The sequence below is a fragment of the Glycine max genome, chromosome 15 (genome assembly GCF_000004515.6).
Source record: "Glycine max cultivar Williams 82 chromosome 15, Glycine_max_v4.0, whole genome shotgun sequence".
Lineage (NCBI taxonomy): Eukaryota > Viridiplantae > Streptophyta > Magnoliopsida > Fabales > Fabaceae > Glycine > Glycine max.
Genome location: NC_038251.2, coordinates 49,168,379 through 49,312,557, shown reverse-complemented (window position 1 = coordinate 49,312,557; position 144,179 = coordinate 49,168,379). Strand labels below are relative to the sequence as shown.

General features: G+C 33.8%; 6 protein-coding genes, 1 long non-coding RNA gene, 1 other non-coding gene and 1 pseudogene across 33 annotated transcripts in view; 2 read left to right on the top strand and 7 right to left on the bottom strand.

The window, feature by feature from the left end:
- Positions 1–9,320: 9,320 nt before the first annotated feature.
- Positions 9,321–10,124, bottom strand: LOC100527626 (uncharacterized). Its single transcript, NM_001248184.2, has one exon. It carries the CDS (start codon positions 10,005–10,007, stop codon positions 9,501–9,503), a length of 507 nt encoding a protein of 168 aa, NP_001235113.1. The 5' UTR covers positions 10,008–10,124; the 3' UTR covers positions 9,321–9,500.
- A 5,742-nt stretch (positions 10,125–15,866) lies between these two features.
- LOC100809580 (uncharacterized) lies at positions 15,867–16,656 on the bottom strand. The gene has a single exon (XM_014767813.3). The coding sequence runs from the start codon at positions 16,417–16,419 to the stop codon at positions 16,015–16,017; it is 405 nt and encodes a 134-aa protein (XP_014623299.1). The 5' UTR covers positions 16,420–16,656; the 3' UTR covers positions 15,867–16,014.
- Positions 16,657–17,081: 425 nt separating this feature from the next.
- Positions 17,082–17,219, top strand: MIR4381 (microRNA MIR4381). The gene has a single exon (NR_048709.1). It is a non-coding gene; the product is annotated as a microRNA MIR4381 (primary transcript).
- Positions 17,220–27,801: 10,582 nt separating this feature from the next.
- On the bottom strand, positions 27,802–28,533 carry LOC100809033 (uncharacterized). Its single transcript, XM_003545841.5, has one exon. It carries the CDS (start codon positions 28,447–28,449, stop codon positions 28,003–28,005), a length of 447 nt encoding a protein of 148 aa, XP_003545889.1. The 5' UTR covers positions 28,450–28,533; the 3' UTR covers positions 27,802–28,002.
- Positions 28,534–50,325: 21,792 nt separating this feature from the next.
- Positions 50,326–50,991, bottom strand: LOC100807964 (uncharacterized). Its single transcript, XM_003545840.5, has one exon. It carries the CDS (start codon positions 50,884–50,886, stop codon positions 50,440–50,442), a length of 447 nt encoding a protein of 148 aa, XP_003545888.1. The 5' UTR covers positions 50,887–50,991; the 3' UTR covers positions 50,326–50,439.
- A 12,337-nt stretch (positions 50,992–63,328) lies between these two features.
- Positions 63,329–78,340, bottom strand: LOC100807425 (disease resistance protein UNI). Of its 2 annotated transcripts, none has more exons than XM_006598097.4 (8): positions 78,237–78,340; positions 76,825–76,896; positions 71,510–74,228; positions 71,026–71,256; positions 65,714–66,478; positions 64,254–65,000; positions 64,071–64,157; positions 63,329–63,767 (listed from the first exon to the last, which is right to left on the bottom strand). In XM_006598097.4, the coding sequence occupies exons 3-7, from the start codon at positions 74,207–74,209 to the stop codon at positions 64,146–64,148; spliced, it is 4,455 nt and encodes a 1,484-aa protein (XP_006598160.2). In that variant the 5' UTR covers positions 74,210–74,228; positions 76,825–76,896; positions 78,237–78,340; the 3' UTR covers positions 63,329–63,767; positions 64,071–64,145. The 2 variants fall into 2 exon arrangements, with proteins under 2 accessions (XP_006598160.2, XP_040865438.1); XM_041009504.1 differs by having other exon boundaries at positions 64,071–64,139; positions 78,237–78,339.
- Positions 78,341–96,480: 18,140 nt separating this feature from the next.
- LOC102670275 (uncharacterized) lies at positions 96,481–102,733 on the bottom strand. 17 transcript variants are annotated; one of them, XR_005888557.1, is made up of 8 exons: positions 101,143–102,558; positions 100,711–100,784; positions 100,541–100,606; positions 100,341–100,388; positions 100,134–100,256; positions 99,781–99,849; positions 98,890–98,966; positions 96,525–97,018 (listed from the first exon to the last, which is right to left on the bottom strand). It is a non-coding gene; the product is annotated as an uncharacterized lncRNA (long non-coding RNA). The 17 variants fall into 17 exon arrangements; XR_005888555.1 differs by having other exon boundaries at positions 96,536–97,018; positions 100,341–100,606; positions 101,143–101,270; positions 101,355–102,658; XR_005888559.1 differs by having other exon boundaries at positions 96,481–97,018; positions 100,341–100,784; positions 101,143–101,995; positions 102,310–102,729.
- Positions 102,734–129,673: 26,940 nt separating this feature from the next.
- Positions 129,674–130,551, bottom strand: LOC112999624 (probable WRKY transcription factor 21; annotated as a pseudogene).
- Positions 130,552–137,255: 6,704 nt separating this feature from the next.
- Positions 137,256–144,179, top strand: part of LOC100805295 (disease resistance protein UNI) — a 15,603-nt gene continuing 8,679 nt past the window's right edge. For 3 of the 9 annotated variants that reach the window (XM_014767444.2, XM_014767441.3, XM_041009501.1), the window contains exons 1-3: positions 139,260–140,581; positions 142,020–142,091; positions 143,192–144,179. The exon at positions 143,192–144,179 is cut by the window's right edge and continues 1,722 nt beyond it. In XM_014767444.2, coding sequence (XP_014622930.1) covers positions 143,211–144,179 — 969 coding nt within the window. In that variant the 5' untranslated portion in view covers positions 139,260–140,581; positions 142,020–142,091; positions 143,192–143,210. Of the gene's footprint in view, positions 137,376–138,719; positions 138,786–139,259; positions 140,582–140,637; positions 142,092–143,191 lie in introns of those variants that run through there. The other 6 variants (XM_014767439.2, XM_014767443.2, XM_014767440.3 and 3 more) reach the window with 6 other exon arrangements.

Below are 144,179 nucleotides of genomic sequence, written 5' to 3'. Positions count from 1 at the left end.
ATTAATCTAAGTACAAACAAACTCCCTGTGGATTCAACACTAGGACTTTCGGAGTACTTTATTACTTGAGACAAATTGGTGCACTTGCCAATGAGTTAACACTACCCCTAACACATTTCCTTCCAACAAAATAAGCAATGCCATATGTTTAGATCACTAACTAAGAAGTGTAAATCATTACTATTAGAATATGCATTCCATGATAACAAAATTATCCAGTACCATCAACCCAATATGGCCACAAGAAGTGACCATATCAATCCAGTATATATAGAAAAGGTATTGTTATAAAGAAACAACCCCCAGCCAAAATTACATTGAATATATTGTCAATAGTTGACAAAGAACCTATATGCACAAAGCTTGCATTGAATCAATTATCCCAAAATTTCAAATTTGATATTAGTATAGGAGAAGTGCAACACTCATTATATTAAATTTAAGTCATTTAAGTCAATCATCAAGGTAAGCCTTCGAACAAACAAGCTAAAATCTTTCATACTAAATGCGTAAGACATTGATGGCTCAAAATTTACTGCTAACTAGAAAAGGTAGTAAAAATTCGCTACCACAACAAAACAACCTCTGCACAATTATAGAATCAACATGACTAACCTAAACAAATTCCAGTACATATAATATTTTCTAACAAAACTTAAAATAGCCTCCAGACAAAAACTGCATATCTTCCATGAACTAAGAAAATACTTCTGCATCATATAGACCTACATAAACATAAATGCAATATTAATTAGTTGTGATAATGAAAAAAAATACATGATTTGTAACAATTAATAGTGCTAAATAACAAGAGCAGAAAATAATAGAATCTAATATAACAATAGTTATTTACTAATCATATTCAAAAGTAAGAAAACAAGAATATTACCTGAAATATTAATCATTCTATTTTTTTTCTTGCAAGTCCTATTGTTGTGATTAGGGGTGTTCAAAAAAACTAGTTCGGATTGAACCGAATTGTAATCGAACCTACACCGAATTGGTTTTTCCCTCAAACTAGTTCAAGAAAAACCAAAGGGGAAGAGTGGAAAACAAATGTCAGGAAGTGGACCGATTCCGACTCGTACGATCACTAGATGGAGGATGTGCATAAACTACCACAAGATCAATGATGCTACAAGGAAGGACCACTTTCCTTTGTCATATATGGATCATATGCTGGAGTAGTTAGCAGGCCAAGCCTTCTATTATTTCTTGGATGGTTGTTCAGGGTACAATCAAATAGCAGTGGACCCCAAAGATCAAGAGAAGACTGCATTTACATGCCCCTTTGGAATCTTTGCATATAGAAGAATGTTGTTTGACCTATGTAATGCACCAACCACTTTTTAGAGGTGCATGCTGGCTATCTTTGCTGATATGGTGGAAAAGTGCATTGAAGTATTCATGGACGACTTATCCATTTTTGGTCCTTATTTTTTACTGTTGCCTGACTAATTTGGAGCTTGTGTTAAGGCGTTATGTTGAAGCAAATCTGATGCTGAATTGGGAGAAGTGTCACTTCATGATCCAAGAAGGAATAGTGTTGGGCCATAACATCTTAGCTCGAGGGATAGAGGTGGACAAAGCAAAGATTGATGTCATTGAAAAGCTACCTCCTCCAGTAAATCTGAAAGGCATCTAGAGTTTCCTTGGACATGCAAGATTCTATAGAAGATTCATAAAGGATTTCTCCAAGATTACTAGACCCTTGAGCAACCTGCTGAATAAAGATGTTGTGCTTAAGCTAGGTGAAGAGTGCTTGACAGCCTTCCAGACCTTGAAGACTAGTCTAGTGTCTGTTCCCATAATAGTGACACCCGACTAGAGTAAAGAGTTTGAGCTCATGTGCGACGCCAATGACTATGCAATGGGGACAATTCTTGGATAGCGACGAGATAAGGTATTCTATGCCATTTATTATGCCAGCAAGGTTCTGAATGATGCACAAATGAATTATGCCACCACTGAGAAAGAGATGCTCGCCATTGTCTATGCTTTAGAGAAGTTCAGATCCTATTTGGTGGGCTCTAGAGTCATCATCTTTACTGATCATGTAGCTATTAAGTACCTTCTCACGAAGGTTGATTTGAAGCCAAGGCTGATTAGATGAGTCCTTCTGATTTAAGACAAAAAGGGATTAAAGTCGATGAAGAGGTCACTCAAGAGGAGTAGGAAATCCGTGATGAATTTCCCGATGAATCTGTACTACATGTGCATGAGAGGTCGTGGTTCGTCGATATGGCCAATTATAAGGCTAGAGGTGTCATTCCAAGTGACTTTAATTGGAATCAACGGAAGAAGTTCCTCCATGATGCTCGTTTCTATGTTTGGGATGATCCCTACTTATTCAAGATTGGAGCGAATAATCTACTGAGAAGATGTGTCACCATGGAAGAAGCCAGAAGCATACTATGGCATTGCCATAATTCTCCTTGTGGCGGACATTACAGTAGGGATAAGACTACTACTAGGGTCCTACAGGTTGGATTCTTTTGGCCTTCTATCTTCAAGGGTGCCCATGATTATGTGCTTCATTGTGATTAATTCCAGATGACAAGGGGCATTTCCTGGAGAAATGAGATGTCATTGCATAATATCATGGAAGTTGAAGTCTTTAACTGCTGGGGGATTGATTTTATGGGCTATCTACCATCCTCTTATGGGAATCAATACATCTTAGTTGTTGTTGATTATGTGCCTAAGTGGGTAGAAGTTGTGTCTGCTTCGAAGAATGATGCCAAGACTATCATTAAGTTTCTCAAGAAGAATATTTTCTCCTGTCTTGGGGTTCTTAGAGTACTCATCAGTGATGGAGGTTCACATTTCTGCAATGCACAGTTGCAGAAGGTCCTGGGGTATTATCATGTCAGACATAAGGTGGCTTCACCTTATCATCCTCAAACAAATGGCCAAGCAGAGGTTTCTAAGAGAGAGCTGAAGAGGATTTTAGAGAAGACCGTGGCTTCCTCAAGAAAAGATTGGGCCGCTAAGTTGAATGATGCATTATGGGCCTACAAGATTGCTTTCAATACTTCCACTAGATTGTCACCCTTTCAAATGGTCTATGGAAAAGCTTGCCACTTGTCGGTGAAGCTGGAGCACAGGGCCTACTAGGCCCTTAAATTCCTTAATTTTGATGTATCCTTGTCCAGTGAGAAGTGGAAGTTGTAGTTGCTGGAGCTAGAAGAGATGTGACTCAATGCCTATGAGTCTTCCAAAATATATAAGTAGAAGATGAAGGTGTACCATGATCGGAAGCAAATACAGAAGACCTTTCAGCCCAGATAACAAGTGCTGCTATTCAATTCAAGGTTGAGGCTCTTCCCAGGTAAATTCAAGTCTAAATGGTATAGGCCCTTCATAATCAAAGAAGTGAGGCTATCTGAAGCAATGGAGTTGGTGGATCCTGCCTCAAGTGACCCTAAGAGAAGCTGAATTGTCAATGGTCAACGACTGAAGATCTATAATGGTGGCTACATTGAGAGACTGACCACTATCATCCTTCTTCAAGACCCATGATGCCCCTACGTCAAGCTAGTGACATTAGAGAAGCGCTTACTGAGAGACAACCCAAGATTTATTCTATTTTCATCTTGCTTCTCTTTATTTTTGTTTTTGTTTTATTTTTATTTTGTTTTTGTTGATTTTTAATTTTCTATTTCAAAAAAAATATTGTTCTCTGTGATTTTGCGGGTTGTGGGGTGATGATTTTGTTCACGAAAGTTTGATGATTTTCAAGAAGAAGCTTCAGGCGCTAAGCGCGACCATGAGATAGATGAGCTAAGCCCAATCATCTCGCTAAGCGCCAGTACTACTGTTTGAGAGGGAAGACCAAGGGACTTTCATCCTTCAGGCGCTAAGCATGCCAGACTTGCTAAGCGCAAAATGTGTGTGTGTGTGTGCGTGCCAGACTTGCTAAGCGCAAAATGTGTGTGTGTGTGTGTGTGTGTGTGTGTGTGTGTGTGTGCGTGTGCGTGTGTGTGTGTGTGCGGGAAGTGGTTGAACCAGTATAAATCGAGTTTGTAATTCTCTCTTCCCTTATCTTGTGTGTGTGTGTGTGTGTGTGTGTGTGTGTGTGTGTGTGTGTGTGTGTGTGTGTGTGTGTGTGTGTGTGTGTGTGTGTGTGTGTGTGTGTGTGTGTGTGTGTGTGTGTGCGTGTGTGTGTGTGCGGGAAGTGGTTGAACCAGTATAAATCGAGTTTGTAATTCTCTCTTCCCTTATCTTGTTTATTTAATTGCAATTTATTTTGTCTTGCGCATTTAAAAGAACATTATTAAATTGATTGCTTCTTCTTCTTCTTCTTCTGCATTCTGAATCTATCATATATCATTTAAAAAGGGGATTAAAACTTGTTAGTAAAAAATAATTAAGACTTAATTCACCTCTCCTCTTAAGTTATTGAGGCCACTTGTCTAACAAATTGTAACTGCTGGAAGTTGAAAAATTGCCCGATACTATAAACTTCTTCTCATTTTCTTCCTTCCTCTCCACTTTCCGCGCATTCCATTTTTTTATGCACGAGTGTCTGTTTATTTTTACACTTTCTATCCACATTGAGCATTTCTTTTGCCTCTTTCTTTATTTTGCATTGCCATTATATTAGCTAAGTTAAATTTTTTGTTCTTTTTGGTTTGTCACCATATGATTTCGCTTTCTATTGCATTCATACTTGCCTTGTTAGGCTTGCTAAGCTCACGCTCATGGCTTAGCGAGTTTTGACCATATGGGCATAAACCATTTTTCTGGATTTTGACGACCGCGTGAAGCACCCATGGTGGCTTAGTGCGAGTTTGCAATTATGGGATTTTTGGGATGAATGCACTAAGTCGTCACTGTGTGTGAAGCACGTTCTTGACTCACATGCATACGCTTAATTTTTTTGGGTTTTTGTGTTGAATGTTGTCGCGCTAAACCCAACTGTCTTGCATTGATGCTAAGCGCCACACATCATTGTTTTATTTTTTGTTTTTCTTGTTTCTTATTTTTTTTTCTAATATTTCCTATGCTTCTTTCTTATTTCTTTTGCAGATGGCTTCAAGGAAATGCTGCACTAGACCCTGCCAGCCACAGGAAGGGGACTCCACCTGGGATTCCTTTCGGTTTGCTTTAGAGACCGCATGGGTCCGGTACTAGGATTACGTTCACCTCCGGAACATTCTTCTGGAGAGGAACATGGAGCTTTCCTCGGGCATGTACGATGAGTTTTATGGCGAGCTCTAGTGGTGTAAGTGGCACTGACGACTCACCCGCTTGCCAGAGAAGAAGATTGATGTCGCTCTGGTGAAGGAATTTTACTCCAACATCTATGATCCAGAGGACGATTCACCAAAGCTGTGCAGGGTGCAGGGACAGACCATCCAATTCGACACTGAGGCATTGAATGAGTTTCTTAGGACCCCAGTCGCCGTTCCGGAGAGGGAGCATCTAACCACTTACTCCTAGTACCTCCACACTTACCCAGACTGTGAGGCCATTGTAGCCAAGCTATGCACCCCAGGCAGGCGATTCTTACTGAACGCCAAGGGAGCTTCGTGGAAGATTCTCTGGAAGGACCTTACCACCTTGGTCCAGACCTAGAACGTGCTTTCTTACTTCAACCTCGCTCCTACCTCCCACACCTCAGACATTAATGTGGTATGGGCTCGCCTGATATATGGGCTCGTGATGAAGATGTACATGGATGTGGGCAACATGATTTCTCAACAGATTACATAGATTACCTAGTCCAATACGTCCAGACTCGTCTTCCCTGCATTGATTACCGCTTTATGCGACGCTCAAGGAGTCGATTCTGACACTTTGACATACGAGTCCCTCAACTCGGTGATTAATCTGACCCACATCCAGAAGAATTACTGAAATACGTAAAATTCTTCCATTCATTTGAGGCCAATCAAATATTTAAATTGTAAAATTCTTCTAGGAAAATCTGATGTTAAAACATCTTTTATCTAATTTTGGGATTCAGTTTCAGCTACTTTGCATCAGCGGGAACTTCCAAGTTCCAAGGTGTTGATAGGCTCTCAAATTTCTAGCCAATATTGTAGATTTTAATAGGAGTTCAGCCATGCCACTTAAAATGTACATCAAAATTAGTTCTAAGATGCACCCTGAAGGAGCTATATTTCTTATAATTAAATAGTCATGAAGTAATGCTACTTTGTTATATATAATGTGGTAATTAATCTCCTTATAATCAACACTTTAGAAGTCAAAATCTTCAAAACTAACCCCACTTAGCATCCGCTGAAACTCCAACAAAAGCAGCTTGTCATACAGTTTGATCAAAATACCAAGTTAATATTTGAGTGGCTGAGATTGGAAGGTCCATTTTTGAAGCAAATAAACCATAGAAGCTGCCACAAACCCAGCAGCAAATCCTCTGATTGGTGTAGGTAATCACTCTATAACCCCACATTACAAGCCCAGCAACAATTCCAAATCTTCCCCGTGCAAGAACTTCAGTTGTGGAATAACAATCTCAGTTCCTTTTGTTAGCTAGCACCTTGAAGAATTGCTAGTGCACCAGCCAAAGGACCTATGCCATTGGAAACATGATATCCACCATCAGCAAATGACATGAAGCTTGCTGAGAGGTCCTGCATGTATCCATCCAAAGATTCCATAAAACATAAAACTGCATCCCTTTGGACCTGCAATATCAAAGATGAATCCAATATGTTTGTGTTCCATTTCTTTTTTTAGCTCAGACTATGTAGTAGTAGAATTGGGAAGATGACCAAGTTGTTTTGTTTATGATTCAATCAAATACAAACGCACCTGAAATAATGCTAAGAAAGGTCCACAAGATTTCAATGGAGGACTGGGGTTCCCATCATTATAAAACCTTTGCAATTAAAAATTCTTACTTTCATCCATACACACATTTATCAAATAGGTTTTATGATTTTATCCTAGAACATTTCATATCTTAAAAAACATAAAAATTCAAATCATAAATTTCAAGTAGGTACACATATTGTGATTGCACACGTTCTATTTACCAAAAAAAAAAAAAAGCAGAATCTGTGATTGCATATTGACACGATCAACAACTTGGGACAGTGAATCAATCAGTAGCAGATGTTAGTGTAATTCAAGCAGACACAGTGCAGAAGCTTGGCACAGCCACATTGACTGTACCAAGAGAACAACGCAAGACGTGTCATCAGATGAACCTTCTTTGTTCATCACTTTCTACCACTGCCCCATCCACATAACATTAATATAACACTTTCATTTCTCCTAACACATAAAAGAAAAACAATTCATAAAAATATTTGAACTTTTTATTAAAAAATAAAATAAAAAATTGATAAAGAAGATCTTACTTGACTAAGAAAAAGGGTAAATAAATATTTTCATTTCTGAATATGGAAATGACTGACAAATTCATCCAAAAAATTAAAATTAAAATTTTATTATTTGAAGGTGAGAAAAAGTAATAAATTTATTTATTCTTTAATTTTCGATTATCGTGTGACACATTTAGAAACGAATTTGTTGCGCTATATACATCAACGAAAATGACTATCAAATCCAGCAACAAATAACCGTCTTCGGTAGTTAACTGGGAAGTTATTGGACCAGGATTTGCAACACACATGATTCTTCATCCTCATCGTTTTTCAATATTAAAAACCAAAAAACCTTTTATTTAGGGGTAAATTCCTAAGCTATAAAAGAAAACCCAATTAGGAGTGAGAGCAACTAACAGCGAAGCAAAATATAAACATTTTTTACTATGCTTGGATTTGTGATTCCTTAACGTTGCAATCTGCACCTTGAATTGGCAGAGGAATTTGGCGGCGACCAGTACTTTATTTGGTAGAGCTTACGCAGATTTCTTAAGGCCCATAACCCGATTATAGAAGTCGTGGGCTGGGCCCATAACCCGAATAGAAAAGTCCATCACTGATTCGATCTTGCTTAGTTTATAGAATAACAGATAGGTGGCAACTGCTTTTGGAATAATCCGGAAGCAACATGGGAAGCGCCGGAAGCAATTCCGGAAGTATAAAAAAATACATCCCAGATATGCACATGTTATTCTCTATCTCCCTCTTTGCTTCCCACTCTAATTTTCTTTTAACAAAATATAGGTAGAAATTATTTTTTTATGAAATATTTAATAAAAGGGAGATAGATTTCTATTATGTTATATTTTTATACAAAACAGAAACTAGTTTTTGCTGAATTGATGAGAAACAAAACAAAAATTACAAGGAGGGAGGGAAAAGCAGAGAAGAGACAGAGAAAGGGGAGAGTGTCTTGTGAGAGGAACAAGAAAGCAGGAGAAGGAGGAGATAAATAAGGATTAAAACTTAAAACTTAAAACTTAAAAGAGAGGGACATGAGTGTGAAAAAGGGGGAATAATTAATAGGAGTTTTTTTTTTTTTTTTTAAATAAAAAACTTGAGACCGATAAGAGAAAAAGAAAGGAATGTGAATAATATGGGCTCAACAAGTATATGAATAGACAATTGTTATTTAGATCCCCTAGTTTTATTAATATTTTATATTTTTCTGGAAATTATTTTTCGAAAGCTAATAGAAAAATGGACAACAATCGTCTTAAATGTTGTTATGTGTTGATATATTTACTTTCTCAATTTCTTTAAAAGAAGCCTTACCAAAATTAAATTAAATTGAGATACCAGAAGAGTTGACATGGATATTTAATAATAACTTCTTAAACCAATGGTTGGTCAGTTGGATCAATGAAATTCAACGTCTATATAAAATTTTAATAAGCAAAACAATTTAAATAAAATTTTAAGAATAAGTTCATCCATTCCTTTTTGTTTTCTATACTTCATAATAGTTTCTGATCCGATTCTTTTAAAAGGAGAAATATGCTTTAAATAGATAAACTGCAGAATATACTTTTTAATTAAAAGTATTTATTAAAATTGTGATAAAATACATATACCACAAGATATAAATTTGGCAATCTTTTTGTTACTAGTTAATTTTGTTTTGCAGCATATTACTAATTAATTTTTAATTTTCAGTTATAAATTCATAATTTTGCGTGCTTAATTAAAATTTATAGTAAGTATACGTATCAAAAATTAATTAATTATTATTTGTTGAATAAATAAATATTTTTATCTTTTAAATATATAGAGTGCTGATAAATTTATTTTAAAAAGATAAAAATTTAAATTTGAGAGACCGGATATAATCAAATCCACCGTTACTCTTTTACAACACATTCACAGAATGAGTAAAGTAATTTTGGAGCTTTCAAGTGTTCTGTGTGTCATGGTGTTTTGTTCTGTTAAAAAAAAGGACAAAAAATAGAGAGAGAAATATTGAAAAAAGAGATGAAAGAGATTATTTTTTTTCTCTCTTTCCTTTGCTTGTTTATTATCTCGTGAAGATCGTTTGACATGTCAAAGAACTTTCTTTTGCACATAATCTCATCCCAATTTTTTTTTCTTATAAAATCATTTTGAGCTAGGATTACAACATGATCAATTAGCAAGGCATGATCAATTGCATGCCATGTCTTGCCACAAGGAATTGTAATATCCATGTTCTCCCAAGGCAAATCCATCATACCCTTTGAAGTTGTTTGCCATGGCATACTCATCCCCACAAGGGTCAAGATTCCAGCTCCTATCTTCAAATGGGGATGATGGCACAAAATCCATGTCTACCCATTCCACCCCAAATTCACTTGAAGATGAATGGGCCCAACACTCCATTCCATCAATCTCTCCCATGTTATTATTCCATGATTGAGTTGCACACTCTTCCATAATATTGTTGCTCATCAATATTTCTGACCCTATGGATGATGAATCATGATGATCCCCCATCTTGCTTCCACTAATTTCAGCCTCAAAGGACCTAATCAAGCTATCCAATCGATCATCATCACTCTCATCACTTGGTGATGGCTCTTCCATCAATGATGACATTAGAAGAGCACCGTTGATTTTCAACCCATCATCACCGTTGATGAAAGTCAAAGTCTCACAAACTTGAGAAGCCATTTTGGTACAAATAGACTAATTAAATTGAGTTCTTTGCAAAAGAGAGAAAAAGGGTGAAAAATAATAGAGAGAGAATATAGAATGTGTGATAAGAGAGAGATCAAGCTTAAGATGAATGAGTGTATGATCAAAATGGGGGCTTTATATAGGCACTCATGTGGGTGCCACGTCACCTCAAGAAGGGGACATTACATGCATCAGGAGCCAGACAGTCATGACTCATGTGCACATGAGAAAACTAGAAAACTATGTTGTATTGATTGATCATGTTGCATATCAATGTAGCATAGAGAAAAAGTTATTAATAGCAATAATTAAAGAAAAATGTGTCTATGTCGATATTGCTCGTGTGCTCTGGCAATAAGGACGGCTTGAAGTAAGCAAGATCTCGTGGAAATCATAGAATCTGACCCCAAAACCTCAATTTTTGTGAGTGGGACAAGGAAACATGAAAAGACAAAGCTTTCAGTGGATGAAACGTCGAGTTGCAATAAAGTAGGGAATAGTTTTGTGCATAATAGTGACTGAATTGTACAATAAAGTGGGGAATAGTTTATTTGTAGAATGACTTGTTGGCGGTCTATATGCGTTCAAAGCAGAAAGAATCACTTAAGAATATATAGAATAATGCTATTTTTTAACAATTCCTTCTCACAACATCTTTCTTAATAAAGAAATAGATGGAGAAAATTGTAGAACAAATGATGGAAAAAAATATAAAAGAATGAATTATAAAAAAAGTATTATGAAAAGTGTTAAAGATAAGAATATTGCCATTGAATAATACAAATGGGAAGCTTCAGTACCATTGATAGTGTATCAAGGTTCCAAAATGATAAGAATGATGGAAGAAAAGTGAGAAAAGGGATAACATAAATTATTTTTTGGAGAAGGTGGAGGAGACGTATACATTATGGTTAAAATTACGGTGAATTATCAGATAAATAAAAATTATTTCTTTTTTTTTGTCTGTATATTAAAATAATTAATTCAGATAAAATAAATCTGTCAATTAATCTATTGGCTTAGTGGTTAAGCTGAATAAGAATTATTTTTATGATAGAGCATAAAATTTTATTACATGACCAATTAACTAGTGAAACTGCAACACTAGATCATTTACTTTTCATATATAGTATTAAAGGTATTCTTCAATCTAGCTGAATAGTTGGTCTTCTAGCTAGTAGATGCCCATTGTCAGAGCTTATTGATCCATATATGGTTAAGGAAATATAGGGATGGGATAATACTCAACGTCCACCCAAAATGGGTGGGTTTAAGTAGTAAAGAGATATGAAAAAAATATATTACATAGCATATAAAAAGAAGAAATTAAATGATAAAAAAAATCTAGTAAAATTATTAGATAGAAAAGAGAATATGTATTTTTATAATAAAGGATGCCTTGATCACTTCGATTTCCAAATGAGCATATCATAATAATAATAACTATTATTAAAAAATTAAATAAATAAATTTAATATTTAAAAATATAAGAAGTCCAATGTTTTTTATTTTAATATTAAGAACATTTTTAGTAAGAAATTGTAAGAATAGTTAAAAAAATTAAGTCATTAGGAACTAGAGGGGGTGCACAAATTGGACTGCTGTGTATTGACTTCTCTTATATGATTGACATGGAGGTGAATCTTCTGCTACATGTATTGAATATTCAATGCTGCTGCCACCTATTTGAACGTTATGCATTTCTGTAGTTTTGATGAATATTGAATTGTATTGTGAAGTGACTCGGTGTGGGTGGCACCTTCATGTCTTCACTAATAAGGGTGGAAGTTTGTACCAGGTGGTGGTGCCCGGGGAAGTTCTAGCTAGGTAAGTCTTTTGTAAACATGGAGTTTAAAAATGAAATAGATATATAAATAAATATGCTATATAACACTTAACACCTAGAGCCCCACAGAGAGAGGAGATAAAGAAATATAGATATAAATAAATGGTATATGTGATCAATGTAGAAAAAAAAAAGGATTGAAAAAATAATTAGGAGGGCTAACAAAGTGTTTAATATTCAAGAGCGTCTAACTGCTATGACTCTTATTAAAATAGAGTATAATTATAGAAAGGTAAGGAGACTTTGAGTTATTATTACTATATATCTATCTTTTCCCCTTTCATCTTATTGTTGCACCATTTTTTTCCACTTTATTTCTCATCTCATCAGTTGTTACATATATTAATATTAATGTTAATGGATTCTCTCTCTCTCTCTCTCTCTTTTTTTCATCTATCTTGCTTTTACCCATACACTCTAGTTTTGGGATTTACAGACATCTCTTCAAAATTCCTAAAAATTAAGTAATAATAATTTACAAATACACCCCTACTATAAACTATAACGTGGAGTTCCTGTATGACAAAAAATACTATAGGATATGGAGATTATCTTTTCCCTACTTTAAATTCTTTAATTTTAGATAAGGTTCTGATGCAGAAAAAATTGGTACCACACTTATATTGATAATGTCAAATCTCTAGAAAAAGGGTGGAAAAAAAATCTCCATATCATCCTATTTTAAAATTGACCGTACTGAAAATCTGGATTGTGGGGTTCCATAAGATTTTGGCTACCTTTTACATTTGTGCATGTAGGATTTTGAAAAGATATGCCTCCAATGAATAGTTAAGGCATGGAAGCAAGTGGACCCAATTAAACTAACAAGAGCTTGATGATATATACCATTGTTTGTGACCACCCAACTCACATTTTGATGTACAATATTGCCACTACTACTTCATTTTTGTGTTAAGATTAAGATTAGATGCCTCCAATATATCACTTTTAATGGATGGTGAAGGAACCCACTGCCATGTGATATGCATCCTTTCTGGGGCCAACTCCAACCCTTATTGGTAAGACTACATCATTGAGGAGTTAAGCATATATTTTATGTAATTGAATTGAATTTTGACAACCGATGCTAATCTTTGAACTCCATGGTCTGAAGCCAGAGAGTATCTTGCACCATTCTTTAATTATTGCAAAGGGTGACTCTACATGCCACCAGAATATATATTAGTCAAAAGTCATTGTAACAAGAAACATGATCATGGATATTGCGTTGCAATTATGCCACTCATTTGCTCAAAAGATGGTCTTCTAGCAACAGGATCGATGCTTTGCACATTTATTTTTCCTTAGTGCTCTGGCCTCACTATGCATTTATGTAATTAGAATAATAATAAATATTTTTTATCAAAAAATATTAATTTATTAGTTTTGTTAGAAATTTAGGGGAATTCGAATATGCGACCATCCACTTCCTCCTTCCTTATTTCTTTTTTCCTTTTCAACTACTAGATTAACCTTATATCTTCCAGAATAATCATCAATATTAGCTTGCAATCTGGTTAATGCATGCTTAGTATATTTTTGAAAGAGTATTGTTATATTGTAAGATACGACATAAAAAAAAATATTGTAAGGGATAACTTTTTAAGGCTTGATTTTACTTTTAGTATATATTTTAGATACCATAATTATGTAATTTACAATTTTATCAGTCACGTTCTTTAATTTTTCACTAATTTACAATCAAATCCTTCCATCTTAATATCATCCAACGTTTAATAGAATTGACTAAGCTGACACAAATTGGCTGACACAAATTGGATTTAGGGGTGTATGATTGGATTAGGAATTTGAAGGATTTTAAAAGATATATATATATATATATATATATATATATATATATATATATATATATATATATATATAAAGTTTTAAGGTATTTAATTAAGATTTTTAAATGAAACAAATAAATTGTGTTATTCAATTAGAATTATTAAGATTTTTTAAAGAGTGTAACGAAACCTAATGAGTAATGATGTTTAATTAAGATTTTTTGTAACTTAAAAATAATCCTTTGATATTAAAAAATATAAAGATTTGGATGGATTTTTTTAGTATGTATTTCAAAATAAATTTTATGTGATTTTTTAATATGTAATATACATCAAAAAATTCCAAAAAAAATATTGAGACTTTTTTGGAATTTTTTTCTGGTTACTCATATTTTTTTCTATTTCTTAAATACAACATAGACATTAATGTATAATACTGTGTAACCTTCCTGATAATCTTCGATAATCACATGTTAAATTAATTACTATCCTTTAAAGGTTGCTTCTTCTTTTTCTTATTTCTTCGTAGCAGCTTAAAATGAAAAAGGCTTTTTACTGTTTTGAATAATTGTTCTTCTAGTTTCACGTAATAGTTATTGTTTTGGATATTAATTTGTTCTTCCAATTCCACGTAATCATTATTGAATCTGATTGATTCAAGTACTTAATTATTTTGTTTTTCATGAAGCCAATTAATAATTTTAAGCCAATTGAATTTTTTGGCTGGTTTTAATTTTTACTCACGCATTTTAATTAGTTGAGTCACGTTGGTCCATTAAGGCTAATTTCAATTGAATCATGTGACAGGAGAGTTGTAGTGAACCAATTTTGTCTTTGGTGCCCCGATTCTACCCGGTTGAAGAATTCTTGTTTCTTGGGTATTGAGACACTCAGACACACGTTGACAATCGTTTGTAAAACTTGCAGTAACGAATTAAAACGTTTAACTGGCTTCAATAGTCAATAGAATTTTTTTATTGATTTTTTAATAGGCTTTAAAACTTGCAGTAATAAAAACTTAATTTATTAGCTTTAATGGTTAATTGAATATGATTTATTGTGTTTAAAGTTGAATAAAATAATCATAAAAGTCTTCTGAAAAAATCTTAAAAATTGTTACATTCTCATAAATCTTTTAAAATCCACATAATTTTTATATGCTAAAAAAATCTTTTAAAATCCTAATTTAAAACACCCCATTTAATATGATAGTGAGTAAATATAATTTATCAATTAAAAAACAGAATATTTGAGGATATTTTGACATTATTGGCATAATTATCATGTGTTAGAATATCTACAATAGAAGTTGCTTAACAAAATATTTTTTTTTAAGTGTCAAATGTAATTTTTGAGTATGTATTCGATGATAAATTGGATTTTGAGCACCTTTTTATATGTAGTTCTAGGCCAATTACATGTATTCATGATATGAATTGGTGGCAAAACTCACAGCTTGGAGGTAGTTATGTTAAACATATGATCAATGAGCATTTGGAGAAAAAGGGCTCAAAACAAGGCAAAAACCTAATGAAGTTGGACTCTGATTAGTCATCGAGGTTGTGATAAGTTATTAAAGCCATGATGAAATGATCGATCATGGTTTAGCATCGAATAAGGTTCTCTGTCAAATTAATTGAAGTCATCGGTAAATAATAAATAATTTTGTTTGATGTATATGGGATCGCCAAACAACTTTTGAAGCCCTAAATAATTTAAAACGTGCATATCGATCGATCCAGTCCCCTTAAGTACAAGTCATGAATGAACATGCACGTTTTTCTTCAAAATTCTTGCATATTTTTGTTTAGAATAAAGTATGTTATGATGAAATGAGATAAAATTTACATATCTACTTCAATATGTTGTGATGAAGTGAGATAAAAGGAAAAAATATAGAAAAAATATAGTGAAATAGAAAAGTATGAATTATAAAAATAAAAGTAAAAATTTTATTTATTTAAATGCTCTCTACGGATCAGTTGTAAAATTAATTAATTAGTTTGAGTTAATTCTATTTTTTCATTGAGAAAAACAAAATTATAATTTTAAGAAAACTAAAAATAAAGCAATAATAAGTCACTAAGAATAAATCAGTACTATTTCTTATTATATGCAAGTACGATCGAGGAACTATGGAAATTAATCCATTCTAATTAATTTTCAGCTAGGTAATTACATGAAAATAAGGGGAGAAAAAGTAAACAAAAGATAAAATTAAAAGGTTTGGTAATAACATGTACTTAAAGTTAACGACACTTCACAAAATTAATTACAAAGTAATCCGTGTTCTCTTCTTTTAAAACAACAGTTAATTAATCTCAGAATACTGCATCACTTGGCCCTTATGCCAAATACTTAGTCTCTATATATATTGTTGCTCAAGGAAAACTCCATAACACAATTGAAAATCATTGATGTCATTTCCAGCTTCATATTCCATCGCTGAATGCTCCATCATCTCATCTCCACAAGGGATCCATGCATGCATCTCATCAAAGGGCAAGGAAGAGATCAATTCCATGTCAATCCAATGATCAGGGCCACTGACTGATGTGGAGCAATCTCGATCGTCCACGTGTCCCATCTCATACATTTGACCCATTTGAGTGTCACTGATCTCTGCCTCCAATGACTGAATCATGCTCACAAGTCTATCATCGCCATAGTACTCTTCTTCTTGTGTTTCTTCCATTAGTGACATGAGAAGAACATTGTTGGCTTCTGAGAACTCAATTCCTAACTCAAACACACCCTCTGAGGAAGACATGTTATGATACAATGAAAAGAAAGAAGAGTGAGTGACCCTTTTTTCTTTGTTTTATGAAAATAGTTAAAGTGAGAGAACTAAAAGCAATTAAGAAATTGGAAGATGCGGGATGGCTTTGAAAGGTGAACAAGAGACCTTTATATAGGCAAATGCATGATATTCTAATACGAGGTGGGGTTGCTTTTGCTTGTTGCTACTGCATGTAGGTCAAATCAATAATGAATTATGAAATTAAAGATAAGATTCATATAATTGTGCTAAGATATAATAATACTCATTTGTGATGGAAAAATTATTAATGTTTGTCCATAGATGTCTAATTATCGAGCAACAGATCAAGGCATTCCAGGTGAGCAATATCCGGTATTAGGGTAGCCATAATGCACCCACTAATTAATGGTTGCAACAGTAGTGGGGCATCAGAAACCAGACAGTGTATAGATTCCCACTTATTGACCAATAATTAAATAATACAAGAAATAAAAAATAAAATAACAAAAGCATTTGAACGGAAACAGTAACGTAACTAAAATATCTTTTAACACCTATTTCTTTTAAAATTTGATTTTGACCTTCTTATAATTTAATTCACGAATTTAATTTTTTTTATTTACAATTCCGTTAATTCAGTTTCTAATTTTGAAATTGGACGTTGACTATCACTTGTCAACGTTGACAGTCACATGTCGCACTTTTATTGAACATTATATGTCACGATTTTATTAGAGGTTGACATTAATTAAGTGTACAAAATCAACGTCCAATAAATGCACGATATGTGACGGTAAACGGTGACAAGTAGCGGTGATCAGCGTCTAATTTCAACGTTGAAGACTGAAATAAAAGAATTACAAAAAAATTGGGAGGCTAAATTTGTGAATTAAATTATAGGAATACCAAAATTATAAATTTGAGACAAATAAGGAGAACAAATTTAAAATTTGGCTTTTAACAAAAATATAAATGATTGAAAAGTAAAGGGAAAAAATATTAAAGAAATGAATGAGAAATATCCTAAATTGAGTTTGATTTGTCTATGGATTGTATAGCCAGTGATTATAAGTAATCTTATATTTCATATTTATAAACTTTTAAACTCATTAAATTTGTCTACCATGTACTAAATCTATTAGTAAAGAAGGCATTTTAATTGGTTCTACCTTGTTTGTGAGGCAAATCAAGGGGTTGACTCATTGATTAAGCATATATAGTCTCCAACATCAGAGTAGGCATGGCAACTAGACGGTTGGCGGCGGTTTTGGCCCTTCCCGTGCTCCATCAAAGGCCAACTGAGTTCAGGTTTATAAGATATGAGGGTAAGAAAATTAAACTGAATTCCATTACTGTCGGATTTTATCATGTTTGAAGATGACGAGAAATCGATCGCAAACTTTTTAAAATTTAATTTATGCATATGTTTTAAAGAAATAATAGATTAAATCATTAATTATTTTTTAATTCAAATAATATATAAAAATAATAAATAATAAAAAATTAAAAATATTTAAGAATTAATTTATACTTTTAGTTAAATGTATATATTTAACTTTGTTAATAATAATTATTATTATATATTAAATTAATAATCATATTTTTATAATTATAAAAAATAGAGTATAAACATAATCACATAATTATGTAATTAATAATTATATATAATATATAACAATAGAATTATACTAATTAAACTCTCGAGTTAACTCGTTAACTCTTACTAGCTTACGAGTTTACAAACTCTCTATGAGTTGACCCTTGTACAAACTCTCTTTTTAGTGGTTGGTGCAAACTTGATAAGCTCTCATGTTTACTATTGAGTTAACGAGTTAAAAAAATTAAATCAAAATAAAAGTCATTTTAAGTTATTTTTTGTGTGTTTAAGGTTCAATATACTTCTATTTAGTGTGTTGTTCCTGAATTAAAGAACTATCACCTCTGACAACACCAAATCATTGTTTTACAACAACATCAAATCCTCGATAGGAATGATCCTATCCGTACTATCACCTTCGCAAGTTATTATCTAGTAGTGATGCATTACTAGACTTAGTTATTTAAGTATTGTGAAATTTATGATTTACTAATTTATTTTATTATATTGTTGAAATGTTTAATTGGTATGTTATATATAAGTATTTTGTTATTAGTTTTATATGAAGTAGATTCTTACGAGTCTATAAAACTCACGAATTTACGTAAACTCTCGAATTTGATAACCTTAAATATAATTATATATAAAATGCACAATAATGTAATTAATAATTTTAATGTATGTAGTAGGATGGGTATAAGGGTGGAGACGGGTTGGATAGTTTCATACGTGAACCTGAGCCCAACCTGATTTCCCAAGTCAAGGAAAGCACGAAACTACTCCCATTTAAGGTAGATTTCCTCTATCAATGTTAGGGCGGTGGTTGGACAAATTCCTTTATTGCTATGCCTACATCATGAGTAAAATTTATGTTTTTGATGTTTCATCTCGGCTTATTAGGATACATTAATGAGGATAGACTCTACTTTTTTCCTAGAGATTTTTAGTCTTTTTGGTTGTACTATCATTAAAAAGAAACTATTAGAGTCACATTTAAAATAATGTAGAATCACAATGGATAACAACATTGTGCATAATTGCCACATCATGAATATGATCAAATTTTCATTCCACAATTGAAATTTTAGTTCAGTCCTTAGTTGATCATACAATCATATTGCTGTTAGTATGAAAATATCGCTTCATCTTTATCTTTGGTTTCTCTTCATGCATGTGTAAATCTCTCTAGATCTATAATCTTAACTATTAATAGTAGATATTGCCAATTTAAACTCTTATCATCTTATACCTAAAATCTAGATTAATTATAAATTAATTTTTATCCTTTTAAGTAGTAAAATCAATTCCTATATTTTTTTTACAACAACCAAAAAATGTAACCTTGAGACAAGTACTACTTGGACTCGACAAGTCTTTATACTTGGTGGTTGACCGAGTAGTCTACTCGTATTCTAAAGAATCTAGTAGATCTAATTAAGATAATAGATAAACTTTATCTTCTACTAGAAAGATAAAGATATCTCTAAATATAGGAAGTTATCTATTATCAGAGAATCATATCTTTCTCTGTTTATATTATCGTACGAGGGAAATTGAGATCTTATCATGAGATTTCATCTTTATAAAAGGGGATCATCAAGATTATGGTAACTAACTTCATTCCAACCTATATTATGATACTTGCATATCTTTGTGCTCCTAACTTGAGTGTTAGAGTGTCTTCACAAGTACACCCACCATCATCGGTGGAGGAGCTCATGGAGGAGCAACACCGTGAGGAGGTTCTACCAAGTTCGGTAAAAACATTTGGCACCCATCATGGGGTTGAATGAAAACTTTCCCTTTGACCAGTACATTATCGATGACAAAGAATGACGAAAACACCAATGCCGCTAACCAAGGAAGGTGACCATGTGAGTAGGAGTCCACCATTCATGGGATGCCTACCATGAGTGCCCCTAAAAAGGGGAACCCAACAAACGTGGTGAGTCCCTTGCGTTAGGAGCTTGATGATCACTCATTGATCATCGCCCTACAAAGAGAGATAAATACCTTGAAGCAAAGAAATGCCAAGAGATGGATAATCTTTGAAAGGAGAATGCCACTCTCAGGGAGTAGTACCTAAAGCTTCAAGACGACCAAAATGCAAATTTGGTCTCGACAATGAAAACCTATTAGATCCATTTGGCTAGGACCAATGAGGCTGATACTACGTGGAGTGAAGGGACTCCCTTCATAACACAATTGGTTCAAAGAGCAATAAATGCTGACACTTGGCTGCATCCCTTTGTTGATGGGATTATGGAGGCACAACTCCCACCTGAATGGAAGATGCTGACCATCGATCGTTAAGATGGACTCTTAGACTCAGATGAACATGTGGATGCATTCATTACGCAGATGAGTTTGTTTACGAATGACAACACAATCATGTGTCGAGTATTCCCATCAACGCTAAAAGGGGTGATGCTTCATTGGTATACTCGCTTGTCAAGAAACTCCATTGACTAATTCATGACTATTAAGACATGTTTTGGAGTGTAGTACGTGACGAGTAGACCACTTCACCCAACAGTAGTGGCACTCGCTAACATTCGACAAGATAAGGATGAATCTTTAAGAGAATTTATGGAGAGGTTCTCATCATTTTTAGTCTAAATCCATGACCTGAGTCCAGAAGTAGCACTTATCTCAATGATCATGGTGTTAAAGTCTAGCCCTTTCTCGGATAGTCAGTGCAAGAAACAACTGGCAACATTGGAGGAGTTGAGAGCAAGGGATGTCAGATTCATCCAAAGGGAAGACATGACTAGTTTCTGTGAGAAATTACATGGAGAGTCATTAAGGAAACCAATAGAACGAGAGGTTAAGACTAGGAGTAGTTGTAGTAGAGGAAAGTCTAGAGCAGATAGACTGGCTCGGTCAAGGTTGTGAAAACAAGCCTGGTCATCGATCATATTGAGGTAGTGAGTTAGTGGTCCAATTAGTAGGTCGGTAACTAATTTGTTTGCCAAGTATATATTAAAAAAATAATGTAACTAATATCCAAAGTAACAATTAAACTATTAAAACATATTATGATCAAGATAAAACACATAAGTATTAAATAATATCAAGATCAAAATATTAAAAATAGTTATTAATACTATTATCTGTTGGATCGAGTGGCCTCAGAATAATTAAGAAGGGGGGGTTGAATTAATTATTCCTAAACCTTTAGCAATTAAAAATTACTCTTTTAAGGCTTTTACTAAATTGTTAAGAGAATGAGGAGTAGAAGAGAAAACTTAACAGAAAGTAAAAGCGGAAATTAAATGCACAGCGAAAAGTAAAAGAGTAGGGAAGAAGGAAACAAACACACAAGAGTTTTTATACTGGTTCGGCAACAACCCGTGCCTACATCCAGTCCCCAAGCGACCTGCGGTTCTTGAGATTTCTTTCAACCTTGTAAAAATCCTTTTACAAGCAAAGATCCACAAGGGATGTACCCTCCCTTGTTCTCTTTGAACCTAGTGGATGTACCCTCTACTAGAACTGATCCACAAGAGATGTACCCTCTCTTGTTCTCAGTCAAACCCAAGTAGATGTACCCTCTACTTGTACCACAAAGGATGTACCCTCCAATGTGTTGAGACAAAGATCTCAGGCTGTTAAACCTTTGATACTTTGTGAATGGGGATACAAAAGAATTCTCAGGCGGTTAGTCCTTTGAACACTTTTGTATTAGGGAATGAGAAGAATCAAAAGAATTCTCAGACTGTGTCGTTTTGAATTCTTTGACAAGGGAGAAGGAAGACACAAAAGAATTCAGGCGGTTAGTCCTTCGTTCTTTTGGAAAAGGGAGAAGAAAGACACAAAAAGAATTCAGGCAGTTAGTCCTTGGCGAATTCTTTTTGGCAAAGGGAGAAGAGAATGAAAAGATGAATAGCACAAGTTTTCAAGGTTTAGAAAACCAGAAAACTTCAAAAAGATTTTGGTACAAAGAAGAAGAAGAAGTTCAAAGAGAGTCAAGGCTTGTAAAGGATTGATTGGAAAAGTAAAGTGTGAAAGAATGAATTGATTCAAAATGCAAAACAAAGTCTTGCTTTTATAGACTCTTCATGTCTGGTCAAGAAGACAATTTAGAAGAGTTATAACTTTTAGAAAAAACTTAAAACCAATTTGAAAAAGTCAAAACCTTTTTTGAAGAGTTACATCTTTTTGATTTTTTTAGAAACAAACACTGGTAATCGATTACCAAATTAGTGTAATCGATTACACAAAACTTTTGTGTGAAAGGATGTGACTCTTCACATTTGAATTTGAATTTCAACGTTCAAAGACACTGGTAATCGATTACCAAAACATTGTAATCGATTACAACTTTTTGAAATTAATTGGAACGTTGTAAATTCAATTTGAAAACTTTTTCAAAATAATTTTGCTACTGGTAATCGATTACAACAATCTGGTAATCGATTATCAGAGAGTAAAAACTCTTTGGTGAAACATGTTTTGAGAAAAATCCATGTGCTACTCAGTTTTTTTTAAAAAAACTTTTCATATTTATCTTGATTAAGTCTTCTCTTGATTCTTGAATCTTGAGTCTTGAATCTTGTTCTTGATTATTCTTGATTCTTGATTCTTGAAAACTTGAAACTTGAAACTTCTCTTGAATCTTTCTCTTGATTCTTGAATTCTTTGGCATCATCAAAATAACCTTTGAAGGCATTGCTTCCACATTATCAAGATTAAAATAAGTTTCTAAAAACAAAGATCAAAGTAATATTAGTTGTTAACATAATATGGTGACTTTAATTAGAACTTAGGAAATAAAAACATGTTCAACATTAAAACATATTTCTACATTAATTTTAGTTATTATGAAAATGATATAACTTATTTATTCTGATTACTTATTTGTTTAGGTTATTTATTTTGATTGCTGATAGAATAATTCTAGTTATTTTAAAAATAAATCTCATTATTTATTCTCAAAATAACTAAAGAAAATTATGCTTAAAAATTTTGTCTCCATATTTTTATATTTTTAAAAATATTTTATTTAAAATTATTTATTAACTATTTTTTTCTCAAATCCTCAATTTTAACAACTAAAGCACTTTGATTAAAAAAAGCACTAAAACCACCACCACCACAAAATTTCAATGTTTATCTTGCCATATTGTTACTTACTTGGCTACTTGCAATGTGACATATTTCACACTATTAGAGTATTAGTTTTAGGCCGCAAGTGTAAAAATCAAAAGGTCCAAAAAATCCTAAGAGTGTGTTTTGATAGAGAATTTTAAATAATGAAAGTAATTAATAAGAGAATTTAAATTTCTTTAATCTAAAATTCATTATTTGGATGTTTTTTTATGAAGAATTTAAATTTTTAGAATTTTAAAACAGAATTTAAAAAACTTGAAAATGTGAAATTTTAATTTCCTTCTAAAAGGTGAGAGATTGCAATTCTCTTCTTGATAGAAGAACATTCCAAAACGTTCACGTATTTCATTTATAAACTTCATCCTCTCTTCCACCCAAAAGTTCCCGAAATCATGTTCTTGAACTCGTGGCTCTTCCCTCATGCCGATGATCCTCTTCTTCAAGAAACATCGTATGAGCTCACGAATCATTGATCGGGTGCAAACGTAGGGGGACATGTAGAACTGTACTTACCAGTCAAGGGAGCAGTCGCCGCTGCCTATCACGCGGTGGAGGTTCTCGTCGGTGCAGAGGGCCTGGGCCATACCTTGCGTCGTTGATTGAATGTTGTGGTCGGGTACAGTGGTATATGTTGTCGTGTCCCAGTTTTCCTACGATTCCCCATGCTGCATCAATACTCTTCTCTTTGTAGAAGTAAAGCTTCATGATGAATCAAGATTGATTCAAAGATGTTTTGATGATAACAAAGATGATGACAAAGGTGATGACAAAAAGCTCAAAGGTCAATCAAAGAATGAGTTCAAGATAGAATCAATAACACTTCAAGATTCAAGAGGAAAGTTGAAGAACACTTCAAGATTCAAGAGGAAAGTTGATTTCAAGAATCAAGAATCAAGAATCAAGAATCAAGATTCAAGGATCAAGCTTTCAAGAATCAAGATCAAGATTCAAGACTCAAGATTCAAAAATCAAAAGAAGGCTTAATCAAGATAAGTATGAAAAGGTTTTTTCAAAAACTGAGTAGCACATGGATTTTTCTCAAAACATGTTTACCAAAGAGTTTTTACTCTCTGGTAATCGATTACCAGATTGTTGTAATCGATTACCAGTAGCAAAATGAATTTGAAAAATTTTTCAAATAAATTTACAACGTTCGAATTGATTTCAAAAAAGCTGTAATCGATTACAATGTTTTGGTAATCGATTACGAGTGCCTTTGAACGTTGAAATTCAAATTCAAATGTGAAGAGTCACATTCTTTCACATAAAAGCTTTGTGTAATCGATTACACTGATTTGGTAATCAATTGCCAGTGATTGTTTCTGAATAAATCAAAAGATATAACTCTTCAAATGGTTTTTGACTTTTTCAAATTAGTTTTAAGTTTTTTTAAAAGTTATAACTCTTCTAAATGGTCCTCTTGACCAGACATGAAGAGTCTATAAAAACAAGGCTTTGTTTTATATTTTCAATAAATCTTTCTAACAATCCAATACAATCCTTTACAAGCCTTGAATCTCTTTGAACTTCTTCTTCTTCTTTGTGCCAAAAGCTTTTCAAAGTTTTCTGATTTTCTAAACCTTGAAAACTTGTGCTATTCATTCTTTTCATCTCTTCTCCCTTTGGCAAAAAGAATTCGCCAAGGACTAACCACCTGAATTCTTTTTGTATTTCTCTTTTCCCTTTTCCAAAAGAACAAAGGACTAACCGCCTGAATTCTTTTGTGTCTCCATTCTCCCTTGTCAAAGAATTCAAAATGATACAGTCTGAGAATTCTTTTGATTGTTCCCTTTCCCATATACAAAAGATTTCATGGGACTAATCGCCTGAGAATTCTTTTGTATCCCTATTCACAAAGTTTCAAAGGTTTAACCACTTGAGAACTTTGTCTTAACACATTGGAGGGTACATCCTTTGTGGTACAAGTAGAGGGTACATCTACTTGGGTTTGACTGAGAACAAGAGAGGGTACATCTCTTGTGGATCAGTTCTAGTGGATGGTACATCCACTAGGTTGTTCAAAGAGAACAAGGGAGGGTACATCCCTTGTGGATCTTTGCTTGTAAAAAGATTTTTATAAGGTTGAAAGAAATCTCAAGGACCGCAAGTCGCTTGGGAACTGGATGTAGGCACGGGTAATTGCCGAACCAATATAAAAACTCTTGTGTGTTTGTCTCCTTCTTTCCTACTCTTTTACTTTCCGCTGTGCATTTTAATTTCCACTTTTACTTTTGGTTAAGTTTCTCTTCTACTCCTTATTCTCTTAACAACGTAAGTAAAAATCTTAGAAGAGGAAATTTTTAATTAGTAAAAATTCAATTTCTTCGTCCAAACACACTCTAAAGTTATTCACAAATATGACAAACCCCAAATGGTGCTAACTTCGATGCCGACATGCGGTGCACTACAGTGACACAAATGTCCGAACTTCCTCCTTGGGTGCCTTTGTGCAGTGTTGATAATAGGTCTGATCCTCGTGTGGCACAACAATGCCAACAAGTTGTGAGAACCAGAGGAAAACAACAACTAGAGAGGGAAAGTGAACGCTTCACTGTTTAATAATTTTTTGAAAAAAAATACTATGTGCTTAAACTAGTTCGGGTCACAAGACTCAACTAAGTCACCAGTTTCTATGAAAATTGGTTTAGTCGAAGTAGGTAGAATCGGACCACTGTATGATTGATCCAACAACCAGCTCGGACTGACCAAGGTATCGGTTCGACTGGATGTTAACATTCCACCATTACACTCTACTGATAGAAAGTCGAAGCCGAGTACTAGAAGAAGTATGTAGTGCCGAGGTTATTCGGGTTCCGACAAAAAATCGACCTTCACCAAGAGTTGACAAGTTCAAGTATTGTTGCTATCATCGGGTGGCTGGTCACAACACTGAAGAGTGCACTACCCTCAAGGACAAGATAAAAAAATTGATCCAAAATGGACAGTTGCAGAGATTCATTAAAGATAAGGACTTTTCACAGGATCAAGATTGTGAAATGGATTGAGATAGAAGCCGAGAACGCAACTGGACTCATGAGACAATAGAGGCATAACACCAGGAGGAGGCTTCCCTACCAGAAACTCAGCTCCGAGGTGTGAACAACACAATATAAGGAGGATTTGCAGGTGGGGGAAGCTCAAACTCAACATGCAAACACTATGTTCGCAACCTTAAGTCTGTCAACTCGGTCACAACTAAAACGAAGATTACCAAATAAGTTTTGAAGTCGTAAAACAATAATTTAAAATGTGCATATCTAAGTTAATTTAAGTTTTGGATTGTTCAAGGTAGGTCAACCAAACATGACAAGTACGTACATCTTTTTAGGCTTAGTGTTCAAAGTGTTATGGGTCGTTCCTAGTAGACTAACCAAACATAACAAACACTTATGCCTTTTAGGCCTAGCACTTAAAGGGTTGTGTGGATTATTTAGGATAAGTTGGTCGAACTAACAAGTGCTTATGCCTTCCAAGCTTAGCATTTGAAGGGTTGTGGATCGTCCAAGTAGGTCAAAAGCATAATAAATACTTACACCTTTCAAACTTAACACTTAAGAGGTTATGGACAGTTTAGATAGGCTGATTGAACATAAAATTAATGAAGTCTCAACCCTGGAATGATCACCTAAGCTTATATTGACTAACCTCTAAAGCACATATTTTCCGACCTCTAAACTAAATTGTAATCGATTGATCAAGGTGACCCGTCTTAAACCAATCATGATCACTACATTTCATCAAATTATATAGGATTTCAAAACCATAAATCCAGACCAAAGGAAACCTAGAGTCTTCTTACATGTGGTTAAGGCACGATAGGTACCACCTGCATGTCTTTGCCACGTGAGAAAGGCACCATGCCCGCCACTCCAAAAAAGGCACGAATAATACAATTCAGTTAAATGGTATAATCCATATATAGGCATGATTCCTCCGTGATCACACTAGGTCATGCGTAGTATGGCATGATAGGGTTTCTTTTGTCATAATAAAGTATAAGAGATATTACATCTTTACAAATATATATAAATTTTATTATCATTTACATATATAAATATATTACTATAAACCATTAGATCATTCATATATTTTACTATAAATCATTAGATAATTTGAATGATGAAGATTAAAACAAAAATGCACATAATTTTTTTATGCAATCATATGATCACTAACAAACTCTTAATTTTGATTATCCACATATGATTGTATATATGCTTTAGATTTATAATTCTCATGTTTTAACATAAGAAAAGCTTTACTTGATACTTCACTTTTATATGTGGGCGTGTTTGTTTGTGAAGTGGAAAAACAAAAGAGAAAATAAATATATCACAAGATAAATGATATGACAGAGAGAGATAAAAAAGTTAATTATAAAACCAAAAAATATAATTTATAAAAGTCAAAGAATATTATTTCGTTTTTTAAAAAGCTCTCCTAGGATCAGTTGTAAACTTCGTTTTCCTTTCTGATAAATATAACATGTATCCTCTATTTGGAGGCAATCTTACTTAGGCTCGATGATAGTTGTAAGATTAGTTTGGGTTAATTAATTCAATTACTTTGTCATAAACAAAACGAAAATAATAATTTCAAGAAAACTACAAATAAAAAAGTAACAAGTCACTAAGAATAAATCAGTACTATTTCTTATTATATGCAAGTATGATAGAGGAACCAAGGAAAATCCATTCTGATTAATTTTCAGCTAGGCAATTACATGAAAGTAAAGGGAGATTAAGTAAAGACAAGATAAAACTAAAAGGTGTGGCAATAACATAGTTAAGGAAACCTTCACAAAATTAATTACAAAGTAATCCATGTTCTCTTCTGTTTCCTTATATATATATATATATATATATAACTACAGTTAATTAATTTCAGAATACTGCATCACATGGCCCTTGTGCCAGATAATTAGTCTCTCTATATTGTTGCTCCAAGAAAACTCCATAACACAATTGAAAATCATTGATGTCATTTCCAGCCTCATATTCCATTGCTGCATGCTCCATCATCTCATCTCCACAAGGAATCCATGCATTCATCCCATCAAAGGTCAAAGAAGAGATCAATTCCATGTCAACCCAATGATCAGGGCCACTGACTGACGTAGAGCAATCTTGATCATCCACGTGACTCATCTCATACATTTGACTCATTTCAGTGTCACTGATCTCTGCCTCCAATGACTGAATCATGCTCACAAGTCTATCATCGCCGTCGTACTCTTCTTCTTGTGTTTCTTCCATTAGAGACATGAGAAGAAAATTGTTGGCTTCTGAGAACTCAATTCCCAATTCAACGACACCCTCTGAGGAAGACATGTTACAATGAAAAAATGGGAGTGACTCTTTTTCTTAGGTTTATGAAAATAGTTGAAGTGAGAGAAGTAGGATGGCTTTTAAAGGGGAAGAAGGGACCTTTATATAGGCAAATGCATGGTATCTTAAATAATACGAGGTGGGGCAGGTTTTGCTTGTTGCTACTGCATGTTGGCCAAATCAATAACAAATTATGTAATGAAAGATAAGATTCATATAATTGTGCTAAGATATAATATTCATATAATTGTGCTGGAAAAATTTAATGCTTTGACCCATTGGTGTCCAGCTGTCGAGCAACATATCAAGGCATTCCAGGAGAGCAATATATGGTATTAGACTAGCTATAATGCACCCACTATAATGGTTCCATCAGTGGGGCATCAGAAATCAGACAATATATGCCCACTTAATGCCAATAATTAAGTATACAATTTCACATAACTAAAAAGACTTACACTTATAATTAATTACAAATAAATTAAATAATTTATAATGGTTAATATCTCTAAAAATGAATTAAATAATTTCTGATGGTTAAAAATGTTCAAAAATTAAAATTTTTGCTACCTTTTATCTGTTTTTTTTACATTTTTTGATAAAATTAGGGAAAGACAAAACAACAATGAGTTCTGGTACCTTTGGAGTGTGTTTGGGAAGATAGAGAGAAAAAACAATTAAGTCTGTTAATCACATCAAAGAATCATCTAATAGAGTTATTGTTAAGAACCAATAAAAATATATTTTATTTTTATGAGAACCAAAATAATATGAAAATTTTTATAAGAATGAAATTAATGCTATTCAAATTTAACAGGGATCTCAAATATATTTTTATCCTAAATCGAATAATGTAACTAAAATATGTTTTAACAAATTTAATTGGATTGAGCTTCTCCTCCTTAGACTGATCCAAAATTTAATTGGATTGAGCTTCTCCTCACATAGAGTGACTCACGAGCAAGTAACACTTTTCTCACTCACTTGCCTTTGCTACACAATTAAATTTTCTCTCATGTGTATCACTCTTTCCCTCACATGTATCACTCTTTTTTTTCCTATTCCTCTTTGGTGTTTCACTCTTTTCTTTCTCTTGTTCTATCTTTTCTCTCATTCCGATTTGGTCATCACACACTTTTCTAGGGGATAGAGGTTTAAGAATAATTTTTTGGTCATGGTGCTAGAAAGAAATCTTGTTGGTGAAGCCATCATGCACTACTTTGGTGTCATATTGCCATGGTCTTCCTAACATTATATGAGTCGCCTCCATTGAAATCACGTCACACAACACCCTATCATTGTATCTTCCAATGATGAGACACACCTTAACCTGCTGAGTCACTTTTACCTCTTCATATTCACTAAGCCACTGAAGTTTGTATGGCCTAGGATAGGGCTTAGTATCCCAATTCAGTTTGGACACTAACCTGGAACTTGCAACATTGGCACAACTTCCTCCATCAACAATTAAAGAGCAAAGCTTACCATTAATTATACATCTGGTGTGGAAAATATTTTCTCTTTGGGTGTCGTCCAGTGGTTGCATCTGACTTCCCAATAGCCTTCTCACCATTAGCATATCACGCTGCATAGCTTCCTCCTTAAGCTCTTCTTCCACCTCTTCTTCTTCACTGATTTTAAATTCACTAGTGATTTCTCCATCTGCCTTCATGATTATAGTTCTCCTGGTTGGATAGTCAGAAGCAATATGTCATCTGCTTAAGCATCTAAAGCATTTTATGTTTCTGGTACCGGTGTTGGATGATGAAGTAGAATTATGCTTGGTTCCAGCACTGGACACTGCTGACTTTCCATGTGGGCTGGATGAGTTGCCTCCCTTCTTCTTGGATCTGTTGGTGCAGTTTTGGTTGAAATTGTTGGATGAGTTCCTTTTTGTTGTACTTTTGCTCTTGAGCTGTTGTTCAACCCGTACTGCTTTCTGTAGTAAGTCATCCAATTCCACATACTTTTGTAATTCCACAACATCTCTAATGTCAGGATTTAGACCATTTAGAAAATGAGCCATTGTGTCCTCAATTTCTTCTTCAATGTTGGCTCTCACTAGTGCCATCTCCATCTCTTTGTAGTACGCCTCCACAGTCAAACTTCCCTGGAACAGCCTCTGAAGTTTTTATCATATTGTTCTGTTGTAGCTAGTTGGAGCATACCTCTTTCGCTTAACCCTTCTCATCTCAGTCCATGTATCTAGCTCCCACCCTTCCTCTCTCATCATCTCTCTTTGATTTTTATTCCACCAAACAAGGGCATAGTCTAAGAATTCAGCTGCTGCTAATGTCACTTTCTGCTCTTCAGTATAATTATTGCAGGAGAATACATGCTCAATCTTCATCTCCCAGTCAAGGTAGGCGTCTGGGTCACTCTTTCCTTTGAAATGAGGTACATTAACTTTTACTCTCTCAATTTTGTTTTGTCCCTCCATTCTGTTTTGCCTCAGTCCATCATTGCCCCTTCTGTTCCCACCATAAGGTCTTCTACAATTCTGATTCATTTGGTGCTCTAGTCCTTCTATTCATCCGTAGAGCTCTTCATTGTTACAGTTCAGCAAACGTTGCATTTGTGTAGTCACCACGTCCAGTAAAAAGTGCTGAGATTCGTCTAGTTGATGATATTTACCACCAGTGTCACCAGCTCCTGCCATAATTAAGGAACATAAAATTCTATAGTAATTTAAACAAATGTTACAAGACCTCACCACACTTTACTCACGTGTTTCTCTCTTTGATGGAAGCACACTCGTGTTTGATGCTCTCAATATAGGCTTTTGTGTGATGTTTGTCACTCTTGCCTTTTACAACTGACTCCCTCTTAAGTTCCTGGATAAATCAAATTGGATGCACAAGGTAATGTAACAGGAAAGACAACTTAATTAACATAGACTCAATAATAGATTTGATTGACAGATTTCAGTAATAGATTTCAAGAACAAATTTCAAGAACAGATTTGGACAACAATTTTAAATAACAGATTTGGATAACATATCTGAATAACAGATTAGGATAACAGATTTGGGTAACAGATTTGGATAACATATTTGAATAATAGATTTGGATAACAGATTTGGATAACATATTTTTGTCAAATTTCAGTAATAGATTTCAAGAACAAAATTCAAGAACAGATTTGGATAACAATTTTAAATAACAGATTTGGATAACAAATTTGGATAACAGATTTGAATAACAGATTTGGATAACAGATTTGGGTAACAGATTTGGATAACAAATTTGAATAATAGATTTGGATAACAGATTTGGATAACCGATTTTTGAAAAAAAAAATGCCTCTAATTGCCTCAAATTTGCATTCAAAGATCAAACACCCACTCTTTTTTTTAAAAAAACTTTCTGCAACTCTTTTTTTTGTTTATATATAATGCTTTTTTTTTTTCAAACTTTGTCTAGGATAATAGACTATTCTTCAATCAATCAATCCCACTGGTCCAAATTCAAGAGGCAATAAGGCAATTCGTTCAATAGGCAAATAGATTCAAGAGCCTACTAAACCCCTAAATTCTCTAGTAACCCAAATTGTCCCCAATAGAATTTGAAATAGAATTTTTGACATAGAATTTGAAAGAAACAAGAACAAGAATGAAAACAAGAACATAAACAAGAACGCAACAAGACACAAACAAGAATGTGAACAAGAACGCAAATAACAAAACAAAACACGAACCTGAGACAAATTAGAAAGAGAAAAAAAATAAAAATTGGATAGGATAAAACTTGTAACAAGAGTTGAAGCTCTGATACCAGATGATGTGATCCTTACTAGGAGTGGATCGCTTGATACAAGTCACAAGTTTGGATGATGCCACGTCCAAAGAGGGAAGATAAGTCTAGGTAGACGCCACAAGGATTATCTTGATAAGTTTGAGATTGGTTCAACAAGGAACCCAGAGAGAAGCTCTCACAAAATATTCAAAAAATGCCAAAAGTTCCCTTTATTGAAAATGAGTTCAATACATATAGTGTATTTGAGGTTCAACTAAAACAACACCAATTTTATTTAATTTAAAATTAAAAACAAAAATTAGAAAAGAAATGGCATGGGCCTTCAAATTTGTTTGGGTCAAAATGACAACAAAAAAATAGAAATAAAAAACCATATTTGGCATGGGCCTTCAAATTAGTTTGGGCATTCAACAACAATTAAAGTTCTTGGTAGTGTCTCGGCCTCTAGGCCTTCATCATTCTCCACTTGGGCCTTGTTAAGTATACCTGATACCATTTGTTGGAGGGTATTCACTGGCTATTTCGTCCTACTCCTGGTCATAGGTTTTAGGATTCTCATCATTCTGCACTTAATGCATGTGAAATTACAAAACTACCCCTAATACAAAAACTAGTCTAGATGTCTTAAAATACAAGGGCTGAAAAATCCTACATTATTAAGGTACCCTCCCTACATTATGGAGCCCTAAATACAAGGCCCAAAAATAATGAAACTCTAATCTACTTTGTACAAAATAAGTGGGTTCATACTTAGCCCATTGACCCAAAATCTACCTTAAGGCTCATGAGAACCCTAGGGCCTTCTCCTGTATCTCTGGTCCAATCTTCTTGGAGTCTTCTATCCAATGCACCTGGGGGTAGGATTGCATCAGAGAACATCGATTACTTTGTAATTAAGTTGTGAAGGAGTCCTTACTCCTTAAGTATATGTTATTGCCAAACCTTTCCATTTTATCGTTTAATTTTTCTCCCTTTATTTCTTCATAGTGAAAATTAATCATGATGGATTTTTCTCAGTTCCTCAATCGTACTTGCATATAAGAAATAGTACTGATATTTATTTCTTGAGTATTTTTTATTGCTTTTTTAAATAAAATGTGTTAATCATGATTATGACCTTTTGTAATAAACTCCACATCATTTGTTAATTCTGAGTGACTTATTTATTTTTTTAAAATAATAATTTTGCTTTTCTCTAAGAAAAAATAGAATTAACTCAAACTAATTTTACTACGAATCCTATGAGAGTAAGGCATCCCATGGTAAAAAATTACGAAACGTATCCCTAAAGCATTGAGATCTAGATCTCAAATAATTTTTACCTCTTTAATGAAGTGTTTTCATACGTACAACTAGAGATCAAACACTATTAGCTTTCTTAAAGGATCAACACCAAAAAAATGTATCCTTAACTAGAGAGCTTTTTTAAAAAGAAAATAATATACTTTTAGTTTTATAATTTATATATATCTTTTTCACAATTTTTTATATCTCTCTATCAAATGATTTATCTCATCATATATTCTTCTTTTTTCATTTTCCATTGTTTATATGCACACACAGAGGATGACATATCAAGTGAAAATTTGTGTTGTGAAAAATGAGAATTAATAAAATATAAAATATACAATCATGAATGGATGATCAAATTTTAAGTTGTTTTAATATTATATATTCGCTTAAAAAAATTCATATGTTTTTTTATTTAGACCATTCAAATATAATATAATGATTTATACTACTCTAGACCTAAATATAAGCAATAAAAAAAATAGTTTTGGACCTAAATATAAGCAAATACTAACTAACTTTTATCTCATTTAATGTAGTATTCCTGTTATGTCTTTTATTTAATAAACTATTATTTCCCATGAATCATTAATTCATATTCTACAAGCACTACTATGAAGGGTATTTTAGGAAGATTTTTTTGAATTAAATGTTATTAACTGAATTGCTTAATCCATGTGCTTGGTAGTTGAATTTGCTTATATTTAGGTCCGGAGGGAGTATATAAGAAGAATGTTCATATATGTTTATAATAAGAAAATGTATATATGTGTTGTCACGAGAATAACTAATAACTAACTGAATTGAATTTGGCTATAACTATTTCAACACAATTCTAAAATTCAAATGAAAAATCAAATGATTTGATTGTGAAGAGGAAAAATCTATCTTTTGACCTTTTGTGGGCTCTGAAGTGACTGAATAAAACATTTGATTTGGGATGATCAAATCTAACAAGAATATGAACTAACAAACTAAAATAAGAGCTTAAATCTAAAGAAAAAGTACTTTTGGAAAAGATAACTGGAAAGTAGTTGCATTGACTTGTTTTGGTTGAAGGTCCTTACAAACGTTTTTGAAACAAATATTTGTACTGTAAAATCTAAATTAATTTAATAAAAAATGTCGTGTTGGATCCACATTCGCACACCACTTCTTCATTTTTCAATTGCTTCATCTAATTTATTCATATTTCGGCTAAGTAGCAAGACGACACACCTCCCATGTTCCAATTTTTTAGGAACTACTCCTAGATCATGGGGTTCTTCATGTACATAACTATTTTTGACCAATACCTTGCGATCTTAGCTTCAATTTCAATTATGCTTAGATTTATCTTCGAAGCTTTTGATTTTATCCTCTGAATTTTCAAAAATTGGTCAAACTATCTCTTCCAATTGTGATATCTTATCACTTATCCAAAATAACAACTAACCTTCTTTCGTTTAAGTTTCTATCTTGATTCATTTAGCGAACAAAAAATATCTTAATGGGTAACAATTTGTAAATATTTTTTTTAACAAAATATGGTTCTACTTTTCTATCTGGTTGACTTGTATTGTTCTCGCCTTTTTTAGAGAGTGGAGTATAATGCCTTTCTAACGTGCAAAGGAAAGATAGTGTTTATCATTCCTGAACCACATTTTGGAAGATCTTATGATTCGTTTCATTTGAACTTATGGGTTTAGAGGCCCATGGATTTTTAATGTAGTCTGGTGATTATGATTGGTCTAAGATGGGTCATCTTGTTTAATCGGTTACATTGTTCAATTTAAAGGTTGATTAGTTTGACATTTGTAGGTCAGCCAACATGCTTAGGTGATCACTCTTTTATCAAGCCTAAATGTTATGTTCGATTGACTTGTCCAGATAGTTCATAACCACTCAAGTGCCAAGCCTCAAAGGCATAAGTGCTTGTTATGCTCAATGGACCTATTTGGACAATCCCAAACTACTTAAGTGTTAAGCCTGAAATGCATAATGGACTCAAATGAGTGGGTCAGAGAGTATGTTGTTAGCATTTATCTATTTTGGAATGATTGAGATCAATTGACTCTGCTTGTATCTTAACATCATCAAATAACATTTGAAGCCCTAAAGCAATAATTAAAAATGCGTATATCTATGTTAGCTTAAGTTTTGGATGTTCGAGGTAGGCTGACAAACATAACAAGTATTTATGTCTTATGCTCAATTTTCAAAGAGTTGTGGACTGTTCGAGGTAGACTAACCAAACATAACATAAACTTACACCTTTTTGGCTTACCACTTTAAGGGATGTAGATTACTTGGGGTAGGTTGATCGAACATATACAACAAGTGCTTATGCCTTATGGGCTTAACACTTAAGAGATCGTGGATCATTCAAGCATAACAAATGCTTACACCTTTCAAGCTCAACACTTGTTGATGGGTTATGGACTGTTTAAATAGGCCAATTGAACATAACATTAATTGAGTCTCAACCTCAAAGTGATCACCTAAGCATATTAACTAACCATTAAACCATATATTGGCCAATCTCTAAATTGAATTGTAATCAATTGATTAGGATGACTTGTCTTAAAGTAATCATGATCACTATTGTGTGTGCGTGCGTGCGTGCGTTAGGGGTGAGTAGGTTTTCAAGAACCGACCCAAACTGGAAAACCCAAACAAAAAAATGTGTTTTTGGGTGGGTTTGGGCGGGTCATTAGGTTGTTCGGGTTGGGAAAATAGATTTTAGTGGGTTCAATTGGTTGGGTGCAGGTTTAAAATCCTAAAACTATTGGTACCTGACTCGATTGTGGTAGTATGTTGATAGTGTTAGTATTGTGTAATTGTTGTGTTGTAGTTGTAGAGAATAGAGGCTTGCAAGCCTAAACCAAGCCCAATCACTTCCACTTTATTGCTTCATTCAGTTCTTAAAGTTGTGTTGCTCTCTTTGAAGTCTGAAACCCTAAGAAGCTACGCCGCTTTAACATTGAAATTGTAATTGAAGATGGTGCACTATTGTTGGCGCCTCACCTGAGTCGCCTCTCTTTGTAAGAGACCTAGTCTCATTCTGTTTGCACTGCACTATCAACGTGTGTCTCTCCTTTTTTTTGTTTGTTTTCTGGGTTTCATTCTTAGTTTCCTTTTTAGGTTTCATTCTAAGTTTTTATTTCATTTCATACTCAAGAAAATAAACTTTTAGTTTAAAGTTGTTGTTGGATTAGGAAAATTCAAAAGTACAAGAAAATATGTCTCAGTGTCATTATACTTATACATTATTTGGCTACATTACTCCCTAGTAATTTGTTTCAAGTAATGTGATCTTTTATTTTTTGATCATAATATGATAACTTAAAAAAAGTCTTTAAGCTCTTAATTGCAAATGACAAGAGCTAATAAGTTTAAACTAGCCATATTCAATCTTTGCTTAGGTGTATAGAAGATTGAAATTTTATATTAACACTTGATTGTACAATAATTTACTCCTAATTTGCATTAACTACCATAGATTCAATGATATCGATTTTTAGCCGTGCAAAAAATAAAAAAAATACTAGGAGCTAAGAATATGGAGTCATGACTTACTTTTGTTTGCCTATAAGTCTTTGGTTTTTTTAGTCTTATATCTATTTTTTTTATCACATTATGTGTTAAGAGAAATGACAAAATAAATTTTGATTGTAGATTCCAAACAAATTTACAGGAATTCAAGGGCTCTTGCATTTCATACTTAGACAATGCAACTTACTGACAAGTAATTAAGAATTGTCCTTTTATCTCACTAGCACCTCACCTATAAACACTAGAAATCTTCTTGGTCAAATATTTTATTTTCTTCACCTTGTCTTGTTATTAGTGTTAGCATTTAATCACCATGTTGTTGTATTGCTTGTGATGTGGCTGTAATAAGTAATAACTAGTAAGGTCTTATGTAAATGCAACTCTAGGGTTAATGTTTAGTCACCATGGTTCTTCTTTTTATCCATACATGTTGTTTTGTATTGTGGATGTTGTTGAACTTTAAAGGAGGAACAAAGCTAAAAGATGGCTAGAAAAGGAAAAAGGTGTTGCTCTAGTACAAGTAAGTGTGAATTAATTTTTATTTCCGAAAATTCTTATTCTAAGAGTTTGTCAATTACTCAATTATATGTTCTGCTTATAAAAATTGTTGATGTTGGCTTACTTAATTATCATATTGATCTTTCTATAAATTCTTGTTCTAAATTGAAACTATCTTTTTGGTGTGCCTTTTAGTTTTGCATTTATAAGTAGTTATTTAATGTTTTAAGTTGTTGTAATTATTTTGAATATAAGTAATATAGTTCATCAATACTAAACCAAGTTGTGTGACACCATCTACCCCGACATACATATAAATAAGAAAAACATATAAAAATATAAAATTTAATTAAATCAATTTTATTCAAATCACACAAACAAATCCATGTGGATAAAAGGGTCACATTCGCTTCACTATTACCAAATAAAACTTATTAAAAACATCTCCGACTCAAAACAAGGTCCTCCAAGTTTACAAAAGGAAACAAGTTAAGCACTGAAATAAAATAAAGTAGAATAACATGTTTAGAACATCATGCGATTCAAATAGAAACCTATGCCCAATGTCACATCCTATCAGAGCATTGTGTCCCAACGTCCTCTAGCATGAGACTCTTTAAAGTCATCCACCTAGTCATCTGCTTCTACGAACACAAGGTTCAAGATCATCACAGGATCCAAATACAAAGAATATATGGGGAATGAATTATCACATTTCTAAATAAAATACAGATAAACAAATACATAAGCAAAATACATTATAGAAATATTGATCATATAGCTTAATTTAGTACAATCCACATCACTTCACCACTTTATCCTTAAAAATTCATTTTTCAATCACCAATCATATTACACATGAATCACACACTCGACTCAAGACGTAACAACACTGACCAATCTCATAATAGTCAATTCACAGGCGTTATACAACAATTATACGAAAACTCAAGTCTATATGCAATGTGGTACCATGTTAGTGAAAAACAACATTACGGGTGCTTAGGAGTACATAACAAGACACGCCACACAATGAGTATATCAAGTCATTCTCACTAAGTAAAATCATAAGGTGAACAATTAGGGTCACTTTGTTTTGTGAGAATGCTCCAACCATATGAGATCAACATAGGCTTTTAAAGGAGTTCTCAAACTGAGTGTATTTATCCCCAAGGCTTAGACTCAGAAGAATATACTAGGACCTCACCTTCCTAATTTAGGTCCAACCCCTAAAACAACTTTTGCACGCAAATACTGCTCATGAATTATACAATACCCATGACCTCACACTTGTTTTCAAACATGTTTAACACATTCCACTACAATTTAACACTTAAGGTTCCTAACTTGGAACCCTACACTTTCACTTTCCTTTTAATACCTCACACAAACACTTTTCTCAAGGTAAACACTAGTCGAGTTATTGTATAATTCATAATTCACAACATAAGTAATATCACATCAAGTATTAACCACACACTTATTCACAAACGTATCCAATGTCCATAATTTAACATCCCACAATGTCACAATCCATCATCACATGTTCACGTGTATCCCGTAGATTAACACATGCTCAACTTACCACTTATACTCAATCTATATCATAATTCGAAAACAATATGTCATTATGCCTCATGTACATTTATACATCTTCATAACATTCATAACAATATTCATAAGTTACAACATACACATGTACATCTAATGTAACCACAATATTCTCAAACTCCAACACTTGAATAATTTTCAAAATCATACTATTGTAACACTACAATAATATTCACATCAAATATCAATGTGTGTGTGTGTGTGTATATATATATGTAAAACTAGCACACATCATACATGATCATAAATTTCAAAGTAAGCTTTCGATTCATCAATTCCAAATAATCATATGATAACATGAAACAAGGCATAAGAGTAAACAATTCAAATATATAAAAAGTAGAAAGAAAATCTACTGGACTCAATATTTCTATAATGTATTTTGCTTATGTAATAGGAAAAAATACTGAAGAAATATTGAAGGAATGGGGACTAAAAAATGTGTCAACAATCACAGTTGACAATGCATCATCCAATGATGTGGTTGTTGCATTTTTTGAAGAAGAAATTGAAGATTATGGGAGGATTAGTGATCGATGGTCAATATTTCCATGTTAGGTGTTGTGCTCATATATTTAATTTGGTTTTCAATGATCGTTTAAGAGATGCGCACAATTCCATAACAACCATTAGGAATGTTGTTGGATTTGTAAGGTCTTCACCATATAGGTTGGCTAGGTTTAAAGAGTGCATAAAGTTTTCAAAAATTGAGTGTAAACAACTAGTGTGCCTTAATGTTTGGACAAGGTGGAACTTCACATACCTCATGTTGGGTGTTGTTGAAAAGTTTCAAGTTTCATTTGAAAAGCTTGACGATTCAAAATCAAGCTATATTGATTTTTTTAGGGATGTTGATCCCCCAGTTGCTAAGGATTGGATGAATGTCCGAGCATTTATTCATTTTTTGAAATTTTTTTATGAGTCCACTAGGGTCTTCTCTACATCGTTGAATGTGAGCTTATGCGTTGTATTTCATCAATTGACTACTATTTGTACGTTTTGCACTTGACAAGGCAGCTTTGAATCTGATATATTATTTTGGCCCCTATGGGGTGTGCCATGAGGCAAAATTATCATAAGTATTAGGGTAATGTAGATAACATTAGTTACTTGATTTATTTTTGTGTTATTCTTGACCCTCGTTATAAGTTAGAGCTTACCACTTGGAATTTTGAAGCAATGTATAAATGCAATCCTGTCAAAGTTGTTCGATTAGTTGATGCTATGAACAAAAAACTGTAAAAAATGTTGCATTGGTACAAGGCTACTCATGAAGAGCAACATATATCTGAGCAACCCCATTTTGGGGCAACAAAGTGTGCTTCTCAATCTAAAACATCTTCCATTGCTGAATTTCCTGAATATTAGGCAAGGGTTTATGCTTTTAAGAAGCATTTGAGGGACAAAGGCTCTATAGAAAGAAAAAAATGAACTAGAAAGGTATTTGGCGGAATCTAATATGGATGTTGATGAAAAATTTGACATTCTTGTGTGGTGGAAACAAAATTCATCATAGTTTCCCATATTATCAACAATGGTAAGAGATGCATGTGTTGGCCGCCCTTTTTCAATAGTAGCTTTTGAGAGTGCATTTGGTACCGAGGTAGAGTTTTTTATGCTTTTAGAAGCTCACCAAAACCATATATGCTTGATGCATTGATTTGTGCTTAGAACTGGTTGAGGAAAACTATAGTCTAGTTCAATAGTATCAATATCAGTGAAGAGTTTGAACTTTCTAACAAAATTGTAACAAGTGATGTAATTTTTATTTTTCTTTAATTCTTCTGTAATTATGTTCCTGAATTTATTAATGATATTTGTTTGTAATGTGTCAAAGTTTCAAGGATGCTCAGTAGGAGGACATGAAGGAGTTGGATCTGTTTCTGCAACTGGCCCAACATCTCAGTCACAACCAATATTGTGACTGGTCATATTTGATTTATTTGTGACCGCCTCTCACTATTATAATTATAATTTTTATTTCGTGAATTATGTTTTTGATAAGTTAGAACATGATTCTCTTATTTTAATGTAAGCTTCGTAAGGATTTTTTTTCGGCAACTAGGTTACGGATCAACTTGATCCACACGAAGCATACGGATCAACTTGATCCGCAACAAGGTTACGAATGAAGTTGATTCGTAAGCTTCATGCGGATCAACTTGATCCGTACGAAGCTTATGGATCTAGTTGATCCGCTTGAAGCTTGCAGATCAAGTTGATGCGTAACTTTGTTGTGGATCAACTTGATCCGTAAGACCCTATTTTAATTAAATAAAAAGAAAACCAGGTTAATTGAAGATGAAATATGAATTTGATTAGGGTTTAGGGTTATTTTGAGGGTTTTAGGCTGAAGTAGAATGCGAATGAGTAATGAACTAAGTTTCATATTATGATTTAATTTTGTGATGTTGATTTGCTTTGAATTTTGATTTTGGTACTTTTGCCTATTGATAGTGTTTGGTTTGTATTTTACTGTTTGGATTGTTTGATGATGAACAAGTTCATATTGGTTTGAAATTTGTTTAGTTTGGTTTAGTTTTGACATAAGTGGACTAAGATACTAATACTAGATAAGATTAAAAATAATGATAAGTTAAAATTTTAGCAGTTTGGCTCTAGCTTTGAACCTGGTGCCCATTTGTTTCAACAGTATTCTACAGCCACAACCACTTCTATATATCTAGACAAGGCTATATTTGGCTTTGGCATGTTGGTGAATCCTTTCAACTTAGAGAATTAGAAGCTACAAAACACAACATATCTAAACTGTTTTTACCATCCCATAGACAAAAAACTGAAAGAAAAGCCCAACAATCCTCATAGGAATTATACACAAAGTTACTCCTCCTAAAAAAAATAAGATACACATTAATGTTTTAAGAGTTTAATTTGTATGTATTGTCAACCAATTAAAAATCATGGTATGTATGACAATCAATTAGAAATCATTATCCTATCTGTCTTTCAATTTAGATACATCTTGACTGGGCGCCGCAATTTGTGTACTGCCAATGCACATGATGTAGCTCACTACAAGATTTGAATGCCATAACAAATGTAATATACAGTGACCTTACAATAAGACGTAAAAGTCAAGATTGATGGTTGCCTGCGTGAGAGAAAATTTGTTCAGTTATGAGTGAGCTAATGGAGCAGATAATTTTTACCAAACCTAGACCAATAGAAAGCACCTAACAATTAAACTTGAATATGCCAAGTCAGCTAATATTGTAATAGACCATGAGAGATATACACATAGCAACTTTTGGCAAAACCAAATAAGTAAAAGATTGTTGAAAATAGTAGACACAAATAAGCCAATATTTGTCTTCTTCACCCTCAAACCAATCACACTTAAACATCAGTAAGTTGAAGTGACCATAATAGTCTAACTCAATTATATCATTGATTGCTCCATAATAAGTGTTACACCGAAATTGTGAGTCAATGAAATCCCAAGAGTAAATGAAATCCTTAGAACTTGCATGATTTTGAGTCAATGAAATCGATGAAATCCTTAAACATCACTTAAACATCCTTAGAACTTGCATGACTTTGAGTCAATGAAATCAGTGATGGAATTTGTGGTACACATTTGCAGATCATGGTTAGGGCTAGAGGCTTAGGTCGTGCCTTAGGTAGGGTTATTGGCAGAGGTCTGGGGAGAGAGAATCGTGATGATTCAGATGATGCTTCCCAACGGCGAAGGCCTACACCATCAGCCCGTAGGCAACGAAAATCTGTCCTTGTTGCCGCGGATGAGCCTGTGGTACCTGCGGAAGAGCCTGTCGTAGGTACAAATGAGCCTGTGGTAGATGCGAACGTACATGCAAAGGCTGCTGTAGATGAGCCTAAGGGATTTCCAGGTGGACCGAGTGACCCATCGGTGCTTATTGAGTATACTGAGCATGTTACAACCAGCGTATGGAGCGGGGAGGTATTTATAATTTTCATTTTAAGTTGTTTGTTAAGTATGTGTTATTATTGAAATTTGTATTCCTTTAAAATATTATGTTAATAAATTGTCTGTTCCTTTATACTTCAATTCAAGAGCGGCCTGAATTGAAGTTGTCCTCCCATGGGAGGAAGGGGCAGAAATTAGGTAGGTTTGTTCCTGCAATTGAGGGGTTAGTTGCTGGCACAGGACTAAGTCCTTTGATCGCATGTTCAATAGACACTGGCGATCAGGGACTTATATCCTCGTTTGTGGAGAGGTGGCACAGAGAGAATAGTAGTTTCCATCTTCCTATGGGGGAGGTTACCATCACCCTAGACGACATGGCGTCTCTTCTTCATCTTCCCATTGTCGGCGCCTTCCATATCTTCCAGCCTCTACAAGTCGACGAGACGGTGTTGATGTTGGTTGACTTACTACTGGTCTCAGGAGAGGCAGCCAGGGCTGAGACAACACATTGTCATGAACCATACGTACGCCTATCTTGGCTATGAGATATATATCAGCATAGATGTCAGGCCGAACATTGGACAGCTGCAGCTCGTGCCTATCTTCTTCATCTTCTAAGTTGCATTCTTTTTGCTAACAAGAGTGCAACCCATGTTCATGTTGTCTTCTTAGGCGCTTTGCGTGACCTCAGTTAGATTGGGAGGTATGCATGGGGAGCTGCTGTTCTGGTGCATATGTACGATCATTTGAATAATGCTTGTATCAGCACCAGCCAACAGCTTGTTGGTTACATCACCCTCTTACAAGTAATTAATATGTTTTTGATAAGTTAATTACAACAATGTTTCAAATAGGGTAGTTTAGTTTGAAATTTGTATGATTTTCGTGTAATCTTTGTAGTGTTGGATACATGAGCACTTTTTGTCAGTTGCGGAGTGCATCGCTGATCCGGACTATGACGAGGTGTCACCATGTGCATGTCGGTGGATTGCTACGAAGAAGACCGTGAAGATCATATCCATAGAGACGTACAGGTAGCGTCTGGATCGACTCAAGATTCCTGATGTCTGTTGGATGCCTTATGGGGAGCATCGATCAGTCCAAGAGTTTCATTTGATTTCATGCTTTTCCGGTCAGCTCCGCTGGGTGCCCGCTGCTGTCAGACACTGAACAGAGAGGGTCATGCACCAGTAGGGGTGGGTAAGTGGGCCAGCCTGCCCCGCGTAAGGCCTGCCCGCATTGGCAGTGGACCGGGTCAGTTCACCCCGCTTCTTACATGGACTAAATAAATTGGTCAGCACCTACCCGGCGGACCCCGTGGGTCAAACAGGCCGATCGGCGGGCCTAGTATTAAAAGAATTTAAATTTTAATAAAAATACAATACAATCAAATTAAGTTCAAGACAAATGTAAATAAAATCTCAATAATTAGTCAATTACATCAATAAAATAAATAATGTCTTAACAAAAGAAAATCCAAGCAATAAATCTAAAATATGAAATTTAAACATCTCCACAAACAAATGATTCCATATTTGAAGTAGCTTGAGCCTTCTCCATCTCCACATTTAAGAGTACAACAACAATGAATCAGCCCTAACAAAAATAGGATAAAAATAAATTCTAGAGAGAGAAGAGATGTACTTTGCGTGGTGGCGCGGTGGTGGGCCGAAGCTGTGCCACTGTGGTATGTCGCGTGACTGCGTGAGTGTGAGTCGCATTTTGTTTTCCTTGAAAGGGAAAGAGTCGTATAACTTGCGCGCATGTGTGACTGCGTGGTGGAGAAAAACCATGAGGAGAAAAAATGTTCTTAGCTTGCTACAATGATAACTGCTAAATATGATGTGAGCTATTTTTTATAATAAAAATATATTGAAATATCTTTAAAAATATGTATTTAACTATTATTTTTAGCTTAAATGATGAGAATTGATATTTTTATTATTTATGGCTTGCAGATATGAAAATGATAGCGTAAAAGAAAAAAAGATCGAGAAAATATCAAAAATGAAGATTTTTAGCATGTTATCACTTATCTTTTTTTTTTTTATCTTAATCTTTTATTTTTCTCATCTTATCCTTTTTTGTCTTGATCATCTTTTAATTTAAATCTTTTATTTTTATCTTTAAATTTTTATCTTATCTAATATATTTCTTTATCTATTATTTTAAAAGAAAAGTTGAAAGTAAAAAAGAGAAAATCAAACCTAATATAATTAGGTCAGGGTCACACAAATCAAACTTAATGCGGGCTGCGGGCAACCCGCGGACCCCACGGGCCAAACCTGCATAGTTCGCGGGTTAAGAGGAGCGGATCCAAAAATATGACATAACCATGGACCGTTTAAAAAAATTGATCCGTAACCCGCACGGACCATGGGCCCCGCGGGCCAGTCCATGGACCTGGGCCTATTTACCCACCCCTATGCACCAGTTCGGATATGTCCAGAGTATTCCTCCACATCCTGTCGATTCATGGGAGTCATTTGATGAAATAGATGTCAGGTGGATGCACTACTCAAACCATCTTGCGCTAGCAGGTGAGATGTGTGTTGTGCCAGGTCAATGTGTGGCCGACTACATGGACTGGTTCTTCGTCATTTCTCATCCATTCATGACCGCGGCACAACCATCAAATCCGCCGCGAGATCCACTTGCGACGCATGATGCCTCATTTGTGGAGCCACATATCCCTCAAATCCTGAAACCAGCAGCAGCATCAACACATGCCCGTTCTGAGGTGGATGAGCCTAGACATGCAGTGGTAAGTGTTATTACTATTTGCTTAGTTGTATCAAATGCCATTTATTTCATAAGTTATTACTAATTTGTCTAATTTGTTTGTTTTCTATTAAACAAGAGGCTTGCCATGCGATCGCTGAAAGGTTGGAGCGTAATCTCAACCTAAGGATAGTCACGCCAAGCACAAAGACACATGAGGTCATGGAACAACGCCTCAAGATTGCCAGGGGTGTCATAGAAGACCACATTGTGTATGTGAGGTCTCGACGTAGGTGGTGCACGGATCAACCATAGTTTCTTTACACTTTTGATATTATCATATTTGGATGATATATATATTTTTCTTGTATTTGAAAACGTTTTTGTTTTTGACTGATCAACATTTTGTATATTTTAGGTTATTTTGGTTTATAATATTAGTGTTAACGTCTAAATCTTATTTTTAAATTACTTGATTCCAAATTCATTTGAAATTCGTCGAAATAGTATGAGTGTCATTTCAAATTGAAGCAAACAACTAAAAACTAATTTGAAATAATATAATATGGATGTCACATTTAAAAATTATTTTCTATTTAAAAATATTAATTACAAAATTTTATGATAATATTTGTAATTAAATTTGAAATAATATAATATGGATTAGCACTTTTAATTTTCTATTTAAAAAAACATTATATAAAATTTGGAAAATAGGACTCTCAACCTTCTCACTTTCTTAATTATATATTTTCAATGTTTTCTTTTTTACTTTCCTTGGACCACCATCACAACTAGTTAAAAAATATCTCAAACTATCATCTTATAAAAATATTAAATAAAATAATAAATTAGAACTAATTTGAAGTTGTTAAAAATTAATTTTAAAATAAAAAATTTAAGATGACTTTGAAGTCCTATAACATTTCATGACTTCAAATAAATAATTAAAAAATTAAACGACTTTTAAATTATTAATTATTTTATGATTTCTTATACAAATTAAAAAAGAAAAACAGAAACAGTACATTTTTAATGACTTCCATACAAAAGAAAACTAAAATTGTCTATCTTTTTATGAGTTATTATCAGTTAGTAAAAAATCTTACAACTTATTCGTATTTAAGTATTGATTCAAAATTTACTTGCATTTAGTAAATTATAAAACGAATTACTCCCTTTGATAACTTTCCCCAAAGAAATATATGGGGCGAACCAATTAGAAACCTCTTGCACCAAAACAAATATATTTTTATAAACCTGCACAACGGTCCCCAAGATCACCCCTCTCTCTCTCGTACACTTGCACAACTGTTCACACTGCACAGGAAAGACACGTCAAATACATGCATAATAGCAACAGAAGATTTTACTCACTCTAAGCCACTAAATCATCCTATATTTAACCGTTGGATCAACATCCCTTACTTAGAGTAACCATTTTACTAGGGATCTTGTTAACTATAGAGATAAGAACATTAATTAAAGAATTAAAAAAATATATTTAATTTATTACAAAAAATGTAAAAATTTATAAATAATATAATTTTCACAGAATTTTTATTTATTTAATTATTATTACTCATAGAAGTAGTATGATCACAGCTTTTTTTATTTATTATTTACTCTTTGTTTTTAATTTTTAATTTATGTTATTTGTTTTTTATTTAGTTGATAGATGGAGAGTTATTTTTTTATTTTATATTTACTCTTTTTGTTTTTTATCTTTGTATACTTTTTTATTTACCAAAAAATTTATTTTTTGGGCCCACTATTATCATTTTAATTTAAACAATTTCTTGATTTAGGTAAATCATGAACATAAAATAATCATCATACGGTTTCATTCTGTAATAGATACAAATTCAAATATTACGTTAACTTTAACATAGTGAAAAAAATAAAATTTGCATGAAATACTATAATTAAGTAATGTTAATTTTGCGACATCAGCACGTTGTCTTTCATTTCCATTACATGTTTACTAAAAATAGCTAAAATTTTTATTGGCCCAATTTTTTTCCAATAGTTAGATTGCACTAACACCTTTAGCACGTCATCGTTGGTTTTTAGTTCAATAATTTTGAATTTGATAATTTTATCTGAATACTTATGGTGGCTTGGTTATCGAAAAAACAACCGTCTTACTGTTTGTGTTTCATGGATACCATAAGGGGGAATCCCATGAGACGCAACTTGCTTGATCAAATCCTTCAGTTCATCCATGACGTGCAACTTGCTTGGTCAAATCCTTCACATTCTTGTTTATGTGAAAGTTGCATAACAAATTTGTGCACTTAGGAAATACAGTTTTCACTGCATTCATCAATGCTAGGCCTCTGTTAGTCACAATAACTCCAGGGAGGGCATCACGTCTTAATAATATACCTCAGAATCGTTCTAAAGCCCAAACCACATTATTCAGACGTTCACCTTCTAGATATGCAAAACCAGCAGAAAATATCATCCTAGTTGGTGTCACCCCAATAAAATCGAGCAGCGGGAGTCTGTATCTGTTTGTTTTGTAGGTACTGCTTATCAAAAGCACCAAATTACATGCATTGACTAACTTCACTACATTAGGGTGACTCCAAAAGATATCATGAACCACGTTTTCATCCTTTAATTTGTGTCAATGAATATACTGATCCCGTTCAAGAAGCTTCATTAGATGTTGCATTTCAGTATCACTTCCTCTTATGAAAGAATGGTATGCACTTCTTGCATTATATATTTGTTTGATGGTCGTACAACTATTGGCGTGCTCCTTCAAAGTTAGCAAAATGTTTCTTGGTTTCACCATTGACTTCATCATATCAGCAATAAGTGTCTTTTCAGCTTTTGTCAATCGCCCAACATATGGATGTTCAACTAATGACTTGGCCAATTCATGATTATGAATCTCACACATCAACTTCACCATCCAGCCTTGTCCTCCAACCACTGGCTTGCCACGAAGCTTGAAGGGACACCCACATTTCCTAGTCTCAATATCTCTTCTAACAAATTCTTTCTTCCTACACCTATACTCGCCACTCCTTTCATAGCCAATTAACACAAACGAAGTTTTTCCTCTACTACCAGTGTTTGTGTTAGACCTTATAATGACCGCCACAAATCCATTTTCATGAGCAAGGGATCGAGTCCACTGCAAAACATCGTCTCGGTTGTCAAACACCTACAATGCAATCCAGACAATTTTAGTTTTTTACAACACATTCAATTTATTAAATCACTCACAATAATGAATATTATTACCTGAGAAGTATTGAACGCATCCGAACAATCAACTTGTGGTTCATTCACACCACATTCTTGTTCATTTTGATCATCCATATCAACTTCTTTAGACATTATAGTGTCATACATCTATTGATCTTTGTCCATCTTAACAATAAAACATAAATTTTAACACAGAATGTAAACAATTAAAATGCAAAATGATAATACAAACAAAGTAATAATTAAAAAAAAACTTAAATAAAGGGTACAATTTCAAAATCCCTATAAGTTACAGATCAAATTGATCTGTATGCTTAATATCAACATACGGATCAACATAATCCATATTAACCTTGCGGATCAACTTGATCCGTATGATTTATGGACTACCATCTCACGTACACCCAACACAAATGCGTACCTCGTATGCCGCCGTCAACGAACCAACCACCGCAACAATGAACACCGACACCTTAACCTTCACTAAAGCTAACCGATCGCAAGAAAACGAAGAAAAAACGGCAAAGCACTGCGCTAACATTTTTGCACAAAAAAAAACACAGCTTTTAAAAGAAGAAGATAGTGGAAGGCAGTTTTGATATTTTTAAAAAATGCTGGGTGCACCTAGCATCTCCCATGCACCCATCTAGCTCAGATTGTAACATGTAAGACCCAAACCCACATAACTCGAACATGAAAACAGTCAGGTATGGACCGTGAAATGCTCAAGTCGGTTACATCCGAACTAATGGGTCTGGTTCCGAACCTGCCCGAATCCAATTAGGCTCAGCCCTAGAGCATGTGTGCCTCTGTGTGAAGTGAAAAAACAAAAGAAAAAAAATATATCATGAGATAAATTATGTGACAAAGAAACATAAAAAATTAATTGTAAAAAAGAGAAATATAAATTATAAAACTCAAAGTATATTATTTCCTTTTTTAGAAAGCTCTCCAAGGATTAGTTGTCAAATTAGTTTTCCTTTTTGATAAATATAACACGTATCCTCCATATGGAGAAAATTATGCTTGAACTAAGACTATTTGAGCAGTAAAAGTTTTCTATAATTACTTGAGTACTTGAACTCCTAATCATTGGTTTTACGCACTCGATGAAGGTTGTAAAATTAGATTGGATTAATTCTATGATTACTTTCTCATAGACACATGCAAAAAGAAAGTTATCATTTTAAGAAAACTAAAAATAAAAGAAGTAATAAGTCACTAAGAATAAATCAGTACTATTTCTTATTATATGCAAGAATGATCGAGGGACTAAGGAAGATCCATTCTAATTAATTTTAAGCTAGGTAATTACATGAAAGTAAAGAGTAAACAAAAGATAAAATAAAAAGGTTTGGCATTAATATGTACTTAAGGAGCCCTTCACAAATTAATTACAAAGTAATCAATGTTCTCTTCTGTTTCCTTATACAATACTACGTATATAAATTAATTCAGAACACTGCATCACTTGGTCCTTGTGCCAAATAATGATTTTCTCTATATTGTTGATCCAAGAATGCTCCATAACACAATTGAAGATCATCAACACCATTTCCAGCTTCATATTCCATTTCTACATGTTCCATCATCCCATATCCATAAGGGATCCATGCATTCATCTCATCAAAGGGCAAGGAAGAGATCAATTCCAAGTCAACCCAATGATCAGGGACACCGACTGACGCGGAGCGATCTTGATCATCCACGTGTCCCATCTCATACATTTGACCCATTTCAGTGTCAGTGATCTCTGCCTCCAATGATTGAATCATGCTCACAAGTCTATCATCGCCATAGTACTCTTCTTCTTGTTCTTCTTCCATTAGAGACATGAGAAGAACATTGTTGGCTTCTGAGAACTCAATTCCCTGTTCAAAGACACCCTCTGAGGAAGACATGTTACAATGAAAAAAAATTATTATTTTTCTATGGTTTGTGAAAATAGTTAAAGTGAGAGAACTAGAGGCAATTAAGATAGTGGAAGATGCAAGATGGTTTTGAAAGGTGAAGAATGGTCCTTTATATAGGGCAATGCATAGTACACTAATTAAGACTCGGTGGGGTTGCTTTATTTGCTTGTTGGTACTATAAGCCAGTCAATAATAAATTAATGTAATATGTGGAAGATAAGATTCATATATTGTGCTAAGATAATAATATTCATATGTATAAGTTTGATGGAATAAATTATTAAATCTTTGACCCATTGATGTCTACTTGTCGAGCGATCAAGGCATTCCAGGTGAGCAATATATGGTATTAGGATAGCCATAATGCACCCACTAATGGTTGCAACAGTGGGGCATCAGAACCAGAAAATATGCCCACCTAATGACCAATAATTAATTAATGAAATTTTGAAAGGAATTTGTAGGAGCCACCCATAATTAATTATTTGTAGGAGTGTCGGCTATGTTTGGAAACCGCAATGTGACCATGTTAGAAAAGAATGTGAAATGATTTGATTCTGGATTATAAGAAATTTCAATGTCAAATAGTTCCATGAAGAATGAAATTATCTTTTCTTTTGAGTGGACATCCTGTACCTAAGATCGACCTCTATTTTATAATACGATTGAAGGAATGAGGAATTAAAAAATGATAAAGGAGTATCAAATACCCCACTCAACCATTAGGTACCCTCGACCATAAACACCAAGATGGGATACCCATGCGATTTAGACTTGATGAGGTGCGGTTGAATCAGTGTTATTAGAATTAGACTGGACCAGCACTAGAAATCAAAGTTGACTGGTCCAATTAAGTATTTAAATTGTTTATGTACTTGGATTGAATAAATATCGGTTCAATTTAATTTTAAACCAATAAGAATTAGCGATTCAATTGACTCAACAGACACAAACACAAGATTATTTTAATTTAATTAATTTCGAGTATGCATATATTTACCTATTAAAGAGTTTTCTTTTCCATGATACAAAAGAAAAAGAGTCACCTTCATTAACTTAAATTAGTTCTGAAGTCTATACTCTAACAAATTTTGAAAGTTTTTCACTTTCTACATTTTAAATTAAATATCTCGTAAATTTTATTTTATTTTGTAATATGTGTGGTGTGGCATTAAAGCTGATTATATCTCTATCCATTATATCTTGTCAAGTTTATATCATGATAAATACCACGAACAGTCACAATATATACATATAGATAACTATTTGTGACCGTCATTTTGATATATGAATCTTAAGTGTATTATGAGGGGATCTCGCATCGTAGTATCATATGTTAAGTGGTTTACAATCATGGTGGCAAAATAATTGGTGAGGTGTCAAAATCTCATTCGAAAGCTTCATCGAAGATGCGTCCTATACATATTGTACTGAACCACCGGCAATGACACAAGGCACGTATGTGCAAGTAGTTCATGAGTGGGATATGCGCACGAGGCACCCACGTGGATGGGTTCTGCCTTGGAGATTTCATGTTCGTTTGGTGTGAAACCAAAGCTTGCACGAGTAGTCCCATCTGTGTATGCAACTATATGCATAGATAATCAGTTACCTAATTTGTGTCATTTTGTTTTAACTTTTAAGGAGAAAGTCTTCAATTAATTTGTAAGATTCTACCGGACAGTGGCGGTGCCTCCACCATCTAAACCTTATACACCTTCGGGTTACGAACAATAGTGGCTAAAGTGGGGGATGGGAATCTGGTTGTCAGGAAGCGGAAGTTGGCGGGAAATGTCACACCACTAAATGTCCTCTATTCCGATATACACATATATAAGAAAAATAAATATAAAATTTAATTAAATCAATTTTATTCAAATTACTTAAATAAATTCACGTGGATAAAAGTGTCACATCCACTTTACTGATACCAAATAAAATTTATTAAAAACATCTCCAATTCAAAACAAGATTGTCCAAGTTTATAAAAGAACTCACGTTTAATCACTGAAATAAAATAAAGTAAAATAACATGTTCGAAACATCATGCAATTGAAACAGAAATCCTGTTGATAGATTGACAAGTGCATCAATTCGTCTCAAGTACTAAAGTTAAAACGAAAGTCTGAGTGTCAAATCAATAAGGACTTTGTTTGTACTTAGGTAGATAAATATTTTATTAATAAAAAAGTTAAAGAAAGTTGACTTAAAAATGTTATGAGAAAAATAATAATTTAAATTGATGGAAAATAAAATCAAACAAGAGAAGAAATTAAACAATAATTTAAATTGATTAATTAAAGACAGAAAAATTAACCCAATAATATTGTAAAAGTAAATTAATTCAAAAGATGAGAATGTTGGGAACTTAACCTACCATAGCTACTCTTTGATGTAATGTTAATAATTTTTCTCTATTTATAATTATTTCAATATACACATGCATCTACTAGTATACTTTAACTTTAGTCCCCCATATGAAAGAACCCAATTTATCTATTTTCTCTTTCAAATCCCTTTGCAGAACTAAAATAATAAATTGCATTGAATAGATATGTATAATAGGATAAACAAATATCAACCTATCCCTAGTGATGACTTTATTTAGATACCCTTTCCCTGTTCTATTAGAAAATAATGTCTCTCAACGCTACTCCTAAAACTTACCATGTAAATGGGTGATCAAGCCACAGACAATACTATTAAGCACAAGAAAAGATAATGCAAATATAATATTCATAAGTAGATAGGAAGAAAAATTACATTAAGAGTAGTTGATTGTCAAGTTCCAAACAAAGGGAGTTTAGTCTTTCATAGTCATAGGAGACTCTACAATTGTAAGAGGAGAATATTTAGTGAAGGGAAATAAGATAAGAAAAGGGATGGAAGGAAGGAATGACTCCTAATAATTACTTATTCTTTTTTTGACCTTTGTCTTCTATAAGAAATTGCATTCTCTTGGAATTTTAGTGTGTTTTTTCCTTTTTCTCTCTTCTTCTTTTATAGGTGTAGATTAGCTTACCTAAGTGGGCTTCTCGAGCTAAACCCACCTTTACTTTCCAGAGTTAGTCTACTTTCCTTAATTAGTCTATTTTCTTTGGGCTTTATTTTACTCATTAAACATCATAAATTCATCACTTTTAATATTTTCTGCACAAAAACTTAAATGATGTTAATTTAACAATTATTTGCTCGAAAAGGAAGAATTATGAGAGAAAAATTACAAATTCTTATATAATTTAACCCCAAAATATACTTATAATTAGCGGTTATCAAACTTCCCCAAATTTAAATCTTTGTTTGTCATCAAGCAAAAGGAAAAAGTTCAAACTTTACCAATCACAATTCATGAGATAACTGCATACTTTCCAAAAAGCTTCATTGGTCAATTTTCAAGTTCACAGATGTCATAAGTTGATGAAAGGAGTAGAATAAGATGCACTTCAAATGAAATGGTTAGCAAGAACAACAAATCACAAGGAATAATCACCAACTTCAGTCTGTACAAGGCTAGTACTTCTCTCAATCCCACAAGTGTCTCGGTAGAAGTGTTTCAATTATAACAACTGAATAGTAAAATTTCCAACTTTGCACATCATCTCAGTCAATGCTATCATACATGCACAATGTGGATCACCAAGGACTTTATTAGGCTTGTAACCTGGCTAGACTAACAAAGAAATCATGGTTTTTTGTTTTTGTAGGATTCAAAACATAGGATCTAAGAGAGCATTCATTCCCCTTTTTGCTTTGCCACTCTTTTCAGCATATTCATTTCATTTGATGATGGTTTACTCTGACTTTTATTCTTTAAAATAACATAATAATAATTTTTTTGCAATAATATTCTTATTGGACTAGAGTAAAACCAAAATTTGTGACTCAATTTAACTTGTGTTGTTTATTTATTTTCCTGTAATAGAAAATCACCGAAAAATATTCCCCCAAATTTGGGACAAATTTGTCTGGATCCATGAGTACTATCCTACAACCTAAGAAATGGTAGTTAGTAAATATCACATTTTGGGCTTGGGTTCCAATGACAAAAATGTTACGTTAGGCTTAGAAAGGGTGCAAGGGATGTATTCGTATGACTTTTTGATTAAGTAGTTGAATAAAGTAACAAAAGGACTTGATCATTTTCACATCATGCATGCATTTCAAGCAATCCAAGAATCATGCAAAATCAGAAAATTAAAACCAGTCGTTCTCTCACAGTCTAAAGTTTGCACAACTTATCGATTTTCATTGAAGTATTGGCGTTCTCATTCCATGCTTTTCTGTCAGAAATACTAACTTTTTCACTCTTGTACTTTTAGTTCACACTCCATCACTTACATTGACACCTACTTGCATGAAAATCAGCAATTCACAAAAATACTCATTAGTACGCAGTTGTATCACTCATGCAATCGATTCACTCAAAATGTAATGCAACCAATTAATAACTTCCTACTTCTCAATCAAAATTAAAATTAAATGACTAAATTTAAACTACTAAAATTAAAATTTCCTAAATGCAAGCAATTAAAATGAATGAAAATGAAAACAAAAAATAGACAAATAAGGAAAATTAAAGAAAAATTCTGATCAAAATGGGCCTCAATCATGTGTGGGCCTTGGATCCCAAGCTTCCTGTACAACAATGATGTCCACAATGTAATCTTCATAAGTTCCAGTCTTTGTGGCGTCATCACTACCTATACCAGAGGTATCACCCCCCTTATAGAATGAAGCTAGACTCCTGGCTAAGTAACCTGAGATAGAAATGCCTTTAGTGTCATCGCTGGTTGCTGGAGAGATAACTGGTGAAGGCTCTGCATCAAAAGGTACTGTCCATGGTGAAGGCTCTGCAACATAAAGAGAAGCTACTTCAACCTGAGATAGAAATGCCTCTAGTGTCATCGCTGGTTGCTAGAAAGATAACTAATGAAGACTCTGTATCAAAAGGTATTGTCCATGGTGGAGGCTTTGCAACATGGAAAGGAGCTACTTTGGCTGAGAAGAAGAAGGAGAAGACTTTTCAACTGTAGTTGGAGGAGGGATCACTGGAGGTGGAGTGTTTAGAGTGGCTCGGGCCCTGACTCGCCTTGGCCCTGAGAAGACAATGGAAGGTTTTGTTGGATTCACAACTGGCTTGAACTCATCTTCTTCTAAAAACACAAACTTTAGGTGCTGCCCAGCAAGGTTAGTTTCTTGCTCAATTGCCTCCACCTTAAAGGAAGTCTTGTTATCACTAAGGATGCTTTATCCCCTCAAACAAGTTGAAAGTGGCTTTCTGGTCCTCCACACTCATTTCTATGTTGACATATTCCTAATGTTCACAACACATTTTACAGTAAGCATGAATACTCTGCTCAATATCAAAGGAATATTTATCTCAAAGTCCACAGGAAAAGTGAATTGGCGAACTTTAATCAAGACATCTTCAACTACACTGTATAGTCTGATAATGGAGTGGTCTGCTAGTTGAAAAGTCATTTAGTAGGAGAAACCCTCAGACTTTCGATTCTCTCACACCTAGATAGGGGCATCAGCTTGATGCTTGCCCCTAAATCAATGAGAGCTTTACCCAATGACACCTCCCCAATAGAACATGGGATGGCACACTCCCTAGGCCTTAACACTTCTGTGGTAGAATCCTCTAGATCACAACACTGTAATTACCTTCCACCATGATGCTCTCATTGTTGATGTATTTTCCCTTCTTTGTGAGCAGGTCCTTTAGAAATTTTGTATACATGAGCATTTGTTGCAAGGCCTCTCCGAGGGGTATGGTGATTTCAAGCTTCTTGAATATGTTAAGGAAGCAGGTAAAGTAGTGCCCACTCTCCTTCTTTGATAGCACTAAAGGATAAAGGATGTCCTTTACTGGGGCAACGAGTATCTCCCTCCTAGCCTCCCTTAGTATTAGTGGGTAAGACCTTTTCACCCTTCTCCTTGCTCTTTTTTTTCTCTTCATCACCATTTTCTCTTTTTTTATTCTCTCTTTCCTCGGTGCTCACATCCTTCTATACTCCCTCATCTCTTTTTTCTCTTTCTGCATTGTCCCTTCTTTGACTCCTAGTGAAAATTACCTTGCACTCCTCCTTGGGATTCTTCTCCATGTTGGGAACGAAACTGCCTATGGATGTTTCAGTCAATTTCTTAGCTAATTGGCCCACTTGTACCTCTAGATTCCTGATGGCGGACTTAGTGCTCTTGTGATTTGACACAGAAACCTGCATAGACTGAGTCAAAGTATCCTCTAGCTTGGTGGTCCTCTCATATAGATTAAGCCCTTGATTGGGAGGACAAATAGATGGACCACCTTGATCTTTATTGAAGTTATTCCCAGAATGGGATCTCCAACCTTGACCTTGATGGTATCTTGAAGGCCCTCCTTCATGGAAACCTTGACGGTGTGGATTGGTCATATAATTGACCTCTTTAGATGCATCATCTTAAGCCATGCACATGCTTGATTCATGGGCCCCATCACAAATGTTGCATCCCCCAATTTGCATGACTAAAGAATGGGTAGGTTGCACTTTATGCAACTGTTGAGGAAGCTTGCTCAACGTCTTTGTGATGGTCTCTATTTGGTTGGCTAGGAGCTTGTTTTGGGCTAGTAGTGCGTCTTGTGATGTGAGCTTAAGAAGACTCTTCTTTGTAGGTGTGTAAGCTCGATCACGAAGGATGACATGGTCACTAGCTGCTATGTTTTCAATCAACTCCATAGCTGCTATGTTTTCAACCAAACTCCATAGCTTCAACCACCTTTGAATGAGTCCAAGAGGTGGTGGAATAAAGAGATCTCCACCTTTCCCTTAGTGATCTTGGACTTTGGAAAATTTTTCTTAAAAAATTTGTCCACCACCTCATCCCATGTCTACAAGTTTTTTTTCCCTTGAATGAGTGCAACCACCTTTTTACTTCACCAACCAAACAACAACAACAACAACAACGCCTTATCCCACTAGGTGGGGTCGGCTACATGGATCAACTTCCGCCATAATGTTCTATCAAGTACCATACTTCTATCCAAATCATTAAGTTACATCCGGGCGGCGATGCAGCGGCCCTTGCTCTTTTGACACTATACTCGAGCCATACAGCGCGTTGCTTCCGGGCAACGACCTAGCATTCACATTATTACGTAATTGATCCATGTCATAGAGATTCGACAAAGTTTAACGTTGGCTGTCGAAAGCCTAATACAACCCTCTCCTTTTATCCGGGCTTGGGACCGACTAAGAATAGCAAAGCTACCCTAGGCAGGATTTACTTCACCAACCAAAGAGAAAGAAAATAGGTTGAGGCGGATCTTCAGGAACTTCAACTATTTTCATTGTGTTGTAAATCTCTATGTATGTAGCAAGGTGGGCATATGGATCTTCATTGGGTTGCTCGTGAAAGAGATTGCCTTGAATCAACTGGATGAAGGAATGTGGATAAGTGATGTTGGTAGTTTGAACTTCAGGTCGAGCTATGCTTGTGTCGAATCTACAAGGACTTTGTTTGTATTTAGGTAGATGAATATTTTATTAATAAAAAAAGTTAAAGAAAATCGACTTAAAAATGCTATGACAAAAACGTTAATTTAAATTGGCAGAAAATTAAATCATACAAGAGAAACAATAATTTAAATTGATTAATTGAAGAGAAAAATTAGAGAACCCAATAATATAGTAGAAGTAAATTCAGAAGATGAGAATGTTATTGATTGTTCTCTATTTATAATTATTTCAATTTATACATGTATCTACTAGTATACTCTAACTTTGGTCCCCTTCATGAAAGAACCTAATTTATCTATTTTCTCTCTCAAATCTCTTTATAGAGCTAAAATAGTAAATTGCATTAAGAATATAGATGTATAACAGGCTAAAAAAATATCAACCTATCCATAGTGATAACTTTATTTAGATACACTTTCCCAATTCTATTAGAAAATAACGTCTCTCAACACTACCCCTAAAACTTATCATGCAAATGGGTGATCAAGCCACAAACAATAATATTAAGCACAAGAAAAGATAATGCAAATGTAATATTCATAAATAGATAGGAAGAAAAATTACATCAAGAATAGTTGATTGTCAAGTTTCCAACAAAAGGAGTTTAGTCTCTCATAGTCATAAGAGGTTTTACAATTGCAAGAGGGAAATATTTAGTGAAGGGAAATAAGATAAGAAAAGGGGATGGAAAGAAAGAATGACTCCTAATGATTACCTGTCCTTCTTCTAGCCTTTGCCTTCTATAAAGAATTGTATTCTCTTGAAATTTTAGTGTGATTTTTCCTTCTTCTATCTTCTTTTATTATAGGCACATATTAGCTTAGCTAAGCGGGCTTCTCGCGCTAAACTTGTTTTCCTTAATTAGCCTTCTTTCCATGTTTTCCTTAATTAGCCTTCTTTCCTTTATTAGCCTTGATTTCTTTAATTAACATATTTTTCTTAATTACCCATGCTTTCCTTAATTAGTATACTTTCTTTGGGCTTTATTTTATTCACTAAGCATCATAAATTCATTACTTTTAATATTTTCTGTACAAAAACTTAAATGATGTTTATTTAACAATTATTTGCTCAAAAATGAAGAATTAAGAGAGAAAAATTAAAAATTCTTTTATAATTTAATCCCAAAATATACTCATAATTAGCAGCTACCAAACTCATGCTCAAATGTCACATTCTACTAGAGTATTGTATCCTAACGTCCTTTAGCGAGAGATTATTTAAAGTCATCCACCTAGGCATCTGCTCCCACGAACACAAGGTTCATGATCATTACATGATCCAAACACAAACAACATATGGGAGGGAGTTATTACATTTCTAAATAGATAAACGAAAACACACACACACACACAATAAAGTATAACAAACTCAACTTAGTATAATCCATGTCACTTCACCGCTTTATCATTTAAAATTCATTTTTCAATCATCAATTACATTACACATGAATCCCACACTCGACTCAAGACATAACAACACTCACCAATTTCACAATAAACAATTCATAGGTGTTGTGCAACAATTATACAAAGACTCAAGCCTATATGCAATGTGACACCATGTTAGTGAAAAACAACATAAATGGGCCTAGGAGTACATAACAAGACACATCACACAATGGGTATGTTAGGTCACTCTCATTAAGTGAAATCATAAGGTGACTAGTTAAGGTCACTCTGTTTTGCAAGAATGCTCTAACCATATGAGATCAACATATACCTAAAGGAACACTTAAACCGGTGTATTTATCCCCAAGGCCTAGACTCTAAAGAATGTGTTAGGGCATCACCTTCTTAATTCAGGTCCAACCTCTAAAACAACTCTTGCATGCAAACACTGCATATGAATTATGCAATAATCATGACCTCACTTTTATTTTCAAAATATATTTAACAGAATGCGGTACAATTTAGCACCTTGGGTTCTTAATTTGGAACCTTACACTTTCCTTTTAACATCTCATGCATTGCACTACAATTTAACACCTCACGCATTGTGCTACAATTTAACACCTCAGGTTTCTAACTTGGAACCTTATTCTTTTCTTTTAACACCCGTCCATTGCAATACAACTTAACATCTCAGGTTCCTAACTCGAAACCCTATACTTTTCCTTTTAACATATCACGCACAAACATTTTTCTCAAGGTAAACACCAATCGAGTTGTTGTATAATTCACAACTCAAAACACAAGTAATATCAAATAAAGTACTGACCATACACTTATTCACAACCATATCCCATGTCCACAATTTAACACCTCCCAACATCATAATTCACCATCACATGTTCACGTGTATCTCACAAATATAAACACATGTTAAACTTGTCACTTATACTCAATCCCAATTCATAATATAAAAATAATATTACATATATAATAACACATAGTATATAAATAACTATATACACAAATATTCTAATAATGAATTTACATAGTGAAATATAATCAAACTGAAATACACCAAGGATTTGCTAAAACTTTCAAAGAACATTATGGTTAAATACACTTTGACCAATTTTGAAGAATAACAGTATGAAGCAATATATAAACTCATACTAAATATTAAAACTAATTGAGAATGTCATTTTGTTAGCCTATTCTAATTCCAAACTATATAAAAAACCCCAAAAAACACGAAAAGGGAAAATACAAAATCAATATCTTAGTTCCTTTTACGGTAAATATCTTCTCAGACAAAAACTCAAATTTTAGGGTTCATACTAAAGTTATAGTTGTAAAGATAGAATCAAAATTTTAGAAACACCTCAAAACTCATCTCAATTGATCATCTAAGGACCCCTACACATGTTCTCACTACTCACAATTATGAATAACTCATCTCTTACCTTTAAGAGGGCTCACGTGTGTAGTCCGACATTGATAGTGGCGTCTCTAGTGATTCCCTAAGATTCCTCAAGCTTTTCATCTGGTTGCTCTATTAGAGTTTTGAATAATTAGAGAGAAGAATAGGAGATTGGAGCCTCAATTTCACTATCTTTGTGAGAGGGGATTTTCTCTATTTACAAACATTATCTTGCAAATCTTGACATTGGAGATGTGTAAAAATCAGTTCCGAACTTGATGTCCAAATTTCAAAATGATCCAACAATTAATGAGTTCGGGATTATAGTTTTACTGAGATAGATTTGAGTGTATGCGAGAAAAAGAAATGATTTTAGGAGAGGAAAAAGAGAGAACAAATTTGGGAGGAAGAAAGAGTGTGGAAACATACATTCATGTAGGAACTGACATAATATATCTCTATTTATAAGTAGGGTATTGAATCTATTATTTACTCTATTTTTCTTTATTTTATTATTTTATAAAAAAATGAACTCTATTTTTTCCATATCAAATAAATAAATATAACATCCTTTTTATTTTCTAAAAACACATATTTATTTTATTTACCTTAAAAACATTATTTTGATTAATAAAACTGTTTCTCCTTATTTATTTAAATATAAAAACCTCATTATTTTGTTAATACTTTATTTATTTTTAAATAAAACACTTTTTAATTTGTTTTACAAAAAAAAAGGTGTTACGCTCTCATTCTAGCAATGGAAAAAAATTAAAACAGAGAAAAACATACTTTTTGACTTGTTACTGTTTTTTTTTTTTCAAAACTGGCATGTTCATGCATAACATGAAGCAGAGCAAAAGTATATTAAAAACAAAAGAAAATACAAAAGCATGGGGATATATCCTAAACCCATGAAGAGAAAATAAAGGGGAAAAACAGAGAAAAAGAAAGACTACCAGAGTTCAAAGCTATGGAAAACAAACTTTTGTGAAAAAAAAAATCCTCATATGACTACTTAACTGTATGCAAAGGCTAATAGTAGCCACAGAGAATTGCACTCCCAAACACAACAGGAAGAAAGGGTCATATTGAGTTTGTCATTTAAGATATTTCTCTTGTAATAAATTTTGTGAAGAATTGAATGTACAATCACATAGGAAAAGATGAATGGATCAATGATTGTGTGGTTAATTATATAAATAGATATTTTTTTATAGTATTGATAATGAAACAATCATAGAACATTTTTAATAAAAATGCATAAAGGATAATTATAATTTGTAGAAGCTTAAATATTTTGGATTGTTCTTTTGTCATGACATTATGTATTTTGTAAAAAGAATTAGAAATTTTTTTTTTGTAGAATATTATAAGCTATTTATTGCCCGCACTAAGAAATTTTTTTGGATCGATCATTGGTGGTGATGGTGGAGGCAACAATGGCGGGAGTGTGGTGATTGTGACATTGACACTTGCAGGGGTAGTGATGATGATGGGGGCGATTGTAGTGGTTAGAATGTGTTTTTAAAACTAAAATCCAAATTTTAATAACCTTTTTTCTTGGTTTTGATGATGAATGTAAAACTGTTTTGAAATTGAGTTGAATACTAATTCAACTCGATTTTTGTCGAACACGCTTTGTTTTGAAAATTATATATATTTAAAAATCGTAAGTCATAAACTCACAATCACCCCCAAACAGGACCTAAGAAAGTGACAAAGTGAAATATTGAACCACTCAGCCACACAAGAATGAAATGCTCATATGGGATGAAAGGAATAACTTAATTATAAAAGTCATATGTCAGGCCTCAGGATTTATATACTATAAATAAAAATAGATATCTGCATCTCCTTACACAATCAATATTGTGGGTTTTATCACTTCAATATTCCTGTGATTGATCCCCTCACTGCAAGAAACATATGAACCTTATCTTTCTGATCTACCAATCCAACATAAACCTGGAGTTTTTTTTTTTTTTTTTTTTTTAATTTCCTTTAGATTCTGTCTTTCTAAGTTACCCACAATCTTCTTCACAGCCGCAGACGAGTTGGATAATAGCACATAAGGAGTTGCATTTGCAAGCTCTATCTCTCCAAAGTTAAACACAATGGACACAATCACATTCATGAAAATTAATGTGGTGATGGAATTCACCAAGATTTCATATTTGACAATGATTGAAGAATTGCTAAGTGGCTACACAATCAAATGTGACTTGGGCTTCGTGACTTCACATGCTTAACCCAACTAAGTAGCAACCTCATATTTTGAAGTTATGATTCTATAAACAATATAATTTGTTCATATAACAAGTGATTTCTTTATGGATGTTACATATTCAGAGTAACAACAGGATAAGAAAAATAAATTTCACATCACATATTGTTACATAAAGTTCAATATTTAAATACAAAAAGGAAAGTGTCGGATGACAAGTGTTGTTATTGATGACAAGCATGGAAGAGACCAAAGCATGTTAATTTATTGGCAAGGACTCGCTGGCCAAAAGGCAAGTGTCGGATGTGTCAAATTCAAATCAAAACCAGTACCTACAGAAAAGATAGCAAGGAAAATTAATTATATATCATCCATTGGAGTAAATTGCAGTGCGAAAGTAAAGAAAAGCCGAAAAACCTATAGGCAGCTGAGTGGCTACTATTCTTTACACAAGTTCCAGCTAATCCCATCCCACCCTTCCCATTCCCACTCATATAACACTAAAAATGCAAAAGAAATAAAGAGTAACGCAACCCACTAAAATCATGGAGCAGAAATCTAAAAGCCCAATGTGCCGAATGATTAAAAGTATTATGAAAGATATAAAAATCAAAAACACAAAATAATGGCCATACCTAAATACCTAAAGCTCAGTGTCTTAATGATAGACACATTCAGCTGTCGTCTGATTCTGATGATGAATTCAAATCTTATTTTGTATTCTGGATACTCAACAACATAAAACAGAACATTAATTCTTAACCGCAAAAGTAGGAGTAAGAAATGGAACTAGGAACCTGAAGTTTGTTGATATGTACCTCTTTAGTGAAAATTGTTCTAATAGTAGTATTAAGGTCACCATCCCAATGATCTTCTGATTCTTCATTACTCCATCCATATAGGCATCGCACCTCAATGTGGCTTGTTGTGGTTAAGTTTCCATGACAGAAAGTCTCCATCATGGGACAGTCTTTCAAATGTACCTTTTGTAATGATGGAAACTTGAAGTTGTAACTTCCCTGGCAAAAGCTTTTGAGCCACGGTAAGTATTTCAATGTCAATTCCTCCAATTTCATAAAAGCAATCTCGCCCAGTGGTTCATCACTCTCATTATTGCTTCCATAAACTTCCTCTAGCTCATCACATTCACTTATCATTAAAATGCGGAGATTTGGTAAGTTTGCGATTGTTGATGGCATTATAATATTTACTAGTCCATGACACCTGGACACATGCAATTCATCTAAAGAATGAAACTGAACAGAGGATGGGACTATGGTCATCATATCATGACACTTCCGTACTTCAAGATAAACAACCATCATTTCACAAGTACTATCACTTTCTTCCACAATATTCTCTATGGTACACAAGCCTATTTCAAGAACTTGGAGCTGCCGAAGCACTTTAGCCACGTAGATGGGAAAGACATACTGGCTTTCACAGCGATAAATGACAATTTTCGTCAGGTTTGGAAAGAAATTTGGAGTCACTTGATTAGGCCATATGGACTTCAAATTATTGTTGTTTCTGATATCTAGCGTCTCCCAGTCATCATATAGATACTGCAATATATATTCCAATTAAATACACAAGTGCCATATGAAATTCGAAAGTTGATTTTTTTTTTTTTTTTTTTTTTACCGCACAGGAGAAATTTTGTTTCAAAGTAATGAAATAGTATAGAATTTAAGTCGTATACACTTCTGAATTCTCTAAAATGAAATCCTAAATATGAGCAATGATTTTTTATTTTAAATATAAAATAAGCAACAAAATAATAAAAAATGAAATTGTTATCAGTATAATAATGTTTTTTTTATGTTTTTTATATTTTAATGATCAAATACAAAATATTTACTTACATATATAATATAATTTTTTTAATAAAAAAAGAAGTTATAAGCTGTTACTCCTACTGATATCACATATAAGAAAATTTCAAATAATTTTATCTCATTAATATTATCATCTTTACAATATCATTTAATTAATTGAGGTTTTTATTCAAATAACTCGTTTTTATTTCTAATACTAAGTTTCAATAAAAGGTAAATTGAAAAAAAAAATTAACTTTTAGGTAAGATTTGTGTAATGAAATATGGTTCATTAACTTTCTTAAATCAAGTAGTATGTACCACTTTTAACTAAAGCTATAAAGTCATATAGGACTTTTAATTTCATTAATTAAGCATGTAACGCAGAGCATAAAATTCTTAACCTCAAAGGGTTGGAATATGAATTGGAGTTAAGAACCTGAAATTTGGTTGATGTGTACCTTTTTAGTGAAAGCTGTTCTAACAGTAGTATTAAGGTCGCCATACCAATGATCTTCAATCCTATACCAATTATCTCTACTCAATCTATATTCCACCTTTGTGAGGCTTGGTGTGGTTATGTTTCCCTGACAAAAAGTGTCCATCACTGGACATTCTTCAATAATTACAATTTGTAGTGATGGAAACCTGAAATCGTAACTTCCCTGGCAAAAGCTTGTGAGCCTCGGTAAGTATTTCAATGTCAATTCCTCCAATTTCCTAAAAGCAATCTCGCCCAATGGTGCATCATCACTCTCATTATTGCTTCCATAAATTTCCTCTAGCTCATCACATTCACTTATCCTTAAAATGCGGAGGTTTGGTAAACTTGTGGTTGTTGATGGCCTTATAATATTGACCAGTGTATGACAACTGGACACAATCAATTTATCTAAACACTGAAATAGCACAAAGGATGGAATTATGGTCTTCATGCCTGGACACTTCTCTACAGTTATTTTTTCAAGGTAAACATGGGTCATATCACAAGTAATATCACTTTTTTCAAAAATATTCTTTATGCCACATGATCTTATTTCAAGAAATTGGTGCTGCCGAAGCTCTTTAGCCGCGGATACGGGAAAGACAAAATCCATGCTTTCACAGTCATAAATGTTAATCTTCAGATTGTGATGGAAGGAATTTGGAGGCTCTTGATTAGGCCGTATTGATTTCCAATCATTCATGATGCTGATTTCCACTGTCTCCGAGTTTGGAAATTGATCCTACAGAGTATATTTCAAATTAATACACAAGTGTCACATGAAACTCGGAAGTCGACTGTTTTTTATAAATTTGTTTCAAAAGTATTGAAATGTTGTAGAATTTGAAATAATTCTTACTTAGTAGGGTAAGCCGTTAACTTTTTCAAATTCTCCAAAATGAAATTGTAAATATGAACAATGTTTTTTTAAAATATAAAACATGAAACATATTAACTTTCATATATGAATAAAAAAATTATAAGTCATAACTGTTATGTACGACTTTTATCAACCTTGTAAATTCATAATATGAATTTTAATTTCATTAATTTATTATATTAAAAAATTTTATTTGAATATAATATAAAAGTCGTGAATCAAGTAAGGCTAACGGTTTCTATTTTCTCTATAAAAAAATAAAGTCTCTATCGTGATAAATAATATAATTTTGATCATATTATATTATTTATTAATTATATGAGTCCTCATTCATTTAATTTATTTTACATAATGTAATAATTTTACCTAGTTGTATTAAATTAATTAATTTTATGAGTTTCCATTTATTTAATTCTTTTTTTTTTGAAAATATAATAATTTATCTAATTTTATTAAATTAATTATTGTTACTAGTCTCCATTAATTTAATTTATTTTACACAATTTTTTAAAGGAAATTTAACACAACGTTATAAATTTATTAAATTACATTCGGTTATTATGTTCATATAATAATTTATTTTCGTTCTGATTAAGTCACATAATTTGTATTAGTCATACATATTGAGCATTTAATATTATATTTTGGATTTTGTATTTTTTTTTTCTGGATAGTAATAAAATAAACAAAACCAAGAAACTGAGGAAAGATATGGAATTGCGGATTTCGATAGACAATGAGAAGGTAACAAAAAGGTCAAGTATAGAGGCATGAATGATAGAAAATTTGGTAGTTTTACAAGACCTAGAAGGAAGAGATAATCCAAGAGATATAGCCCTGACCAAGTGCTCGTTTTGGGTCCGTATCTATGACATGCCTCTAGGGTATTGATTTGAAGAGATGGCCAAAAGAATTGGTAATTGGATTAGAAGGTTTTTGATGTGGGATGAAGGTGACGGGTGGTCAGGGCCAAAAGAATTGGTAATTGGATTAGAAGGTCTTACAGTTAAATCACATTACTTTAAAGGTTACGGGTGGAGGATCTTAGGAGAAACTCAAAACTATTATTGTTTACGGATTTCCTAAATCTGAGAAGAAACATAAAAGTTGGCCATTGACTGAGAGTAAAAAAAAAACTCTGGGGGATGAAGCTTGGCTATGTATAGGTGACTTGAATAAGGTGTTATGCCCTGAAGATAAGAAAGGGGGAGCAATGGGAATTTTCACAACATGAGATTATTCCAGAATCTCATTCAAAATTGTGGTTTCCATGACTCGGGTTATGAGGGCTATAGATTCACATGGTCCAACAAGAAAAATGATCCTTATACAGCGGAGGAATGGTTGGACAGATCTCTTGTTAACTCAGTTTGGAGAATAATATGGAAGGATGCAACTGTTTGTACATTAATTGGCAAGAAAGAATCTGATCACAATCTGATCCGCTTTGATTTCTGCAGGCAAATTGGCAGTAAGGAGCGGAGTAACAAAATGGAAAAAACTATACAAATTAATTTGAGAAGGTTTGGCTAAATGAAAGTGAGGGATGTGTAGCCATAACAAGGGATTCTTGGATCCCAGGAGATGCAAATCTTACTAATCTAACAAGAACTATCATGAATCTAGTGGAATGGGGAGAAAAAGACTGAAAAACACTTTGAACACATCCTGACAGGATTAAAAAAAAACATGGAAGAAAGCTACAATAGTTAATTATAACAGAAGACAATCAGAAGAGGTCATGTAGATGATTTCAAGAACCAAAAAGGAGTTGGATGATATTCTAAAGCTTGAGGAGGAAATTTGGGAGCAAAAAAGGAGACAAAAAACAATGAGTTTTTCCATAAAAAAAGGCTTTCCATAGGAGTTCAACAAACAAGATGAAGAATATGAACAATGATATGGAGTCATGTGTTATGATGAGGAAAGTATTCAAAAGGTGTTATCCATTATTTTTAAGGTCTTTACCAATCCTCCATTCCTTTAAATCTGGACACAAAAACCTGTAGAAGATGAGGTGGGAATAGAAGAAATGGATAGTTAGATAGTAAAAGAGATCAGTCACCTCTCTTAATCCCTTTCAACATTGAAAAACTCTCATTCCTCTCTATCTTATTTTCCCCTTCAATTGCTCTTGTGCTTTGAGTCCCTCCTTCTCACTAGTTGATAATGGTGAGAATCACGCAATAGAAGCTTCATTTTTTGAAATCTAGATATCTCATTGCGTAACTGAGCTCTTGAATGGATATTTTGTTAGAACCTAGTTTAAGTTTGTGCTAAGGTTGATCTAGGTTATATTAGCCACTCTTGAATCATAAGCTAAAAAAGATCCCAAAGATTCACCAAGTTCATCCTTGCAATTTTCTTCTTCAAAAGCTTGGAAACCCTAAGGAATTGTTTGGGTAAAAGAAGTTTTAATTATGTAGTTTGTTGTTTGTGTTGAGTTCTTGGTGTTGATTTTGTGACTTTGAGTTGTTAAATGTTGAATGTTTAAGTTGAGTTGGTAGAATTGGGTGTGATATGGAATTGGGGGTTGGGTTGCTTTATTTTAAGCCCATTTGATATCACCATTCGCCAACATCCTAAAGTCCTCATCAATTTCTAGCAAAACAAAAGATGGTCCCATTGGGGTAGCTCTTGTTGTTGAGTTAAGTATGTGTCTCCTATATTGGTCACTAGACCCATATAGGTCTATTTAATTTGTTCACTATATCCATATCTTCAGTTTATAAGACAAATTAAAATTAGTGAAATGTTTACCTTGATCCCCTCTATTATCCAACACTTTTTTTGGTATTTATTATCCAACATTGTGTGTGGTATAATACGTTTTCTAGTCGTACTAGCAAAAGACATATTTGGACGCACCTTACTCCCATATTTGTTGGTCATCCCCTTTTCATCCAAACCGTCACTTTGTTCTTTGCATGTGTCAAATATTTCTCTTTCCAAATTCTTTTCATAAACTTCAGGATATCAACCATGATTTTTCTATTGCCAATAGATATCTTGAACATCTTGAAAGTGGACAGATTCAAACCTTTCATCCTTCTTATCCTTCTTATCCTTCTTCCCTGGGATGTATGATAATTGTTGTTCACACTTACAGTTTCATTCTAAATTCATAGCAATTATTTCACTTTCTTCTTATTTATTGCTATGTGTTGGCTCCATTTAGTTTGGATTTACTTATTATTAGGAGTAATTTTTATTTAGTTAATTCCAGTAAATTTTATTAGGTTTTTTATGTGTTTTTGAAGTGTAAGAAAAGCTGAAGTTTCAAATTTGAAGACAACTCGCTCAGTGAGCATCTGCTGGATTAGAGAGTAGACCCGGTTGGTTATCTGTTAGCTAAGCAAGCATCAACTCTTTCAACAAGTAGATCTACTAGCTAAGTGACCATCAAACCTCATTGCCAAAGGAATAATTGAATTTAATTGTAATTTTCTTAGCTAGTAGTTCTTGCTAAAGGAATAATTGAATAATTGAATTTAATTGTAATTTGCATCAATCTAAGTATAAACAAAGTCTTTGTGGATTCAACATTCGAACTTCCGAGTACTTTACTATTTGTGACAAATTTGATACACTTGCGAAACGGTTAACATAAAGATGGAAGGGGATTGTAGGATGGAGACTAGGATGAAAGATGGGATGGAAGGGTAAACGGATGGTGATGATGGATGGGGAGGGTTGGGTGGAGGGAAGACGAGTTAAGGGAGGATTCGTCATTGTCACTTCTCATGAAAAGAAACCAAAGAATGACTAGTCTCAAAATTTTAACATTGAACATTTGAGTAGAATAAAAAATATATCCTTTCATTTGAGTCCACTAACCAAAAATTTGATACACAAAATATTATGTGTGTGCATGTGAGTATGCTTGTCTATTTCATAGGTCTTCTTTCTTATTTGAATAATCTTCTCTCATGTAGTCAACTTTACTCTCCTAACATGCATGTGATATATCTTATGATGTTTTTAACAATGATGGAACCTTTTAATGAACTATAACTAAATATCAAAAATCAATTACAAATATATATTTTTATCTTCAAAACTCAAATATGCTCCTAACATGTGTATGATATAACATTGTATGTGTTTAACATAATTTCTTATCTCTTTTAATTTATCGTTTTTAATATCTTTAATTCTAATTTAAATTTGAATGTTTTTTAAAAATAAACTATCAACTATCAAAATAATAATATATCATAATGTAAATTATTTATCATAAATATAGTATATAATTTATATGTTAAATAATATTTATTATAATATAAATTTGATTTGTGTAAAAATAAATATTTATTTCAAAATTACTAATTTAGTAATTTTGAATTAAAATAACAATTGGTAAAAAAGTCTCAAAAGTCACACTGCAACTATATAATTATAATGTTTACCTCTTGGACGAATATGGCTTTCAACATTTGACACCAGTAAATATTAAGATATTGTAGTTTGACCAATCCTCTTCCCATCCAGGATGCGAATAAACTTGTTAAACTATTACATCTGACAACTATCAAATGTGTCAAGTTTTGAAAGCAAGAATGAAGTGGAAGTTTATCATCCCATATCTTGCAAATATCCATGTCATACAACTTCAATGTTTCAAGTTTAGGGGTCACCACCTATGAAAATATACAATATTATAAATCAAAAATGACAATGACAGAGGTATTTTGTTAGGGCATCTCCACAATATATAGGGAAAATAGAAAATTATATCTACAAACACATTGAAATTTAAGATTATAGATTACGATTAAAGTATATATACAATATTTTGTTAAATGAAAATACTGAGAAAATACTTACAAAGTTAAATATTTAAGTAGCAAAAATGAATTCAAATATTGAAGCCGTTGTAAGTTATGACCTTACCTGTTGATTAAACAGTGCTAGAGGAATTCCTTGAATGGATGGATCACCCATATCGACTGTAAGAGGCAAACAGAAACTCTGAAGCCTAGTTAATTCAACTAATGCGAGAGAACGCAATTCAGGTAGAACAATCTCAAGAAGCTCTTTCTCATCCTCATGTTCTTCCATAGCAATGATCTCTTTCATACATCTGCAATTATTAATTTCCATCTCATGAAGTTGAGAAAGGTTTCTTGCGAGGGAATACAAAAGTAAATTATCCAATCCATGACAATTTCTAACTTTAATAACTTCAAGCTTTGCAAAAGACAGTGTTGGAATTGGACCATGACATATTTCTTCCATTGTATATAGATTGTAAAGAAGCAAAGACTTCAAATTGGGGAATGCGGATGAATGGGGATTCCTTAACCTTCTTGAGTTAATGATGTGCAACAATTCATCACTACCATGAATATGCAGATGCTTTAATTGAGGAAAACCTTCCACATCCAAATCATACAGCAAATCCTTAACCCCTTTTAATTCAGCAAGCCTCAAGTCCTCAACTGTGGTCAACGACGATATGCTCGTCCACGAAGAGCCCGTGAGCTTAAGCGTTCTTGAGGGTCCTAGAGCTTCACCATACCAATTTTGAGACCGACCCCATTCTGAAATATTACCAATCAATATGTTGTATGTTTCGAGCTTTGCAGGGAACTGGAAGCCCCTTGACAAAACCGAAGTATCTTTGATTGATATCTCCAAAGTTGTCAAATTATGCAAATTCTGTAACTCACTTAAACTAGCGTTCTTGCTTTCACTTCTGCTTCCTTCAACTTCCCATTCAATACTATTGCAACCCCCCATGTACAATTCTTCTAAGCACGTCAAATTTGATGTAAGATTTGTAGGAATGACTCTTAGTTCATAGCAGTCTGTTAAATTTAGCAAACGAAGATGAGTCAGATGTGTTATTTCTTCTGGGAGCTCTTCAATACTAGACTCCTCCAAGGAAAGAATTTCTAAATTTGAGAGTTTTGCCACCATCCTTATGTCTCCCAATTTACATCTTAGATTCAATGAGCGAAGCTTAATCAAGAGATTGAGAGAAGGGGGTAGGAAAGGGGTGAAGGACATTTCATATAAACTCAAAGTCATCACTTCTTTCATCATCCCAGAGAATAAGTTATCAGCTTGGACTTCAGTCAAAGAAGACTGAAATCTAATATAATGACACTTGCCAAACTGATCTGCATAGGTGGGATAGGTCGGATCGATCGGAGGAGACTTAGATGCAATTGATTTAGCCTCGTCACGTACAACATCATGCATTCCAACCCAATCAAGTTCACCTTCAAGCAATAATGAAGAGGCCCTAAGCTCATTTATTAATGTGTAATGTGTGTCTCTTGCCTCCATCAATTTGTCCACGCCACCATAAAAGCCCAACCCCCAACAACATCTAAACAAATCTTCAGTGAGGATATGATTTAGTCCAAATGAACCAATGAATAAGAATAGTGACTTCAATTCCTCTGTATCTAAAAAATCATAACTTAACTTCAAAGCAGGGTAGACATTATTCTCCAACTCTTTATGCTTAAATTCCTTTAGTTGTTTTAGGGCAACCCTCCAAGCATGGACTTCCTTTTTTCTCAAACCCTTTGCCACGGCTGTGATCAAAAGAGGCAAACCAGCACAACATTTTGCCACTTCTTCTGCAATTGGTTTTATACTAACTTCATTAACAACATTACCTGCTATTTTCTGGAACAAATTCCAACTATCTTCCTCCAGTAAAGCTGTAAGATTAAAATCTTTTTGAGTGTCCATCTTTATCAGCACTTCACGTTCTCTGGAAGTTATTACCAATTTGCAACCATTGTGTTCATCACCAAAAGGAATTCCCACTTCTGTCAAATCAAGTTCACTCCAAATGTCATCAAGAATAATGAGAACATTGTTCTGTGCTTTTATCCTTCGACGCAATTCTCCCATTCTTCCTACTTTTGTCGTGTGTTCAAGATTTTTACCACATATAGCTACAACAATTTGGTCTTGGACATTTTCCACATTTGGAGAACTGGTTATGGTCGCAATAGCCACAGCACCAAACGAGCCATCATTCTTCACTTGCCAAGCTAACTCATTCACAAGAGTTGTTTTACCCACGCCACCCATCCCATGCACCCCAATCATGTACATTTTAGGATCCTTAAGAATTTCCTTAATCTCACTCAGCATTGATGTTCTGGACTCCAGTGCTTCATAACCTCTAGAAAATGGTGTAATTGTGAGATCAGGGGCATCACGGTAAGAAATTGTATCAAATTTTCCTTTCTCTATGACATCTGAAATCTCTTTTGTAATTTTTTCAAAACTCTTGCTCAGCTGACATCTTGTCCACAGATAGGGACAATAATGTCCCAGACACCATCTAGTTCCTTCAACATCAATAACTTTATTTGCCGCAGCAACCATTTCATTTGCTTTCTTCAGCCAGTTCTGTACAATATTTTCAATCTTGTCTCCATTCCTTTCAGCCTCAACAACCCGGTGTTGCACACCGTCTTGAGTATCCTTCAGAGTTTGAGCCTCGGTTATAAGCTTTTCAAGGTTTTCATCGTAGGAGGATATGTACCCAATTTGACCCTTAATAAATGTAATCACATAATTAGCAATTTCAGAAACACCCGGTACATTAGCTATCGCATCCATCGCCAGCCCCTTGTACTATCTGTGAATTATAACGGAAGACAACGAACATAAGCAATAAATAGTTAATTATATTAAAATGCTATTGTACTGCTCTCAAATTCATAAATTCATTCAATACACTAATTTTTCTTGAATAATAGTCTATTAGAGATATAGACAGAGTTTAAAAGTTGGTCATTTAAATATTTAATTAAGCTAAATAGAAGATCATCCTTTGACCTTTATGTTAATTCAAACTTTATATTATTCAAATAAAACAATGACATTTATAAAATTTGTAACTTATTGAAGTTAAGGTGAAGGAATTAACATTTACATTTATTAAAGTTGTTCATAACACTGATCACCATAATATCATTCATTATGAAAATAGTGGTATATTAAATATTTAAAGAATTTAATAGTCATGACAAATTAAAATAATTTTATACTATTAACTAATAAAATATTGTTATTATTATGATTTTCAAAGTAGTTATTATAAATATCAACAAACTTATTATATATGTTAATTTATAATTGAATACTAATGTAAAATAATTTTACATTATAATACATAACTTATTTTCTCTTGTTTGAAACTTTCTTCCTCATTTATTTACTGTTTATGAAAGTACCTTTGAAGCTTGTCTGTCAAAGGAGTATTGGTAAGACTTTATCTAATACTCTTTTTAATACTTTATCTATTATTAATTAAGTTTTATTAAAAATCACAAATTTTAATATATCTAACTAACTTTTAAACCAAAAGAGTCTCATTAAATGAAAAATAAAATTATCAAAATTTGTGGTTTTCAATAAAATTTAGCTATTACTTATTAGTGAGAAAAAGATAATATTAAAGAAAGTATTGCTAGCCTTCTTTGTAGAATAAAATAAGGAGTTAATTTGCATTTGCAATTAAAAGTTAAACGAAATTAAAACAACAAGAGATCAAATACTAAAGAAAGGATGTCACAGGGTTAAATGGAATGTTTTTAATTAAAATGGAATGGTCATTTGAATCGATAAAGATATTGGTTCAAAACTTAACTATTTAAGCCTAATTGAACCGTTATCAACTGGTTATAATTATATTATATTTTTATTCTAGTCACCGTGGGCCACCACCTTGGGGCCTTTGATTTCCAGTCACCCTGGCTACGACCTACAATGTTGGGACCAAACTTAGACTGCTAGCTCCTAGCATCCACTATAGAACCCCTCAAGCGTTTAGGATGTTCATCATCACACTATGGGGTTCCATTATGGAATCGTGGGTTGCTGTCATGTGGGGGCAAGAGTTGATCTACTAGTTGTTCCACCATAAATTACATATTCACAATGAGTATGCACTGATTCATTATAAGATTTTGTTGATGTTACCTAACTTCACCCTTTAATTCAATTTTAGGACTCTACCCCATTTTCACAATGTTTGGGTAAGAGCTGGTCTGCTAGGGTTTTCTATTTTCATAAATTCACTTTTCATTTCAGAAATTGCTTGCAATACACTCTGCTCGGGGTTATGTCGGGGAAGAACTGCATAACTACTTGGTTTTAGCTATAGACAAGCTTTTCATTTTTATTAGACTCTCTTGCCTTGCCACTTATGCTTAGACACTATACCTGTGTCTCTTTTTCCACCTTTTTCCACCAAAAATTGTATCAATTATGTGAAGAGCGAGATGTGAAGTCCGAGACCTTTGCCAACCTTATCTCTCCTTTTCTCTACAAGAAAAGGTATGTCTTCGAATTTGATGTTTCTCACTCATTCTTAGGACTGATAGTTATGCACTTTTATGCTACTTGTTAGCTTCATTTGAATTTTTGTATGCATGATAAATTAAGATATCTTTACTATGAATCTTGAACCATATCATTTCACAATTGTAACTAGCTACTAAGAGAGAGATGAGAATGATGATGACAACATCTTTCATTGGATATATATATATATATATATCATTTTTTTAAGAAATGTTGTATATTGAAATAACTTTGGAAATTACTTTTTTTTTTTAAAAAAAAAACAAAACTGTATATTCAAATTGATTTCGGTAGCACTTTTCTATTAAACTTGTTGTATATGGTCACTGATAGACAATGTTTTTTTTTTTTTAACTAAAAAAATGCGCTGAAAGTGCAGTCCTGTGCCATATATATACAACATTTATTCGGATAAAAGTATTGTCTATTGGAAAAATACACACTGTAAATAAATAAATTTGGTGTAGCCATTACATACGTGAGATTTATGAAAAATATTTGATAGACACTCAATCTCAATGTGAGAGAATAAAAAAAGAAAAAAATATGTACCATAGGATTTATGATATAATATGTAAAGAGAGATAGAGTATAATAAGAGATGTTGATAAAATATTTAAAATATAAAAAGTCATTTATGTAATAATATTTGAAATTTATCTATTTTCACACAAAAGAAGGCTTAAATAGAGCATGAATGCATACTTATTTCATGCAATTAACAGATAAGCAAATGAGATCCTTGAAAGACAATGAATACTGATTTTTAACGAATAGAAATGACCATTGATAATAAAAAAATATTAAATATCAGACAAATTTATTTAACAACACACAAAAGATAGTTGTGCAAATGATGTGATTACCTGATAATATAACTTTGATTGGTGGTAGCTAATGTGAAATAGGCAACAACATACACCTTCCTTTCTCGCTCCCTATCCGACAAAAACATTATCGATGCAATTCAGTTGATTTTAAACAAGCATATATACAAGGGAAAATTAATTATTAAATTAGTGTGTCCTCTACTCTACCTAACAATGAAAAATACTTAAAAAAATAAAGCATAGAAGTCTACGGTTTTTTTTATCATTTTATTACTTATCTTAATTAAAACAACAAATTTAAATATAAAAAAAAACAAAACCACCAACACGGTGGCTTATATCTTAAGGGCCTTATTAATCAATGTCCTTAAGGTATTGATTAAGGAGTTAACATGAAAAAATATTTATTATAAATATCATAAGAGAGTATAAAAAAAAGTCATAAACAAAGTAATTTTACATATCTTAATAAAAAAAAATTCTCCTTTTAATTCCTTAACCAATACCCTAATGACACACTAGTTAGCATCGTTAGCATTTGCCATATCTCAATAGGCCAAATAGACTTGTATCACACCTAGGGATCTGAATAAGTCAAACTAGACTAAATAGGTTTGACTTATTTTATAAAACTAAGGTCTAAGTTTGACTTATTATTTATCATAAATTTTTTGTATGTCTGACTAGTCTTTTTAAAAGTTTAACCTGACTTATATTAGCCTATTTAAAAGTCTATCATTTACTAACTTAATTTTAAATTGACTAATGACCTTTTGAAAAATAATATATGGTAAAATCATCATCCCTTCCATTGTTATCTAAATTTAATTTTTAAAAGAATAAAAACCTAAAATATTAATGAAAGAGACAATAAAAAATATGCTTAAAAAAGTATGATAACTCGCGTGATAAGACTTACATAAAAAAAATAATATAAAATACACTTGAAAAACTAACGTAAAAGCTATATATATGATACGACACAATTATGTGATTATAAGGATAAATCAAATTTATATATATATATATATATATATATATATATATATAATTATGGGTACTATAAATTAATTAATCATAATTATTGATGTAATATGAATTTTTTTTATTATATAAATAAATAAGCCTTTAAAAAACTCAAGTCTAATATTTTTACTAAACATATCATATCAGACTTGAAATAGATCAAATCATAAGTCTTTATTTAATATATGACGTATTGTCATCCCTAATCTCATCATGTAAAATTCACATAATAACCCAGCCAAGCAAGAGAACACACAAAACTCGTAGAGAAACAGAAACAACAAAATTAACCAACAACATCTTTCACCCAAAAAAGAAACTTTCACGTAAACAACAACCACAAGAAGAAGCTAGCTAATCTTATTTGCCTATTGAAGATTTGGAGGGACAGATTCAGAAAGCACGTACGAAAGAAAAACTACCTCTAGACTCAAGTATGCTTATGCTGCTTCACTTTGTATTGGTCTCTGGATCAGAGATGCTGCTCAAGTGTTTCTCTCTATATATACTAGCTCCCTTGTAATATAACTCCTTCCTAGTGTTTCAGGTCAAACTTAGTAAAATACTAGTATATAATACTAGTTGTCTTCCTTCCCCACTCATATCTACCGCCCTTTTGTCTTCTACTTTTATTTTATTGGCAGCCTTGCTAGCATGAGTAAGCTGAAATATACGGCAACTCTTTCATTGGTGCATATAGTCTTTTTTTTTTCCTTCTTCTGTTCAACCGTAGTGATGTGTTTTGAAACTAATCAATAAACCCTTGCAACTAGTGCCCCTAAAAAATGTTATTTTACGATATAAATAATCTAATTCTTCAACTCCAACATATCGTTTGAGTTTATTTACATTGTGAAGAAACGTTTTTCTTTATGCTAACTAGGGGCGAGTGCCTCTCTAAATTTTTTAATAAAATAGAAGCAGGGAGGAAGAAAAATGTTCAGAGGTTAAAAGAATAGTGAACATTACAATAGTTTGAAAGAGAATATTGGAAGTTTAAGCAGTGGTTTAGGGACAAAATTATCCAATGAATTATGTACACCACACATGAATATTTCCTTTATTATCAGTATAGATATTTGATTTGCATGTTATTCAATGGGTATGGTGTTAGAACTAGATGATCCATTCATCCCCTTTGGTTTTGATGAATAACAATGATATAAATTTATAATTACTAATGATTTACATGTAAGAGTACAAGACACATTTAGAAATTCAAGATCAATCCACTATTAGAATCTTGAGGAGCGGCCTTATTTGGAAAGATTCACACCTCTAGCTCTCAATGCGCCATGAAGATTGACAATGATAAAATATTGAATGTGTTGGTCCTAAATAAGATCTTCTCTTCCAACAATTATAGAAGACAACTCATTTCAACACGTTAAAAAAAAGAAGATAAAAATGAAGCGAAAAACAAACTAGAAGTGAAAAAGTGGCCAAGTCCAGAATTCAAAGAGAAACCAAAGGATATTTTTTGAGAGAAACATTGGGCTTAGAGAGTTTATTCTTTTCCTAGCAAAGTTTTGTTCTGAGATAAGCATTTTCTTTGTAAACAAAGTGTGTGAATGTTAGAATCTCTTATTCTATTTCAAATGGTTGTTTGAGAAAGTCAAAATTGACTTAGTGATAAAATAATACTTGGATGTTCTTAGATGTAGGGGAGTTTAAAGCTTGTCTCATTAGTGGCCTACAAAATACTTGTAAGTTAGAAGTGATATGATAAAATACTTATTGTAATTAAGTTTGATTAGTAGAATCTTTTACTAACTAGTAAATGCAAACTTGATGTGCTCAAGTTGAGTGAATCTATGTAAAACTGAGTGTCTCTACTACTCTTTTTTAGCTTGTCATAGTATTTTTATGGCATATTATTGACACATCTTTGCATACAAGTTTTTTTAAACTACTATCTAATATTCATTGGACGACAATCCTTTACTACTTGACTACTTGCAAAAATCTTACTTGTCATTAGACGATAGTCCTTGTGAACTATTTTGTTTATAAATCACTTTCATTGTGAAAAAATCCAAAAAAGTTATCTAACGTACTATTCAATCCTCCTTCTAGTGTGATTTATTGTATTTCATATGGTGTGTTGGTGCTATTGATTTGAGAGAAACCATGGATAGAGCTCAAGATCCTCTTCTTCGAAGACCTAGCTTGAGGGAAAGTCGTAAGGTAAGGGAATCTTGCCTCTATGATTTGTACTATGTTGTATGTAATTAAGTGGAACCTTTTATAGTGTTATTTTTTGTGTTGATTGTGTAAAATGCATTGTCATTGGGAATGCAATAAGTGCACATAAATATTTCTATTACCCTTGAGAATATGGTGGGTGCATAGAAATATTCTTGTGTCATTAGGGATACAATGGATGTATAAAAACATTCATTTGCCATTGGTATACGACGAGTGCATAGCTTATGTACAAACATATGAGTAGGAAAAAAAGTTGAGGGTCTATGGTGTCCTTTAACCTAATGATGGAGGTCTTCATGGTGACTAACATGAATAGGCCTATAGAATAAACGAATGGGCAAATCCCTTTGAAATGTAAGGTCTTGTAAACCTATAGAAGTAAGACATTGCGCACATTAACCTGTATTCAATAAAACAACACTTCCTTTGTAAGGCCAAGCCAAGACTCCCTGAATGGTTAGAGAGAATGACTATGTTATGGGATAGGGCTCATGGGGAATCACTCATATTATGCCACATGTTTTTTTGTCTATCATAAGACTTTCCTTTAACATATGAAATAGCCCTTTCTGCTTTTGCATGGCTCTCTTCCTTTGTCGACATTATTTCTGGCTTCTAGTTGGAAGCCTATACTCCATCAACTAACTTTTTTTTTTTGTTATTCAAGAACCATTACTCATTTTGCACTGTTGATCTGGATCTTCATGTCCTAGCATTCTTCACATCCCCTTTATTCATTATTGTTATCTTTAAGATGGTAACACCTTCTCTAACATTGACCTTGGCTACATGCCTTTCATTAGGCAACCTCCCTTGCTCATCTCTATAGCTTCTTCTAAGGAAGATGTCACATTCAAACTAATTCTTGTTGCTTTGGTGATGGTAGCCTAAGCATCAAAACACAGATTTCCTAGATGACCGAGGTTCCTCCTTCATTTTTCCCCTGCAGCTATGCAGTGATATTTCTAACTATGATGGTTGAATGCTCTAACTTCGAAAGCAGTACATTACATTTACTCTTTATTCACTTGAGTCATTCTAAGAAATCAGCGACTAACTCGCTAGTCGATTGTTTAGTATTCATCATATAAGCTACTGACATGTCGGTGAAGGTTTATAAAATCTATCATGGAAACATAGTTTCATGTTGGCCTAGCTATTAATTTGGTAGCAAGCTTGAATACCAAGTGAATGTTGTGCTAGTGAACGACAAAGGAAATAGTTATAGCTGATATGATTTACCATCATTTTGACTAGCTTCCCTACATTGAGTTGTGGAATAACTAATATGCTCCATGGTGGATTTCTCATCTTCGCCTAAGAAGGTTGCAAATTTTTTAGATTTTCTATCCTCTTGGAAAATGGACTACCTTGTCAATCCATTAAGGGTAAGCTTTTAGGTACACCAGGCTGTCAACTGGCTTCAACCGCACCTCAAAATTCTTACAAATTGCATTTGCTATCATATTAGCATCTATGGTTTGAGGGACAGTCGTTCTCACCTAAATCTAAGTAGGTATGGGGTTCTCTGTCATAGTGGAGTGTTGTTTACCATCTACTTGTGGCATTGTCATGTTTTGGGGCGACATATTGAATGACATCTGTGTGGTTTGCCCTTAGTCATTGGCTGGTGATGTCCCGTATATTGATTGTTTGGATCCCCCCATATATAATCTCTGCCCATATACCCTAATGACGATTGAAACATTGGTAAAGGAGTTGTTGAGGGTAATGGTGGTAGTCTAATAGCACCTAAGACATTAGGTAGATGCCTAGCCATTTACATGTACCAAATTGTATTGGAGGAGGTTCAAATGCTTCAATACCTATCACAAGTGTAGTGACTAGAGGCTGACAAAGTTGATTTCTGGGTGTAGAATTAGTCGTTGCCTCTAATTGACCATGATGGTGTTCCTCTTCTCGAGCTTTCTGGAATTTGTTCAAAACCATAGGTTTCACAATATCACCTAACTTCCCAGAGAGTTGTTGCATGATATCATGGATCCCATGTCTATTTTCTGGCAGACAATAGAAAGGACAAGTGTTGCCATCTCTAGCACTGGCTCTATAGTGTTTGGAAACTCTCCCTAACTGTCTACATAGTCTTCCAGGATAAATCTGGATGATTGGTATTGGTTGTCGTGCATACCATAGGGGTATTAAAGATTGCAAATGTGGAAGCTACCAATGTAGCCCCAACTCTTGATTGAACAACGACACTATGGCTTGAAGATTGTTTAGTGGGTGGTTCCATTTTCTGTTTCTCTGATCGTAATTGCATACTCCAAGGATGGTCTACTAGAAGAGTTGGATACCTCAACGGTGTAACTAGGGTCCCACCGAGTGTGCCAATTTTATGTTGGGGTGAAATTCACTTAGCCATGGTGACGACTAAGTACCAAGCGATGATTCCTTTTAATTGATTGACCCAAGAAAGGGACTATGTTACTTGGTTGGATTCCTGGTCCATTCCAACGACCATTCTTGTACCTGATAAACTATTTTTTTGCTACTCTTACGTAAAGGAGAGTGATAAACGACTAAAAGCAATAAAGAACTTTAATGAATAAGTGAAATAAGAAAAATAAAGCAAGTAATTGGTAGAAAACTGACTCAGTTTTTGTATATTGATGTTTATGTGTTTTTTATAATGTGATAAGCCCTATTTACAATGATCGAGTAACAATTACATTAGTTGAAGCACTATAAAAAAAATCCCTACAATCTATAAGATTATGGCCATCATTCCTTCAACCACTTCCTTGTTCGTTAAGCTGACTTCCACATTCTCTAAAACAGTTTGCACATTATTCAAAGCATTTTGCCCTAGTCATTTTATAACTTTACCCCACTTTATCCACGTCAACTACCTCCATCAACTTATCTGTGTTAGTCATTTTCAGTTAGCAACTATCGTTTCAATGACTAACTTTTTAGGTATCAACAAAATTTAATAAATAGTTTATCCATTTTCACCAAAAATAAAAATTATTTTGTTCCTGTCCATGAATTTTGTTGTGTGGCCATGAATGTCCTTAGAACATTGGTTAAGAAACTAAAAAAAATAAAGTATTTGTGTTAAAATTATAAGACAAAAAGCATAAAAAAATCATGAACAACATGATTTTAAGCACCCTAATAAAAAATTTCTCCTTTTACTTCATTAAATAATGTATTAAGGACACTAGTTAGCATTTGCATATGCTATTAAAGGACTGCAACAACACTTGAAATTGATTGCGGCTTTCTGGTCTAGAATTTGTAGGCAATTGAGTGTTATACTTTTTAAGGAAAATTATGTTTTAGATATGCAAGTGGTATCATATTATTGGATGGTCTTTTAATAAGTGGTTTTTGGGATCTAAATACATGGGACGAGGGATTTTGCTTTTTGTCATTTATCTTGCTCTTATTCGACAAGTGGCTTCAATAACTTAAGAGGGGGGTGAATTAAGTCTTACAAAAGTTCCTACTAACAAATTTTTACCCACTTTTAAATGATATATGATAGGCTCAGAATGCAGAAGAAGAAACAATAATTTAACAATGCTCTTTTAAATGGCCAAGACAAAGTAAATTGTAGTAAAATAACTGAGATTAGGGAAGAGAGAATTAATTGCAAACTCAATTTATACTGGTTCGGCCACTTCCCGTGCCTGCGTCCAGTTCTCAAGCAACCCACTTGAGATTTTCCACTATCTTTGTAAATCCTTTACAGACTTTGAACATACATTGGGATCCCTCACGGTTGTGTTCAAGATTCTCACAATCCAAGAGACAAGCAGTCTCTTGATTACAACTGAGTTTATGATATCAATAGAAAAATTTCTCACCTTTAGAGTAGATGATACAAATTGAAGTTCCTAGACGAATTCTCAATACATTTGCAAGTGTTTGACCAAGAGTTGTTTAGAGAAAACTTGACAACTAAGTTCTTTTAGAAAAATCTCTCTTCTCTTGCTTTTCGAAGTCAGACACACACATATATAGGCCTATTGTGCCTTTTCAAAATGATTTGAAGATATGTGTATTTTTAAAAAGCTTTTATGAAATTTTCAAATTTTCAATTTTCAATTTTCAAACTTTTTGAAAAAACTTTTTTAAATAATTTTACCTCTCCTAATCGATTACAATGCTTGGTAATTGATTACCAGTGAAAAAATGTCTTTTTCATTAAATGTTAAAAATATTCTAAAATATTTTTATAATCAATTTAAAAACTATGTTATGAGGTCAAACTTTTGCAATCACTAAGAGACTCTTTTAACAAAGATAGACTAAGACTTGGTCTTGATTTAATTGTGAGGCAATCTTTGTTTGCATAACCTTGAATGTTTCTTGAAGAAATCTTGTTTGATTATACTTTGGCATCATCAAACATCTGTATTTATATATTCACATTCTCCTCAAGTAAATTCTTTTTGGCATCATCAAAACCTGTATGATTCACATTCTCCCTCATTTTTATGATGACAACCATTATTAAGTAAATTCTTTCTAACATCATTAAAACCTACAAGATTCACATTCTCCCCCTTTTTTATGAAGACAACCATCTGTAGGTTAGGAGAAAAAAGAATATTTATTTGGGTCGTTCACTCCCCCTTGATTTTGCAATGATTGCTTATATGAAACAGTTGAAGATTTCATATAAAAAAATCTGTCTAATAAAAAATAGATAATCCCCTAACTATCTTATCTTTTATCTATCTCTTCCCCTTTGTCAACATAAAAAACAAATCATGAGCAAGGAGAAGAAAAATATTTAGCAATTTATAATGTATTAATAGAGCAGAGCATGTCATACCGTTCAAAGTACCATCATTTCTTGGCTTAAAAAGAGTTAGTCACATCAAAAGCAATTATGAGAATCAAATGATACCAAAAAGCCTTTATCACATAATTGATGAATACTTAGTAAACTATGCTTAAGACCATCAACAAGTAAAACATTTTCTATGGAGGTAGAAAGATTCGTACCTATTTTTCAACTGCAAGAATTTTACCTTTGTTGTTGTCTCCATAGGTCACATTGTCCACTATTTTTGGGAGAAATATGAATAAACTTTGATGCATCTCCTGTCATGTGTTTGGATCAATCACTATCAATGTACTAACTTTGCTTTAAGGATTCCTTCATTCATATAATCATATTTTGATTGTGGTACCCAAATTTTCTTGGGTCCTTCAATGTTGGTTTTGACTAAAGATCCTTTTGGAACCTACACCATTTTTCCAATGCTACTACCATTCTTTTTAATATAACATGTTGATACACTATGACCTTTCTTACCATAGTAAAAACATGTTAAGAAAGGGGAACTATCCTTTTGAGTGGAGGCAAAGAAGTTTTTATACATCTTTTTTTTTATTTTAAGGATTATATCCTAATCTAGCTTTATCAAAAACACATCTTTGTTTGCCTAATATAATATCTAAATTATTTTTACCAAGAGTAAATTTGGCAAGAGAAATTTTTAAATCTACAATTTCTTTTTTAAAGTTATCAAAACATTCACATGAATAAGATGCTTTAGTGTTTTCTTGTATTAATCATTTTGTAGAAGATTGGTTTTTATCTACTAATTTTGATGTTTTAACTTTAGATTTAAGATTTTCTAACTCTACATTTAATTTCAAAATTTCCTTTTCTAAACTTGAAATGGTTTTCTTAGAAAATGAAACTAATTTGGCAAGTTTGACAAATTCTTTATGCAAATCATCGAATGCATCTTGGAGTTCATTAAAAGAAATAGATAAGTCATAGTTAGAAGACATTACCTCTTCTCCGCTTTCATAGTCTATGACCATGAGGCCTAGATTTATGATTTCGTTTTCTGAATCACTTGATGAATCCATGTCATTATCTTTCCAAGTGATGCATGCTTTATTTTCTTTCTTATCTTTGAAATTTTTCTTGTTGGATTTTTCCATTCTTCTTTTAAAAACAAGACAATCAAATCTCAAGTGCCCAGGTTGATCGCATTCATAGCATTTTGGGGCTAAGGAGGAATCTTCTCCTTTCTTCTTTGGATTGAAGTTTGATCTCCTTTGATTTCCTTTGTTTGTCAGAAATTTATTGAATCTCTTCACAAAAAGTCTGAAATCATCATCTTCTTCTATTTCATTCAAGTCCTCTTTGTCACTTTCTTCTTGAATAGAAGATAAGGCTTTAAATGCAATTCCTTTTTTTCTTCTTGTAATTTTCTTCATGTTGGTATAGTCTCATAAGTTCCCTTTTGTGTTCTTGAAGCTTTCCAAAAAGAGTTGCGAGAGTCATGTTAGCGTGATCTCTCGATTATGCAATTGCAGTTACCTTTGGTTGTCATTGCCTGCTTAAACATCTCAACACTTTGTTAATGAGATCTACATTAGGAAATACTTTTACTAATGATGCAAGATGATTAACTATATATGTAAATCTCTTTTGTATATCTTGTATGATTTCATTTTGATTCATTCTAAATAGTTCATATTCATGTGTGAGAGTGTTTATTCTATATCTCTTGACATCAGTTGTTCCTTCATGGGTTACTTGTAGTGTATCCCACATTTCTTTTGCATTTTTACAATTTGAAACTCTAAAATATTCATTTATGCCGAATGCAGAAGTAATTATATTTTTGGCCTTAAAATTATATTGAACCCTTCTTCTTTCATCTTCATCTCATTGTTCTCTAGGTTTTTCTATAGTTGTATTTCCCACTACCATTGTAGGAATGAAGGGACCAATTTCAATGACTTCCATATATTTAAATATATGGCTTCTATAAAGATTTGCATTCGGGTATTCCTATAGCGATAACCCTTATCATTAAACATAAGAGGCCTATTAATAGAATTTCCCTTAGGAAATGGAAATTTAGATGAGGCCATAATTATTCTTGAAGTTTTTAAACTTTAGACAAGAGTTCTACTCTGATACCACTTGTTAGACAAGTGACCCTAATAATTTAAGGGGGGGGGGGGGTGTGAATTAAGTCTTACAAAATTTCCCACTAACAAATTTCAACCCCTTTTTAAATGATATATGATAGACTCAGAATGCAGAAGGAGCAATCAATTTAACAATGTTCTTTTAAATGCACAAGACAAAGTAAGCTGCAGTAAAATAACTGAGATAATGGAAAAGAGAAATGCAAACTCAATTTATACTGGTTCGACCACTTCTTGTGCCCGCGTCCAATCCTCAAGCAACTCACTTGATATTTTCCACTATCTCTGTAAATCCTTTACAAACTTTGAACACACCTTGGGATCCCTCACCCTTGTGTTCAAGATTCTCACAATCAATCTAAGAGACAAATAGTCTCTTGATTACAACTGAGTTTATGAGATCAATAGAAAGATTTCTCTCCTTTAGAGTAGATGATACAAATTGAAGTTCCTAGAAGAATTCTCAATAGATTTGCAAGTGTTTGGTCAGGATTTGTTTAGAGAGCATTTGACAATTAAGTTCTCTTAGAAAAATTTGTCTTCTCTTGCTTTTCGAAGTAAGACACACACATATATATAAGCCCATTGTGCCTTTTCAAAATGTTTGAAGAGATGTGTCTTTTCAGAAAGGTTTTCTAAAATTTTCAAATTTCAATTATCAATTCTTAATTTTTCAAATTTCAATTATCAATTCTTAATTTTTCAAATTTCAATTTTCAACTTTCAAATTTCAAATTTCAAACTTTCTAAAAAAGATTTTTAAAATAATTTTACTTCTAGTAATCGATTGCAATGCCTGGTAATTGATTACTAGTGAAAAAATGTATTTTTCATAAAATGTTAAAAATATTCTAAAACCTTTTTATAATAAATTTAAAAACTATGTTGTGAGACCAAACCTTTGCAATCACTAAGAAATTCTTTTAACAAAGATAGACTAAGACTTAGCTTTCTTCTTAATCTTTGTTTTCTTGGTCTTGATTTAATTGTGAGGCAATCTCTGTTTGCTTAACCTCAAATGTTTCTTGAAGCAATATTGTTTCATTATACTTTGGCATCATCAAAAACTCATATTCATATATCCACAAAATATTTATCTACCTAAGTCAAACAAAGTACCTACAGATATGATATTCGGACTTCTATTTTAGCTTTACTACTTGGAATGAATTTGTTAAACAAGTGGCCTCAATAACTTAAGAAGGGGTGAATTAATTTAAAAATTTCCCCTAAAAAATTTTAATTATTTCTTTAAAAGAAATATGCAGACTTAATATGTAGAAAAAGAAGCAATGTACAATTTATTTGATGTTTCTTTAAATGTGCAAAATACAATTAAACTGCAATAATGTAAAATGAGTTTAGGAAAGAAAGAATTGCAAACTCAGTTTATACTGGTTCGACCACTTCTTGTGCCTATGTCTAGTCCTCAAGAAATCCACTTGAGATTTCCATTATCCTTGTAAATTCCTTTACAACTTCGGAACCACCTAGGGATACCTTTCCCTCGTGTTTAGAAAAACTTACAAATCAAGAGACTCACTACCTCTTGATTAACAACAGTTTGCTTTTGAAGTGTTGAAGATGTTTTTTTCTCTTTAAGAGAAGAATAATACAACTTGAAGAACTTATAAGAATCCTTAATTGTTTTGCAAGTGTTTGGCCAAAGGTTTTCTTTTGAGAGAATAAGACAATGAAGTACTAAAAAACTCTAAAGATATTCGAACACAAGTCACATATTTATAGGCCTTTGGTGGTTTTCGAAAAACTCATGAAGGGATGTGACTTTTCAGAGTCATTTTTGAAAATTTCTCACTGGTAATCAATTACAGATATGTGGTAATCAATTACATAGTTAATAATTGAGGGGTCATGTCTTTTCAGTTTGAATTTCAAAAATTCCGTTACTGGTAATCGATTACACAACAACCTTTAAAATTCAAATTTAAACTTTTTGAAAGTTTTGCAAAATCATTTTTGTTTCTGGTAATCGTTACAACCTCTAGTAATCGATTACTAGAGAGAAATATATATTTTTTAAATATGTAAAACCACTTAAAAACTTTATAAGAGATTTTGAAAATTTAAGTCTTTTAAGGTCAAACCTTTGCAATCTTTTAAGAGATTCTTTTAACAAATAATATACTATTGTGAATTGTTTTTCTTGATCTCTTGATCTTGACTTGAATCTTGTAGTAAAATTTGAAGCAACTTCTTGATGCCTTTGCTGGTGGAAAGATCAAATTGAAAACACCTAATGAAGCTATGGAGTTGATTGAAAACATGACGACCAGTGACCATGCCATCCTTCATGATTGAGTGTACACATCCATAAAGAAGAGTCTTCTTGAGATCACATCTCAAGAAGAATTACTAGATCAAAACAAGCTCCTAACTAAGCAAATTGAGACCCTCATAGAGACCTTGAACAAGCTTCCTCAACAGTTGCATGCAATGCAACCTGCTCATTCTTCAGTCATGCAAATTGGGGGATGCAACATCTGTGGTGGGGTCCATGAGTCAAGCATGTGCATGGCTCAAGACGATGCATCCAAAGAAGTCAACTACATGGCTAATCCTAACCATTAAGGGTTCTATCAAGGAAGACCTCTAGGGTACAATCAGGGGGCAAATTTCTCTCAAGGCCAAGGCTAGAGATCCCATCCTAGGAATAACTTCAACAAAGTTCAAGGCGGTCTATCCATCAGGTCTCCCAATCAAGGTCCTAATCTTCATGAGAAGACCACTAAGCTAGAAGATACTCTAACTCAATTTATGTAGGTTTCTTTGTCAAATCGCAATAGCTAAGCAATCAAGAATCTAGAGGTACAAGTGGGCCTAAGCAATTGGCTGAAAGATCCATAGGGAGTTTTGTGGCCAACACTGAGAAGAATCCCAAGGAAGAATGCAAGGCAGTTCTTACTAGAAGCCAAAGGAGTGAGAATAATGAGAGAGAAATGAGAGATGAGGGAGTATTAGAGGATGTGAGTAATGGGGAAGGAGAGAATTAAAAGAGAGAAGATGGTGAAAAAGAGAGAAAAAAACAAAGAGAATAAGGAGAGTGGTGATGAGGTCTTACCTCATAAGACCAAAAGTCAATAAGGACTTTGTGATCATGGACATAGAAGAAGACTTTGATATTCCCCTGATACTAGACTGACCATTCATGCTTACTACAAAATGTGTCATCGACATGGGGAATGGAAACCTAGAGATGAGTGTGAAGGACCAAAAAGTCACATTCAACTGGTTCGAGGCAATAAAGTATCCCAGTCTAATAAAACAAGCTTCAAGGTGGAGGCAATAGAGCAAGAAGTCGATCTTGCTATGCAGCACATGATCATTCACTCCCCATTGGAGAAGGTCCTAATAAATGTAGTTGATTGCTTGACTAATGAAGAAGATAAAGATCTCAGAGACTGACTGGAAGACTTAGACCAATTGAAGGAGATTCCCTTAGGGGAGCATGCCTTTGAAGATTTGAAGAAAGACAGCCTAACAGAGAAGCCAAAGGTGGAGTTTAAAGCTTTACCAACTCATTTGAAGTATGTGTTTCTAGAAGAAAATGAAGCCAAGCCAGTCTTGATATGTAATGACCTATCATCAGATGAAGAAGCATGATTGATAGAGATTCTTAGAAATCACAAAGAAGCTATTGGGTGGCATATCTCTGATCTCAAGGGAATCAATCCTTTCTACTGCATGCACAAGATTTTGATGGAAGAAGAGTACAAACAAGTGAGACAACCGTAGAGGAGGCTCAATCCATCCATGAAAGAGGAGGTGTGAAAAGAAGTTCTCAAGTTACTTGAGGTTGGACTTATCTACCCTATTTCTGACAGTGCTTGGGTGAGTTTGGTCCAAGTGGTGCCCAAGAAAGGAGGAATGATCGTAATCTGCAACGAAAAGAATGATATCATTCTAACTCAGACTGCCACTGGATAGAGGATGTGCATAGATTACCGTAAGCTCAATGATGTCACAAGAAATTGTAGACCCTAAGGACCAAGATAAGAAAGTGTTTACATGCCTTTTTGGAGTCTTTGCTTACAAAAGAATGTCATTCAGTTTATGTAATGTACCAGCTAATTTTCAGAGGTGCATGCTAGCTATATTTGCTAACATCAGATGAGTGTGTTGAAGCAAACCATAAGCTCCTGATACGACGTTGTGTTAAAGCAAATCTAGTGCTAAACTGGAGAAATGTCATGTCATGGTCCAGGAAGGAATATTGTTGGGTCATAAGATCTTAGCACGAGGGATTGAGGTGGACAAAGCAAAAATTGATGTCATTAAAAAGCTACCTCCACCAGTCAATGTGAACGGCATCATGAGTTTCCTCGAACATGCAAGATTATATCGACGATTCGTAAAGGATTTCTCCAAAATTGCCAGGCCCTTGTGCAATTTGCTGAACAAAGATGCAGTGTTTCAGCTTGATGAAGAATTCTTGACATCCTTTCGGGCCTTAAAGAACAGTCTAGTATCTGCTTCGATAATGGTGGCACCTGACTGGAGTAAAGAAATTGACCTCATGTGTGACACCAATGACTATGCAGTAGGGGTAATTCTTAGACAGTGGAGAGAGAAGGTATTCCATGCCATTATTATGCTAGCAAGGTCCTAAATGATGCACAGCTAAGTTATGCGACTACTGAGAAGGAAATGTTGGCCATAGTCTACGCATTAGAGAAATTTGGATCATATTTGGTGGGCTCCAAAGTAGTTATCTTTATTGATTATGCAATAATCAAATATCTTCTCACAAAGGCAGATTTAAAACCAAGGCTAATTAGATGGTTCCTTCTTATTGAAGAGTTTGATATAGTGATTAAGGACAAGAAAGGCTCTAAGAATGTAGTGGTTGACCACCTCTCTAGGTTAGTAAATAAAGAAGTAACTCAAGAGGAGTAAGAAATCTGGGATGAATTTCTTGGTGAATCACTTCTACATGTGAACAACAGACCTTGATTTGCAAATATGGCCAACTACAAAGCTGCAAGTATCATTCCAAACGACTTCAATTGGAATCAACGGAAAAAGTTCCTCCATGATGCTCGTTTCTACGTCTGGGATGATCCCTATTTATTCAAGATTGGAGTAGATAATATATTGAGAAGATGTGTTACCATGGAAGAAGCTAGAAGTATATTATGGCACTATCATAATTCTCCTTATGGCGGACATTACAGTGGGGATAGGACAGATGCTAAGGAGTTACAAGCAGAAGTTTTTGGCCTTCTATCTTCAAGGATGCCCATAATCATGTGCTTCATTGTGATCAAAGCCAGAGAACTGGGGGCATTTCTCAGAGAAATGAAATGCCATTGCAAAACATCATGGAAGTAGAAGTCTTTGACTGTTGGGGCACTGATATTATGGGCCCTCTACCATCCTCTGATGGGAATCAATACATCTTGGTTGTTGTTGATTATGTGTCTAAATGGGTAGAAGCTATAGCTCTACTCCAAAGAATGATGCCAAGACTGCTATCAAGTTCTTGAAGAAAAATACATTCTCCCATTTTGGGGTTCCCAGTGTGCTGATCAGTGATGAAGGTTCATACTTCTGCAATGCACAGTTGCTAAGAGTTCTAGGGAATTATCATGTCAGACCTAAGGTAGCTTCACCTTATCATCCTAAAAAAATGGCAATCCAAAGGTTTCTAATAGAGATATGAAGAGGATTTTAGAAAACATTTTTGCCTCCTCAAGAAATGATTGGGCTACAAAGCTTAATGATGCATTATGGGCCTATAGGACTGCTTTCGATACTTCCATTTGACTATCACCATTTCAGATGGTCTATGGGAAAGTCTGTCACTTGCTAGTGAAGCTGTAGCATAGGGCTTACTAGGCCCTCAAATTGCTAAATTTTGATGAATCTTTATCAGGTGAGAAATGGAAGTTGCAACTACTAGAGCTAGAGGAGATGAGGCTCAATGCATATGAATCCTCCATGATTTACAAGCAAAAGATAAAGGTGTATCATGAACGAAAATTGATGAAGAAAACCTTTCAGTCCGGACAACAAGTACTGTTATTCAATTCAAGACTAAGGCTCTTCCTAGGAAAATTCGACTGCAAATGGTCTGGTCCCACCATAATCAAAGAAGTGAAGCCTTATGGAGCAGTAGAACTGGTAGATCCTGCCCCAAGTCAACCCAATCAAAGTTGGATTGTCAATGGTCAGTGACTAAAAGGTTAGTAAATGCAATTATAACTGTTATATTGTGTGCTAAGTAAGTCACGCTCGCTATGCACTAGAATCATAATTACAAGCAGTTCAAAAATTGCTTCAAATCATTCCCTTTCAGCATATCTCTTCTCTCGCACAAAACTATCCCATCTCACTTCCTCACTTCTTGAATTTTCTCTCGAATTTTCTCTCTTGCATTCCTTCTCTACTAAATCTTTTCTCTTTAGTTTTACTTTATTCTTGTCATTGGATTAGGTATGATTTTTTGCTTCTAATGATACATCTTGCAATTCATTCATGATTATCATTTTGTATGCATTGATGCATTTTGATTCTTTTGATTCATCCTATCATTGCATTTTTCTTTTAATGTGCTTATAATGTTATGCTTTTGGACTGTTTGTTAAGCTCACTATGCCCACATCTATGGCTTAGTGAGTTCATACGATTTGAGGACACCCTACATTTCTAGGTTTTTGATGAACGCACTAAGCCATTGTCACGCGCTTAGCAAGTTCATGCATTTATGAGTTTTTAAGGATGAAGGCGCTAAGTTGCACTTAGCGAGTTCATGAGTCATATGCATATGTCCAGGCATTTTTGGTTTTTTGATAAATGTTCATCCATGGGCATAGCGCGTGGTCTCGCGCTAAGCCCTAGTATCATTTTGTCTTTTCTAAGCCTTTTCGTTTTTCATGCATGGGCTTAGCATGAACCTAGTGTCTATCTGTTTCCATGCATGGACTTAGCACGCAGTCTTGCGCTAAGCCCTAACTGGTTTAGCATTAGTGCTAAGCGCCCCATGGTGGCTTAGCGCCACACTCAGAATTTAAATTTTTGTTTCTTTGTTTTTCTTATTTTGTTCTAAAATTTTGTTGCTACTATTCCTTCCGCTTTGCTTTATAGATAACCTAGATGCCTTACCAGGATAGCATTCATCTCCAAAACATTCTTCTGGAGAAGAATGTGGAGTTCATGCCTGACATGTACAACGAATTTTATAACGAGCTCCAGAGATGCCAATGGCATAGAAGACTCACTCACCTGGCTGAGAAGTAAATCGATGTCACATTGGTGAAGGAGTTTTACACCAACATCTATGATCCGGAGGATGGTTCTCCAAAGCAGTGCAAGTTACGGGGGCGAACCATCTTATTTGATGTACAGACATTGAATGACTTTCTAGGGACCCCTATCATCATCCTAGAGAAGGAGTAGCTAACCTCACACTCCCAATACCTCCATACATATCCTGACACTAGGCCATTGCTACCAAGTTGTGCATGCCAGGAGGGCAATTTATTTTGAATGCCAAGGGAGCTCTGTGGAAGATTCTACGGACCTAGAGCGTGCTTTCATACTTCAACCTCACTCCTACCTCCTACCTCCCTCACCTCTGACCCCAACATGGACCAGGCCCGCTTGATTTATGGACTCGTGATTAAGATGGATATGGACATAGGTAGTATGATTTCTTTGCAGATTACACAGATAGCCCACTCCAGTACGTCCAGGGGGTTGATTTGGACACTTTGACATACGAGTCCCTCAGCCTGGTGATTAATTAGGCTTATATAAAGAAGAACTGCTGGAATCCAATAGATCCTTCTGTAATATTTTTAGGTTAAGGCAGGTCTAAACCAAAGCCACTTAGGATGCACCACCATCACCACAACCACCAGTCATTTCTCCTCCAACTGCCTCATCTTCCGCTGACCAGCCTTCTTCCTCTTAGTCGGAGTAGCTCATCCAGATGATGCGAAGCCTCTACCATGTCCAACACCACATCATTCAGAACCTACACCAGCTTTCCATCCAGCCACCACTGATGACACCAGAGGACTTCCTACAACAAAAACAAGAGGCGGTGACACCTTTGGCATTGGTAATGATGATGTCCCAAAAACAAGAGCTGATGAAGATTATGTTGCGGACATCACTGCTACTCAGGGATCCTGGGACCCTTGGCCAGCTCAAGATTAAGGCCCATTTTTTTATTGATCAGGAATTTTCTTCATTTTTATTTTCTATATTTTCTTAAATTTTTATCTTTATTTTATTTTATTCTCTATTTTATTTTCTTGAAACTATGGTAATTTAAAATTTAGTCATTTAATTTTAATTATGATAGAGAAGTAGACACTTATTGATTAGTTGCAACATATTTTGAGTGAATCAATTGCATGAGTTAGATAAACTACTTACTAATGAGTATTTTTGAAATTTTAGATTCTCATGTAAGTAGGAATCAGTGTAAGTGTTGGAGTGTGAATTAAACGTACAAGAGTGAAAAGGTTAGTATTTCTGACAAAATCATGGAACGAGAAACTGAATGCTTCATAAAAACCAATGAGTTATGTGAACTTTAAACTCTGAGAGAACAATTGGTTTTAATTTCCTGGTTTTGCATGATTCTTGGATTGTTTGAATGCATGTATGATGTCAAGATGATCAAGGCCTTGTTTGTTATTTTATTACAGCTACTTAGCCAAAAAGTCATCCTATGAAGGAATGTATCCCTTGTAACCTTTTGAGCCTAATGTAAATTATTTGTCATTGGAACCAAAGCCAAAAAAAAAATTGATATTGAATAACTACCATTCCTTAGGTTGTAGGAGAGTACCTATGAATCCAAACAAATTTGTCCCAAATTTGGGGGAGTGTTTTTGGCTGAATCTTTGTTGTAGGAATATGAATAAACAACACAAGATAATGTGAGTCACAGTATATGGTATTACTCCAGCCCAATATTAATGTTTATTACTTTTTCATTATAAAAAAAATCTTGTTGTTTTGAAGAATAAAAGTTGGGGTAAACCTGATGTAACTCCATGTGGAACTTGTAGGCCGTGGATCTTCTTCATCAATAGAGTCCTTTGCTTCTTGAAGATTAATGGCAGTAGAATGAAGAAGAAAGAAAGATGATTGAAGACACCACTTCAAGGAGAAGATGAGTCAGGAAGAAGCTCACCACCATAGGAAGCCATGGATAAGAGCTTGAAGGTAGAAGAAGATGAGTGAAGGGAGGAGAGAAGGAGCACGAAATTTTGTGCCTCAAATGAGGTTTAAACTTTGATGTGTAATTCTCAAATAATCAAAGTTGAAATGCACACACATGACCTCTATTTATAGGCTATGTATCACACAAAATTGGAGGGAAATTAAAATTTCTATTCAAATTTCACTTGAATTTGAAATTGAATTTGTGGAGCCAAATTTTGGAGCCAAAATTTCACTAATTATGATTGGTGAATTTTATCTATGGTTCAGTCCACTAATCCAAGATCATGTCCAAGATTCTCCACTAAGTGTGCTTAGATGTCATGAAGCATGTAAAGCATGAAGGACATGCACAAAGTGTCACTATATGATGTGGCAATGGGGTGTAGCAAGCAAATGCTCACCTCCCCCTCTAAAATTTAATTGGATCGTGCTTGTACAAATTCAATTAAATTTATTTCTTAACACACACATCAAATATTCACTTAATGCATGTGAAATTACAAAACTACCCCTAGTACAAAAACTAGTCTAGGTGCCTTAAAATACAAGGGCTGAAAAATTCTACATTTCTAGGGTACTCTACCTACATTATGGAGCCCTAAATACATGGCCAAAAAATAATGAAACCTTAACCTAATATGTACAAAGATAAGTGGGCTCATACTTAGTCCATGGACCCAAAATCTACCCTAAGGCTCATGAGAACCCTAGGGCCTTCTCTTACATCTCTTGCCTAATCTTCTTGAAGTCTTTTATCCAATGCTCTTGGGGGGTAGGATTGCATTATTCCCTCCCCTTTGAAAAGGATTTGACCTCAAACACAGAGGTTCTTGGAACTCTGGACCTCTTTCCTCAACACCTGTAAAAAAGAATAAAAACATATATATTAGTGGTGTTTGGTATGTTGGAGTAAGATAAGGTCTGAAAACCCATTTTTTGGGTATCTTCCAATGAAGAAACATGGTTATTCATCAACTCAATGAGTGGTGCTACAAGTATAGGAAAATATGGTACAAATCTTTTGTAAAAGTTTGTTAAGTCATGGAAGTCCCAAATTTTCCTTATACTTGGTGGAGTAGGCCACTCATGAATGACCTTTATTCTCTTAGTGTTCGTGGGAACCCCTCAATCACTATTTAAAAAATTAAAGAAAGAAATGCAATAAAACATATCTTTTTCTGTATTTTCATGTTGATTATTCCTACCAAAAAGTACGTCAAACCTAAGGTGTGCCATATGAGCACCTATTGAAACTAAAAATAAGAACAAACATACCTAATGAGTACCCATCTACATGAATCTTAAAGATGTTGGGCGCATGAGTGATTTTACAAAAGAGGGTTGAATCACTCAACACATTCATCATATCACCTATTTTAGGGATTTGATGCTTAATAATACCTATTTTGGACACCAACAAAGCACAAGGATTTAAGCTATTATGAACCAAACCCTCATCCAACAACTCCTTTATTTGAGGAATAATATCAAGCCCAAGAGGTGTGACAGTGCTAACAAGTGTGTTTTTACAAAAGAGAAGATGTGGAGGTTGTCTAAGAGGGAAATTTTCTTTAATATTTGTCTTTATTTCAAAATGAATTTCCTTCTTAGCTAATCTCTTGGAGGAGACACTTACCTCCTTACACTCTTTTGTAACCATTAAAGGTTGCCCTTCTTCTTGGGGGTAGATTTCTTCACTAGATTCTTTCCCTTTTGCTTCTTCACTTTCACTAGAGGAAGGTGAAGTAGTAGTCTCATCTTGGCTACTATAAATGTCTTGGACCCTCATAATAATGGTTTTCTTGGAGGGGCATTGAGAAGTAATGTGTCCTCTTCCAAGACATTTAAAAAACTTTATAGAGCTGGTCTTCTCTTGCATACTAGCCTTAAGGGGTTATTTTTCTATTGTCTTCCCCTTATCATTTTTGGGCTTAGAAGGTGTCACCCCTAAGATGCCATGACCTTGGTCTTTCTTTGGATAAGAGTGAGAGCCATAAGATTTTGAAGTAGATTTCCTTTTAAGTTGTTGCTCTACCCTTATTTTCCAATCTAAGTAAGCCTCTACATTGTCCTTCTCATGGAAGTATGGGAGGTTAATGTTAGTCTCTTGAGGCTTTCTTTCCTTTTCTCTCCTATGGGAGTGAGGTTTAAGATGTGACCTATGCCTTTTTTTATACACTATAAAAAAATGACCTATACCTACAAACAAAAATTGTCACTATAAATAAAAAATTCGTAGGTAAATGTATGATAGACTTTGTCCTACAGACGTTTCTTCCGTCAACTTTGAGGGGACGTGTAATGACAACTAATTGTATGTCACTATAGATTTTACCTATTATGTATAGTGTGTAGGTAAAAGTCATTAACTTCTACTTACATCTCCTAACTGGAGGTAAAAGTCTTTAATTTGTACATATCATCTTCAACTGTAGGTAAAAACCGTATAATAATAATAATAATAATAATAATAATAATAATAATAATAATAAAATTTTCACTGCTACTTACCTGTTCATATTTTTTTTTAATTATCATGTGGAAAATGACATTTAAATTGGAAGAATATGTAAGTTATAAAAATAAAATAAAAACAAGGAAAAAGAAAAAAGAAAAACCAATAGTATCAAGATAAAAAAATTGACAAATAAAAAACACTGATTTTAATTATCTCAATGATAATCACATTATAAAAATAATAAAAATTGAAATTCTTGCAATTACCCCTACCAAGTTTGATGCTAGACTTTTATAATCATGCCTAATGGGCCAAAGACTGGATTCTTCTTTCTAGGAGACTTTTGTTCCTGCACGAGAAAGCAGGGTGATGAAAAGCATGAAACTAGCAACAGCTAAAACACATGATTTCTTATTTAAAACCGCAAACATTGTTGCAATAACTAATAAATTAAACACCCCTTCAAAGATCGGCAATTGAAGGATTACAAATTATGGATTCTGAAGATTTAGATGAGCAAAAACAATCCAAGTAACAAAATAAACAATGTTTAATTGTACTTTTAGTCCTACTATAGCTGTGTAGTTTTAGTCCCCTTACAGGTTTTTGAGCAAATATAACCCATCAAATTTCCAATAAATTTCTAACTAGTATGACTATTTCAAATTATCCATTATAAGAAAGTTGAGGAGAATTAAATTAATTTAATGTTAAAAATAGAGGGGCTTGATTTGCTCACACAAATTAAAACTTAAGAGACCAACATTGTGCAAAGTCTAAATTAGAGAACCACAAGTGAAATTAAACAAATGAATAACTACACTGTTAATATAAAAAAAATAGCCTCCAGTCATGAGACTTGAAAACCACCAAAAACAATAGCTCATATAAACTTTAAATTTCACAAAACAGAACTGAAGAAAGGACAATAACTATAGACACGTGTTGGTATGAGTCAAATTGATGACAGAGGCCATCCCCTTCTAATAATCTAGCATTTAAAGATCTGATTCAACATAAATATACCTCAATATTGGCCTATTATGTAAAACTGTATTGTAGGAATCAGGAAACCAGTTGCAACATTATTGTGTGGAAATGAAAACATTATTAAACCCAACCCTTGAAAAAATGGTAGCAACACATAAAAGTCACCAACCAACCTGGACAATAGGTAATGGGATTTTTTCCTTAACTTCATGCACGATGTTGGCCTATGCTTCCACCGCTGCCTAAAATCAACATACACGAGCAATACACTTCAGCCATGGCAAGTCCAACATACTCCAAGAGAAAAATCAAATAACAAGTAGAAGGAACTTGCATTTTTTATTTAAAATAAGGCAATTTTCTCACACAGTAACAAGTACAAGGAACTTGCATTTTTTATTTAAAATAATGCAATTTTCTCATACTGTAACAAGTACAAGGAACTCGCATTTTTCAGCCATGGCTATTAACTCACATTTGCATTAATATTTGAGAAGAAAATATTCAATTAAGAGAAGTTGATCACCTGGAAGCCAACTAGAACACAATCACCAACGACCAAAAAGACGTTGAGTGCACGTTGCTCATGTATATCCTCCCACACAACATGCTCATCGGAAATGTGTAGGCCCACAATGAAAGTGAGAATCTGCAGAATCAAATCCAATATTTGTAAGAAAAATCAACATAACGGAATAATAGCCAATGATATAGATATAAAAGTGTAGCTTACTTGGATCCTCTGAAAAGATTGACCCGGATAGCCTGAAAAAGCATGAGACTAACAAGCAACTTGAATATTAAAATGATTGATTGAGTCAGGAAAAAGTTGTGCAAACTATATTAGCCTGGCCCATTTTTTTAGACAATGAAAACTTTGAAAAAACAATGGTTATGCATATTTAAAATACAAGTGTAGAATTAATTCAGTACCCAGTCAATCATGGGCATCAGTCCAATGCCCCTAGCTCGCAAGAAACATCCAGGAAGAACTGGCTCCTATCAAAACAATGCAGAAAAAATTCTTAATTAAATAGCCATTATGGAACTAAGTTGTGGTTATAGAAAGCTTGAGTCAGATATTATAATGTAAGCTTCAATACTAAATATCGTAAACTTCCAACAATCCGCGATGCCTTTGTCCCAGATTAGACTGTTGCAGCTAATCCCCCATAAACTGAAAATTTTGTGATCAATTCAGATTACAGACATTGATGGTGATGAAGAAAAATTAAGAGTCAAAATTTTAGTGATAAACTAAATGAAATTGAAAATCTAGTCGGTCATTAGAATACAAAAAGTTATATAAGTAAACATAATTTAAGAGGTTTAAACATCAGAAAAGCCATTTGAAAACATCTATAATTTCTTTACATTGAGAAAAATAATCGTTTCTTGGAGAAGTAACTACCATTAGTAGATTCACAAACTAAAGAAACATGAAATTCAGACAATGTTTAAATGATATAATGAAGTAGAACAATACTTCTTGGAGCTAGCATTATTTAAGTGAAGAAGTTATTAGAATTACGTACCCACTAGCCCTTGAGCCACCTATGGCACTTTGCTATGTTCACTTCAACCATTACTAATATATATTCTGTCCGTTTGTTTAAGAACATCAGGTAAGCATTTCTGCACGATTGCCAAAGTGGTATTGTACCTATTAAGCGCCAAAAGCCTGTGAAGAATCCTAACCCCAAGCTCATGTATAATGCATCATAGAAAATTGAATTGTCATCATCACCATGAATTGCTGGTCCTTGAGGCTTTGTTGCTGTGTCATTTCCAGGGAAGCTTTTGTTAAGTGGTTCACCACAAAGATCGGTATTTCCTTCAAAAGTAGAGGCACTAAAGGTCTGAAGCTGTCTTCCCCAGGGGATTCTTCCAACAAGATAGTTGTTAGATAAGTCTAACACGACAAAACGATCAATTTTGGAAAAAGTAGAAGGAACTTCACCAGAGAAATGATTTCTTGATAAATCAAGAAACTCTAGTGAAGTTAAATTCCCAATCTCAGGAAGAATTTCTCCACTTAATCTATTTCTTGATAAATTCAAAGAAACTAATTCAAGTAAATATCTTACCTCCTTTGGTATTTCACCTGTTAAATCATTACTTGAGAGATCAATGCTCTTCAAAAGAAACTCAGGATTCAAATACAAATATTCCTGACCCTTCCACATCAATAACACATTAGAGTCATAAACATTTGAGGACATAACTCCATATGTCAACCTTTGTCTCGTAACAATTTTTCTTCAAATTACTCTCCTTTCCCTCATTGCAATAAAATTGCTCAGACATGTTGGAATTCCTTCTGGCAAGTTATTCCTTGAAAGATCCAAGAGACGAATTTGCCTCAAATAGCAGAGATGTACAGGAACACTTCCAAAGAAGCGATTTACTCACAACAGTCAGCTACATTAATTGATTAGTGCTTCAAATTATTCATGAACACATGCATTTCATATTAAAGATGCATCAACTACCACCTTATTGGGATTCATCCGTTTTAGTAGTAATTCATTTCATGCACATTTCAACCAACAATAAGCCTCGATTAAATGGTGAAACAAACACTGAGAATGAAATAAAAGGAAGAAAAAAAATCAGAAAACAACAAATGCAGCATGTGATCATCACAAAGAGCAATGAAAGAGAAATCCGTGAGGTAAGAAGAAGAATGTTGATTTCCTCACCAGAAAATGAGTGACAGAAGCACGCAGCAAGCACAAGCACAAACCCAAACCCTAAGAAGGCACAGAAGATGCAGAGAGAAGAAAATGATTTGAAGCAGAGAGAAGGTGCAGAATAACACGGTCATTACCTTTGCACCCGTGGACCCCATTTCCCTGAGCATTTAAAGAGTAACTTTTACACCTTCTTCCTTTTTTTTAATAAATAGTTAATAATATATGTGAGAGTCAAACTATTTTTTATTTTTTTAATAAAGAGTAACTTTTACCACTTCTTTCTTTCTTTTTTCTTTTTTTTTTAAAATAAAGAGTTGATAATACCTGAGAGTCAAACTATTTTTTCCTTTCATTGTTATTTTTGAGATATTTTTGGAAATAATTATGTTGTTGAGTCTCTGTTGAACTTTTTAAAAATAATTATTTTAATATATATTTATTTATTAGAATTTTACCTACACTATGTATCTTTAGGTAGAAATTTTTAAACTTTATCTACACTAATGGACTGTAGGTACAAGTCTTATAAGATTTTACCTACACCAAGTAATCATAGGTATACATTTTTTGAAATTTTACCTACATTAAGCATTTGTAAGTAGAAGTTATTTTGATTTTTATCTACACCAAATAATAGTAGGTACAAATTTTTGAATTTTACCTATGATAAGCAATGGTAGGTATAAGTATTTTTTTTTTACTTTTACCTACAGTAATTTAAGTCTGTAGCCAAAAGTCTCTGTAGGCATATGTCATTTTTCTTGTAGTGATAATAGTTGTAAAGTTCTTCACTTAGGCTCTTGCAAGAGTTATGACTACTAGAAGAAGCATGTTTTTCTTTTCTTAATTGTTATAGTATTTTCCTTCTTTCTTCTTCCCTTATTTGTTCCCTCTCATCTTGATTTATTTTTACCATCTCTTTTCCTTTTTCTTTTTTTTCTAGTTTTTCTTTCCATAACCTGAGGTAACTCAACTTATCTAAGATTTTAGATAGAGGGTCCTTATGACTAGTACCCTCACCATTAACACTAGATGAATGATAACTCATGTTGGTTCCTAAGTTGTGGTTCTTTCTTGTTGGGGTTTGCAAAAGGTATAAAGAACTCAAGATAAGCAAATAAGCAAGAAGAAAGTATTATGCAATAACAAGATAAACTAGCGGTGACTAGTAAAGAAGATAAGCTATGAAAGTAAGCAAGAAATTAAAATGCAAGAAATGCAAACTAGGCGGTTCCCAAGAGTGTTTGGATGACCACATTTAAGGTTCCCAACAAAATACTTACTGTCCTAAGGGAAAATTGTCTAAAATAATTACACACAAGTGGAAGTAGGGTAACCTATTGGAGGCTTCCAACTTACTTCCAATGAAAGGCCTTTTTTGTTACAAAATTTGAAAGCAAAGCAAATCGCTAATTACAAAAAAAAAGTCCTCAATTTTGGTGGCTATTCTCTCTGTGGTGTTTCACTCAATTTGGAGTGCTTCTTAGTCCAATATCTTCTTAAGGTGGTTGGCCCCCTTGCTTCTTGACTCAAATTCTTCAAGGGATGACACCAATCCTCATTTCCAATTCCCAATATGGCAACTCACAAACAAGGAAACAAAGAGACAAGTACTAACCAAAGACCAAAAAATGAAATGAAAGCTTAACCAATAGAGTTTTAATAAGACAAATTTTCAAGGATTATTCAACAATTTAAGCAATGAAAAGCATATAAAAGCAAGCTAGGACTCAAAGAGAAACTTAGAATGGTTCTAGAGTAAAGTAAAAAAAACTAAAAAAAAAAGACTCAAGAAACCTCTAGTTTTGACACTTGTTTTCACACTAATTTTCAATTGAAATTTTAGAACTAAGATTGGTATAAAATAAGCACCAATTATAGAACAAATTTCAAGCAAAAAAAAAAAAGTACATTTCCCTTTCACTTTTTTTTCCTAGACACAGATTTTTCTGCCAACTTGTGTGATTTTTCGTATTTTTTTCGTTTATCCAAATCGTTTGGTTCTTTTTTTATATATATAATTTTGGTCCAGATGTATAGAAAATTCAGTAAAAATTTTAGCTCAAAATTCGTAGTGATCAATTCCCAGTAATTTATACAAGTTGGATTGGGCTTGTCCCAATTCAATTAAATTTATTTCTTAACACACATCAAATATTCACTTAATGCATGTGAAATTACAAAACTATCCCTAATACAAAAACTAGTCTAGGTGCCCTAAAATACAAGGGCTGACGAATCCTACATTTCTAGGATACCCTACCTACATTATGGAGTCCTAAATGAAAGGCAAAAAAATAATGAAATCTTAACCTAATATGTACAAAGATAAGTAGGCTCATACTTAGCCTCTGGGCTCAAAATCTATCCTAAGGCTCATGAGAACCCTAGGTCCTTCTCTTGCATCTCTGGCCCAATCTTCTTGGAGTCTTTTATCCAATGTCATTGCGGGTAGGATTGCACCAAAACCATGAATAAAAAAAACTCGTTGTGCTAAAAAGAGTAGCAAAATAATAAGGTTGGTGTTGTGACACCCTCTACCCCTCACATATATACTAATAAAGGAATAAAAATTCAAATATTAATTAAAAGTATTTTTAAAACATTTTTAAATACAAGCCTTTCAAACGGGTAAAAGGCTCACATTCACTTTCTTCTACATCATATTCAAACTTGTCCAAATAAACAATAAAGTCATCTCAGCTCAAACAAGGCCATCTAAGTTTCATACAATTAATATAGAACCTATATCCTAATGCCACATCCTATCAGAGCGTTGTGTTCCCGTGTCCTCTAGCATGAGGTTCTTCATAGTCATCCACCTATTCATCTGCTCCCTTGAACACAAAGTTCAAGATCATCACAGGATCCAAACATAAACAACACATAGGGAGTGAGTTATCACATTCCTAACTAATGGAGAGAAACAAGATAACATGTAGGTATAAATATCATATAAACAAAATACAACTTACTTAAGCATCACTCACGTTATTTCACCACTTTGTCGCACAACATTACATCGCAACACTACACATTTCATTCATTTTCACAACATTCACGTACTCAAGGATCAAAACACAATATCATCAAGTCAATCAATATCGATCAATACACAAGCGTTATGCAACATATACACTAAGACTCAATCCTATATGCAATGTGGTACCATGTCAGTGAAAAACCACGTCGGGCGCCTAGGAGTACATGACAAGACAAACCACACACTAGTAAGTCAGGTCACTCTCACTAGGTAAGATCATAGGGAGACCAGTCAGGGTCACAGTGTTTTGCGAGAATGCTCCAACCATATGGGATCAACATAGGCTTAAAGGAGCACTCAAACCGGGTGACCCCCAAGGCCTACACTCCGAAGAGTCTGTCAGGGCCTCTCCCTTCTGATTCAGGTCCAACTCAGAGAACATTTTAGCATACAGACTCTATCTATGAACTGTACAAAATACACGACTCCTCAATTGTTCTCAAATATTTTTAACTCGTTGCCCTTTAAGGGTCTTAGCATTAACTCATCGCCCTTAAAGGGACTTAGGATTAACTCGTTGCCTTAAAGGGTTTTATAGTCGTGTGATTGTACAATCCACAGTTTACAACTCAATGCATACAACATCTTAACCACGTGCATACTCAGTTTATCACATACACTTGATTTCAATTACAATGGTATAATCTCAAAATAACATGTTATCACATCTCATGAATCATATTCACTTTACCTATGAACTATGCAATACACACAACTACTCAATTATTTTCAAAATCATTTTAACTCGTCGTGCTTGTGATTAAACTCGTCGGGTTCCCACAATGGATCCCATCACAATACTCGTCGCGCAAAACTCGTCGCCCTTAAAGGGTCTTACAGTTGTGTGATTACACAATTCATAGCTCACAACACAATACACATCTCAATATACATGTATTCCATCATTCATCACATGTTCAATTCACCACATACTCATAATTTGAATCATCATTTCATATCCTCAATATAACAGTTTATACAAAAGACTATCACAACCTGGGGACTAAAACCCCTCATATAATATTACACAGTTATATCAAAATCATAGGTCAAAATATACAAATATCAAGAGCACAATTTATCAAGCAATTCTCATCAGAACATCAATATTTTATTTATAATCATAAAGGGAAAATTGCAATTTAATTAACATCCCAAAATAAAACCCCAATTTAATCCTCTAAGGATCCCTACATATGTTCTCACTAATCCCCAATTGTGAATAACTCATACCTTACCTCTAAGCGGACTCACGTGTCTTCTGAAAGTGATAGCGACATCTCTAGCGGTTCCCTGAAATTCCTCCAATTTTTCCTCCGATAGAGTTCCCAAACGTCACGTGTCTTCATACGATTCCTTTTTCTCCCTCCACTATTATTTTTCACAAATCCCAACGGTGAAGGTGTGCACAATTAAATTTCGAACAACATATCAAAATTTAGTGAAAATCCAACGGTTAAAGAATCCGAGATAATAGTTTTATTGAGACAGCTATGGGTTTCTGCGAAAAAAGAAAAAGTCACGATGCGAACAATATTTCTCTCATCTCCGATTTCTTTTCGTAATTCCCAATGGTGAGAATTCCCAGAATTGAGTTGCGAACCTGTTGCTTAAATTTCACGACGATCCAACGGTGAATGCATTCGAGATTGTCATTTTCCTGAGACAGATTTGGTGGTCTGCGGGAAAAAGAGAGGGCTTTGAGAGGAGAAGGGGAAAAACGAAAATGAGAGAAAGAAGAGACACCGTCAGTGTGAAAACTGACCTAACACTATTTATAGCTAGGTTTACTCTATTTATTTATTTATTATTTTATAAAAACAAACTCTATTTTATTCTTTATCAAACAAATAAATAAAATACCCTTTTTATTTTCTCTCAAACCATTATTTTAATTAATAATTATATCTCCTTACTTATTTATTTATAAAATCTCATCATTTTTCTAAAACTCTATTTATTTATAAATAATAATTCTTTTTAAATTAGCTTACGAAAAATGAGATGTTACAGGTGTAGTAAAAAAATTCTGAGTTATGGTTTGCCATGAATTGTGTGAATGAATGCTCTCCTAGATCTTAAACTCTGAATCCAAGAAAAACCATGATTTCTTTGTTAGCCTAGCCACATTACAAGCCTGATAAAGTCCTTAGTTATCCACATGTTGAACAAGTAGCCTCAATAACTTAAGAGGAGGAGGAGTGAATTAAGTCTTAAAAATTTTCTGACTAACAAGTTTTAATCCCCTTTTAAATGATATGTGATAGATTTAAAATGTAGAACAAGAAGCAACAATCAATTTAACAATGTTCTTTAAATGTGCAAGACAAAGTAAATTGCAATTAAAACAAACGAGATAAAGGAAGAGAGAATTACAAACTCGATTTATATTGGTTCGGTCACTTCTCGTGTCTACGCCCAGTCCTCAAGTAACTCACTTGAGATTTTCCACTATCCTTGTAAATCCTTTACAATCTCTAAACACACCTTGGGATCCTTCACCCTTGTGTCCAAGTTTCTTACACACTAAGAGCCAAACAATCTCTTGGTTACAAATGAGTTTTATAAGATGAACATAATGATTTCTCATTTTTAGAACAAATGATACAACTTGAAGTTCCTAGAATAATTCTCAATAATTTGCAAGAGTTTGGCCAAAGATATTTAGAGAGGTTTTCAAAGTTAAGTTCTCTGAGAATTCTCTTATTTTCGAAGTAAGAACACACATATATATATAGGCCCATTGTGTCTGTTCAAAATAGTTTGAAGAAATGTGTCTTTCCAAAAGATTTTCTAAAACTTTTTCACTGAAAAGAGTTGAAGGGTTGTGACTTTTCAATAATTTTTCTAAAGTCTTTTTGCTGGTTATTGATTACATGACTCTTGTAATCGATTACGCAGATCAAAATTCAAATAATTATGTTGTTGGTTCATCAGCTCAAATAAAAAACAACTCTAAACTCTCTCTCATGAGCATGTCATCAACTCATCTCTCTCTAGGTGCAAAGTTCAGTACTTCATCTGGAAATTCATTCAAATAAAAAACAACTCTAAACTCTCTCTCATATGGTTGGACAACTTTCTGATGCAGGTTTTCACAATGTCGAATTTCATGGCTTCCTCAATGTCATTACATACATTCAACAAATGCACATCTTCATTAGAGACATTCTTTTGGTCAAAATTGTGTATGAACTTGCTAGTAAATTCTCAATCTTCATTTCCATCTGATAACTCAATTTTCTTTGTGTTGACCTCATCATGATAGCTTGACACGACCTCACCTGTGTCTGTCTTTTCTTCCTTATCCAATGAGTCTTCAACAATGAGAAGTGATAAATCTTGTAAGTCATTCTCGATGCCCAAATCAAAGGAGTGTTCGTTCAGTGAATGATGTGTTGTTGCCATCTTCTGGATATAAAGGAAAGAAGAAGAAAGGGAAGTATACAGTAGAGGAAAAAAAAGGCCCTTTTGCATTATCACCCATGTTTGTGTTGCATCGAGTGGCCTCGGAATAATTAAGACGGGGGGGTTGAATTAATTATGAACGTGTCTTGACTAATTAAAAATTTATCCTTCTTAATGTTACTAGATTCAATTAGGCTTTACTACTAAGTTATGAGAAAGTAAAGAACAAAAACAATAACTTAGGAAAAAGTAAAGCGGAAATAAAAAAGTATACAGCGGAAATTAAAGAGTGTAGGGAAGAAGAAGACAAACACAAGATTTATATTGGTTCGGCCACAAACCGTGCCTACATCCAGTCCCCAAGCAACCTGCGGTTCTTGAGATTTCTTTCAACCTTGTAAAATCCTTTACAAGCCAAAGATCCACAAGGGATGTACCCTCCCTTGTTCTCTTTGAACAACCAAGTGGATGTACCCTCCACTTGAACTAATCCACAAGAGATGTACCCTCTCTTGTTCTCAGAATAACAATCCCCAAGTAGATGTACCCTCTACTTGTACCACAAAGGATGTACCCTCCAATGTGTTCGGACAAAGAATTCTCATGCGGTTAGTCCTTTGAATCTTTGTAAGGGGAAACAAAAGATATCTCAGGCGGTTAGTCCTTTGAAATCTTTTTCTTAAGGGGAAGGGAAGAATCAAAATAATTCTCAGGCGGTTAGTCCTTTGAATCTTTTGTAAGGGAGAAGAGAGACACAAAAGAATTATGGCGGTTAGTCCTTCTGTTCTTTTGTTCTACCATTCACTCATCCCTTTCTCCCCCTTTCTTTTTGAATTTATGCTTAATTTTAAAGTTTTGAAAATATAATATCTTGATTTCTTAAAATACCCATTTTTCTCTCCCCTTTTGGCAACATCAAAAAGGCCAAAGTGCGTAAAACATACATAATTTAAAACATACTCAAAGCATACTTTGTAAAACAAACATAAAAAAAAATTCTAAACCATTCATGAAGCAAGACATGAATAAACCAAATTAAAATGCAAACCACATAGTCATATATCACAATCCATAAATATTCAGTCATACTAAGCAAATATTAAAAATACTAATTGTTCAAATGTCATAAGCATATAGCCAAATACAAGGCTTTAGAAACAAAATATAATAATAATAATAAAGTCTAAACTGATGGTGGTGGTGGAGGTAAATCAAGGCAGTCGCGAATGATGGTGACATATTCTTCAACGTTTGTGATCCTTGAGTCCATTGCATCAAATCGCATGTCCACTTGTTGTTCCAAAGCATCAAACCTTTCACCAACATAGGTTTGGAGTCCATCGAACCTGTCCAAAATACTCTGAAGGAGAGAAGAGTCCCCTTCAACCGATAATTGTCCTTCATCATCATTTGGTTGAGCAACCTTTTTTACCCAAGAGTCATCACGCTCTTTGCGGTAACCAAAGGACGCAACCGCAGCAGCACCGATCAAGAAAGATCTCTTGATTGGAATATATGGTTCAGAATCAAGAGGGATGCTGAAATATTGGAGGAAAAGAGTGACTAAATATGGATATGGTAAAGGAGAATTTAATCGCAATGCCTTATGCATGCGATACCGGACTAAATGTGCCCAATCAATTTGTCGGCCGGTATGAAAGGCCCACATGACTATTAGATCTTCTTCAGAAACCTGTGCAAGGTTTGAAGATCTAGGGAGTAACATACGAACAACAAAATAGTGAAGGATGCGGCTTTCAAGAGCCAATGAATCGACAAGCAGCCTTCCGATCATATCCGCTTGGCTGGTGCAAACCAACCGGCGGGCATCATGCACAGAAAAATCAAATTTCCAATCATCATCCAGTGTACCTTCAAATGGTAAACCTTCGCTAGACAATTGGTCAAATCATAGAAGAGGGATTGGTCAATGACCATCTTTATCCCATAAACTTCTGAAATCAAGGTACTTTCTTGAATTTCAAGATTAGAATAAAAAGCTTTTACTAATTCAGAATACACAGGCAATTTTAGAGACATAAAGGGAATGAGATTTGAGTTTTGAAATGCTTGAATGCATTTGAAACTCTCATTAGAAAAGAAATCCATATCTATGAACTTAGGGTCAATGATAGAACGAGAGAAGAAGAGGTTTGTCTACTGTATACGTTGTTCTTCTAATGAGAACAATGAGGAGGAGGAAATGGAGGAAGGAATTGGAATATCCTGAGCCTCGAAGTGCCGTTGGCTTCTACTCGAAGAACCTTTGCGCTTCTTTGATGGTTCTGCCATTTGAGAGACTTATTCGAAATTTCAATTGGTTGAAATGAAAAAGAATGAAAAAAGATTAATTTTGGGCTTTGTGGGAAGTGATTTGGATAAGAAATGAGTGAGTTATGGTAGAAATATGAATTGGGAACAAGGGTTTCGCAAGAGAAATGGAGGTTTCTGATTTCTGATTTTGAAATCTGAATTTATAGGAGCAGGGATGTGTTGTAATCGATTACAACATTTGGTAATCGATTACACTCTTCTTGACTTGCTGTAATCGATTGTAGTATTGTAGTAATCGATTACCAGAGAGCTTTTTAGGAAAACTAAGTGCTGAATGAAGTTTTAGAGTGAAAGGATTTGAAAAGGGGTCAAAATATTTTGTATCTAAAAACTCTTGTATGAAAATAAATATATATAAAATAATAGATTATAAAAAACTTTATGAATGACTTTTAAGCAAGTAATTCACATATCATACAAAAAATCATGCAAGAATCATATGTACTATCAACTATTTGTTTTAATAATAAACTTCATGCTTCAAGAAAGAAAATAACTCAATCAAACATATAAGCACATAACAATCAATCAAAACAAAAAAAAATTGTTAGTCATCATATAAACAAGTTAATTGAAAGAAAAATTTCAATCATCTAAATTTAAAAGAAAATGGTTTTGATGTTACCTTTTTCATGATTCAAGTGCCTAGATCTTTGAAGATGGTAGTCAACCTTTTGTTTTTCTTACTTAAACTTCTTGAGAAATGTTTTCATCACTTTCATAGTCTTTTGATAGAAGGTTGATCTCCTTCTCTGAACCATCGGATGAGTCATTGTCATCCCAAGCAATATACGCCTTCTTGGATCTTCTTTCTGTATAGCTTTTCTTCTCATTCTTCTCGGGCCATGACTCATTTGTGGGGCAGTTTGCTTTTATGTGACCGGGTTGATTGCACTTGTAGCATTTAAGTATAGGAGAAACTTCTTGGGATCTCTTCCCATTGTTGAAGTTATGGCTTCTCTCCATTCTTCTATTTTTGACGAATTTATGAAACTTTTTCACAAAGAGTGAGAAGTCCTCTTCATCATCAGATTGTTCTTCTTCTTCCTCTTCTTCTTGTATTGAGGAGGAGGCTTTGAGTGCTATGCTTCTTTTCCTTTTGTCGGTTTCTTCATTTTGGTTGAGACGTTGAAGTTCCAATTCATGTTCCTGCAATTTGCCAAACAAAGTGGCAAGAGACATAGAGGAAAGATCTTTACTTTTAGAAATGGCAGTTACCTTGGGCTGCCATTCCCTACTTAGACACACTAATAGAAAATACACTTTCAACATCGGTTTTGGAAGCACCGATGTTAACATCGGTTTTATAAATAACCGATGTTATATACAAAGAACTACAGTAAAATAAGGGTATGCATGATGAACGTTGACATCGGTTTTCTTAAAAAACCGATGTTAATATATTACATTAACATCGGTTTTCTATAGAAAATCGATGTTAACCAATACATTAACATCGGTTTTTAATGTATAACCGATGTAAACGTTCATCATGCATACACTTATTTTGATATAGTTCTCTGTATATAACGTCGGTTATTTATAAATAACCGATGTTATTAAAAATAATCAACATCGGGTTTTTGGAAAACCGATGTTAAGGTTTATGTTGACATCGGTTTTTCTAAATAACCGATGTTGTTTACTATATTAACATCGGTTTTTGTTAATAACTGATGTTGTTTTCAAGTTTTTTTATATAAACTTTCTGTTTTTACAATAAACCTAAAATTGTACTTGTAAAATGCAATTTCAGACCCAATTCACAGCAAATAAACATTTTATTATGCTTTCAAGTAGTTTTAATCACAAGAAACATTGAATAATTGATTTATTATGAACAACTATCAACAAATGATTTCAATGTTCAAATTACATAAGAAATGTCAAGAATGTTAAACCAAAGTAAACTAAGCTAAACTTAATGTCCCTAAATCCTAGCTCTGAGCTCTAACTTGGAGATAATACTATGCCTACTGGATCCGCAACGCCTTTAATCTCTCTGGCTCCAATGGTCTAGGATCGTTAAAATACTGCACCATGAAATAAATGATAATAAGATAATAATGTAATACAAATTATAAAAAAAAATTGGATTTGTTTGAAAAACGTACCGCTTCCCAGTTATTCTTGAAACCTCCTAAAATGATGGTGGACATCCAGTGCATGACATAATAGCCGCACTCAGTACTTCCTTTTTGTCTATTACACTAAATACATAATGAAATTTGGATATTAATTAAACAATTAGTGTACAGACACATAAGAAGTATATATAAGTGGAAGTTTTATGTAAATGACGTACCTTGACGACAATCCACCTAGCAAGAACCTTTGATTTAGGCTGTGGAGCATCATCAAGACCTTTTAAAGCACTGTTCCAGGCGAGTAACAATTAGAAAGTGGTGTTGTTGAGGTATTTGAATGCAAATGCATTAAAAAGAACACTAACCTGTTAATTATCCCCTTAAGGTAGTTGTCTGGCCTGTTATGCAATGAACAAAACCAGACAACTAGGTGTTCCTTGGGCACGATGACCACCATCTGCCAGTGTCCGCTGCAGTGGGGATGAATATGGGTTAGTATATTAGTAAACATTAATTAAATTCAATTTTATTGTGTGACTTACCCATTCAGGTAGGCTCCAAGGTAGACATCATGTTTTGAACTCTGCATCCAATTCTTTATGTAACTTTCAGTCTCAAACTGCGATTGCCCAGACCTCTGAATAGATTGTGGGTCGAGGAATCCATAGATATCAGAATTCCCCGCTCGCATACTTGTATCAGTCAAATGCCTGTTTATGTTAAGTCAAAGTTAAATATTTATGAATTGAAAGCAATAACTTAGGTCATTAAAAGTAATGTCAAATGACTTACAGAATCCACAACTGTAACACTGATATGCTGAGACATTGACCACCATGTGCGATTTTGGAGAGGTCTTCGTGCTTTATGTAGAGCGGGAAGTCTGGATTAAAGACCCCAAACACGGTGGCATCCCATGTGACCTGGTAAGGCCTCAAGAAAAGCTCGGGGATGATCAATGTCATCAGATAAAGCAGATCATTAACCTTCGGATCCAGCTTTTGAGGTGGTTTTGCCAGAGACACAGCTGTCTGTTCATGAAACAAAGTTAAATGGCCTAATTTTAGGCACGTTGAATGAATTAATTCAAAAAGAAGAAACATATAGTAAGAGTAAAGTACCTGCTGTGATAAAGACTTGACCAAATGTGTCGGCCAAGTAAGGAAGGTGTGAATTGCCTGCCCCACTAAGGAAACCTCATTAGTGGGTACATGAACTGGAGCATTTGGAGCTTTAACCTCCTCCACACCCACCTTTACTTGGCCAGGCAACAAAGGAGTGTTATGAACAGCAGTGGATCCCTCATAAACTCTCCCCAGGGTAACCATGCGGGCAGGATTTGCTTCGATGTACAAGCCGCACCTATTTGAGTCACCCGTCTTAGGATCGTTTCCTGAGAGATCAACACAACTCTCCTTTGTGCTTACTTGAGGATCTGAGGGACCAAGCGAAGGCTCCGGAGGCAGTGCAATTCCCTGAGATTGCATCTGGGACTAAAACTGGGACTGCATCTGGCTAAACAATGCCATGAGCTGCTGAGTCACTTTTCCTATGATGGACTCCTCTAGCTGGTCCGTGATTTGTTGGGTCAGTTGCTGCAATTCTTCGGGAGGTAGTGAGGAGGAGGTATGGGACGTCCGTGGAGCCAATCTGAAGTAGTGCTTGATGGTGACACCGGCTCCAGCAGCACGGACATGTCCAGGGTGCTCTGGACGTCCAATAGCAGCGGTGAGAACATCCTGATGTCCATGGGGGACGAAGGATCCTTGTGTCGCCTGCTCCTCAAGGGAATCCTACACAGAAAAGAAACAGTTGTACATGGCATTCACAAAATATTGAAATATAATTCTAATGGTTAGTTGAAAATGACTTACGATCTTCTCAGCGATTTCCTTTGTGGCCTCAATCGTCATCTCCCCTGACACGTGGCCGTCTGATGGGGGATGGAGGGTCGATGACACCATCAATGCTTCTTGACTGTGCATCTTCCTCCAGCTTCTTCTTCCTCTTCTCAGCCAGGAGCTTCTGCTCCAAATATTCATAACCCCCACGAGACAAAACGTGAGGGGTAGTGTTCTGTTTCTGGATGGCCTGTGCCTTTTTTCCGCACATCCTGCAAAAAAAAAAAAACAATTATCTTTCAAATTGCTAGAATGAAGTATAACAAGTTAATGTTTTTTGAAAAACAACTTAAATGGCAAGGTACATACCTCCCAAGAAGGGTCTCAGGGAGTCTGGCAAAATTGGGCCCATTATTCCTTGCTTATGTCGTATTTCTCACAGACAGTGTCGTCCACACCATCTTGATCGGCTGCAAGGGCCCATTTCCTCATGAGTTCTGATTTAAACTGCCTCCATCTCTCATCGACAGTCTGAAGTAACTTCCTTTTCGTCCTACTGTCAGAAGCCTCTAGGATTTCAAATTCCGCCTGACAACATCAAATAAGGTTTATTTGTTACAATAATGTATTATTTGGCTATTAATTACACAACATCAAATAAGAAAAAGAAAAATACCCGAATATCCTCCCAAATCAAGTCCTTCTGAGCAATAGGGACCTCCTTCCAGTTCTCATAGGTGACGTCCACCTTATCACGCGCCACAATCCCCAAATATGTTCTTAATTTCTTCCTATGGGGACCATCGGCCTTGCCGATACTAGGATCAATGTGGACCACCGGTCTCTCAGCACTAGGTGGTCTAGTAGACAACGATTGTAGACGTGAGGCTTTGCGTGTCTGCTTCACGGTAGACGGCAAAGGCGATGCGTCGGAAGGAGGAGGAGGAGAAGGAGGAGGAGGAGGAGGTGAGGCAGGTGGAGAAGCCATGATCCTTTATACAAGAACATAGAAAATGTAAATTTCAATTACAGACACATATCGACATCAACAATTGTTTATGTAACTAATTTGGAATTGTGGGGTTCAGGGGTGCTTATGCTTTATTATTGTAGGTGTGTGTGTGTGTGTGTGTGTGTGTGTGTGTGTGTGTTTGGCATGGACTTAAGCTGTGGACTGTGGTTCCTTTCATCAGTATTTAATAAACAAACTTGGCTTAGTTCCTTTCATCACTATTTAATAAACAAACTTGGCTTAGTTCCTTTCATCACTATTTAATAAACTTAAACAAACTTGGCTTAGAATTTTTAATCTCATAACATACAAGTCAGTTTGGTTCATGCAGTTTGGTTTTGGAGTAGTTCATAGATAGGTTGATCCTAATCCCTAAACTTAAGGGATAGATTCTTGCTCACTGTATATAAATATTGCACTCATTATCATCAAAAAATATCCTAATCCCTAACTCAAATTCAGTTCCATATTGAGGTGGTGCATTCTGGCAATGATTGTGACTTTTGCCCAAAACTCTGCATCTCCACTTGTGACATTCTTAAGGCACTTCACTGCCACCACTCTATGGTGATAAGAATGCAGCAAGCCATACGAATGCAGCAAGCACATGTAGACTTCATCACATACATAGCATAAGATCTAATTTTGCAGTAAAAAAAACATAACAGGTTGCGATCACCTAACCTTTTCAATTTCTTCTAAAAGATGTGTGTTCTCCTTTGTCCCTTCCTTGTCCCAACCTGTTTCATTAAACCATGCGAACAACATCAATTTTGGTTAACAGTAGTTAATGCACTTCCAACATCAGTTTCTACAATACACACACATCCATAATTAATATGTCAAGGTAATTCTTGTTCCTTGACCTTCAATGCCATTCAAAGATCTATTTTAATTCTCTGAAGTATTCCTAATGACACCATTGGCAATTAAGAGAGGTTGGTTTATGTTGGGTGGTGGTAGATGATCTGTGGAGGTTGCAAGCAATTAAGGTAAGTATATTCTTCCTTGCCCTTTATTCATATTAGAATTAAGGTAAGTATTTTTACATGAGGCAAAATTTGAAGCTGCTCTAGATGCATATAAAGCTAGTAGCATTATAGCACAGGTACAATACAAATACCTGTTACTTGTAAACCTTATTTTTCTACTTTTCTAGGAAGTTCATATTGTCACTTGTAAATCTGTTTCACATCACAAACATTTTAAATTTGAGAAACTCTTCTACTACTCATTTTAGAAAGTGGGATCAATGCTTTCTTTGGTTATGCATGACTTGACAGCAGCAAGTGAAGGTTCTTCTGAACCTGAAGCAGGATGGTTTAATTTGTTTAGTAGTCGATATAGGAAAGGTATTCCAAACTTTAATGTAGTGTACTAAAACAGAATTTCTGTTGTGAAGAACAACTATTAATTATACCTTCATCAGTTAATATTGTATGTTTATTACTATTGGTGCTGACCTGCAGCTTTTGAAGGTTTGGTCATAATTATGTTATTTATTTTCTTATTTGAGAGTGCTTACGTACAGTAGTGCCCCAATCATTGTCAATATTCTTGGAACTTCTTGCATGTCAATTTTGTTGTTTCAACCTTAAAGCCTGGGTCTTTCTTTTACTTTTTGAATTTGTTAATGCATTGTTTTTTGTTTCCCTTTTCCCCTGATGTATGTTATGTAGAGATGAGATATATCTTAATCATTTCATCACAGTTTATGTTGTTTCACTGCTAAACTACCAACTTTTTTGTTTGTTCCAGAGTTGATTCATGCTTAGTGAATTGGTGTGAAAGGAATCCAAAGCTGGTTAGAGGTGCATTAAGAGATAATAGTTATACCTATTCCTAGTTAAAATTCTTTTTAATTCAAAACTCAGCCTTTCTGGATTATACAATATCTCTTTCTATTTTGCTTTCTGCTTGGTTTAATAACAAATTTTCATCTCAACAGCTTAACTTAGTTTTTTTGTCTAATATTAATATGACCTGCTTATTTTCTTAACTCCCTATATTTTAAAGCTAATCTTCTATCAAGTGGTGGTGCAATTGTTGTGATCAATTCACATGGAAGCATAATACTGGAAAGTGTTTTAAAAGAATGTACTTTGTTTAAAAACATGTCAATTTATTATATCTGGTGTACATTGTACCGGGATTAATTGGGTAACAACTTATGTATTGATTCTGATATTAGTGATGTGGTGAGTGGGTACATCAAGCTCTATCTTTTGTACTACTTGTACCATTTTGGGTTCCTCATAAATAAAATGTTGTTGTATTTGGCTTTCAGAAATAAAAAATTAAAAAGTCTCTTATCTAACTTTTAAAAAAGTTGAATTGCAATTAATTTTAATTTATAGGAAAACTTAATTTATTTTACTTTCTTCTTTTATAAATTTATATGTAAAAAATAATCTCAAACAAGACTATTTGTAAGACTAACTCAAACAGGCCTTTAAAATCATGTCAAATAATTTTAATGTGATTTTGAATTTACGGTAAATCTAAAGACACAAAAAAATATCAAATTTTTTTAAACAGTAGGATATATATACTCTCATCCTATTCTTTAAACAGACCATAGCTCATTACGTATAGGCATATTTGTTTCTTAAATTAGCTGCATTGTGGTGGAAGGAAAAGAGAACATTTTGGTACTGTTGGCAGGAGGGATGTTAGAGATAGGGATTGGAGGGATAGAGAAACTAGGGGTTACTGGGAGAGGGATATCAAAGGATCGCCTCATATTGAAAGTTTGAAACTATGAAGTTAATTTTGTTTGCATGCAATATTTTATTTTTTATCTGAAATAATAAAAAATACACACACACACAAAGAAAGATGTATACACTGAATACAATCAGGAAAAAGTGTAGCTGTCACTTACTTGCTTTGGTGAGCTCTCTTTCTCCAGAAAACAATTGATGAGATCCCCTGAATACGAAAATATGAAATGGCATAAGTTCCATTTTCAAAGCTTTCATCAAATATATGCATGTTTTCAATAATGCAATTAGTAAACCAATTATAGAAACCAATAATGAAATATAAATATGGATTAAATATTAATCAATCTAAAAAATATGTTTAGTAGGTTATGTAACTTAATGTGAAAATTTTCAAAAATTGTAATAATTGCAGCATTAGTCCAATTCAACTTAATGCGATAAATACATTGGTCTTTAGATTTCACCTCAATAAATTATATGACTTATGTAGCATAATGTGAAAATTTTCAAAAATTGTAATAATTGCAGCATTATTCCAATTCAACTTAATGCGATAAATACATTGGTCTTTAGATTTCACCTCAATAAATTATATGACTTATGTAGTAAAATCTAGCAAAATGAAATATATAAATAGAAAATTACATTAGACGATGTTAATTAATTCTCCTTCATCATGATCATTACGGTTAGCACGAACGTCGTCAGCTTCTTCTTCTCCAACAACATTAGGAGTGATTTGTGTGGACAGAGGACTAACATAGGTGTCCATGTATGAATCATCATCTTCTACATTAACACCAATTTTTTTGCTCAGTAGAACCACGCACCACCTTTCATCACAAGGGTCTTGCACGTAAAATACTTGTCTAGCTTGTTTTGCCATGATGAAAGGGTCATTGTGGTAACCAAGTTTCTTTAGGTCTACCAACGTAAATCCTATATCATTGGTGCGCACACCGGTGTTGTTGTCAACCCATTTACATTTGAACACACAAACAGTAAATTTCACATAGTTAAGCTCCCAAATTTCATCAATGAACCCAAAGTAAGGGATGGAAGCTACACAGGGATTAGCGTCATGCACACTTGTGAAGTGTTGAGATTCAACCCTTAGGGTGACCCCGCTGTTCTGCATTGTACATTTTTCATCTTGTGCTTCTGTGTAAAATGAATACTTGTTTATGTCGTATCCTTGCCAAGTTATAACATTTCTTTTAGGCCCATCTGCTAGCTTTCTTAATGTTTCTGAAGCATTTTCATCTGCAAAGATTGTATCTTTAAACCAATCATAGAAAGTCTTGTTATGCTTTTTCAACACCCAATTCTTTGACATTTTTGGATTATTCTATTTGACTAAAGCTTCATGCTTAAGTATGTATGGAAAAACTTCATTATTATTTTTCAAGACATACAAGTGATCTTGTAACAAATCTTCTAGACTTGGAGTGATCACATGCAGTCCTCTTGAACCCTTACCACCCACTCTGTCATCATGCCGAGACTCAGGAAGGCCAACTGGTTTAGCCTTCTCAGTTTATTCTGAACAAAATTCAATGGCTTCTTCTGCAATGTACCTCTCAACAATAGATGCTTCTGGACGATATAGATTCTTCGTATACCCTTTTAAGATCTTCATGTATCTCTCAACCGGGTACATCCACCGCAAATAAACAGGACCACAACATTTGATTTCTCTGACCAGATGCACAATCAAGTGAATCATGATGTCAAAGAAGGCAGTGGTAAATACATCTCAAACTGGCACAGTATAATTGCAGTCTCATTTTCCAGCTCATCAAACTTGACAGGATCAACGACTTTGCTACATATGGCATGGAAGAAAAAGCACAGGCGAGTTATGGCTAACCTGACTTTGTTTGGCAAGATGTCTCGTATAGCCACGACTAACAATTGTTGCATCAGCACGTGACAATCGTGAGACTTTAACCCTACAAGCTTAAGCTCCTTCAACTGCACAAGGCTCTTAATATTTGAAGAGTATCCTTGTGGAACCTTCACCCAACGAAGACACTGACAAAAACTTATCTTCTCCTTCTTAGACAAAGTATGACAAGCTGGGGGCAAGTAAATTTTATTTCCATCAGACCTTGGATGCAACTGTGATCGTATCCCCATCTCAGCTAGATCTTGGCGGGTATTCAAGCCATCCTTCGTCTTGCCCTGAATGTTAAGGAGCGTCCCAATCACACTGTCACATACATTTTTCTCGACATGCATAACATCAATACAATGTCTAACATCTAGATCAGACTAGTACGGAAGATCAAAGAAAATGGACCGCTTCTTCCATATGCAAGTCTTACTTTTATCCTTCTTTTGGGTCTTTCCAAATACAATATTCAGGTGTTGAACCCGCTGGTATACCTGCTCACCAGTCAACGGTATTGGTGCAATATCGTGCTTATGAATTCCATTAAAAGCTTTTTTCAGTCGTCTGTAAGGATGATTGGGTGTTAGAAAACACTAATGCCTACTATAGACTGTTTTTCTTCCATGTTTTAGTTGTATGTAGCTTGTGTTTCCTTCACAAATTGGGCATGCATGATGACCCTTAACACTGTAACCACTGAGATTCCCATATGCTAGAAAGTCATTAATGGTATAAAAAAGCATTGGACGCATTTCAAACGTCTCCTTGCGAAACGCATCAAACACTAACACCCCCTTGTCCCACAACTTTCTCAGGTCTTCAACCAACGGACTTAGAGAAACATCAATGTCATTTCCTGGCTGTCTTGGGCCCGACATCATCATAGACAACATCATGTATTTTCGCTTCATGCACAACCAAGGAGGCAAATTGTAAATTCCTAGCAGAACTGGCCATGAACTGTGTTGAGTGCTTAAGGTGCCATATGGATTCGTTCCATCACTGGCTAGTCCAAGTCTAAGATTTCTTGACTCTTTCCCGAAATCCGAATACAAACCATCAATCTTCTTCCACTGCAAGCAATCTGCCAAATGACGGACCTTTCCATCAGAAATCCTTCCATTTGCATGCCATGTAAGATCTTTTGCGTCGTCCTCGTTAGCAAAAAGACGCTTAAACCTTGGAATGATTGGAAGATACCACAAAACCTTCATTGTAGGGCCCTTGTTTGAGTTTTCATCAAAACTGCTTTCCTCTTCATCTTTCACTTTGTACCATGAAGTCCCACAGATAGGGCATTTGGACATTTGTTCGAATTCATGCCTGTACAGTATGCAATCATTGGGGAAGCATGAATCTTCTGATACTCCATACCCATCAGACACAATATCTTTTTTGCCTTATAGTAAGTTTTAGGCAGCGTGTTGTCCTTTGGAAGTAGATTGTGAACTACCTCAAGCAGTGAGGTGAAACTTTTGTCACTCCACCCATACCTGGCCTTCACATTAACCAGACTTAACACTGCAGACAACAGGGTTAAGGAATTCTTGCACCCCGTATACAAAGGCTTCTTGGAATCACTTTGCAATCCTTCATACACAGGGGCGTGTGCTTGCTGAAAAGACTCTTGTCCAAGGTCACGAATCATGTCTTCCAAGCGATCTCCCATTTCTACATCAAACGGTTCAGATTGGGACCCACTCTGCATGTCTGTCACTTCACCATGCCATATCCAAGTCGTGTAATTCTTAATCCCATCACACAATAGATGCTCTCGTATGTCGTCTAGTAGTTGACGTCTTCCATTCAAACAGTTGATGCAAGGACAATAATATTTTCCTTCTTCATTCGGTTGAACTCTTTTTGAAGCAAATTGCAATAACTGCTCGAAGCCATCCTCATATTCTGGGCTCATGCGACTTTAATTTATCCAACTTCGATCCATCTAAGCAATTCCATGCATGAAAATGTCACTTTTTTATTTATAGGTGTGGCCTTATCCCATTTAGGAATATTGTCTTTTATGTTAGCTTCAAACATTAGGGTTAGCATTATTTTCAAAAATTTGACAAAATTTCGGCAGCATTTCGCATTGGTCTCTAAGTACATGACATGACATCGGTGAAATAAATTTCCCGATTATCAAGTATGCACTCAAAGAACAACTTGAAATGCATTGTACCAAAATTTCATCAAATTAATGAAAATAATAATAACCTTAACGAATGAATCTAACATAAAAGTACCAGTATCCCCAAACTGTCCAAACGGACAATTCAAGACTAAATACAATGACTAATGCAAACTGTCCCCAAGAATCATTGCATTCAGTCTCAAACGGGAATCTAAGGTTCACTCAGAATGAACAAAAGTTGTTTATATAGAAAATTACATTGATGACGTACAAGAACATACAAAATCTAAATTTCGATTACAGACAAATATCGACATTAGCAGTTGTTTGTATAGCATATTACATTCATGACATACAAGAAAGCTAACGGAGGTTGACTAGGTCGGAAGTGAGGTTGACTAAGTGTGTGTGTGTTTGTGTGTGTCATGAGGGTGTGTGTGTGTGTATGTGATCAGGGTTTGTGTGTGTTTGATTAGGGTTTGTGTTTGTGTCTGTGTGTGTGTCATGAAGGGGTGTGTGTTTGTGATTAGGGTTTGTGTCTGTGTGTGTGTGTTTCATGAGGGTGTGTGTGTGTGCGTGATTAGGGTTTGTATGTGTGTGTTTGATTAGGGTTTGTGTTTGTGTCTGTGTGTGTGTCATGAGGGTGTGTGTGTTTATGATTAAGGTTTGTGTCTGTGTGTGTGTCATTAGGGTTTGTGTGTATGTTTGATTAGGGTTTGTGTCTGTGTCTGTGTGTGTGTGTCATGAGGGTGTGTGTTTGTGATTAGGGTTTGTGTGTGTGTGTCATGAGGTTGTGTGTGTGTCTGTGTGATTAGGGTTTGTGTGTGTCATGAGGGGGTGTGTGTGTGTATTTTTCATGAAGGTGTGTCATGAGGGTGTGTGTGTGTGTGTGTGATGAGGGAATGTGTGTGTTTGTATGATGAGTGTGTGTGTGTGTGATGAGGGAATGTGTGTGTTTGTATGATGAGTGTGTGTGTGTGTGATGAGGGAATGTGTGTGTTTGTATGATGAGTGTGTGTGCGTGTGTGTCATTAGGGTTTCTGTGTGTGTGTGTGTGTGTGTGTGTGTGATGAGTATGTGTGTGTGTGTGTCTTGAGCTCAATCAACACAAGATTGTAAAGATGTAAGTTCTAGGAGTCAACTCAAGTTTGAAAAATATGCTAATGTTATATTCCCTCATTCAAAGGAAGACAACTATATATGTTATAGTCTACCTTAACAAAATTAATAGGTTTTGGCATGTTATATTCTACCAAAGCAAGCATATTTTGTAATGACAAAGCCACATTGTATATACAGTATCCAAGACAATAAACAAGCACCATGAAAGATTCAACAATTGAAGAAATGGGATACCTGAAAATTGGACAAGAAACTAGAAAAAGTAACACTGACAATATATATACCAGCTTTCTGCTCAGGCCCTGCCAAATAAATTTTCACTAACCCACTGAATCACATCATAGCTAGGCACCAACACAAACTAAAATCAATTCATTTTATCTTATAAATATTTACAAAGAAATTTATGTAAACTTTGTACACAGATTCGGTTTTGGAAACTTTGTATGTGCATGCAAGCATCAAATAAACTAATGGCATGTTTGCTTTCTTCTATACTAACACAGACCAATTGAAATTAGCAAAACCTAAATAGATTAATGCAGGTCTAATCAACACTACTCCAACAGGGGAACACAACAAACCTAGTGTACATATAACAATTTGACATATTACTACAACAAAGCACTGGGTGTACTTGCTGTCTACTTTTGTCCAAATCTCAAAATTAAAGGATGATTTACAAGCATTGGTGATGAATTCTCTTGGAATATTTAGTCTTGTACTAGCCTTTTGTCATTATTAGTCAATGAGATATATATGTATGTTTCCAGGTTATAGGAGTAGTTATGGGTGATACTCATGAAAATGCTAAGATTGCATCAAAAAAAGTTCATGTTGAGTATGAAGAGCTCCCAGCCATCCTTTCAATACGGGATGCCGTCAATGCTACAGGTTTTCACCCCAATACAAAAAAGTGTTTGAGTAAAGGTGATGTTGATCATTGTTTTCAATCAGGTCAGTGTGACCGAATAATTGAAGGGGAAATTCAGATGGGAGGTCAGGAACACTTTGGCTAACCATCTAAAACCAGTATGATTATGGATTGATATTATTGTTGTTGTTGTCCTGTTGCATAATATGATTGTTCACTTGTTTTTAATATAATATGGAAAAACTATTCAATAGTGTCTAATGTAACCTTGTATCTTTTATTCTTCTAATCAAAATTATGGTCCTCTAATGATGATTTGATTCATGACTACTTTATTGGCAACTGTAAGAAATCAATTCAAGAAACCAGTATAGGCAAACATGGGAAGCTGGTGAGCAAAGTATGCCATATGGTACACAAAATGCTCACTCCCAAGGCTTTTCCCAGCCTTTGGAGTGCAACCCCACATTGCAGATAGGGTAATCTATAAGCCACTTTCTTGTATTTTTTAGCTGAATGTGGTGATTTGAATTATATTATAATGCTTGTCCCTTGGTACAGTTCTGACTACAGGTACAACCCTGAAGCCTCAGAGTAGCAACTAGCTGCCACAACTCAAGCTGAACAAGTTAATGGATTTATTCTTGGATGGATGCTTTGACCTAAGCTCTCAGTATTTTAGATGGCAACATAAATAAAATTAGCAAACACCTAAGACCAAAGTCAAAATGCCTCTTGCTGTTGGAAATGTGTAAATGCTGCTTGTTCTTCAGTTATTTATTTGTTTTGGCATAAAAACAGCAGTGACTGACTTAAAACTATTAAAACTTTAGCCATAGTCATAGGATGTGGCATGAAGGTTAGAGTATTTTGAATATCTTTGGAGGACAAGTTTTATCTGACTGAATGACCTATTAATGTCATTTTTCTTTTGTAATCACTTTCTAATATGGCTGCATTAAGAATTGTTTTTAAACTTCTTGCATTCATTAGTAGAGCATTAATTGTACTATGATATGACAATATTGTAAAGTATACTGAGGCTATGGCAATGCCACTTGAATTTATTTCAAGGGTGACTACAAAGAAGAGAAAACCTTGATAAGGTTATAGATAAAGTAGGAAGACAGTCTAAAACTCCCCTCCCCACCCAACCAGACCACCACCACAAAAAAGAAAAAAAAACTTTTATATGGTTAGCCAATTGGAGAAAATGACCGAATAATTTGATAAGGACCTTTGGACAATCAGACCACACAAGCTAGCTGTTGTGGTTGGAGAGCCCATGGCCTTATAAACCCCACATTAGATTCCTATACTTCCAATGTGGGACTCAAGTCCCATACCTTGTAATTAGATCCTAACAGAAGTTATGTGTGTGTGTGAGTGTTAGTTTTTTTTTTTTGAAGAAGCTAAATTTAATATTATTAGAGAACAAGTTAAACATAATGCATGCTTAGCTTGAAAGAAGTATTGAACAAGATAAAAAAGTAGTGGCTATAACAACCACTCCCCAAACCAGAATCTTAAAAAAAGTCAAACAAAGAACCCATGTGTGTGAGTGTTAGTGTTTGGCTTGTATTGGCCTAAATTTATGGCTTGAAGGAAATAATTGCATTGTGAAAATAACATTGTGTTGTTGCAGGCTCCTCAGAAGCACCAGAAATATGTTTCTCATGTTCTTGGCCTTCCCATGTCAAAGGTAGTTTGCAAAACAAAACAAGTTGGTGGTGGAATTGGGGGGAAGGAGACAAGATCAACCTTTATTGTTGCTGCTGCTTCAGTTCCATCTTTATGTTTTTTATCAGCAAATATAACGTGTGTGTATATATATATATATATATATATATATATATATATATATATATATATATATATATATATATATATATATATGAGTACCAGAGGTACAAAACAGTACATGTGTTAAAATTGCCAGCATCTTGGTTCCAGAATCAGGCTAAGGGCAGTCTCGAGAGGAACTAATAGCTGAGTACATCATTAATATCCTGCTTCCTCTCCTATAATTTCTACCCCCCTGAATTGACAACTACTGGACCAGTGAAAATCACACTGGACCGAGATGTGGACATGATGATAACTGGGTAGCGGCATAGTTTTCTAGGGAAGTACAAGGTATGGCTACAGTTATTGACTTACATTTAACTGGTGTTTTTCTTTATACATCAACATTTTATTTTAAAAGTAAATACTGTGAAATTTTTGAATTCTTAAAATGGAAACAGGTGATATTCATGCACTCCCTTTGTGCCACAATATGAGAGTGAGAATATGTTATCTTCATGTTTCTGACTGATGTTTAGACTGTCTAACACCTTACGTTCTTTCTTTATTTTGATGTTCATTTGGCCATTGTTTTGCTTCCTTACAACAACAACGACAAACCCCCCCAAGCTTTATCCCCGGGGTGGAAGTCAGTTACATGGATCACTTAAATACCATTGATCTCTATAAAAACCAAATTAACTACTTTGCTCTAACTTAGAATCAGAATTGAACTTACTGTACTCAATACTTTAGTCTCCTTCAAACTGCCAGACTGTTTATGCATGTACTTAAAATATCTCATGTTATGTAATTATAGTACCACTGGTACTACTACAGTTTAATAAAATATCTACCTGAAGTGACTTGGAGGATGGATACATAGGCATTTAGCCTTTTAGCATCATCATGATGGGTGGTGCGCATTCGACAGTGACCATGTTCACCGCCTGTAATGTTGTTTCTCTCTATCTGAAGTTTCTTTGGTGGCCATTGAACAATGATGAACAAAACAAGGCCATGCAATGCATACTTTTATCTAGAGGCTAAAATCATCAATATATTTGTACCTCTTAAGATAGAGGAAAGCACTCCAGGTTCTCTTTACTCAAGCAGCTACCCCAGATTTGAATTGGTTGCTATATTTACCATAGTAAGTAGGTAGTAGATACCTAAGGATTATTTACTTTTCTTTTGTGATATTAACACATGTTATGTAATTTCTAGTGAAGAAATTTGATGGATGTATAGGATGTGGAACCTTGAAATGATATGTATATAGAGATTGTTAATAGAGTACACTCACAAATAAGGGTAATTATCTTAATTTCTTAACATATAATGAACCTGAGTTGTACAATGAAATAAAGCTAATTGGAAATTGGGATAGTGATAAACACCAAGGAGAAAAAAGATAGAAAACAATATGTAATCCAGGAAATAACAAAAAAATGAGCACTGGAAATGATTTTATTAATGCCAACCAGAGAAAACAATTCTTCTACTGGAACCAAAGGCCACTCTGAGATGCTACTCTCAGTCCTACAAATTAGTGCCATCAAAAATTAATATAATTCCATAAGGTTATTCTTGAAGTTCAAACTTCCTAACGACATCCATGAGTTAAATCATCAGAATGTGCACATGTCATACAGTTAAGGAAACAAAAAGAAAAGAAAAAGATTGTCAATAACAATTCAGAATATGCACAAAAAAAGAAGTTTCTGTTAGTACCTTAGAAACCAGAAATGCACACAAATTGGGAGAAGTTAAACCATTGTGAATATTGACTATGGGATAAATAGAATAAAGAAGTAAAAATCAAATTAGAGAGGTCACAATGCACTACTATTAGACACTCATCTCAGACTAAGAATCAAGCACAAAACAATACCCAAAACTTCAATCATTTTAATTAAGCAAATTACAGTGGTCACAAACTCACAATGCATCGTCACCACATATATTAAGTTACTATCACTAAGAAGAGAACCGATTAAGGTCCAAAAATGGTTGTCCCAAAGAAAACAGTATCAATCCCACCGCACTGATTAAGAACTTACTAAGAAGAGCAACAAACTGAGGTAGAGCGCATACCTTGTTAACTGGCAGTGGTTGAGGCGTGCTGCGGTCGTAGCTTGAGCCGATGAGTGCAATTACGCAGCTAAGTGGAAGGACGGTGGTTCGAGCCTTGGAGATCGACAACACTGGTGGAATGATACGACGGTCACCACGACACTGCCAGCAGAAACCAAAAGTCTAACAAGATGCAAGATTAGAAAAATCCAGTGACTATTTAAGAGAAAAATACATTGACTATTAGACAATGAAGACATCAATCTTACCTCAAACCCAACAACGACAATGGCAGCGACAATGGCAGTCAAACGTACCTCAGGTCAGCACGACACTGGCAGCAGAAACCAAAAAACCTACTTGGGTTAACCACGAAAAAAATGTAATTGTTTGGTACAAGCTTAAACTTTTTTCACCAAGTACTTACAGGGAAAAGGTTTTTCAGCAAGTCATCGTAAAATTGATGACGATGATGATAACTTAGACGAGTTTCTTGAGGGGATGTTTTCGTGATCCTGGCTAATTTGATTGTGGTAACAAAAGGATTCATCAAAAGAGTTAAGAAAAACTCCTATTCAGTTCTTGTATTTGAGATACTCTAAAATTGAACTAAGCTAAAATAAACATGTAGTATTTAACTTAAACTTATCATATTTTTTAAATTAAATTCTCAAATTAAGTAATGCCACTTGATATCTTTTTTACATTTACAACAACAAGTTGATATGAGATGTATTTAGAACAAGTTGTATAATTTCACGAAAACATTTACAAACATATATATTTGATATAAGATCTTACTGACAAGAATAAAAGCAACTAATTAAAGTAAGATTTGCAACATGAAAATATTCCTCATGAATTTTAACGATAATCTTCTTCCTAGTCGTCTTCTTTCTTGACTACCCTACTGAAGTTGCACATGAAACGTCAAAAATTATGTGAAGGCTCTTGAATTCACTTGAGAAAATGCCAATAAGTCAACTATACCTGTATTCTTAGGAGTAAATTATGTGAAGGCTCTTGCGGCACCTTTACTGATCATAGGGAGGGATATCCGCAACTTTGTTGCTGGTAGCAGGCACCTTAACTGATCTTTTCACTCTATGTTTCCTGCAGAGGACGCACAAAACAATTAAGTCAATGTCAAAGTGAACTTTAATCTTTGAGATAATAGTCATTAATCATCAATGGTTAATAGTGTATATGAGACAGTAACAGCAGAACACAGAACGAGGGTGAAGTCAAATGGAATGCATTTTCTCTTGTGTTGTTGTAAATTCTGATAAGAAGAGTGTGCAAGTCCTAGTAAATGGAATGCACTTCCATTTCCATCCATGTTAGCCACAGTTCCATCTATGCTCAAGGAAGAAATGAAAGACCTAGTAGATGACGACATTAATGGTGTTCAACTAGAGTTGTCAAAATTCAAATTTACGACACTATTATTTCTGCTTCATGTTTCATTTGTTGTTGCTGAAGGAAGTGCTAATTTGTTCATGAAGTTTGTCAGGTAAGATTTAGAGGGCTTCTCTCATTGGAGCTCAATTCCAAACTAGGTTTTCCCATCATATAGATTGAATTTGTAACTGTTTGACCCAATCCCTGAATTGAATTCTCAGTAAAACTTGTATGAGGAAACTCCAAACATTTTGAATTCGGTTTTGCAAATTTGGTTGTCCAAGAGAATACTTTCAGAAAAAGGGATATGAAGTTTTTTGTGCTTCCTTACTCTTGCATGACCCAAACCACTATTTAGGAGTGAAACAACTTTCTTGAACCTCACTATAGCCCCTGCAGTTTCCACCATCAAATTCCTACAATGAACTTCATTCCTTGGCTGATACATCATACTCAGAACTCAATGACAGCTCTCACCAGCTGCTCTATTAGCTTCTTCAACATACTCCATATTACCCTCTATCTGGGGTTAAAAAAAAGATAAAAGGAACTAAAGAAAAAACCCAACACACAAAGGGACACAAACCTAAGATAACAACACCAGACTTCCTTCCAGTAAAGAAAATTCTCTTCTTTTTTTTTTTCTACAAAACACAATGCACATTTGGACCCATGTGGCAGATTAGGATAAAGAGACCCACACAGAAAGAAACCCAATTTTCAGCAAACAATATCTTATTTCTACTTCAAGTTTCAAAATTTCAGGTCATGAAAGTGTTAATTATTGAAAATAACCAAAGACCTAGTAGATGTGAGAATTATTAATTGGGTGTTGAAGTGGCCTTCTAATTCTAATACTAATATTAGATAAAAGTCAACAAAGCAAGCAGAGATTTTTGAAACAAATGTAAAAGCATACAGGTATAGTCAACAAACTTGCGGATAGTCAACAAACTTCCAGTGACAAAAGGTAATAGTAAAAGTGCAATATACGTCACAGAATAGCCATAACAGAACTAGACCAACATCATTGGTGAGAAGACTAGCTTGGGTAGTTTATTGACAATGTGGAGCATCTAAGTGTAACTGAAATCAACAGTTTTGCTAGCTTGAACATTGGGTTTATGTGGCCTTGTGCTGGGTATGGGATGCACACAGAGAAAAAGCAGAGACAAATCAACAGAAGTAGCAACTTAGTATAAAAAACTATAAAACATGAACACCCACTCAAACTTAGCATACTTCTACCATCGTGCTCACAGGTACAACAACCCACAAAGAACACAAACTTGACCTACGTACCTCGCGGAGAAAGCTTTGAGCTTTGAGCACCCATGACTGTTTCAGCAAGCTAGTACCTAGCGGAGGAGTGTATCTAGGGTTTTCTTCGAGCCACAGTTCCAAGAGCAGTGTAGGGTTTTCTTCGAATTTTCTTCGATAGGGGGTTTTGTGGGTTCGAGCGAGCGGTTTCTGGCAGTATTGAAAACAATGTGGGGCAATGTGGGTGTCGAGCGAGTGATTTCCAACAGATTTCAGGTGGGAGGAGAAAGAGAAGAGAGAGTGCAGGGTTTTCGAGCGCGCGGGTTGTGAAATTTCAACGTTTTAACTTATAAACATAACAACATTGGTTTTTTAAGGATAACCGATGTTAAGATGAATATGTTAACATCGGTTTTTAGAAAACCGATGTTAACATCAACAAGGTAACATCGGTTTCTTAAAAAACTGATGTTCAGTTCAACTCCTTAACATCGATTTTATCAAAACCGATGTTAACTCTATGAAGTTAACATCAGTTTTGCCAAAACCGATGTTAACATATTCATCTTAACATCATGTTAACATCGGTTATTTAAATAACCGATGTTAACATTAAGTAGTTACCATCAGTTTTTCTAAAACCGATGTTAAGTAACTCCATTTATTTACAAAAATGCAACCGCACTTTCGTTAACATCGGTTTTTGCAATAACCGATGTTAATTGAGCGATGTAGAAAGCCTTTTTTTAGTAGTGACATCTTAAAACTTTATTAATTAAATCTTCATTAGGGAAGATTTTTCCTAAGAAGGCAAGATGATTGACTATGTGTGTGAATCTTTTCTGCATACTTTGAATATTCTCATTAGGGTTCATCCTAAATAATTCATATTCATGTGTACGGGTGTTGACTCTAGATCTTTTCATATCAGTGGTGCCTTCAGGTGTAAGTTGGAGAGTATCCCACATCTCCTTTGCATTTGAGCAATTTAACACTCTAAAGTATTCATCTATTCCTAGGATAGAAGTGATGATGTTTTTGGCCTTAAGATTATATTAGATTCTTCTTCTATCCTCTTTAGTCCATTTATCTCTAGGTTTTTGTGTTGTTGTGCTAGTGCTTGCATCTACTATGGTGGGTATGTAAGGTCCTATTTCTATTGCTTCCCTAATGTTTAAATCTATGCCTTCAATAAAAATCTGCATTCGGGTTTTCCAATAGTGGTAACCCTCACTATTAAAGATAGGTGGCCTATGGATGGAGTTTCCTTCAGGAAACAGAGAATTTGAGGAGGCCATGAATCTTGAAGTTGTTAAACTTTTTACAAGATGCCTGCTCTGATACCACTTGTTGGATCGAGTGGCCTCAAAATAATTAAGAAGGGGGGTTGAATTAATTACGAACGTGTCTTGACTAATTAAAAATTTGTCCTTCTTAATGTTACTAGATTCAATTAGGCTTTACTACTAAGTTATGAGAAAGTAAAGAACAGAAACAATAACTTAGGAAAAAGTAAAGCGGAAATAAAAAATACACAACGAAAATTAAAGAGTATAGGGAAGAAGAAGACAAACACAAGATTTATATTGGTTCGGCCACAAACCGTGCCTACATCCAGTCCCCAAGCAACCTGCGGTTCTTGAGATTTCTTTCAACCTTGTAAAATCCTTTACAAGCCAAAGATCCACAAGGGATGTACCCTCCCTTGTTCTCTTTGAACAACCAAGTGGATGTACCCTCCACTTGAACTAATCCACAAGAGATGTACCCTCTCTTGTTCTCAGTATAACAATCCCCAAGTAGATGTACCCTCTACTTGTACCACAAAGGATGTACCCTCCAATGTGTTCGGACAAAGAATTCTCATGCGGTTAGTCCTTTGAATCTTTGTAAGGGGAAACAAAAGATATCTCAGGCGGTTAGTCCTTTGAAATCTTTTTCTTAAGGGGAAGGGAAGAATCAAAATAATTCTCAGGCGGTTAGTACTTTGAATCTTTTGTAAGGGAGAAGAGAGACACAAAAGAATTATGGCGGTTAGTCCTTCTGTTCTTTTGGCAAAGGGAAAAGAGAGACACAAAAGAATTCAGACGGTTAGTCCTTCTATTCTTTTGGTAAAGAGAGAAAAGTGAATGAAGAAGAAGAGTAGCACAAGTTTTTGAACAATGAACTTTTCTTGGAAGAGAAAGTATTGAAAAAAAACTCTTAGAAAGATGTTGAGAAAATGAGTCAGAAAGTTCTATAAAACACTTATTAAAATTCATCCCATGGTCACATATTTATAGTCATTTGATGACTCAAGTTAAAGTTTGTAACTCTTGACAATTTCTTTAAAACTAGTCACTTTAAAAGTTGTGACTCTTTTGAAAACTAGTCACTTAAAGGTTGTGACTTTTGAAAAACTCTTCAGAAACAAGTCACTTTAAGAATTGTGACTTTTGGTAATTTATTTTTCGAAATCAGTCACTGGTAATTGATTACCATTAACTTGTAATCGATTACACATCAACAGATGTGACTCCTCAGTTTAAATTTTGAAAATCAAAATGTTTAGAAGCTCTGGTAATCGATTACCAAGTATTGTGTAATTGATTACACAAGTTTAAAATGATTTAAAACTGTTTAAACATAAGTTGTGACTCTTGAAATTTGAAATCTAATGTTTTAAAACATTGGTAATCGATTACATGATTATGGTAATCGATTATAACTTTGTAAATCAGTTTGAAAAACAATGTTGGCTACTGGTAATTGATTACTACCTTCTGGTAATCGATTACCAGAGAGTAAAATCTTTGGTAATGATTTTGTGAAAACTTCTTGTGCTACTCAATGTTTTGAAAAAAAAAACTTTTTTAGTACTTATCTTGATTGAGTCTTCTCTTGATTCTTGAATCTTGAGTCTTGAATCTTGATCTTGATTATTCTTGAATCTTGATTCTTGAAACTTGATTCTTGAATCTTGATTCTTGAATATTTGGAATTTGCTTAATTCTTGATTCTTTGGCATCATCAAAATAATCTTGGAAGACATTGCTTCTACAGTTTGTTCAATGTGTCATTCTTTTGGAAACTTACTTCTCGAGAGCATGTCATTCTTTTAGAAAATAAAACACAAATTATATTAAGGATATTTTTATAAATGATTAAATAGGATTAAATTAGTTAAAATTTGGTTATATTTGAGTCTAAAAAGAAAAGACATTTTTTTCTTATATATGAGTTAAAAAAGAGTATTAAACAAGTTTTTTTCTCATTTGAAAAAAATTTCTAAGAAAATTTAACAATTTTTTTCTCAAAAACCATTTTGAAAATTGGTTTACTTCAAAATCCCCTCCCTCCAAAGAAAACACACAAATCAAATATGTATACTAATAATAAAGGAAATATTTATATGTGGTACACAATTCATTAGACAATTGTGTCCCCGAACCACTGCTTAAATTCCAATATTCTCTTTCAAACTATTGTAATGTTCACTATTCTTTTAACCTCTGAACATTTTTCTTCCTCTCTGCTTCTATTTTATTTTAAAAATTTAGAGAGGCAATCACCCCTAGTTAGCATAAAGAAAAATGTTTCTTCAGAATGTAAAATAAACAGAAACGACAAATTGGAGATAAAGAATTAGATTATTTATCATAAATTAACATCTTTTTAGGGGCACTTGTTTCAAGGATTTATTTTGATTAGTTTCAAAACACGTTACTATGGTTGAACAACAGAAGGGGGAAAAAAAAGACTATATGCACCAACTAAAGGAGTTTCCGTATAGTTTAGCTTATCCATGCTAGGAAGGCTGCCAATAAAATAAAAGTAGAAGACAAAGATCTCATGCGGTTAAATCTTTGAAACTTTGTGAATGGGGATACAAAAGAATTCTCAGGCGGTTAGTCCTTTGAAGTCTTTTGTATATGGGAAAGGGAAGAATCAAAAGAATTTTCAGACTGTGTCGTTTTGAATTCTTTAACAAGGGAGAAGGGAGACACAAAAGAATTCAGGCGGTTAGTCCTTTGCTCTTTTGGAAAAGGGAGAAGAGAGACACATAAAGAATTCAGGCGGTTAGTCCTTGGCGAATTCTTTTTGGCAAAGGGAGAAGAGAATGAAAAGGATGAATAACACAAGTTTTCAAGGTTTGAAAAACCAGAAAACTTTGGAAAGCTTTTGGCACAAGGAAGAAGAAGAAGTTCAAAGAGATTCAAAGATTGAAAAGGATTGTATTGTAAAGGTTGTTCAAGATACTTGAAATGCAAATCAAAGTCTTGCTTTTATAGACTCTTCATGTCTGGTCAAGAGAACCATTAGAAGAGTTATGACTTTTAGAAAAACTTAAAACCAATTTGAAAAAGTCAAAAATCATTTGAAGAGTTACATCTTTTGATTTGTTCAGAAACTAACACTGGTAATCAATTACCAAATCAGTGTAATCGATTACACAAAGCCTTTTTGTGAAAGAATGTGACTCTTCACATTTGAATTTGAATTTCAACGTTCAAGCACACTGATAATCGATTACCAAAACATTGTAATCGATTACAGCTTTTTGAAATCAATTTAAACGTTATAAATTCAGTTGAAAAACTTTTTCAAAAACATTTTGCTACTGGTAATCGATTACAACAATCTGGTAATCGATTACCAGAGAGTAAAAACTCTTTGGTAATTAAACAAGTTTTGAGAAAAATCCATGTGCTACTCAGTTTTTGAAAAAACTTTTTCATACTTATCTTGATTAATTCTTCTCTTGATTTTTGAATCTTGAAAGCTTGAACATTCTTGATTCTTGAAATCAAATTTCTTCTTGAACCTTGAAGTATTCTTGAATCAATCTTGAACATCTTGAACTCATTCTTTGATTCTTTGAGATCATCATCTTGTTATCATGAAGTGTTCTTGACCTTTGAGCTTTTTGTCATCACCTTTGTTATCATCAAAACTTCTTTGAATCAATCTTGATTCATCATGAAGCTTGCTTCTACAGAATGACGTGTTGTTGCCATCTGCTGAATATAAAGGAAAGAAGAAGAAAGTGAAGTATGCAGTAAAGGGAAAAAAAAGGCCTTTTTGCATTATCACCCATGTTTGTTCAACGTACTATTCTTTTGGAAACTTACTTCTCGGGAGCATGTCATTCTTTTAGAAAATAAAACTCAAATTAAATTAAGAGTATTTTTATAAATGATTAAATAGGATTAAATTAGTTAAAATTTGGTTATATTTTGAGTCTAAAAAGAAAAGACATTTTTATTCTTATATATGAGTTTAAAAAGAGTATTAAACAAGTTTTTTTTCTCATTTGAAAAAAATTTCTAAGAAAATTTTAAATTTGTTTTCTCAAAAACCATTTTGAAAATTGGTTTACAGAACAATTTTCAAAATCCCTCCCTCCAAAGAAAACACACAAATCAAATATGTATACTAATAATAAAGGAAATATTTATATGTGGTACACAATTCATTAGACAATTGTGTCCCGAACCACTGCTTAAACTTCCAATATTCTCTTTCAAACTATTGTAATGTTAACTATTCTTTTAACCTCTGAACAATTTTCTTCCTCTCTGCTTCTATTTTATTTTAAAAATTTAGAGAGGCAATCACCCCTAGTTAGCATAAAGAAAAATGTTTCTTTCAGAATGTAAAATAAACAGAAACGACAAATTGGAGATAAAGAATTAGATTATTTATCGTAAATTAACATCTTTTTAGGGGCACTTGTTTCAAGGATTTATTTTGATTAGTTTCAAAACACGTTACTATGGTTGAACAACAGAAGGGGAAGAAAAAAAAAAGACTATATGGACCAACTAAAGGAGTTGCCGTAGAGTTTAGCTTATCCATGCTAGGAAGGCTGCCAATAAAATAAAAGTAGAAGACAATAGTGCGGTAGATATGAGTGGGAAAGGAAAGAAACCAGTATTATATACTAGTATTTTGCTAAGTTTGACCAAAAACATTTGAAAGAAGTTAAATGACAAGGGAGTTAGTATATAGAGAGAGAAAAACTTGAGCAGCATTTCTCCATAGAGCAATACAAAGTGAAGCATGCTTTCTGAATAAGCATACTTGAGTCTAGAGGTAGTTTTTCCTTCGTATGTGCTTTCTGAATCTGTCCCTCCAAAGCTTCAATAGGCAAATAAGATTAGCTAGCTTCTTGTTATTGTTGTAGTTATTGTTGTTATGAATGATATTATTACGTTAAAGTTTCTTTTTTTGAGTGAAAGATATTGTTGGTTAACTTTGTTGTTTCTGTTTCTCTTCGTGTTTTGTATGTTCTCTTTCTTGGCTGGATTATTATGTAAATTTTACATGATAAGATGTTTAAATAGACCAATCATTAAATAGATGTCTTTAAAGTCTGATCTGTTGTGTTTAACAAATTAAAAGGATTGGACTTGAGTTATTTAAAGACCTGTTTATTTAAATATATTAGATTTAGGCTTATAAAAAAATTCTGTTAAACCTAATAAGTCAGCTTATTTATCTACATAATATAAAAAAAATCATATTACACCAATAATTATGATTAATTAATTTATAAGATATATATATATATATATATATATATATATATATATATATATATATATATAAAAAGTTAATTATTTGATTTATCCTTATAGCTATGTCATATCATATGGCTTTTATGTTAGTTTTTGACATGCATTTTACATTATTTTTATGTGTTTTTTTGACATTTTATGTTAGTTTGTTCACGTTAGTCATATCACACTAGTTATCATATTTTGTTAAGCATACTTTTGTATTGTCTCTTATATTAGTGTTTTAGGTTTTTATTCTTTTAAAAATTAAATTTAGATAAGAATGGAAGGGATGATTTTTTTTATCATATATTACTTTTTAAAGGCTCATTAGCCAATTTAAAATTAAGTTAATGAATGGTAGGCTTTTAAATATGTTAATAGGTCAGATCAAGCTTTCAAAAATATTAGTCGGGCACACAAAAATTGTATGATAGATAGTAGATTAAATTTAAGCCTTAGTTTTATAAAATAGATGAGACTTATTTATAAAAAGTTTAGTATGATTTGACCTATTCAGATTAGATGTGATATGAGTTTATTCCATCTATTGAGATATGAAAAATGTTAACGATGTATCCTTAGGATATTGGTTAACCAACTAAAAGGATTTTTTTTTTTTTTTTGAGATACACAAAATTACATTGTTCATGACTTTTTTACACTCTCTTACCGTATTTATAATAAATATTTTTTCCTTTGAATTCCTTAATCAATATCCTAAGAATATTAATTAGCAAGACCCTTAAGATATAAGCTACATGTTGGTGGTTTTGTTTTTGTTTGGTTTAAATTTGTTGTATTAATTAAGATAAGTAATAAAATGATAAAAAAAAGACTTCCATATTTTATTTCTTTTTTAATTGTTTTTAATTGTTAGGTAGAGTAGATGAAGGAGTATGTTGTTGCTTCTTTCACATTAGTTACCACCAACCGAAGTTATCAGGTGTCACATTATTTGCACAACTATCCTCTTTGTGTTGTTAAATAAATTTGTCTCATGTTTTATATCTTATTATTATTTTTAATATTAATGGTCATTTTTATTCGTTAAAAATCAATATTTTTTATCTTTTAAAGATCTCATGCACTTATTTATTACTTGATTAATAGTTCATCACATCAAGTAAGTATTCATGCTCTATTTAAACCTTCTTTTGTGTGAAAATAGTTAAATTTCAAGTATTATTACATAAATCTTCTTTTAAATTTTAAATATTTTATCAATATTTCTTACTTTGCTTTATCTTCCTCTACATTCACATCATAAATCATATTGTCTATATAATTTTCTTTCTTTTCTTATTCTCTAGGAATTGGATAACACATTGATGTTAAGTGTTTATCAAATATTTTTCATAAATGTCATATATATATATATATATATATATATATATATATATATAATCACTACACCAAATTTGTTCATTTAGTATTTATTTTTCAAATAGACAAACTTTTTAAGTACCATCACACACACACACATATATATATATATAAAATCTAATTTAATCATTCTCATTTTTTAATTGACATACAATCCAAACTATCCACAAACCAAACATGTGAAAATAAGATAAGCTAATACACATAAAGATTCTAAGATGTCACTTTTATTTTGAAACTAACTTATACACAAACCAAGCAAATTAAACAAATATATGTTGGAGTACAAATGCGAAGTGAAGTCCCACATCGGGTAGAAGTGTAAAAGTTAAACACCATATAAGTGAGGAAAAGACCCATAAACTTGCCTTAAGGTTTTGGATTAGGGTATGGTGTCAAATTTCCTTATGTAGTGGATCCTCGTCCATAGGTGTAAATCCCACAAATGAAAAATTGTAGTTGAAGAATTAGATTATATGTCCTAAATGAACAATTTTTTTAGGGGCACTAGTTGCAAGGGTTTATTTTGATTAGTTTCAAAACACGTTACTATGGTTGAACAGCAGAAGAAAAAAAAAGAAGAAAAAAGACTATATGCACCAATGAAAGAGTTGCCGTATAGTTCAGCTTACTCATGCTAGCAAGGCTGCCAATAAAATAAATGTAGATCACGATAGGGCGGTAGAAATGAGTGGGGAAGGAAAACAACTAATATTATATACTAATCTTTTGCCAAGTTTGACCTGAAACAGTAGAAAGGAGTTAAATGACAAGGGAGCTAGTATATACATAGAGAAAGACTTGAGCAGCATCTCGAGAGAGAGCAATACAAAGTGAAGCAGCATAAGCATACTTGAGTCTAGAGGTAGTTTTTTTCTTCCGTACGTGATTTCTGAATCTGTCTCTCCAAAGCTTCAATAGGTGTAAATCCCACAAATGAAAAATTGTAGTTGAAGAATTAGATTATATGTCCTAAATGAACAATTTTTTTAGGGGCACTAGTTGCAAGGGTTTATTTTGATTAGTTTCAAAACACGTTACTATGGTTGAACAGCAGAAGAAAAAAAAAGAAGAAAAAAGACTATATGCACCAATGAAAGAGTTGCCGTATAGTTCAGCTTACTCATGCTAGCAAGGCTGCCAATAAAATAAATGTAGATCACGATAGGGCGGTAGAAATGAGTGGGGAAGGAAAACAACTAATATTATATACTAATCTTTTGCCAAGTTTGACCTGAAACAGTAGAAAGGAGTTAAATGACAAGGGAGCTAGTATATACATAGAGAAAGACTTGAGCAGCATCTCGAGAGAGAGCAATACAAAGTGAAGCAGCATAAGCATACTTGAGTCTAGAGGTAGTTTTTTTCTTCCGTACGTGATTTCTGAATCTGTCTCTCCAAAGCTTCAATAGGCAAATAAGATTAGCTATCTTCTTCTTCTATTTGTAGTTGTTATTGTTATGAAAGCTATTATTACGTGAAAGTTTCTTGTTTTTTTTTTTTTTGGGTGAAAGATGTCGTTGGTTAACTTTGTTTCTGTTTCTCTAAGTGTTTTGTGTTTTCTTGCTTGACTGGGTTATTATGTGAATTTTACATGATGAGATTAAGGATAGAAATAGACCGATCATTAATTAGATGTCTATGACCTCAACCCTCTAAAGTCTTATCTGATGTGACTAACAAAAGGATTGGACTTGAGTTTTTTAAAGACTTATTTAATTAAATATACTGGATTTAGGCTTATAAAAAAAACTTTGTTCATAAGTCAGCTTATTTAGTTATATAATATAAAAAAATAATTTTACATCAATAATTATGATTAATTAATTTATAAGATGAAAAATTATATATAGAGAGAGAGAGAACGAGAAAGAGATAATTACTTTGATTTATCCTTATAGTTACCTAGTGGTGTCATATCATATGATTTTTACATTAGTTTTTCATATCCATTTTACATTATTTTTATTTGTTTTTCAACTTTTAAGGTAGTTTGTTTATGTTAGCCATATCACATGAGTTATCATATATTTTTTATTGTCTCTTTCTTATGGTAGTGTTTTAGGTTTTTAATCTTTTAAAAACTAAATTTAGATAACAATGTAAGGGATGATTCTTTTTACCATATATTATTTTTTAAAGGCTCATTAGCCAATTTAAAATTAAATTAATGAATGGTAGGTTTTTAAATTAGTTAACAGGTCAGGTCAAGCTTTTGAAAAGATTAATCAGACACAAAAAAATCATATGATAAATAATAAGTCAAATTTAGGCTTTAGTTTTATAGAATAAGTCAAACCTATTTTTAAAAAGTTTAGTCTGGTTTGACCTATTCACATCCTTAGATGTGATTCAAACTTATTTGGCATTTTAAGATATGGCAAATGCTAACCAATGTGTCCTTAGGATATTGGTTAACAAATTAAAAGAATAATTTTTTTTATTGAGATCCACAAAATTACACTATTCATATTTTTTTACACTCTCATATATTATCTTTAATAAATATTTTTTTTTCTTTTAATTCCTTAACCAATATTCTAAGAATATTGATTAGCAAGACCCTTAAGATATAAACAATCCTGTTGGTGGTTTTGTTTTTGTTTGGTTTAAATTTGTTGTGTCAATTAAGATAAGTACTAAAATGATAAAAAAAATGTAGGCTTCTATGTTTTATTTCTTTTTTAATTATTTTTTATTGTTAGCTAGAGTAGAGGACATGCTAATTTAATAATAAAATTTCCCTTGTACATGTTTAAAATAAATTGAATTGCATCTATAATGTTTTTATCAGAGATAGGAAGTGAGAGAGGAAGGTGTATGTTGCTACCTCTTTCACATTAGCTACCACCAACAAAGTTATCAGGTAATCACATTATTTGCACAACTATCCTTTGTTGTTAAATAAATTTGTCTGATGTTTTAATATTTTATTATTGTTTTTTATTATTATTAATGGTCATTTTTATTCATTAAAAATCAGTATTCTTTATCTTTCAATTAATGATCTCATGTGGTTATATATGTTAGGATATAAGGAGAAATTAGCTAATATAGTTAAACTATTCATGAGTTAGTTAGTTAGTGGGGTTTATTAGTCATAAATAGAGGAAGAAGGACACGAGAGAGTAAGATTTTATCAGTTATAGATTGAACATTAACTGTCTGTGAAAAGAGAAATCCTGTGTGAAGGAAAAACCCTTCGAAGAGAGCTTTCTAACCTATTTTGTGTTCTTTTCTTAGTAGTCACTAAAATCTTTTATTTTCTTTCTCATTTCAATTCTTGATTCCTAACAAGTTACTTGAGCATAGCTTCAAAGTATTAAAAAAGAATATTAGATAAAGTGTTACTCATACTCCTTCTAGACAAGCTTCAAATTAAGGTACTTTCCCATATAGTAAACAAATTAGGAAGAAAGTTTTAAACAGAAAAAATAAGTTATGTATTTGTAATGTAAAAATATTTTACAGTAGCATTAAATTACAAATTAATATATATAATAAATTTGTTGATTTTCATAATAACTATCTTGAAAATTACAACATTAATGATTCTTTATTAGTTAATAGTGTAAAATTATTTTAATTTCTCATCACTATTAAATTCTTTAAATAATTAATATACCACTATTTTCATAATGAATGATATTCTGGTGATCATTTTGATGAACAACTTTAATAAATATAAATGTTAATTCTTTCACCTTAACTTGAATTTATAAACGTCGTTGTTTTATATGAATAATATAAAGTTTGAATTAACATAATGATCAAAGAATGATCTTCTATTTAGCTTAATTAGATATTCAAATGACCAACTTTTAAACTCTGTCAGTGTCTCTAATGGATCATTATACAATATAAATTAGAGTATTGGATGAATTTATGAAGTTGAGAGCAGTACAATAGCATTTAATATAATTAACTATTTATTCCTTTTGTTCGTTGTCTTCCTATAACTCACAGATAGTACTAGGGGCTGGCCATGGATGCGATAGCTCATGTCCCAGGTGTTTCTCAAATTGCTAATTATGTGATTACATTTATTAAGGATCAAATTGGGTACATATCCTCCTACGAGGAAAACCTTGAAAAGCTTATGACCCAGGTTCAAACTCTGGAGGATACTCAAGTTCTTGTGAAGAACCGGGTTGCTGAGGCTGAAAGGAACGGATACAAGATTGAAAATATTGTACAGAATTGGCTCAAGAATGCAAATGAGATTGTTGCTGAGGCAAAGAAAGTCATTGATGTTGAAGGAGCTACATGGTGTCTGGGACGATATTGTCCCTCTCGGTGGATAAGATGTCAGCTGAGCAAGCGTCTTGAAGAAACGACAAAAAAGATTACAGATCACATAGAGAAAGGAAAAATTGATACAATTTCTTACCGTGATGCGCCTGATGTCACAACTACACCATTTTCTAGAGGTTATGAAGCACTGGAGTCCAGAACATCAATGCTGAATGAGATTAAGGAAATTCTTAAGGATCCTAAAATGTACATGATTGGGGTGCATGGCATGGGTGGCGTGGGTAAAACCACTCTTGTGAATGAGTTAGCTTGGCAAGTAAAAAAAGATGGATTATTTGTTGCTGTAGCCATAGCCAATATAACCAATTCTCCAAATGTGAAAAAAATTCAAGGCCAAATTGCTGATGCATTGTGGGATCGGAAGCTTAAAAAAGAGACAGAAAGTGGAAGAGCAATAGAACTGCGTGAAAGGATAAAAAAGCAGGAGAAAGTTCTTATTATTCTTGATGACATTTGGAGTGAACTTGATTTGACGGAAGTGGGAATTCCTTTTGGTGATGAACACAATGGTTGCAAATTGGTGATAACTTCCAGAGAACGTGAAGTGCTGATAAAGATGGACACTCAAAAAGATTTTAATCTTACAGCTTTACTGGAGGAGGATAGTTGGAATTTGTTCCAGAAAATAGCAGGTAATGTT

Bases quoted from the DNA above. Each gene is read 5' to 3' on its own strand.
- LOC100527626 (NM_001248184.2), bottom strand. From the start codon at position 10,007: ATGGCTTCTCAAGTTTGTGAGACTTTGACTTTCATCAACGGTGATGAT.
- LOC100809580 (XM_014767813.3), bottom strand. From the start codon at position 16,419: ATGTCTTCCTCAGAGGGTGTGTTTGAGTTAGGAATTGAGTTCTCAGAA.
- LOC100809033 (XM_003545841.5), bottom strand. From the start codon at position 28,449: ATGTCTTCCTCAGAGGGTGTCGTTGAATTGGGAATTGAGTTCTCAGAA.
- LOC100807964 (XM_003545840.5), bottom strand. From the start codon at position 50,886: ATGTCTTCCTCAGAGGGTGTCTTTGAACAGGGAATTGAGTTCTCAGAA.
- LOC100807425 (XM_041009504.1), bottom strand. From the start codon at position 74,209: ATGGATGCGATAGCTAATGTACCGGGTGTTTCTGAAATTGCTAATTAT. The intron at 71,257-71,509 runs GTAAGGTCATAA...ATATTTTCATAG, and splicing joins TAGCACTGTTTAATCAACAG to GTGGTGACCCCTAAACTTGA. The intron at 65,001-65,713 runs GTACACATCAAC...TATATATTGCAG, and splicing joins GAACAGCTTTCACTAAAAAG to TATCTATATGATGACTGGGA.